This window comes from Diabrotica undecimpunctata, chromosome 10 (assembly GCF_040954645.1).
Source record: "Diabrotica undecimpunctata isolate CICGRU chromosome 10, icDiaUnde3, whole genome shotgun sequence".
Lineage (NCBI taxonomy): Eukaryota > Metazoa > Arthropoda > Insecta > Coleoptera > Chrysomelidae > Diabrotica > Diabrotica undecimpunctata.
In genome coordinates this window covers 38,493,056-38,637,234 of record NC_092812.1, presented here as the reverse complement: position 1 = coordinate 38,637,234, position 144,179 = coordinate 38,493,056, and the positions used below count along the sequence as shown (strand labels likewise).

Genomic DNA, 144,179 nt, shown 5'->3' with positions numbered 1-144,179 from the left:
TTGTAAGTATCAATAAATTATCTCTGCACCGGGAGAAGATTAGGCTAGAAGAATTTAGGATCCAAGAGGAGATCGGAATTTTGGTTAGGATGTGAGATCCAAGGGAGGAGTTAGTTAGCTAGCAAGTTGACAAGAGAGTATCAGGATCAATTTTAGAATTGAAAGAAATTAAAAATTAAGCGGTCCATTAAAATTTGAGAACAATAGTGCAGAGATATAAAGTTTTCAGTAAACAGTAACTAATTACAGATATAAAGTTGTTTTTGTTTATTAGTTCTTTAAAGTAGTATAGGTTATTTAGTAAACTGAATCAATATTGGCTACGCTGACTTTAATTGTCAGGATAAGGACGGAGCGATATTTATATTTGGTTTGTTTTTATAGGTGTAATAAAATTTTTCAAGTTATTTTTTCAAATTTTTTTGAACAATTTATATTTCTTTTATTTCCTTCTGCTCCTGTTGTATGTTTTTTCACTATTATAAGACAAAGGTATTTTAGAACCTAAAGAGGAACCCTGAGATTAAATTTAAACATTTTATTTAAAGATCTATGAGACATATTTTAAATGAAATACTGATTAAATTAATTATTTGTTTGTTGTGTCAAATTATTAAAAGTTTGTAAAGTATATAAAATCAGTAACTGTATTTAAATTTAAATTAAATTTCAATATTATAATAATTGTCACAAAAACGTTGAGGGCTGTAAAGAAATACCGGGCATAATAGTGAAAAATTGAACAGAAGTAGAAGCATATTATGTTATATAATTTGATATTTCTCTCTTTCTCTGAATTTTAAAACAATTGATATATGTGAATTTATAAACATTCTACTTCCGTAAATATATTTTTATAAATCGTTGTTAGTTAATGTTAACAGCATTTGTAAGTACCAATAAATTGAAACGTCAATAAACGTATTTTAACCTTTAATTGTTTTGTACCAATAAATTATCATTGCATCGGGAGAAGCTCAGGATAGGAAATTGAGTATCCAAGAGGAGATAGGAATTTTTGGTTAGGACGTGAGACCGAGATTCGTTTTTGGGAACAGATCCAAGTAAGGAATCAGCTAGCAAAGCGACAAGAGAGTATCTGGATGAATTTTGGAATTGAAAGAAGGTAAAATTTAAACAGTGTATTAAAATTTGAGAACAAGTGTACAGAGATATAAGGTTTACAAACGGAATAGTAACTAATAAAATTCATAAATTTGTATTCGTTTATAAGTGATGTAAAGTACTATAGGTTATTTAGTAAAGCGAATTAATATTGGCTGCGCAGCTTTCAATTGTCAGGATAGGGATGGAGCGGTATTTATATTTGGTTTGTTTTTTATGTACAACAACCTTTTTTAAGGTGTTTTATCAATATATTTAATTTCTTTTAACAATTTACATTTCATTTTCAATATCATAATATATATATATATATATATATATATATATATATATATATATATATATATATATATATATATATTCTGGTATAACTATCCCATCTGAACCAGAGCGGTTGGTTAACGCCATCCGCTCTAATTCAATTAATGAGGTATTACTGACATGTGAGACTTTATTTCTCATCGTATTACTGATCCATCGGCCAAATTGATTCTATCGTGACTACTAATTTTAGTTGCAAAATTTCTGACTGTTGATCCCGGACTTAAATGATGAACCCCGTAATATACATTATCTCGTAGGATTCCTTCTAGCCAATCAAGCCGCGAAATAAATATATAGTAAAAATTGGGTAATTTTAAACTGAAGATTATAATGACAAATATAATACAAAAAAATTAGACAAAATCATTTACAATGTTATGAGCAAGTAGGGTATATGGAAAGGGATATAATAGCAAAAATAATATGGGAAACGAAAATGAACAAAAGGTGAAGGAGTAGACTCATTTGGAGACAAAATAAAATAATCAGAGAGAAAAAATACCACCCTTCAATTACATCGTATCTGGTACCTTTAATTGAAAATAAATTTAATATATATTTTCGTTTTGATTTTTTTGTTGATGAGATAATACATATAGTTTGTTAATGTCTCGTCATGCATAGTAAGTTTAGGGATATCAGTTGGTATTCTAATTATTTCTGTGAGGTAAGAAATTTTTTAAATAATATTTATTTTTTAAGTGTTGTGAATTTTTTTGTTGATGTTAACATTTTTATCAAGAATTACACATAAATATAGTAACTTGTGGAAATTTGGTGTTTTGTATAACCAATGTGGTTAAAATGATTATAACCGCCAATGAATAGCTGGTTCACAGTACTCATCTCAGGTAATCGCCTACGCGAGGAATGCGCTTGGCCGACGGTTAGGACTCCCTACTAACTCGATGGCCTTGGTCAACCACCGGACAACTACAGTGGCGTTCAATTATATACTGAGAGTTTTGGTCATCGATGTCTAAAAAAGTACTTGTACTTTATATTGAAGCAGCTATAACTTGACAAAGATGAATAAAATATTCATAATAATATATATATATATATATATATATATATATATATATATATATATATATATATATATATATATATATATATACTGCCGTGACGAAAAAGAGGCCACCTAGAATTTTGTAAGAATTTTTCAATAACATTGATATCAGTTTTACGACTTACGATAATGCACGTATTGTTTGTACCTTATTTTTCTTGAAATATGGCTATTTTGTTTTTCAAAATTAAAAACTATGGCTAAGAAATTTGCTAGATCTGTTCAAATTGTTACTTTAATTGGTAATGGAATGAGTCAAAGAGAAGTGGCCAGACAGCTTGGAGTCAGTCGTTGGACGGTCCAAAAATTTACCAACGATTCGTAGGGACTGGATCTCACGAACGACGACCAGGATCAGGCCCGAGAAGAATCACGACGGCCAGAGAAGACCGTTCTTTACAACGCACTTCTTTGCAAACTGTCGGTGTGCCAAAAATGAACTGACCGGCTCAAAGTCCAGATTTGAACCCGATTGAACATGTTTAGGACCAACTGAAACAAAGGTTAAGAAACAGAATACCTGCTCCAATAAATCGTGAGCAGCTTCGGTTGGCGCTCATAGAAGAATGGGAAGCTTTTCCTCAAAACGACATCCAGAATTTGATCAATTCAATGCCAAATCGAATGAGGAGTGTAATTCACAATGGAGGTGGTAATACACAGTATTAATAATCACGACTTAATTGTAATTTTGTAAAGAAAACAAAAAAAATGTTACATGAAACAATGTTATTTTTTTTTATTTTCCAATAAAATCATTATTTTGGAAGAAGTTATTTTTTGACATTTGTTATTTAAAAAATGATTGCATACTGCTTTAGAACAAATTCTTAAACATTACACAAACATCTAATGACAATTACTTTGTGGTATGATTCGTAAAAATAAAAAAATGGCCTCTTTTTCGTGAAGCGCAATGTGTAGGTATATATATATATATATATATATATATATATATATATATATATATATATATATATATATACAGATTGAACGAATTTAAAACGGAACATACAATTTAATATATGTCTGTTTGAACTGCATTTGAAATAGTGGACCAATATAAAACTTGGACAAAAATAAATCCATACCCAGTGATAGACATTGTATAAAATATTGTTCGACTATCTGTCTCCTTTAAAGGAAAGAGGAGCTTGCCTAATAGTCGGAGAGATAGAGCCGAAATTTTGGAATGATCAGTAATATGACATTTCTCTATTGGAATATATTCATTGTAACTGGGTTAAGACTTTGCCTTACAGGCGGACGCCTCTTGTGGTACAGGGGGTGGCTATACAGGAATGAAGTTGTAATTTTTTTCGGAAAAATTAACGATCGATAATATGGCTGAAAATTTGCCCAGAGTAAGATCTTGGTATAACTAGACGAAATCCCAAAGGGCGGACGCGAGAGTCCACATAAGGGGTGGCGGACAGGGGTGAAATTGCAATTTTTTGGGGAAAAATTAACGATAAGTAATATGTCCGCCATTTTCATGGCTCATTATTTAGCCCCTAAAAACTCTAAATCCAAAAGAGCGGACAGCTGGGTTGGTACAGAGAGCCATAAAACGGGATCAAATGTACCACTTGCCTGCACATTTTAGGTCTCGGTAACAATTTTCAAACTGATTTTATTATGATATTTTAAAATATATTATGTTTTCATATTATTATGAAAAACTTTAAAAATTTCGTCATTTTTCTCACTCTCATTGATGTCATCACATTCATCATCTTCGTCACTTTTACTTTCAATAATATCACATTTATTATCTGCTTCATTTTCAATCACTACTTCTCGAACTGATTCTGGCATCTGAGGTCCACTAAACCATTTGAATTTATATGTTTCATCTTCAAACTCCCAACCATGCTCTTCAACAATCAATTCTGTTGGTACTTTTTTATGAGCATTTGTCCAAATATTTGAAATATAATGGGCTCGCAGTAGATGTTGGTGTAATTCATCTTGACATGGCGGTAAGCTTGAAGCATCGAAATTTTTTAGTTTTTTTTTTAAAGGCTTGTTTACATCATGCAACTTATACTGCCGGTTAAATAGTGAAAATCTGACATCGTTTACTTTTCTTTTTGGAATTGTTCTCGTCAGTCCTGTTCCATATAAGTGACATATGAAAGTTTCTAAGGTTTCAAAAACTTCATTACAATCGAAGTCAGTTTCACCAAGTTGGATAAAAGCATCTTGATACTTATTACATTTAGCGCATGCGTCTAGAATTACTGATCTAAATGGAACGCGCATCATTATTATTTTAATATTTTAAAATAATAATGATGCAAAATTAATGTCCAAACAGAATTTGTAAAATTATAATTAACTAATGAAAAAAAATTCAATCAATTTAAAAGTTAAAAAAAATATTGAAAATATCTACAAAGTAAATTTCAAAACTTAAAAAATTGATAATTCCACTATTAAATTGATTTTTATTAATAATTATTTGTAAAATGTTTAAGGAATTCTACAAATTGAATTTTACCTATTGATAAATAGAAATAATATATTTTGTGTTTGATTGTTAATGTAATAATAAATCAAATTTTTCTTATATCTGAACAACCATTATTTATGCAATATAAATTTAAAAACCTTTTTATTGTAATAAAAAATAAGTAAAATTAATATTTGTTATACTAAAAATATTTAATAGTTAACATTATAAAATTACTTTAATTTAATAAAATATGAAATATCAAACATTTATTCAATTAAAAATTAATTCGTCAAATATTTATATTTAAGCAAAAAATGTGATTTGTAAAGTAAATATGACTTTAGTTTGTAAAAAAAACATACAGAAAATCGAAAGGATTTTACAAATTAGATTTTACCTTTAAAAATTACGAAAATTTTCATTTACGGAAATTTTTTTGAAAATTTTGAGGAAAACTCTACTTGACGCTTCTCAGAATAGTAACAGAAGTGAGCATACAAATTTTCAAATCAATCGGTATAAAAATATCATAATAAAATCAGTTTGAAAATTGTTACCGAGACCTAAAATGTGCAGGCAAGTGGTACATTTGATCCCGTTTTATGGCTCTCTGTACCAACCCAGCTGTCCGCCCTTTTGGATTTAGATTTTTTAGGGGCTAAATAATGAGCCATGAAAATGGCGGACATATTACTTATCGTTAATTTTTCCCCAAAAAATCGCAACTTCACCCCTGTCCGCCACCCCTTATGTATCCACTCTCGCGTCCGCCCTTTGGGATTTCGTCTAGTTATACCAAGATCTTACTTTGGGCAAATTTTCAGTCATATTATCGATCGTTAATTTTTCCGAAAAAAATTACAACTTCATCCCTGTATAGCCACCCACTGTACCACGAGGGGCGTCCGCCTGTAAGGCAAAGTCTTAACCCAGTTACAATGAATATATTCCAATAGAGAAATGTCATATTACTGATCAGTTCAAAATTTCGGCTCTATCTCTTGGACTATAAGGAAGCGATAAGTGGTTTGACAGCATAATAACTGCTTGTGTAGTCTAGTTTTTTCAGTGATTCTAGGCAACCTATTTAGGTGGAGTTTTGACTTGTTCTTGAATGAATTCAGAATCCAGCAGCCCGCTGAAGTATTGGATTTTTATAACATAATTATTTGACAACATTTTGTTGGCCAACCACCTAGAGCGTAGTTGAGCCGAAATACATTGATTTCGTATGTTCCGTTTTAAATTCGTTCAATCTGTATATATATATATATATATATATATATATATATATATATATATATATATATATATACACTTGAGTGCAAAATAATCGACTCAAAAGCGATAGGTATTTGAGATTACACCTTCTGTTTTAATGTAAGAAGTATAAAAATAAAAAAATGTAACGTGCAAACAATAACTTTATTATTGTACTTACAAAAACTGCTATTGCATTATTTGGAAGACGCATTATAAAAAAAATATGCAATACAAACAGAGTTTCCTAAATATTCATCATTGGAACTAACGCAACAAAGACGTTATGAACAGAGAAATCATCAATTACAACATAAATTTCTTAATTATTCAGTGTTTAATATTACCACCCCTACTCCTAATTACACTTTTCAATCGATTTCGCATGGATCGGATGACTTTTCTAATAAATTCTTGAGGTGTTGCTTCCCATTCATCATTAAGTGCAGCTCTCAATTCTATTATGCTCCTTGGTGCATGATTTCTGTCCCGGAGCCTTCGTTTAAGCTCATCCCAAACATGCTCTATTGGATTTATGTCCGGGCTTAACGCAGGCCAATTTATTGTAGGTATACCGATCTTAGATAGATAGGTGGTGATGACTCGTGCGATATGGCATCGTGCATTAAAATAAAGGAATCACCAATAAATCCTGCGTATAAAACCACATGCTCCGCCGAAATATCTCTGATGTTACGATCTGCCGTTAAACCTTCTCCACGTCCTCCACCAGGCATGAAAATCAACTCGGTTTTTCCATCCATAGAACTACCTGTCCAACACATAAAAGAATCGCCTTCATGGCACAACTCCTCGTATACAAAATTGAGCAAATCGCTCTCCTGGCCTTCCATAGACTCGACGACTCTTAGCGTTGCCATGTAGGCAGATCCTACTTCCATCGGAGAAAAATACCTGACTCCATTGATAGTCGTTCCAATCCAGATATTCCCGAGCAAATTCTAATCGCCTTTGCTTCTGGGCTGCAGTTAGGTTGGGACCCATAGCTGCCCTTTTTGGTGTCAGGTTGGATGCCTTTAGTCTCCTTCTGACTGCCCAAACGCTGGTCACCACACCTCGGACCTCTCTAAGCTCTTTTTTGAGTTTAGCACCACTCAAATGTCGATTTCTCAGGGACTTCTATACAAGAAATCGATCATCTCTCTCCGTTGTTATTTGTTTACGGCCCTCTCCTTGTCTACGGATATAATCAGCAGTATCTTGATACCGACGATACACTCGGGACACAGCAGATTGGCTTAAATTTAGTCGATTTGCCATGGCCCTCTGGCTCAGGCCTTCTCTCAATACTGCTACTGCTTCGGTTGCGTTGACGGTTGTGGTATCCATTTGTAATGCAGTTGCGAAGTGACTGATGTATTAGTGAGTTGCTATGAAAAAAAAACGGTGCGTGTCGATTTCAATGAGATAAATTCTGACCCCTTCTCTACGTGTTGCATTATATATTTGTAATGCGTCATCCAATTCACCAAAAAACAAAAATTTTCTAAAACTCAATAATGAGGTTAATGATTGTACACTAAATATTTTTAAATTTACACTTTTTAGATTGAAACAGGAGACGTACTTTTGCAAAATAATTTTGAGTCGATTATTTTGCACTCAAATGTATTGTTAGTTTGGTCATATTTTATCAATGGTATACGTTCCTATTCGTTTATTTTCCAGCCATAGCCGCTGCTGTACGTTTTATCCATTTCAATGACATATGAATTGTTTCGAGATATAGAGAGAGAGGCTTTTTTTCAATGAGTTCTGCACGTTAAGTGGAGATCCGTGTATAGTAGTACTTAATCAGAGAAGATTATACAGATGATGTTTGTTGGTTTGTTCATACTGTAAGAATGGTATACGTTCGTCGATTAATCATGTGACAGCGTCACCTCGCCTTTCATACATTGTTTCGAGAGAGAAGCGATAGGCTAAAGATGACAGGTGCTAGATGGTTTGGGCATAGTTAAAGGATGTAGCCGACAGGTGGCGTGACGAGATAATGAACTGTAATAGACGTGGAATCTCCTTCAAAATAGATAAAATATATGATATAGCGTCGTTTTTGCTATGTTGTCATGTTTGTTTCTCTGTTAGCTTCAGTGACTACTCTCCTTTCGTTCAACGTCCATTATGCTACAGTCCGATTAGTAGCCACGAAGATCTGACATAGTGCCATTTTAACAATGTCTTTGTCTTTGTTTTTTGTGATAACGTATTTGATATATCCTCCTGTTTCCAACAAGCCTTCGTACGTCATGATCGGACCAATAGAAACGGAGTATGACGTAATGCGGTTTTGGCAATGTCTTTGTTTTTGTTTTTGTGTCAACGTATTCGATATCCCCTCCTCCTCTTTCATATAACGTGTTACACATATTAATCTGACTAATAACAACAGATATACGATATAGTGCCGTTTTGGCACAGTCTTTGCATTTGTTTTTATCTTATCATATTCGTTACCACCTCCCCTGTCCCTCGATACCTTGCGCGTTGTTGTACGTTGAGCCATTTAGACGTTACAAGTTTAGTGTCCTTTTGGCAAATCTCCACCATGTTTTTTTCTATATCTACATATTTGATGGCACCTCCCCTTTCCATGGTGATCTTGCACGTTGTCGTACGTTGAGCCGTTTAGACGTTACGAGCTTAGTGTCCTTTTGGCAAATCTCCGCCATGTTTTTTCTATGCCTACGTATTCGTTACCCCTCACCTTTCCGACGATTCCTCGCACGCCACGATCTAACCAATAACAAAGGAGTTTGCTTTGAGTTTGCTTTTTATCTTAACATATTCGTTCCTACCTCCCCTTTACATCGATACCTTGCACGTTGTTGTACATTGAGCCATTTGGACGTTACAAGCTTAGTGCCGTTTTGGCAATGCCGCCATCTTTGTTTTTGTGTTAACACATTCTCTACTCCCTCCTCTTTCCAACGACCCCTTGTACGTCATGATCGGACTAATAGCAACGAAGATACGTTATAGTGCCGTTTTGGCAATGTGTTTGTGTTTGTTTTTTATCTCAACATATTCGATATATCCTTTCCTTTCCATCGATACCTTGCACGTTGCTGTACGTTGAGCCGTTTAGACGTTACAAGCTTAGTGTCCTTCTGGCACATCTCTGCCATGTTTTTTCTGTGCCGACGTATTCGTTACTCATTACCTTTTCGACGATACCTCACACGTCACGATCTGACCAATACCAATGGAGATATACTGTAGTTCCGTTTTGGCATTGTCTTTGCATTTGCTTTTGGTCTTAATGTTACCTCCTGCGTCGAATGTCACATCACTCACCTCATTTCACGTAACATTTCACGTCAAATGTCGCGTTCTGCGTCGACTGTCATGAAACTGTCACGTCCTGCGTCGAATGTCACATCATTCATGTGACATTTTACACCGAATGTCACGTTCTGCATCAAATGTCGCGTTTTGCGTTGATTGTCACATAACTGTCACGTCCTGTGTCGAATGTCACGTTCTGTTAGGCACTTTACGGAAAAGAAGAAGAATTGAAAGTTAATATTGAACGTTGACAGAAGCCAAACAGTTGTCTTTTTCACAACCACTTTCATTTGACAACCCATACGTCAGGCCAATAGCAACGAAGGTACGTTATAGCGCCCATTTGGCAATTTCTTTGTCTTTGTTTTTTATCTGTGTTTTGTTACTCGGAGCATGTTCTTTTGGCATGCTCTGAGGCGCACAGCACATACTCCGTTCAACCCCATTTTTTACCACCATTCCAACAAGCCCTCGTACGTCATGATCGGACCAATAGCAACGATGATACGTGCTAGCGCCCATTTGGCAATGCCGCCATATTTGTTTTTGTATTTCTTGTCCCCACCCCGTTCCAATGAGCCCTCGTACGTCACGATCGGACCAATAGAAACAAAGATATGACGTAATGCCCTTTCGGCATGCTCCGATGCGCACGGCACATACTGCATTCAACCCCATTTTTCATCCCATTCCAACAATACGTCACACGTCATCCTACGTTAAGCCGTTTGGCAGTTACGACCGGGGGTTGCGATTTTAAGGGTTGCGAATTAGGGGTTGTACTCAAAGACCCCTACATTATCTACTAAAAGTATCTGTATTTTCTGATAACATTACCTTGGAGTACCAAACAGTCCGAAAATGGAACCTGAAAAAGGCTAATTGGAATAAATACTTTGGGGCCATAGAAATAAACATAGAATCACCAGACACCAGTTTTGACAACACTGATAGAAACGAAACTCCAAACATTTTTACTATTATTATTATATACGCGGCAGAAACACGTATAGAAGAAACTAAAGTATTAAGGATACACAGACCTCTACCATGGTGGAACACAGAATGTCAATCAAGCAATATAAAGTATCTTTCAACAAAATGAAAAAACATAATAACGCAACTAACATTATTGAATACAAAAAACATAGAGCATATGGATGTATGGAAGAAAATCACCTCCTGGTAAACGAGCAGAGCGGATTTCGACAAAACCGAACTACTACTAATAACCTTATTGATTTAGAGTCAGAAATTCTGCAATCTTTTGCGAACAAACAGGAAACTATTGCAGTATTCATAGATATTACCAAACCATTTGACACGAAATGGCGTTTTTTAAAACAACAGGTTTTGTTTTTTTAAAATTCATTTGAATCATCTCGAATAAAGATCCTAAACAAACAGTTGGTTCTCTTATGACCGGAGAATTAAGAAAGGCTTACAAGCCAACTTCTTAAAATATCACAAGGCGAGTTATATACTACAAAGCTAAACAACTTATTAGACAAATAAGAAATCAATAATAAAAGCAAAATTCTTAATCTAAATCCATTTATCGATCAGGAAGGCTTACTAATAGTTGGTGATCATTTTGATTGAACAAATTTAGATTATTCAAATGACAAAAAACATCCCATTACAGTGTCAGCACAACACCCGTTAACTAAATTAATTTTTAAATCAAAACATCTCAAATTGATGCATGCCGACCCACAACTTTTGCTGAGTTTTTTACGTCAGTCAATTTGGCAGGTATCAGGAAGCAATTTTGCTAAATTAATAATACGATAATGTGTGAACTTGCTTCACTGTTTGTATGTTATACTGTCAAAGCAGTTCATATTGAGTTGATTTCTGATCTTTCTATAGATACCTTTTTTAACACTAAAACGATTAACTAGCAGTCGCGGAAAACCTCAACAATTATATTCTGACAATGGTACTAATTTCATTGGTGCCAATTACGAATTACAAGCCATAAGCAATTTTTTTATTTAAAATCAAGATAAAATTTCGGAGTTGTGTTCATCTGAAAATATAAATTGGCACTTTATTCCGGCACATTCTCCGCACATCGGTGGCCTCTGGGAGGCAGAAATAAAATCAAGCATGAATTATTTAAAGCGAATGGTAGGTAATAATATTTTGACCTTCGAAGAATTGTCAACAGTATTTGCACAGATCGAAGTGATTTAAAATTCCCGACCTCTTTCACCACTCTCTTCCGATCATAATGATGATAATCCATTAACTAGTGCACACTCTCTCATCAGCCAACCGTTAATAGTAATTCAAGAACTCGACATCACAGAGTTACCTACTGGAAGACTTTCTCGTTTTCAATTCCTAGAACAAATGAATGCTACAAAACTTCTGGCGACGATGGTCGAAAGAATACGTATCTGGATTGCAGTAGAGGGTTAAATGAAAAAAGGAGCAGAGAACTTGGGCAGCTACAAAAAAATGAAATAAAAGGGTTACTTACGTAAATCTCCTGCAACAAAAACGAAACAAAGACAAGAAGAAATACCTCTAGCTATTTAAATGGGACGCCGCTTCGAGAAAACTTCCTGCTGGAGGAAAGAAAGTTTCTTCCTTCCTAAAATAAAGAAACACAAACAGGTTAGGAGATTTTTCTAAACTAAAATAAACAAAATGGTTGGAGCAATAAATTAAACATTTATTTGTGTCTCTAACAAACAGTTATCAAAAATACAGATTGCACAAAAATTATTAAAAGTTGCAAAATTCAAAATTACAAAAAAAACTTACATGTGTTGCTTGTTTACAAAGGAGATTGCTACAAAATTCTTCGAAATGGTTCCTAGGTTATCTTATTAATATGGCTAAATTAAAAATTAAGGATATCCTTGTTCATGAAAATATATAAGATTTAACTTTTTCTATAAAACATCTTTGTATACAAGCAAATTAAAAATTGTCACAACAAAAAAAACAAATTAAAGCTAGCTGTCAGATGTCACATTTAATTTTGATGACAAAGAACAAATATATTGACAGCATAACCATACATATTACAATTTTTAAATTGTTATGAAAGCAATTGTCACTTTAGCAAAAAAATGTCTGTCTTTACTTTAAAATTAATATACTAAATGTTACCTTATAATTCACGTTTTTTTACACTTAACTTTGAAACTTGCTAGACATCTATGGGAAAGCTACTTGGACAAATTCTCAACGGGAAAGAAGGAAGACGATTTCTATAGCCTGGAACGAGGTTGGGGCAAACAGACGACAAACGAAGCTGGTGGCACACCCTATGTACTGATTTAAAATTTTTCCATGTTCTGGTATACTACACAAATCCTCTAACTATTCAAGTGGTTACTCTTTTATAAATCTGTCATATTACAGAGAGTAGATTTCCATTTTTTACCGGTCTTGAAACTTAACCCATTACACAAAATTACCGGCTATGTTCAACTCTAGCTTCCCTATACAACAAATCTCTGAAATGTATTCAGAGATTTGGGGGATTTAAATGTAAATAAAGACAAAAAAAACTTGAAAACTGGATACAAAACTTGTGATATTATCGATCGTTTTTACATTCCCTTTTAAAAGACCGCAGATTTCCTGGTAATTTTTAATGCGTACTAACGAGATAAACAAAATAGGGGCGGGCTACAAAACTTTATACAGAATTTATATTATTATATAGATATTAAATATTATATATAGACACAAATTTAAAAACGCTACAAGTTCCATAGTACTCATGAAGGAGGATAATATCAAGCCGTCAAAATAGAGACTGTGTCGTGTTCTAAAATTACATCCTTGGAAGGATGGAATTTGTCGAGTGGCATCGATCCGAACTGTGCAAATGGTGTGATTTGTTGAGCTTTCCTAAGGATTTATCCATTACCCATTAAAGATTGAAAGAAAGTTCTTTAAAGGCCCGGGGCATGTTATAAATTGCAAACACCGGCAACGCAGCTTTCAACCGTAGCGAGGGGTGAACCTGAATTTCAAGACAGATCATCATCGACCGCCATGTGATGAAGTTACATTATAATATTCATATTTTTAAACGTTAGTTAAATAAAGTTCAATTCGAAAGCGTGTGCGTTTAATTCGATCAAATAAGTAATATATAGTTTATTAGCTATTGAAACAAGAGTTAATAATGCAAGCGAAGCAATGGGAGTGACAATAAATCTTAAAAAAACTAAAATAATGATGATTAGCAAAATCGATGAAAATTGTCGCGTTGCCCTAAATAACACTCAATTAGAAAAATTTCATAAATTCACGTATTTAGTAGTACTACTAAATAATAAGTGGGATCTAGTTATTAAATGTTACGTTTGGTCAGTCCTTCTGCATGGATTTGAAGCATGGATATTAAAATTAAATACGATGAGGCGGCTAAAAGCCTTTAAAATGTGGCTTTATCGTGGAATGCTCAGAATATCATAAACATAACAGATTACAAACCGAACAGTATTACATACCATAAATAAAGAGTTAGAACTTATAACAACGATTAAGAAAAGAAAGACTTAGTACCTAGGCCACATATTCAGAAATGGCAAATAAACCTGCTACGATTAATAATCAGAGTGCCGAAAGGAAGAGGGCAGAAGAGCTATGTCATGGCTTCACAATATCAAAACTTTGACGGGCATGAACCTTCAACAATTACTGAGTAGCGCCGAATAGAGAACATTTTGTGATCGCAAACCTCCAGTAATGGAGTATACCAGAAGAAGAAGAAGAAGAAGAATAGTTTAGTTCAGTTAGGTAAAGAGTTTTAACTGAAATGTTTAAAATTGAATCCTTAGATATAACACACAGCAGTTTAGCAAAATGTGGTCAACACAGTAATTTAATCTAAAATAACATCAATATTGGCATAGAAGTATAAGAAAAATAATAATATCTAAATTATTGAATATTTATCAATGTATAGCAAAATCCAACTTGTTAACTATACACGAAAATATTAAAATAGGTGAGGGTTTTAATATTAATAGCATTAATATGAAAAAGGGAACAAAAAATAATAATAAAAAAGGTTTTTACCACAACTTGTAAACTGACAAAATAGAAAGAAGTGAATTAAAGAAAACTGTCTTAAACTGAAAACAGGCACCACGTTGGGCACGCCCTTAGACCATAAAAACTGATAGACACGCCGTAATGCTATTCTCTCGTCTCGAAGAGTGAAGCCAACATAAAACTATTCACACAGCTGTGGGTGACGTCAGTGTGCGGCAGAAACGGTAGAGATTAGAAGTGTTTATACGCGTTGTAAACTTTTTAAAGTGAAAGTGTTCCAATTTAAAATTTTTCCAATACATTATTATTTTAATTATGGTGGGGTCTTGCAGTGCATTTAATTGTACGCAGCGACAAAAAAGAGGGACAGATACATCATTTCATGGGTAAGTAAATTCACAAATTAAACTTGAAAAACATACCAGAAATTTAGCACCTATTATTTTACTTTTTCCTCCCAAAGTGTTTAAAATAGATACATATGAGAGAGAGAGAGTCTTATATATAATTTTCATTTTATAATTAGATTGAAAACTAAAGGATTAAGTAAATAAATTGTTTTAGATTTCCTAAAGATTCATCATTGCAAAAAAAATGGATAATAGCGATGCTCCGTGAAAATTTTAAACCAACAAAGAGTTCTAAAATTTGCTCCAAACATTTCACAGCGGATTCGTATATTACTAGCGGTTGGAGTTCAAAAAAACAACTAAAAAAAGATGCTGTACCCAGCATTTTCGATTTTCCAAACCATTTAATTAAGCAAGTTACAACTAGAAAATTTCCAAAAAAAAGAGAAACTGTCTTAGTCAAACCAACAGGATCTAAAAGGGAAAATATAAATGTAACGAGTGAATCTACGACCATAAAGACTCCAGTAGAAATTTCAGACGAAACTACCTTAGAACCTCCCTTGAAAAAGCGAAGACATTACCTTGGTGATTTTGAACAAGAATCATCTAACAGAGACCAGGGATATAAAGTAGTAGTAAACAAATTAATTCAAAAGAAAAACAAACAAATCAAAATGTTTCAACAACGAAATAGAAGGCTTATTAAAAAAGTAAATACCTTAAAATCTTTATTAGAACATCTTCAAGAAAAGTAGATGATCGATGAAGATTCTTCTCTGAAACTTTCGGTAAGAAAAATTATTAATACTTCTTATTAGTGATCTATTTAGCTTTGGCATGTATAACAGTTTATTATTTTATATTGTTTGTAGTTAGTCGATTAAGTTTTGATTATTGCTTTTTATTTTATTAGGATACGATGCATGCTTCTGCAAAAACTATCTTTAAGCACCTACTTAAATCTAAGAGCACTAAAACATATCCACCGGAGTTAAAAAGCTTTGCTCTCACTCTTAATTTCTATTCACCAAAAGCTTACTTGTATGTCAGAAAAACTTTTCCTAACATGTTGCATCATCTACGAACTCTTCAAAAGTGGTATCAAGTAGTAGCTTGTGAGCCTAGATTTCAAAAAGAAGCAGTGAATGTATTAAAACACAAAGTAGTTGAACTTAGAAATAAAGGAAAATCATGTATCTGTGCTTTGATGGTCGATGAAATGTCTATACACCAGAAAATAGAATGGGATGGTGAAAAGTTTTTAGGGTAAGTATAGTTTAATGTTTATTAGCAATTATAAAAAGTATCAACATTATATTTTCTATTTAAATAATTGAAAACATTAATTTTAGGTATGTTGATATAGGAAGTAAACCTCAAAGCGATTCTTCCGACATTAAAGCAAAAGAAGCAATTGTATTCTTAATTAATAGTTTAAATCATTCATAGAAGATGCCGATAGCCCAGCGATTTTTAATCGCTGGGTTATCAGGTGTTCAAAAAAGTAATCTAATGTGCTTAAAAATAATGCACGAAGCTGATGTCACAATTACCAGTTTAACGTTTGATGGCGCAGCATCAAATATTAGCATGATTAAACAACTTGGAGTTGATTTATCGATTAATTCCAATAAAGTATATTTTCTACATCCAGCAACAAATCAACCAATATATGTAATATTTGACCCTCCACATATGTTGAAACTTATTCGCAATACTTTAGGTTATTAAAAATTTTTTTTTGACGGGAATAATAAAGCGATTAAATGGGAATATTTGCAAAAATTAGTAGACATTCAAGAAAAGGAAGGCTTTTATCTTGCAACTAGGATAACGCGAAGGCATTTAAATTGCTATAAGGAAAAAATGAAAGTGAAATTAGCTGCCCAAACGTTCAGCCAAAAAGTTGCTAAGGCAATACATTATTTGAGAAATAAAAGCTCAAAAGAATTTGTACATAGCGAAGCTACTCAAAATTCTATTGAACATATCAATGCTATTTTTGATATTTTAAATAGCCGAAATTTATTGGCAAAACACCTAAAATCTAGTTTACAGCAACATAATAAACAAGCGATTTTTCAAAAAACTGAAGAATCTATAAAGTATCTTAGTTCACTTAAGGACTCCAAAAATTTTGAACCCCTATATCTAAGCCAAAGAAAGACGGGTTTTATTGGTATGATCATTAGTTTAAAGTCACTAATGGGAATTTGGAAAAATTACGTGGATGATATGGATGGAGGTCTGAAGTATCTTTCGGCCTATAAACTTTCTCAAGATCACTTAAAAGTTTTCTTTAGCTCTATTAGGAGTCATGGAGGTTACAACAACAACCCAACGGCAAAACAATTTAAAGCTGCATATAAAAGACTCTTAATGCACACAAGTGTTACAGGATCTACCCAGGCTAATTGTATAGAACAGGCACCTTCCATAATATTAGCAATGAGCACAACAAATACGGTGAAAATGAAAACTGTTGATCATCAACTCATTGACAACTTTATAACTGATGAAAATAATAGGGACACAATAACTAGTAACCAGGATCAGGATTACACTGTAAATAATTTAAGTTTTTCAAGAACATTGTCATCTTATGTTTGTGATGTTGTTGACTATATCGCTGGGTTTGTCGTTAAGAAAGTTAAGAAAACATTAGATTGTGACATATGTTTGTGTGCAATTGAATGTGATAATTTACAATCTCCATTCATAAAAGACAAAAATTATAGCATATCAAAAAAAATTTTAATTCAACCTTCTAAAGACGTCATTCATATTTGCAAAATTGCTGAAAGCAAAATTAAATTTATGTACAATTCAAAAAAATTAAACGATTCCAAAATAATGACAACATTGATCTTAAATGTCACGAGTAACGTGCATGGTTCTGTGTTTAACGCATACAAAGAACATATGTTTGATCATGATTTTGAAACAAACCATTTGTTTAATCTAATAAAGATAATTTGTTTCCAATATTGCAACATTAGATTGTACCACGAAGGTGAAAAACTAAATAATGTAATACGAGTTAGGAGTAAATTAACAAAAGCTATTTTGTTTTGTGGTCAATAAATTTATAGATTTCCTACATATATTTTTTACCTAACCTGAAACTTCCACCCAAAAGAAAATTATTCTCCTTTAAATTTATTTTTGAATATCAAACAAGAAGAGATATACCAACGATATATATAATAATATAATAGTATAATACATAATATATGTAGGTATGTACTTTCAAATAAAACATTTATTTTTACAATTTAAGGCAAAAATATTTATTAATTACTTTACTAAATAATTTATCTTTCATATTTTTTACAAAATATTGAGTTTATATTAAAATTAATCTAAAATTGGGTAATTTTACTAGTGCTTTGCTAAGAATCCAAGCGGGCTCTTGCCGCATTGTGACGTCACTTTCGCGGAAGGTGTTTGCTTCATCGGTTCGGTACAAGGCGTGTCTATCAGTTTTTATGGTCTAAGGGCACGCCAATGTAACAAAAAGTGTGGGAGTGTGGCACTCTGAACCAGCATCAATGTATCAAGAAATGGAAACTTTGAAGGTACTGTATTGGAGCAATGTAATAAAAATGTGTAAATATAACAAAATAGTCATACAGAAATGTAACAAAGTTGAAGGATGGCTAGCAGGCTATGTTGGAGAATGACCACTTGAAACTCAAGGAAGGATTAGGGCAACTTCCATGCCCTTCAGAAACAGTTAAATAAGAATAAATGTGAAAAATAGGTTGCAATGGATAAATGCATGAGAATATGAAAAATGTATTCAGAAAAAAGTATCAACCAATACTTCCCAAAGTGTATTAAACTGCTGTTGGGGTTGTTCAATTTCTGAAAGCAAAAAATGTACTAACAAAACAGATAGTATGTACAACCCAATTTAATCCCTATTTAATTGTATTATTTACAGATACAAAGTAAAATTAGCCTATGTTACCCTTCACTTATATGTACAGTTAAATTCCTTTGATAATAATAATGAAACCGGAGTTCGGCCCTGAATGAGCCACCGAAAGGCGTGTTTATTTTGGTCTCAACAAATTTGCAAATTTTATGCAGTAATTATAACAGTTTATTTATAAATAGTTAAGTGACAATTACATGAAACACCAGTAAGTGAACACATCATATTAGTTTTCATTAATATAACGTGATCAACCAGTTTTTGGTTGATTTTTAATTTAACAATTATCAATAAGATACGACTCAAGAAATATTATTCCAGTTTTACTACCTGTTTGATTACTAGGCAGGTCCGTATTATTTTTAAACACATGTTCCGTGTTAAAATCAAAAATGGAACCTAATATTCAGAGTCTCTCTAACATACCACAAGTATCGCAATTACAGACAAATACCAATAAAACCTATTCATCAGCAGCTTCTACACAATTTTCCTCAAAACACCAAGCAATTGTCTTCAGCGCTTTAGAAAATACTCGACTGCAGGATTACTTAATTCCTTTGGGTAACCTAATTCATCCCAAAAATATAATATTTTCCTCCCGACTATCCAATAATCGGATTTGCATGTACCTTGCAAATAAAAAAATCGTGGACGAATTCATGCAAAACCATGGATACATACAAATCCAGAACAATATTGTACAAGCTAGAAGATTAATCTCACCAGCGGAACGTATTGTTTTTTCAAATGTATGTCCAACAATACCACATAGTCTGTTAGTTGATTATCTACAAAGTATTGGACTTAATATGGTCTCTCCTGTCACTTTTCTGAAAATCAGTTCCACCCTTCCGGAATATAATCATATTTTAAGTTTCAGAAGACAAATATATGTCAGTCCCCATAATATCTCCTTACCCGACTCATTCACCTTAGACTTCGATAATACAACATATCGAATATTCTTATCTCAAGAAACTATGGCCTGTTATAACTGCAAAAAGTCTGGACATATCGCCACCAACTGTCCCGATAAACTAGAATCAACAACAAATTTAATTGATTCTAATAACAGTCAATCTACTACTCCTTTCACCCCTGACATCATGCCTCAACCTGCATCAACATCCATATCAAACGAACAAATTTCCGTCCAAGAAAAATTAGCAAATAATCTGAGCAATCCTAATGGTCAAGAAGAAGTCAACACCTTGGAAAGCTGCAAAGTAATCAATATCGATCTTCAGCCAAAACGTAGTATCAATGATGTTCTTACGTCTCCAGAAACAACCCATACAGAAAAATCATTTGCTGTACCTACATCCAAACCTAGAGCCAAGAAAGTTAAAAGCAACAAGGAGCCTACATGCATAAAATCAACAAAATCATATGACCTTGAACCTGCCAAAGATTTTATCCAAAATCATTCACCCACATTTGTTCTCAATTTTGACCAATTAAATCTACTTCTAAGCAATGTTAGCGGCTTGCAAGATCCTTCTAACATAATTCAAGAGTTTACTTCTGACCTTTTGGGATTAGTTCATATGTTAACTAAAGTTTATCCGCAATTAAAAGATAGATCAACCAAACGTTATATCACCTTCTTAAGAAAGAAAATCCTCCGGCACTTGGGTAACGACATTTCTGAATCCGAGGGCGAGTCATCTCAGGTTAACCCGTAAATTCATATTTTTCGTATATAATACAATTCACTAAACTACTGCAATGGAATATAGATGGATTTTTCCATCGACTCCCAACCTTACAAAAACTTATTTCTGAATTCTCTACCGAAATAATATGTCTCCAAGAAACAAATTTAAACCCCCAAAAAAACTACAATTCCAAATATGTTAACATTTTTAGAAAAGATAGAGTACATGACAATAATTTCTCTTCAGGTGGTGTTATGACACTTGTCAAAAAATCTTTGGTTGCAAATGTTTTTCCTGTCAATAGTAACATTGAAACTATAATTATAGAGATCACCGCTCCCGTTCCAATTTTTATTTGTAACATTTACCTTCCATCTAGTTCTTCAGCTACGTATGAAGATTTAAAAAGTCTTATCGAACAGATACCCTCTCCTCAAATCATCGTAGGTGATTTTAACTGTCATAACTTTATTTGGGGATCTAAGTGTACTGATCACAGAGGAAAACTTTTAGAAAAGGTAATGCAGGATCTTCAATTAAATTTTCTAAATGATGGTTCACCTACAAGATTTAACATCTGCACTGGAGAATCCTCCGTGATAGATTTAAGCCTCTGTGATCCAGGTCTTGCTCCGCGTCTCTCTTGGAATGTTCTTGAGTATACTTATGGTAGCGACCATCACCCTATTACCATTGAGAATCTCTCAGGTCAGCCTTCCCCAATATCCTTCTTGCCCAAATGGAATATAAATTCGGCTAAGTGGATCGATTTTGAAAATTATATAGATAAGGCTTTGGAGAGTCTTATACTGAATGATAATATTAACGATTCTTTAGGTACTTTTAATAGTGTCATTCTGCAGAGTGCGGAGCTCTTCATCGGCAAAACAAAGCCCATTAAAAATCATGTTTCTGTGCCTTGGTGGAATTCGGAGTGTAACGAAGCAGTACGTGCTAGCAAAACAGCTTTTAATAGATTTAAGAAGCATAAAACACTCGAAAATAAAATTAACTACAAAAAAATGAAGGCCAGAGCTCAACGTTTAATAAATCAAACAAAAAAATCCAGTTGGGTCCAATATGTCTCTAGCATTAACAGCTCCACTCCTGTAAGAGAAGTATGGAAGAAAATACGTAAAATTTCTGGTATAAAGGAGTCATCCCCAATATCTAGTCTCAAAATAGGTAATCAAATTGTCACCTCTCCTCTTGAAATTGTTAATACATTAGCTAAAAACTACAGAGAAATGTCTTCCAATGAAAATTTTGACCCTGTATTTCTGGAAAATAAACTAGAGGCCGAAAGGTCTAACCTCTATTTAGAAAACTATAACATTCCATTAAACGCTCCTCTCACGTTACAAGAACTAAACAACTCTCTGAACGATCTAAAAGAAACAAGTCCTGGTCCTGACGATATCCCAAGTATTTTCTTAAAGCACCTACCCACTTCCGCTAAAAATTACATGCTTCAATTATTTAACTTCATTTGGCAGCGACACCAGTACCCATCTGTTTGGCCAAAATCTATCATTCTCCCATTTCTCAAAAGCCAAAAATCTCGTCTAGACCCCAATTCCTATAGACCGATAAGCCTAACTTGTGCAATGGGCAAGCTACTAGAAAAAATTATTAACTCAAGGCTGATTTGGCATCTAGAAAATTCGAACTTACTTATAAACGAACAAAATGGTTTCCGACAAAACCGATCCGGTATAGACAACATATTGGACCTGGAAAGTGATATTCACGAATCTCTGGCAACAAAACAACATTGTATCGCAGTATTTTTTGACTTAAGAAAAGCATTTAATACATGTTGGAGATTCAACATTTTAAAAAAGTTACAGTCATGGAACATTCGTGGAAATTGCCTTCATTTTATTAAGAACTTTCTAGAAAACAGATGTTTTCGTGTAAGAGTTAACAACTTCTATTCCGAAATGCAGGAAGAAGAAAACGGTATACCTCAAGGCTCAATTATTAGTCCTACACTTTTCTTAATTGCTATTAATAACATAATCAAGAACCTCAAAAAACCTTTAAAAGCACGTTTATATGCAGATGACTTGGTGGTTTACGTAAAAGGCAAAGATATTAATTTAACTTCAACAATTTTGCAAACTTTCTTACAAAAACTCGAAAAGTGGTGTCGCGATACTGGTTTTCAATTCTCGGTTACAAAAACCGTTGGTATGGTATTCTCAAAAAAGAACTTCTCAAATAATCCCAATCTTAAGTTTTTCAATACATCGCTATCCTTCAAATCATGTATAAAATTCTTAGGTATGTGGTTTGATAATCAACTTACTTGGAAAGAACATATTAGACAATTAGTTTTGACTTGTCATAAGAAACTTAACCTAATGAGAACACTGTCAAATAGATTTTGGGGCTCTGACCTCTCTACCTTACTTACAATCTACAGAACTCTAATTAGATCAAAAATTGATTATGGATCAATCGCTTACGCCTCTGCTTCCTCCACATTGTTAAAACAACTAGACTCTATTCACAACACAGCACTTAGACTCTCTCTTGGCGCATTTCGAACGTCACCGGTGGAAAGTTTATATTCTGAAAGTGGGGAGCCTTCATTATATCACCGCCGAATTTCCTTAACACTTTCACACGCAACGTCAATAGCCTCAAATGTAAACAAACCTTTACTTAATAATACGTTCACTAATAAATATATAAATCTCTTTACCAATAGTACCAAACATAAGCCTTACTATGAGCGAGTACGGTGTTACCTGAGATGTCTTAATATAGAATTCCCAATTACCTTTCCAATCAATATTAAAATCCCCTCTCCTTGGAAAATTAATACCCCAAATTTAAATACTTGTCTAACCCAATACAACAAACATATTAATTGTTACGCAGAGATTAAGAATAATCTAGATCTAATTCTCCGTCAGCATTACGAACATTGCTATAAAATCTTTACAGATGCATCTAAGTGTGATAAAGGAGTAGGTGCTGCATTCGTTACTCCAAGCGATACATATCAATTTCGTCTTCCAACCTTCTTTTCGATTTTCTCCGCTGAGCTCTATGCAATGTTTAAAGCTATCATGCATATAAATTCTAATAACATTCCTAACTCTGTTATCTTAAGTGACTCACTAAGCGCCCTTCAAACCCTTAAACAGATCTATCCTAAAGGTCCCCTTGAGAAACTGATAAAACTAGAACTCATGAAGGCTCAAGAAAATTCTAGGAGTATCAGATTTATATGGATTCCATCCCACATTGGTATTGCTGGCAACGAAAGTGCGGACCAGTGCGCGAGTGAAATTGCTAAATGTGTCGATATAGAAAAAGCCGAGAATCGAAATACCGCGAGTGATATAAAAGCTTTTATAAAAAATCGAGTTTTGTGCAAGTGGAAAAACGAATGGCAATCTCAAACATCACTGAAGCAAATTAAAAATGACGTTACAGCTTGGTAACCTTCAACCAGGAACAGAAGAGAACAATTGGTGATAACTAGATTACGAATTGGACACACGAGACTTACTCACTCATATTTACTGTCCAAAAGTGATCCACCTATTTGTGAAACATGTAATGTACAAATAACCGTTAATCATTTATTAATTGAATGTCATAGATTTGCCCACTTTCGTCTTATATTTAACATACCTAACAGTTTAAGTAATTTATTAGGCACTAATTTTTCTGTTATTAATATCGTAAATTTCTTAAAATCTATAGGAATATTTTATAAACTCTAATTTTGTAATTCTGTAGCCGCCGCTAATAACCATTATGGTGGATGCGGCTGTAATTTCTAAATAAAAAAAAAAATAATAATAATGAAACCCCTAAATTAATGTACATATCATCCTAACTTTAAATTATAATGTTTATAAGAATTAAATGTTTTAAAACACTATTAATGAACATATAGTCTACTAACCTACTAGTAAGAGTATTTCTGTAACTTCGGCAATCGAATATCAGCAATTAAAACGGACCTTTACCCTGACGGGGTAAATTACAAGTGTATCAATAGTTTAAAACCAAACCAATGTAATACTCTCTACGGTGAATTATGTACACAGTTACCTGATAGGTGAGAGATTAAAGGGGGTGTTATGACCTTATCCCCTAGTCGACTGTTAGAATTTAATATACATTTAAGCGCTAGTGCTATTTAGAAAAAAATTAGAATGACTGATTATTAGATCTTAATTTGATTAAAAGAAACATATAAATACAAATAACAATTTGTAACCTTGAAAAGGAAGTAATAGACGTTAAAATTTTAGAAGTACAAAATATCAAAAACTCATAAATGTTCCACTACTTAATAAAAAGAAACAGTGGAGTTTTCCTGCTGGTTAGAGTTAAACTTGGAGGTGTTGACCATAGAAGAACTTCGTCTCCGATGGAATATAAAATAGAAAACCTAACTTAAATTCGAAATTTTTACCAGGTGACTTCTGGTGAATGTAATGTTTTTTATTTATTTAGGGGAAACTAAAAAGGGCTAGGGCTAAAAAATATAACTCCTATTAATTTCTGTTCTGGTAATGTAAGAAAAAAAGGGAGAGAAATAAACCAAGGTTTTTAAACTCGTAGAAAGTGATAAACGTTCGCACAAGAATTGGTTTGGTGGTGACAAAAACTGATTGATCTGAAATTTGCTACGATCTTGGGTCAATTGGAACAATTATTTGAATTTCTGAATCAAAATCGAAATACCATTACAAGACAATAGTTTATTCTCAATACCTTTATAACATATAAAATATTTCTTATTGAAAAAGGAAGAAATTGTGACAATAAATCAGTATAAAGCTGTAACCATGGAAATTCTAAAATCGTTGGATATATTTATTTTAAAATCCACTTACCGATCCCAATTAGTGATGGAGTACAAATTCATAACCAAAACCAATAAAAATTTCAAAAAACAAAAACTCATAAATAAACTCCAAGCTGAACTAAAATTTTTAAAAAAACTATACCTATCCTTTTTAACATCATTTAAAACTAGCCGGTGTGTTCTCATGTAGATTGCTCGGACAAAAGTAAAGCAGATTATATATCCCCTAGTAAGGTAAGTGCCGTAGAAAGGGTGGGGAGAGAGTTTCTAGTCCCAAATATATCTGGAATCATTAACTAAAATATTTGGCGGCAAATTCAAAACGTAGGTTCTGAATTTAAGGCGGGAAATTCAAAAAGTATATTTATGAATTTTAGGCGGCAAATTCAAAATGTTCAAAATTTTATAATGAAAACATGGTCATAAAATAATAAATAAAAACTTATTCTATGCCAAAATATTGTACCGTTTTTAAATAAAGCGAGCGGTTCTTAATTTATATAAATATATTTATTTATAAGTTTACAGCACGAAAATATCTTCAACTAAACTCAATATCTAATATCAACTAAACTCAACTTATAACAGGTGTCATTGAAAATGCCATCGATTGTATATTCGAGATTCATCCTTCTAAGAATTGTGACACGTACCCCGCATCGTAGATGGGCTATTTCGTTACACTGCTTCCCTCTTAGATCTGAACGTCCCAATCATCAACTTTACATGAATGCCCAATATGACGGAATCTACAGGATTCTCCAGCTCTGCATGAACCGCTCAGAAATAAGTAACAGTCTACTGTCTTTGAAGGACACGATCTCTTCGGATTAATGGAACACACAGTAATTTGTACGCCGTTTTTTCGGAAGATCACTTCAAGCATGCTTCTGACAATCTTCCAATCTAGATTTTCTAGTGCATGGCCTATCTTGGGTAAGGCCAAACTCTTGATGTCATAATTGCACACGATTTTCTTCAAATTAGTTAGAGTACGCCATATATCCTCGTAGCTTGCCCTGTCTGTATACGACTTCCTGTTCACGTGCTTCTTCTGTTTCATTTGAGCCAGCATAAAGTGCAAGACAATTTATGTGAACCACTTTTGGTTTATCTTTCGGCAACTTCTTAATTCGGTATATTACGTCATTTATTCTCTTTTTAATTTCATACGGACCCTCCCATTGTCTTTGCAGTTTAGGAGACAAGCCTCGACGACGTTGTGGATTTTTAAGCCCAAAAAGATCACCTACTTCATAACTTTCATTCTTGCATCGAGAATCATATTGATCCTTCATTCTGTCACTGGCTAACTGGATATGTTGTCGGGCAAGTTCATGAATGTTGTTCATTCTTAACTTCAGGCGGTCGGCATAATCTTCAGGCCATTAAGAATAAATGAATGTGTTGGTCCCAATCTCTTTGATGTTCTGATACAACTTTGAACAGGTTTTTACCCATCGTTCGGTTCATCCTCTCTACCATTATATCTGATTGAGGATGCAGGGGTGTCTTTCTGGTCTAATTGACACCAATCAATTTACAAACGTTTTGGAGAAGGGTTGACTCGAAGTTTCGCCCTTGGACAGAGTGGATCTCCAAGTGAACATAAAATCGGCTAAAGAATTTTCTAACAAGTACCCCTGCAACGGTAGCAGCTTCTTGATTTGGTATCGCATAGGACTCAGTCCATTTCGTAAAATAATCCATGGTTACCAGAATATATTTATTTCCATCACTCTTCTCTCGAAGTGGACCTGCAATGTCGATTGCTACTCTTTCCATAGGACTACCAACATTGTACTGTTTCATGGGTTCCCTTTTGTTTACCAACTTGCACCATTACTGGTTGCACACAGTTCACATTTCCGGCACCATCTTTTTAGTTCATCTTTACAGTTCACCCAATAGAACCGTTCTCGAACCTTTTGCAGAGTCTTCGTAATACCAAAGTATCTACCTGATTAACCGTCATGCAACTGACGCAATACTTCTGATACTTTACTTTTAGGTACTATCATCATCGTTCTCAAAGGTTCTATACAGAAGATATCTTTTAGCACTAGGCAATTCCATTGGCTCCAGTAACACTTGACTTCTGGACTACATGCACTAATGTCTTGCCAAGAAGGTCTTTCACTTCGACACATCCAATCCAATACTCTTTTTATACATGGATCATCTGCTTGGGCGTCTTGTAGCGGTTGAGGCTGCCATTGATCATTAATGACAGTGGTTCGTCTCACGGGGCAAAGTCGTCCTTCTAATTTAAGACAGTGTACAATTTGCACTGCACGGTCGTCTCGAAAGAACATCAGCATTTAAGTGAACTCTTCCAGCCCTGTGTTCGATCTCGTAATCATATTCTTGTAATCGTTCTAACCATCTTGCCATCTGGCCCTCTGGATTATGGAATTGTACAAGCCATTTTAGAGCGGCGTGATCCGTACGAAGAAGAAACTTTCTGCCATACAAGTATTTATGGAAATGCTCGCCAGCCTTCACTACGCCTAGCAATTCTCTCCTGGTAACGCAATAGTTTCTGGTTTCGACAAGACTTTGCTAAAGTAAGCGATGACTTTCTCCAGCCCATCTTGGATTTGGGAGAGAACAGCTCCTATTGCAACGTTGCTGGAATCGGTGTCCAACATAAATTTTCCTACCTGTCTAGGGTAGCTTAAAATTGGTGCACTGATCAGAGCCATTTGTAAGTGTTCGAAAGCTCTTTGACACTCTTCGCTCCATGTATATTCTTTTCCTTCTTCTGTCAACTGTGTTAATGGCTTGGAGATGTTGGCAAATCCTTTGACAAAACGTCAGTAATAAGTACATAGGCCAATTTCTAATTTCGTATTTATCCATTGGTACTGGCCAATCCTTAATCGCTGCAAGTTTTTCAGGATCAGCTGTTACACCATTGCTTGCTACAATATGTCCCAAATACTTCACTTTTCGTCGAAACAAGTGATATTTCTTTTGACTTAACTTCAAATTTGCTGCCCGCAATCGTTGAAAGACTTCTATCAGATTATTGGCATGTTCATCGAAGGATCTTCCAACCACAATTACATCATCCAAATAAACCAGGCATGTTTTCCATGTTAGACCTCTTAAAACTGCCTCCATTAATAATTAAGATAAGAACAATTATCTATAAGACACGCGCCCGGAGCAGCATATCGTTCCAATGAAACAATTACATTAACACCGTTGTCTTCTCCAATATCTTTCACGGACACCGATTCCTCCAGAGCGTCTTTCTATTGTAATGACTTAATATCAACACCACATCATTTTTCATCTTTGAAAAATACAGAATCTTGCGGGGACTCACAATAATCAAGTGAAAGAAAAGAAGATATTTCCTAACAACAGCCGTTGTCCATTGAGAACTATAGTTCTCACTTCAGCGCATAAAACAATGTATTTCTTTTCTTTGTATTTTTAAATAATAAAATTGAAAATGTTGCAACTACTCTATAACTTACCTGAGAGTCACACTCAATGGTTCTTCTGGTGATATGGTCTGACGGAAATTTGACATTTTTTTATTGGTTCTCTTATGGCATCTAAATATAGTTAAATGTATCCTGATTCATGCGATAGTAATCAAAAAACTTTTTCTCGCCCTTCTTCAAATCATATAAATGATGAAATTCTCCGAATTCTTTTCGTTTTGCTGATATTGTCGCCAATAGCTAAATTCCGGCTTTACGATTGGTCAAATTGCAACCTTAATTGCAGCCAATGGTATTGCCCGAAATTAAGCATTTGCTATCGTGCAAGCTCCAATGGCAGAGCGCCATGGAGCACTTGACCTACTTAATTTCATATAAGTATAGGTGCACGACGGCCAAAAGTTGTTCTGGTCTGAACAGGGCTTCACAGAACCAGCCTTCTTGGCATTAGAGACCTTCTGGTTGATTTAGTTTCCAGAAACTCTGCTTTTTTTCCACCTAATCGCTATCCTTTTATTTCAGTAGTTCTCTAGCGAGACTTAGTCTAATTTGTATTTAAATTGTATTTATTTCAGCTTTTTCGGCTTGGGATATTTCTCGTGAAATATTTTATTTCGAATTAAATCGTATTTTTGACTTGAAGAAATTTTGATGTTTATTTCTGATTTAATAACTTAGGGTGATTTGAATTATTTGGTTATTTCTTTCAGGATTTTTTTAAGTTCTTAAACGAACTTAGAATAGTTTCTGATTTGATTTGATATTTTCAGGGAATTTTAACTTAGCATAATTTCGTAAATTATTGTTATTTTGATTTCTCTTTCAGATTTTTTCGAAGTTCATAAACGAACTTAGAATAATTTTTCATATTTATTTATTTGGTATTTTTCGACGAATTTGGACTTTTGGACAATTTTGTAAAATTATTTCTCTTTCAGATTCTCTGAGTTTCTGAACGGAACTTAGAAGAATTTTATATTTTTCTTTCAGCGACTTAGGATAATTTCTGATTAATGTTTTATTTCTCTTTAGGGACTTTGAAATATTTTCGGATGTAAAATAACATATATTTATATATTTTTTTTTTAATTTTTTTTTTATATATTTTTCTAATATTTCTCTTTCAGGGACTTTGAAATATTACTAATATTTTATTTCTTTTTATTGACTTTGAAATATTTTCAGACCGAAAATAACTTACTAATGGAATAATTTTACTAATATTTTATTTCTCTTTTAGGGACTGAAATATTTCTAGTATTTTATTTTTCTTTATTGACTTTCTATTGAAATATTTTTGGTATAAAAATAACTTTCGACTTTCGAATCGAAAATTTCCAATAACTTGCTTTGTGTTGATATTTTGTTACATGTGTTTGTTGATTCGTCCCGAACTCACCATGACAAACACTTTTTGGGAAATTTTCACTTTTTTCATTTTTACTTTTTTTGCATTAATTAGTCTTAGGTGTGATAACTAATAACTTTCTCTTACAGATTCTTAGTTCTAAGACTAATTAACACTTTATTTGCAGATTCTTAGTTTTAGTAAACATTTATTTGCATTTCTTTAAAAAGCCCTTACCTGCTCCGGTCCATTTCAGCTATGGATAGTGCGACAACACTTTTTTCTTTTTAATTTTAATCGCCGTCTAACAAGATAACTATATTCCAAAGAAAAACGATCCATATTATTAATAATTATTATAGATGCTTATTTGATAAATCACTATATACGGCTGACTTCTTACAATGCGAAAACGTCTAGTGGACCATACCACTTATGCGAAATCAGACAATTATTCCTCCGATTTCTGACGAAAATAATTCGGACGAAAACTCATCCAAAGGACGACTGTCCTTAATTTTCTCTTCTGCTTAGGCATGTAGTGAAACAAAGACGAAGAGTGGGAGAGGGTTCATTCTTCAGTCTCAGTCTCGCTTCTCACAGTCTTCAATCAGTCATGATTCTGAGTGTTGTTTATGTTCACGTTTTTATTTTTTTTTTATTGCGTTCCTAGTTATTAATTTCAAGTTTTGTCTTCTATTTACTTTTAGTATTATTTATATTTCACATTCATATTAATCTGGATAAGAAGAAAAGAAAAGATAAATCAGAAAACAAACAGTTTCAACCTGAATGGACAGATTTGTATTGTTTTACTTTACCAAATCGAGTTGGACTAGTACCTGTTTGTTTAATTTGCCATCAGACTGTGGCAAAAGTTCGAATGTTAAACGGCATTATTAAACAAAACATAAACCATTTGAAAAAAAAATACAAAATAGGAAATCTAGTTCGTAAAACCAAACTTCGGAGTTTACTTTAAAATTACATCAAATTAACGGAAATCATTAACAGATCAACGACTGAACAAAAACGTTTAAAGGCTGCTTTACGCATTTCCTAGATACTTGCTAAATATATGAAGCCATTTAGTGACGCGGCTAAGAGTGTTTTCTGGAAGCAGGAATTTCGTTATTTGAAAATTAAAAAGATAAATTGTAATATTGATTATAATATTGGATATAAATACTATTCGGCGTATTCTAATATCTACTACTTCAAATACAAGGAATGCACAGGTATTGGCAGATGAAATATACAATACGTTGGAACAAATCTTGTCTGTCACTAAATATGTTACAGACAGAATCAGTGATGAGTTCGGTGAAGAACTTTTGACTATTTTGACAATGTCAAGAACTACCACAGGAGAAGATTTACACAAGACTGTGGTGGACTATTTTGGCAAAGATAATTTGGATTTGAAAAAAGCTATATCGATCACTATGGACGGCACTGCACCAGCGATGGTTGGATATAGATAAGGCTTACTTCAGCGACTAAGTAGCAATCCCATGTGCAATGGAAATCTAATATCATTGCATTATTCATGAAAGTGTACTAATGTACGGTGTAAGCATTAGTGTAAAGACACTACTGCTCAGTTTGACGATTTGCTTCTTCATAACAACGTGAGATGGGTAAACAAAGGTTTAGTGCTTGAAAGATTTTTTGCAATACTTGAGAACATTTTTTTTTTTTTAACATCCAATGTTTATTGCAATCTGTCTCATTATAAACAATAAGCAATATGTATGATTTATGTACAATAAAATAGTGGGAAGCTGCCCAGTGGCGAGCACCCAGGTAAAATATAATATAAATATAATCTATAATAATCAATTAGTTTAAACTTTCACTTAACAAACAGAGTTTAATACAGGTAAACATCACTGACACACATATGAGAATTACAAGGCTAGAAACACAAATTAAGGAAATATTTAGAAAACACTTTTCACCGCATCATGACACTATGCTCTATTTTTCCTGATTTACTAGAGGTCCAAAGGGTCTGGTCGTTTTAATCTTCTTACGTGTGAAATGTTGAGCAGATCCGTGGCCAGCGGATTTGGATGGCAGGATAGTCTGTTCTTGTATACAGAGTTTACAGCAGATATTGCTTCGCAAACTGTTGGTAGCTGTAAATCGTGGTGTAATCTGTGGTTCGTGATATACCAAGGGGCATTACAGATCTGGCGCAGTACTTTCGATTGAAAACGTTGAAGTTTTTGTATGTTGGTATTACTTGCTGTACCCCAGATTTGTGCTGCATATTGCCATACCGGTTTTAAAATACATTTATATATCAGAAGTTTATTCTCCAGGCTAAGATTTGATTTACGACTCAAGTACCAATACATTTTCCTGTAGATTAAGCTGAGTTGAAGGCGTTTCTTCCAGATGTGGATGCCCCAATTTAGTTTACTATCCAAATGGATTCCTAAGTATTTAACGACGGTATTAACTGGTAGTGGAGTGTTATTTATAGAAACTGGTGGCGCGACACCTTTTTTTAAAGTAAACGTTATTTGTGTTGATTTTAAACTGTTAACTTGGACTCGCCACAGCTTAAGCCAGCTCTCTAGTTTAAGTAGGTGATTTTGTAATACCTGGGCTGCTTCAGCTGCTGTAGAATTTGAAGCCATGATAACTGTGTCATCGGCATATGTAGCGATTGTTGTATTGGTCGTCGTTTGGAGATCTGATGTGTATATTAAGTAGAGGGTGGGTCCTAGTATGCTTCCTTGTGGAACTCCGGAACAAATTGGAAACAGGTTAGTGATTTCCCCACCTCTTTTGACTTGAAAGAATCGATCTGTCAGGTAGGATCTTAAAAGCGAACTTATGGGATGAGGAAATATGGATTTAATTTTGAAGATAAGACCTACATGCCAAACTTTGTCGAATGCTTGAGAGACATCTAGAAATGCAGCAGTACAGTAATTTTTTTGTTCAAGCGAATTTCTGATAGTCTTTACCACCCTATGAATTTGCTCGATAGTACCATGTTGTTTCCTAAACCCAAACTGATAATTCGGTAAAACATTACTGTCATATAAAATAAGCTCCAATCTTCTCAGAAAAAGCCGTTCAAATACTTTGGATATGATAGGCAACAAGCTAATAGGGCGGTATGAAGATACTTCCGTGTGATCCTTATTAGGTTTTGGAATCAGAACAATTTGAGCAACTTTCCATTGGAGTGGAAAATAACCTGTTTTTAATATTGAATTAAATATATAAGTAATTAAACTTACGCCTTCGTTGGGTAGATTTTTTAGTACTAAACTAGATATTAAGTCATATCCAGGTGACTTTTTAATTTCCAGATTATCAATTATTTCTTTGATTTCAGATTTCTTAACAGGTTTAATAGGTGGAGCCATTTGATATGGTGCATTTACGACTTCATGGATAGCTTGTTCTTCCTCAACTGAAACTTCCCTCTGATGCGGTTGAAATACCTCGCATAGATGATTTGCAAAAGTATATGCTTTATCTGTGTCAGTTTTAGCCCAAGTGCCATTTTGTTTCCTGATTGGCATATTTATTTGTTCGTTGTGTTTAAGTTTTTTTGTTAGTTTCCACAGCGAATAGTTTGTATCATCTGCAGGTGAGAGGTTCTTTAAATATTTGTTAATTCCACTGTCTTTATGTTGGATCAGTTTTCTTTTGAGTAGTCTGCAAGCTCTATTCAGATTTGTTTTATCTTCTGGATGCCTAGTGAGCTGCCATATCTTTCGCAGTTTTCTTTTTTCCAATATGAGTTTATTTATGTGTGCGGGATAGGACTCGGAGTTGTCTTTGTAATAAATTTCTGGGGTGGACGTCCAAGCAGCTTGCTGAATAACTGTAGTTAAGTGAGCAACTGCATTTTCTATGTCACTATCTCTTTTAAGAGGCAAGTTTAGATTGATGGATGTTTTTATTTCTTCTCTATATCTGTTCCAGTTTGTTCTTTTATTAGAGAGTGTTAAATGTTTAGAACAGTTATGAATTTGGCTTTGTAGATCTATGAAGAAAGGGGAATGATCTGATGAGAGGTCAAATGAAGGAGAAATTTGGAGGTAAGTATGTGATATTCCTTTTACTATAGCAAAATCAATAAGATCAGGAATTTTTTGTCTATCAGTAGGCCAATACGTAGGCTCTCCAGTAGAGAAAGGAATTAAATGATTCTCATTAATACTTTTTAATAATTCTCGTCCACGTGAGGTTACGATTCTGGAACTCCATTTATGATGTTTGGCATTATAATCTCCAGCAGAAATGAAACGGTGTCCTAGCATCTTAAAGTATTCAGTAAAATGATCAGCTTTAATTATTTTATTCGGTGGACAGTAAACAGCAGATAGAATAATCGAGCCTTGTGCATCTTCGACCGACACTGATGTGGCTTGGATGTTAACTTTACTAATTTTATTTGTTTCATGATGCTTAATGTTATTTCTTATAATAATTGCCGTACCTCCGTGGGCTTTACCTAATGGATGTTGAGTTACATAGGTTGAATATTTGGGAATATGGAAATGGCTCTTATTAGTCATGTGTGCTTCGGAAATAAACATAACATCTAGATTATGATTGTAGATAAATGCTTTAACTTCGTGGAAATGAGTGGTTAATCCATTGGCATTCCAACAGCACATCTTTAGTTTAGTGTTGAAGGTTAAGCTTAGATATCAGAGAAATTATGAGATCAAACATCTTATCCATTCTTTCCATTAACTTATGAACTAGTAGTTCTAGATTATTTTGTATATGTTGAGGAGTTGTTGTTTCTATTATATGAGAAGTCTCATCTATGGTAGATGTATTTCTATTATCTCTTCCTGCAACAATTTTCGCATAGCTTGTAGTTGGTTGAGTGCTTGAAGGAAATTCTGCACGAGGTGGTTGACTTGCGTTTTTTTCTCTAAGTGTTGGAAATTTTTTTTTCTGTAGCTCTTTGTATATTCAGCATCCCTTATAGCTGGCAGGATGATTTTCTAGACAATTTACACATTGAACATCTTTTATATTTTTTGGTTTTGTGCATTGAGATGATAGGTGATCGCCCACACATTTTACACAGCGCGGACTCCTGTGGCAATAATTGTGGGTGTGGCCAAAATTTTGACATTTTTGGCATTGGGGTAGTTCCCTTTTTGGATGCGGTGGCTCAACTGTGACAATAGAGTTTAGTAATTTTGTAATATTATATATATATCTTTATTGTTACTTTGGAGAGCCAGTTCTATATTAAATAGTGGCAGATCTTTCTTTGTGCCTCTTTGCTTAATGTTGGAGATGTTCAGTGCTGTATGTCCGTGCGCTAGCAACGCTTTTTTAATGTCATCTGGATCTGTTGAAGGATGTAAATTACGTATAACAACTCGGAATCCACGGTTTTGTTTCAGTTGGTATGTATGGTACTGAGTATTTTTTTCTACTAAAGATTTTACAATTAATGAATAGTTTTTGGGTGAGTCAGCTTGAACTTTAATTTGGTTGTTAGCAAGACATTTTAAAGTATATTTACCTGGAGTTATCTGCTGTAGTAATTCCTGTAATGGTTTGATACACTCAACATTTTGGATAAATATAGGTGGTGGCTGTTCATCTTTTTTTTCTTCCAGCATTTCATCCTCTTCATTAGGTTTATCATTTTCAAGTGCCTCGTATCTGTTAGATGTAGGAACAGTTTTACTTAGCCAATAATCTTTGAGTGTAGCTTGTTTGGTGTTTTTCAATTCAGGACTATCATCGTTGCGTTGACGTTTCTTGTGGTGGACTGATACCCATTCACTACCATTTTTTACCTCTTCTGCATCTGTGAGATTTTTTTGTGGTTTCTCTATTTGAAAGTTTAATAATTTTGTTTGTAGATCGTTGTTGCGTATTTTAAATTTTTTCTGCTGTTCATCTAGAGAGTTGTAACTGTCTTTTCGATTTCTTCCAGGTGGAGGAGTGCGGGCTAGGCAGGATTTTCTAATGGCTGGATTTATGTCCTCAATGCATTGATAACTAGTTGGTTCTTGGTTATCTAGTTGGTGATCCATAGTTTTCCACTAATTACAACTAGGAATTGTTAAGACATTCCGGCATATTTTGTTAATATACCGGACTATTTTATTTATATTTATGTTAATAAATGTAGTAATTAAATTTGTATTAGTTCCTTGTTGGATAATTATAATAACATTGAACACAATCACTTTTTTTGGTTGTTTTTAACTTTCTTGATAACAAATGGCTTATACTAATTATAGGTACTAATTACAAAGATAAGATAATTATACACAAGTACTTCTTCGATGCTTGTTTCCAACACGAAGGTTCGAACGAGACTTGAGAACATAAAAGAATTTCTTCTACTTGTGATAGTGAAGCTGCAAATAACCATTTTGGCTTCATCTTGGATAGAGAAAACGTTGCAACGTCTGTCAGATATTAGAAGTTTTTTTAAAAAGATTAAATTTTATCTAAGGATATAAAGGCAGAACTTTTGCATTTTCCTCTTCTTAAATCCGTTTGTGATAACAATAAAGATATTGATGTCACTCAGTTCCCATGTTTTATTAATGAACTTGATTTTGAATTTAAACAAGGATTTGCTGATTTCAAAACAATTGAAAATATTGTGGAACTGTTAAGCGACAGTTTTTCACCCAAGTCTAATATTGTATAGATCAGCGAAGCGGCAGACGTTTTTAAGAGTAACAAAGTTGCCCTTCAGATGGAAATGATCCAGTACCAGGAAGATTCCAGTTTAAAGGAGGTTTATTCTACTTAAGTTCTAGAAATGCTTGAATGGGACAATTTTTGGATTAAATATGTGTGTGACAACAAATATCCAGAACTAAAATCTTTGTCAATGAAATGAAATTATGTACTATGTTTGGCTCTGACTGTATATGCGCGCTCTTTCAAGAATGAACTTTATTAAAAATCGGTACAAATCTCGGTTAAAAGATGAGAATCTCAACTCCATAATGAGAATCAGTTGCACTAATCTCACTCCAAACTTCAGACAGGTTGTACAAAAAAAAATTTAATTTTTCTCACTAATAATTAAATTTTGTAATAAGTTTTCTTTCTTCTTATTGTTTTATTAGTTATAATCATTAATTTTTCATTTAATTAAGTAAGAGAACTTTTCAGCTGTGCATTCGATTAAAATAGTTTTCAGATTTATAAAGTTTCCATTAAACATCATTCATTGAAACTAATGTAGAAACGATAACATGCTACATCTTGTAATATGATTATTTAAATTTGTCAGTTTCAATAACTGGATTTAAATAAAGTTGATGACTATGTACAAAACTGAAGATGTCTAAAAACTTGAGAAAGACATCATTAACATTTAAAATATAAATTCCTAACTTTTAAAATATTTTCAGTGATAATTTACATACTTCTGTGTTTAAAATGTACTAATTAGAATATCAAAACAATAATACACAATTTATATTTCATTTACTGTAGCAGGGAAGTGTTCAACTATGCAGAAGCCAAAAAACAATCAGATATTATTAGTTTGCTTTTCCATATATACTATACTTTCGTATAGTTTTTTTTATTCGCCGTAAAATGTACAGAATTGCAGTTGTAAAGTAAAAAAACGTTATTTTTCAAATATGTTGCTTAAAATTCTTGAACACTAGGTATAGTTGCCAAAAACAAACAACCAAAAATAGGTAGGTAGCATTAAATTAAGTTTTAATATACACCATTTTAATATACAAATATTCCCAGCAAAGATTTACTAAACAAAGACGAGAAAAAATCACTGCAATGGACTACCTAAGCACAGAATAAATATCAATCACAATGCCCACTCTCAGATCCGCCTTTGAAATGTGTCAGCACGCGATCGCCATATTTTAAACGGAAACATAGACTCGGATTGAGAAATTTGTGACAAGTTACGACAGAAATGTAATTTAAATTTTTAGAGATTAATAATTTAGTAAAATTGAAATAATTTAATCCATTCTTCAACTAAAAGTACGAATAAAACAGTACATATTATGTGTATGGTTCCCGTAAATAAATTAAGACAGGTTAATTTTTCTATGCACACCAGATAAAATGTCACTTAACAGCACTGGTTCCGTTTAAAACATGGCTGATTCCGTCTGCGCGGACGACATACGCGTAATTATCTGGACTAGCAGAGTGGGCTTCTGATTGTTTATTATTCTGTAACTTAAGTCTGACTTCACCATGGACGGGACTTTTTTATTTTTAATCCTCGACCTCTAAACACTCGACCAATAGGGATGCGATGTAAAGTAAATAACACCAAGCCGAAAACCATTATATCTTATTTTATCTCTTATCACACTGCTCATCCAGAGTTATATCCGATACAATAGTGTTTTCTAGGTTAAGTAGTAGACTATTTAGACTTCATACTGTTAAGTAACCCTTTTTGATTTCTGGCCAGGATTTGAACCATCGATTCGCTAGATCATTCACAGTGAAGTCTGTTCCGCTTGGCTATCTGACCCACGCTTTTATTCTAGTCCAAAATAAGCCTGTTATGAATTTTTAAAAGATTAATAAATAGTTGAATAGATAACCCTACAATAAAAATTAATTTGTATTCTGTGATTTAAAATTATTATTATCATACCTATAGTATATTTGAAAAATAAGCTGGAGTAAATTTTCAGAAAACTAATCTTCGAACCTCGAAATACATAGGCGTGCACATCTAAAACGTAATCTTAAAAGAAAAGTTTGAGTTAAATTTATTTGGATATTTAGAACAAAGAAATTAATCCAATCCAATACTGGTTTAAAATAAAAAGACACACATAAAAAGAATAAAAATTCTATTAATTGTGAAACATATAGTTAATATAAAATAATAAAATATAATAAAGTATACTGAAACGTAAAATACATACACAAAAACTGTAAGTTTTTATACATTCCTATTAATAATTAATAATATTCTTAATACTAATAATAATGGAAATAAGAATGAAACGTATATAAGCAATAAAAAAATAAATAAATAAAAAATAAACAATGAAGTTGACGGTAATTAGTTCAAATGTAAAATAAACTTCTGAGCTACAGTTTAAAGTTAGGCTTCCTCATCTTCTGTTTCAGACGAAGTATTATCCGATCCGGGATTAATTAATATAGGTTCCATACTGCTATCTATTATATGATCAAGTTCCCACATATTTTTCTCAATATCCATAACGTGATTAATACATTTTTGCCAATGTTTAGTCGTTATTGGTATGCCAATGTTCGTTCGAATATTGATTTATAAAAAAGTTTAGTAACATCTGACAATTTAAAAGTTGTATTATTTCAAGCAACGTTACCTTTAACTTCGGCCCATACTAATTCAATCGGATTTAGCTCCCAATTATTTCAATTCCTCGTTTTTTGACTATCTCTCAATGACATATTTTTTATAACTTTGTTTATTAATTTTAGCAAGCTCTAATAATTCTGCTTTTGTCATTGTATCGTCAAAGATTAAATTTTTAGAAGTTAACCACATTGCAATTTTATCTTTCCTCCATTGAGTAGTTGGTAAACGTTCAACTAATCTAGCGTGGTAACTTGCATTGTCCATCACAATAACCGAATTTTTAGGTATGAATTCAATCATCTGTTCGAAATATTCTTCAAACACGTATCCGTTCATCTCTTCCTAATAATGACATGTCTTTTTTGATTCAAACAAAAGTAAACCCTCCTTAAGAAATCCATTCATACTACCTATATGGGTAACAATTAATCGTCGACCTTTATCTGTTGGTTCCTTGAAACCAGTTGAATATCCTTCCAGAAATGCTTGTCGACATGTTTTTATAGTTTTGTTTTTCCAAACTCTCCCTACAGTATGCCCTTCATTAACCCACGTTTCGTCTAAATAATAAATGTTCTTATTTTCTGTCCTTATTTTTTTTATTTTTCTGAGATAGTCTCGTCTCCAACACACAATTTCTTCGGAGTAGATAAGCATTGACTATCTGCCAACTTTTTGATACTTAAAGTTTAGTCTCTACTTATTGTGGGTAAATCGGAATCATCGATAATGGCTTGTAAAACTTTATCTAAAGTTGGTATTTGTTTGTTCAAAAAAAAAATGAGTGGACCATTCTACGAATTGCATTTTTGAAAAATTTTGGTCTTCCTGTTACCAGTTTGAGCGGGGTTATACCAGCTGATTTTTCCTCTTTTAAAATGTTATATACAGTTGATTCTGAATATCCCATTACTTTAGACGAAATTTAAACTATACTATCAACAGTATTGGAAGGATTGTGTTGCTTAAAATAATTGTAGACGTTGAGGATAACACTTTTTTCGTTAAATGATAAATGATTCAACTTTAATTTGTTAACTGGTGTATAATTACACGTTAATTCTATATTCTATAAATTCACTATTCACTCTTGCAAAAAAACTGTGTCAGTTCTCTTCACTCGCTCATAATCGACTAAACAAAAATAGTCTGATATTAATGAATGACTATTTAAAGTAGTGTTGACCAAATGCAAGAACAAGACGAGACTTAGACAGTCTTGGTCTTGGTCTTGCGCCAATACACCTGGTCTTGGTCTTGGCCTTGGTATTGCACTCCCGGTCTTGGTCTTGGTCTTGGTCTTGCAGCAAGAGTCTTGCAGTTACCCATTAGCCTATTGCTATTTATTAAACGTTACTAGGGAAGTTTGAAGCCACGATCTAAGCGATCCGTGCCTATGCTCTAACTAACCCAGCTATCTACCATGCCCCATGAAAGTCAATCAAACATGGTTAAAACACAAAAAAACCAAATTAATGACATAAACTTGACTGTATTTTAAAGAACATTTTCTGTCTAGAAAGGTATTGATGGACCTCCACCATATATGAAATGGAAATCTTAAAAAAGATTGGTACGTGGCAAAAATACAAATACAGGTATCAAGGGCACATATTCTTTAGGTGATAAGATAGCAAACTATAATCCACTTATTAAAGCAACATAAATGTTATTAACAATCTTAGCTCTACTTTTATATAAAAAACTAACTTGAAAAAATAAAGAATAGGTAAGAAAGCAATGATAATCAAAAGAAGTTATTTTAAATTAAGGAGATATCTACTTAATAAATACATTAATTTACCAAAATAAAGTGGTAGGAATATTTTTTTAGGAACCAGAATTTTGGTTTTTCAGGAAGAAATATTTTTAATTCTTTTTTGTGAAAAGATATTAGATGCTTCCTTATACCTGAAGTGTTTCTGTTTTTCATTTTCATTTTAACCTTTCTATGTAGGCACAATTCAAACAATGCAATTTGGGATGCATAAATTATTTCGAAAAACTCATCAAATTTGCTTTTAGGTCCTTTGTATCTATAATTCCAACGCTCACTACTCCGACTATTTTAAAACTATTTGAATCTTTGTCCCTCATGTCAAATTGTAAACTTGTCAAATGAAGTTTAGTGATGTCGAAAAAGTACCTACTACTATAAATGTCCGTTACTATTCAATACCCTAAGTATCTAATAACAGACCGAGAATTATATATCGTTACTTCGTTATTCTAAATATTTCGGTATTTTGTTTACACGGTAAGCTACATTATTTGTTATTAATAAACTTTTGAATATTATCGCGCTCTTTCAGCAAATTTGGTTTAACCGAATGATCTCATCGCACACTCAGCAGAAACAATGTTTAGTCTTAGGCCGATAAGATTTGTTTATTGATTCCTCCTAACTAAATTATAATGGGAAAAAAATTGAATTATTAAGTGGGCGTCTGTAATAATAAGTGTTATATTTTTTATAGCTAAGGTAACATATTTTTAAAAAATTTCGATACGATATTACTGTCGACGTATCAATGCAAGATTATTATATGATTAGAGGGCGGCTATAAATCTGGACAATTAATTTCAGAGCGAAAAAGTCGTCTGCTGGAAAAGAATGTACAAAATATTTTATTTTTACATTGTAACTATGATCTCTGAGCACGTGTCAAATGTGTTGTTTATAATGAATATTTTGATTGATGATTTTGATGTATGTTTATGGTATTGTTCGTAATGCGTATAAGTCCAGTTTTTTAAATTTTTATTACATATTTTTTTGCGTCTCATAGAGTATTTAAGCATATACCCAAACTACAATACTCGCTAAAACGACACTCCATCCTAACTGCAAGACGCAAGAGTCTCGCAGGCTTAGTCTTGTTCTTGCGTAAATCTTGCACGGTCAGTCTTGGTCTTGGTCTTGCTAAAATTAGGCGGTCTTGGTCTTGGTCTTGCGAAAACGCAAGAACAAGACCAAGACTGCAAGACCAAGACCGATTTTGGGCAACACTAATTTAAAGACAACTAACCATTTTATTAATCATTGGTTTTCCAAACAAAATCGAAATTTATACTATTGTAGCGAGAATAAATAAAACGAGCGGTTCAAATTTATATACATATATTTATTTATAACTTTACAGTTCGGTAGTATCTTAACGACTAAACTAACTCATAACATCGTGAGATATATATACTACAGTTACAAGGTTCGAGAATATTCTGGCGTTGTCCCACCTCTAATTCGCCTACGTGACCGGTTATTCTCTCTCGCACTCGATACACCTCGAAGCTTCTGGAAGGGTATTAGAGATGCAATGCAACCGTTACCTGGGCCATGCCGAGAGTATGTTCGTAACACTGCTCCCCTCTTAAATCTGATCGTCCCGATCAGCAACTCTATATGTAGGCACAGGATGGCGGAATCTACAGGACTCTCCAGCTCTGCATGAACCCTTTAGAAAGAAATAACAGTTTACTGACTTTGTAGGATACGATCTCATCGGGTTAATGCAACACACAGTAATTCGTACGCCGGTTTCTCGGAAGATTACTTCAAGCATGCTTCTGACAATCTTCCAGTCCAGATTATCTAGTGCATGGCCTATCTTGGGTAAGGCCAAATTCTTGATGTCGTAATTGCACACAATTTTCTTCAAATTAGTTAGAGCACGCCATATATCCTCGTAGCTTGCCCTGTCTGTATAAGACTTCCTGGTCACCATATACAGCAAAGATCGAGAACCATCTTCTAATCTCAGTACTCCTCCAACTTTAGGCTGCTGGTTTTTTAACTCGGCCAAACGACCGAATTTCTTATAAAATACGGATGAGATTCCTTTAGTCATCTCAAGATCTTGGGCAACACAGTGGGCTAGAGAGACGCTATGCGGAACACTAAAAAGATCCTGCTGAACTTCTGTGGTCACGCCGAATCTAGCACTCTTTCTCTCTGCGTAATTTGACATAAATTCATTAAAGCTTGGTCGCCGGTCATCTTTGATCTTATGTTGAAGGGTTCGTGCTTCTTCTGTTTCATTTGAGCCAGCATATGGTGCAAGACGATTTATGTGAACTACTTTTGGTTTACCTTTCGGCAACTTCTTAATTCGGTATATTACGTCATTTATTTTCTTTTTAATTTCATATGGACCTTCCCATTGTCTTTGCAGTTTGGGAGACAAGCCTCGACGACGTCGTTGATTATAAAGCCAAACAAGATCACCTACTTCATAGCTTTCACTCTTGCATCGAGAATCATATTGATCTTTCATTCTGTCACTGGCTATCTGGATATATTTATTTCCATCATTCGTCTCTGGAAGTGGACCTGCAATGTCGATTGCTACTCTTTCCATAGGACTACCAACATTGTACTGTTTCATGGGTGCCCCCTTTTTACCAACTGGACCATTACTGGTTGCACACAGTTCACATTTCCGGCACCATCTTCTTACATCATCTTTACAGTTCACCCAATAGAACCGTTCTCGAACCTTTTGCAGAGTCTTCGTAATACCAAAGTGTCCACCTAATGAACCGTCATGTAACTGACGTAAAACTTCTGACACTTTACTTTTAGGTACAATCAACTGAAGCTTAGTTTCTGTACCATCATCGTTCTCAAAGGTTCTATACAGAAGATCATCTTTCAGCACTAGGCAATTCCATTGGCTCCAGTAACACTTGACTTCTGGACTACATGCACTAATGTCTTGCCAAGAAGGTCTTTTACTTCGACGCATCCAATCCAATACTCTTTTTATACATGGATCATCTGCTTGAGCGTCTTGTAGCTGTTGAGGCTGCCATTGATCATTAATGACGGCGGTTCGTCTCACGGGGCAAAGTCGTTCTTCTAATTCAAGACAATGATTACGATTTGCACTATATGCCCGTCTTGACCGAGCATCAGCAGTTGAATGACTCTTTACAGCCCTGTGTTCTATTTGTTCTAGCTTTCTGACTGTTGTATTATTTTCTTGCAATTTACGGCGAATGTGACCTACGTCGCCATCATTCGAACATCTGGTTTCGTGCCTCTTCGGCATCATGTTACGAACTACTTTCCGTCCGATTTCCTCCAGACGTTTCTCGTTTTGTTCGTCGCTCTCTTCAGAGGTTCGTACTCGATAGCTCCGTGAAACTTGACTAGCTGTTTCATGTTCCAAGGCAATAGCGAGCGCCTCATCTAAAACTTTCGGTCTTGCTAGTCGTAAAGCTTTCTGTAGTTCACTGTCTCTTAACCCATTGACGAAGGCATCTACAGCAATTTCTTCCAAAATGTTGTCTGGTGCCTCTGGATATGCCAACAACGCTATACGAGCAATATCTGCTTCAAATTCTTGCAAACTCACACTTGCTCGTTGGATTCTACTTCTTATTTGTACTTTGTAGACTGGTTGTAGATAGGCATCTCCGTAACGTTTATCTAGTCGAGTGAACAAGGTCTGGTAACATTTTTCTTGACCCTTAGGAATTGATCTTAGGATATCCGCAGCATCACCTCGTAAAGCAGCAGTCAAGGAAACAGCTTTTTCTTGTTCTGCCCAATGATTGGCTGTCGCAATAGCTTCAAATTGTCTAAGGTATATGGACCAAGAGGACTTTCCATCAAATGGTGGCAATTTGAATCTCATATGATGTGTCATTTCATCTCTCGGTGATTCTTCTTTCACTACCGGATCTAAGGTTACTGTATTAACTGGTGATAGCACTTTCGTGTTAGTTATCATGGTCTTTAATTGTTTGATCTTCTCTTCTCCTTCTCCTATCTTGTCGTTTACATTTTTCTGTATCTTATCGAATTTTCTCGAGACTTCTTCAAGTTTCTTATTGTTTTGAATACATATTTCTTTAATTATTTGTGAAGTCTCGTCGAATCTTCTAAATACATTTTCGAATGTTTCATCGAATCTTTTGGGAACATTCTCTAATTTATTATCATCTCTTTTAGAAGATTCTTCAATTTTTTTCGAGACATTCTCAAATTTTCCATCAATTATTTTCGTTAAAACTGCTTCTTCTGTTGATTGAAACTGGAATGTCTCTGAGTCTTCTCCATTCTTGTTAAGCACAGTCTTCAGCCGTTCTTGGAGTATCTTCTTGGACCCACTGCAGTCTTCATCGCGTTCTTCTAGCTGCTCACGCAACTGTTTTACTGACAGTTCTACTAGCAGCATCTTTGGTCCGGCACGCGTACTTTTTAAAATGTTAAAAAGTCTTTTTCAAAAGTCACTACTGAATTTATATTTAAATAAATCAATTATCCTCACACCGTGACACCACTGTAACGAGATTAAATAAAACGAGCGGTTCGAATTTATATACATATATTTATTTATAACTTTACAGTTCGGTAGTATCTTAACGACTAAACTAACTCATAACATCGTGAGATATATATACTACAGTTACAAGGTTCGAGAATATTCTGGCGTTGTCCCACCTCTAATTCGCCTACGTGACCGGTTATTCTCTCTCGCACTCTATACACCTCGAAGCTTCTGGAAGGGTATTAGAGATGCAATGCAACCGTTACCTGGGCCATGCCGAGAGTATGTTCGTAACACTATTTAAAAATAGCGTTCACATTTATCGGAAACCATCTTTCGCTAATCAACTTTTTCTATCTAAAGTACCAAAAGACCATTAACTAAATACCTATTTATTTTAAGAGTTTCTTTATTTCTTGTTATTTATCGTATAATATCGTTCATCCAATTTTTAGGATGTATGCAATCTATACTAGTTTTTAATAGGCGCTAAACATCGACAATTTTAAATGTTACATTCTCTCGAGCTACAAATTAATTCAATCAGATTCAACTTGCAATGGTAAGGTTGCACTCTCAAAACAGTAATACTACGAAGTCTAGCCATTAAACCAATAGCATATTGACGATATTTACCACGATGCTCCTTGATTATTGTCATTCGTTCTGCTTTGACCACATCTTCTGTAAATGAAATACATTTTTCTTGTAGCCAGGTCTGCATGATGGATTTTTTATCACTCATCGTTGGAATACGTTTAACAAGGCAGCTGTGTTAACATCAGAACAGAGTTACCATCTAGATGCTGGAGAATGTTCTCGAAACATTGGAATCTTTATGATAGTCCCTGGCTTTCTTCGATATAAAAAGAAGGGCACCATTTTGCAGAAAACCAATATCGCTACCAATATGGGCGACAATTAGACGCTGGTCTTTACCAGACGGTGCCGGCAATCCTGTCAATAGGCATTTGTTACTGTTATATCTTGCCAAACTTCGACAACTGTATGTCCGTTATTAACCCAAGTCTCGTCGAGGTAATAAATTTTTCGTTTTGCCGCACGATATTCCCAAATTCTTCTTCTTCTCGTGCCACTCCTAGCGGAGATTGGAAATCATCATGGCCACTGCGACTTTGTTAGCAGCGCGCCTAAAAAGTTCAATCGAACTACACCCGAACCATTCACGTAGATTACGAAGCCACGATATTTTTCTTCTTCCCACACTTCTTTTGCCCTTAATTTTGCCCTGCATGATATTTCTTAAAAGTTCGTACTTTTCACCTCTCACAATGTGCCCCAAGTATTCCATCTTTCTAGTTTTTATCTCTTTTAGAATTTCGCATCTTTTGTCTAAAGTTTGGAGTACTTGCGTGTTAGTGACGCGGTCCATCCATGATATTCTGAGAATGCGCCTATAGCACCACATCTCGAAAGCTTCGATGTTTTTTGTGGTCAACTGTTTTAGTGTCCAAGCCTCTACTCCATACAACAGGGTAGAAAAGACATAACACCGCAGCATTCGTATTCGTAACTTTATATTGATATCACGATTGCAAAAGAGTTTGCGCATTCTATTAAAGACTGATCTAGCGATTTCTATTCTACATCTAATCTCTTTTGTTTGATCAGTATCGTCTGTGATCCAAGCACCTAGATATTTATAACAGGACACACGCTCAATAGTTGTATTGTCTATTACAAGATTAGCTCTGATGTTCTTTGATTTCGTGATTACCATAAATTTAGTTTTTTTCAAATTAATTTTCAAGCCGTAACTGTTACAGTATATATTGAGACTTTGAACGAGATGTTGTAGTTCTACTAGCGTTCCCGTTAGGAGAACCGTATCGTCAGCATACCTTATATTGTTGATCGTCTCACCATTTATTATCAGACCAAGATCTTCTTCCTCGAGTGCTTGTTCACAAATAGCTTCACTATTAAATAAAAGTGGCGACAAGATCCCAAATTGGGCGTAGATAATTACGTCACCATGATATTATTTTCTCTTTATTTTTAAAAATGGAATTCCGGTATAGTTTTATCAATTGAAAATTAAGATCTTTTTTTTTATTTAAAGGCAGCCGCATTAACCATATTGGTTATTAGCGGATGAATTTACTGTAAACAATAATGATTACAAACAACAAATAAATAACATACTTATATGTGGTTCAATATGTTACAGTCTCTTGTTCTTCATGAGATATTCATGTGTGAGTTTGCTGTGTCCTAATCGGAGTCTGGTTAATACAACCTGAAGGAAATGGCTAGGGGCGTTGTTAGTCCATCGTCCAAAATTTGGTTTAATTTCTTTTAACTTTGAGGATTTTTTTCCCAACATTTAGTCCAATTACATATCAGCTTTTGTTTAAAGTGCGGATTGAGATCTTCTGCTAATGGTTTTATTATCGGTCTGATATTTGGGGAATTTGCTATTTCTCGAGCATTTTTATCAGCTAGTTCGTTTCCTTTAATGCCTATATGTGATGGTACCCACACGAAGACTAATGTTTTGTTTTCCAGCTGCTGTATCTTGTTTTTAATTAATTTAGCAATCGGATTGTAAGTGTACATTTTTAACAGTATATGGAGGGAATTGATTGAGTCAGTAATAATAAGGAGTTTATCTGGTTTGACTGTTTGTATGTGGTTTAGAGCTCTGTATATTGCATACAATTCTCCAGTTATCACAGTGGATTCTGTGGATAATTTGAAACTTTTTATTATTTCTCTTATAACAAATGATGATCCTACACCAGAAGTTGTTTTAGATGCATCTGTGTAAACTTGGATATATTCCGGGAAAAAAGAAAGTATTCTATTATAGTTGCTTATTAATATTTGTGGATTAGTTTCAGATTTATGATATGATGATAGTTCTAAATTTAAAGTAGGCAAAGGTATTAACCAGGGAGGTGGCGTGTTTACGTTTGCTGAATGTGTTGAGGGAAAGTTAAAAATTTCAATAGAGTTTAAAATGTTTTTGATCCTTAATTGAAATGGTAAATATGTTCTTATATTGATATTTGATAACGATGACTGAGTAAGAAAATGGTTGTCAGGTTGTAGTGCTGATTGTTTTGAAGCGTTAGATAGACTCAGTAATTTCCGTCGTTCATGTAATGATGGTTCTCCAAGTTCCCACTCGAGGCTTGCAACAGGAGTTGTTCTATAAGCTCCAGAGATTATGCGTAATGCATTGTTGTGTATAATGTCTAAGATTTTTAAATTTGACTTCGACGCTAAAGAATATGCAATGCATTCATAGTCCAATTTTGATCGGATTAGGCTTCTATACAACAGTAATAATGTATTTCCGTCAGCACCCCATTGTTTGTTGGCTAAACATTTAAGAAGATTTATAGTATTTTGACATGATATTGCCAATTTTTTAATATGTGGTTTCCAACTTAAACTTTCGTGGAATGTTATGCCTAAATATTTTATCTCTTTACTTCGTTTTAAAAACTTTGTGCCGAATTTTAAGGCAGGTATGTTGGTGTGAATAGGCTTTTTGGAAAAAATAATATATTGTGTCTTGTCAGCTGAAAAATAGAATCCACCCCTATTAGACCAACTTTCGATTTTATTTAGTTCTTCTTGTAAAAGTTTGACCATCGAATTAATATTTTTTCTTTTGATAAACATTATCATATCATCAGCATATAATCTAGCCTGTGCAAGTCTCTTGAGATTTTTTATAACATCATTCATTGCTATTAAAAAAAGTGTAGGGCTAATTACAGATCCTTGAGGTGTTCCATTGTCTTGAGACTTAATACTAGAAAGTTATTCAAAAATGCCAACATGTTTCCTTGAATTCTCCAAGTCTGTAGCTTTGTTAATATTCTGTGTCGCCATGCTAAGTCGAATGCTTCGTGGATGTCAAAGTAAACAGCTATGCATTTCTGTTTGTTACAGAAGGATTCATTAATTTGACTTTCTAAATGTAAAACATTGTCTATAGTAGATCTCAAAGGACGAACTCCAGCTTGTTCCGGTATAAGTAAATTGTGGTGTTCCAAATGCCATAAGTCTCTTATTTATTATTTTCTCTAGCAATTTGCAAGTAGAACATGTAAGTGATATTGGCCTATATGATTCTGCTGCTGTAGCCGGTTTGTTAGGTTTTAGTATAGGGATGACAATAGCTTGTCTCCATAAGTCAGGAAATTTTTGTTTACACCAGATTGTATTAAAAAGATTTAATAGGAGACTAAAGCTTCGTTAGGTAACTGTTTTAAGAATATTGCGGGTATGTCATCAGGACATGGTGATGTGTCTTTTAACATTTGGATTGTTTCTAATAGTTTTGTTTTATTAATTGGAGTATTTATATCATCGTTATTGGCTTTAATTTCTATTGGATTTGCTACTTCTTCTTCCCGATATCGTAAAAAAGTATTGCTGTAATTTTCATTTATAGATTCTTGTCTGTATGTTTCAGCTAATTCTGCTACAATTTTTTTGTTTTCATTAATTAGGTTTCCATTTCGTTCTAGATATTTTATTCCATTTTGTGTATTGACGCCAGATATCTTCTAAACTTTTTTCCATGCTGATGACATGTTTGTATTCCTGTTAATACTTTGAACGTATTTTTTCCAAGACTCTTTTTTAGATCTGGTAGTAATTAATTTTGCATATTCTTCTTTTTTCTTTAGCTCTATTAAGTTCTCATTGGTTTTATGACTTTTGAAAGTATTTAAAGCTTTTTTTACTTTGTTTTATTGCCAATTTACACTCTTCATTCCACCAGGGAACAACTTTGTTTTTTGTTATATATTTTGTTTTTCCCATTGCAAATGTGGCGGCTTCAGTGATTAAGTTATTAAACAATTTTAAAGTTAACTTTATGTCTTCTTCAATTATAGGAATATTCGATATTTCTTCAGTAATTTTTGTTTTAAAAATGTTCCAGTTTGCTTGCTTAATTTTCCACTTTTGCAAAGGATTGGTTTTTGTTGTGGGGTTGGAAATTTTTGTTACTATTATTGGATAATGATCACTTCTATATAAATCGTCTACGGTTTGCCATGTGTGATTTAGTAACGTGGATGGGTCAGAAATAGACAAGTCAATAGCTGAAAAATTTCCAGTAGCTATTGATTACGTTTGCTAATAACTTTCCATTTTTAGTTGTTTTTTCTGAACCCCATAGAAGATTATGGCTGATAAAGTCCCCAAGAATTAATTTTGGTGATAGAATTTGCATAATTAAGTCGGAAAGTTCATTTCCTTGGATATTTTGGCTCGGGGGAATATAAATGTTACATATGTTTATTTTTTGATTAGTACCTATTGTTACTGTTACTGCTATTGCTTCTAAGTTTGTATTAATTGTGATTCTGTTTACTTGTAAATCGGTTTTAGCATATATCGCAACACCGCCACTAGCATGATTTGTCTGTCTATTTTGATAGTAAACATTATATGTCTTCAAGTTATACGCATTGTTGTCTTTAAAATTAGTTTCTTGAAGACATAATATCAGGTGAATATTTACTAATCTTCTTCTTTAAGTGCCCTCTCCGCTACGGAGTTTGGCAATCATCATTGCTATTCGTATCTTTGAAGCTGATGCTCTAAATAATTGTTTAGATGTGCACTGGAACCAGTCTCTTAAATTGCGCAGCCAAGATATACCTCGTCTCCCCACGCTTTGTTTGCCCTGAATCTTTCCTTGGATAATTAACTGGAACAATCGGTACTTTTTTCCTCTCATCACATGACCAAGATATTCCAACTTATTTCTCTTGATGGTGATCAACAGCTGCCGTTCTTTGTTCATTCTTCGAAGAACTACACTATTTGTTATTTTGTCTGACCAAGGTATTTTCAAAATTCTTCTGTATATCCACATTTCGAAGGCCTCTAGTTTATCGGTATTGCTCTTGTTTAAAGTCCAAGTCTCTAATCCGTACAGCAGTATCGTAGCATCTAACCAATCTCATTTTTAGGTTTAAGTTAATGTCATGACTTCCCAGAATATCCTTCATATTAACAAAAGCAGCTAGAGCCTTTCCAATTCTAGTTTTTATTTCTTCTGTGATGTCATTGTTGTTATTAACGCTTGTTTCCAAATATTTATATTTGTGCACCCTTTCGATTTCGTTATTGTGAATGTACAGGTTTGCATTCAATCTTTGTTTTTTTGAAATAATCATGAATTTAGTCTTCTTGACGTTCATTGTTAACCCTTTCTCTTCACTAGCTGTGACTACCTTGTTTAAAATGGCTTGCAGGTCTTCTACTGTCTCCGCCATTAAAATCGTATCATCTGCGTGTCTAATATTATTAATTGGTTGGCCGTTAACTTTTATCCCAAAATCTTCTTCCTCCAATGCTTTCTTCATAATTTCTTCCGAATAAGTACCTGAAATAAGGGTAGGCGGTTGTGAAAACTGTTTAAATTCCACTGTAAAATATACATGAATTATATTTTTATTTAAATAATTAGTTTTGAGATATATCACTGTCTAAGTCAGATGAACCAACATGTTCGAGTAGTTGTTTAGTTAATTTTTTACTTAGTCTAGTACATTTAATTTTCATATTTCGATTTTCAGCCTGGGTATGTATTTCATTTATCATTTCAATAAGAGATGGAATATGTAGGGTATAGTCTTTAGCAATGCTTAATGCATCACTACTACCGTGAGTGTTCTCTAACAGATCAGTGAATTGTTGACTATCGAGTGGGAACTTGGGATTGTGATTGTCAATAAAATTGGTTATTTTTTGGGGCAATTCTCGAAATTCTAATGAAATGAATTCTTTCGACTTCAACTTTTTCTTTGGAACTTTTGGTGTTGGAAAGTAAGATTTTGGTTCTGAGGAATTAGTAATATCTGGTGTATCTTCTGTGCTAGGTGTTGCAATTTCAGATAAATTTCGTTTGGACGTCGTAGGTTTAGTTATGGGAGTTGTTTGAACTTCAAAAGAAGCAGGTATGTCGGAATTGGGGTCATTAAATGTAGGAGTAATTGGTGTTTGTTCACATATCATTTCAGGGTTAGTAGTATTTGATATAGACTCACTTAAATTATTGCTGTCTTAAAATAACAGCCTCTAAAAGCTTTCGTTGAAGGTAGCGTTTTTTTAGTCCATGATATACCGTCCAGATAATTTTTTTCTCGTGTAAGGAGTCGCTGTCGTGAACTTATACCACTCATTATATTCATTTTTATTCTACTAAAAACTCATGAAATATACGGCAAATCTTCTTACTTTAATCTAATATTTTGTCTTACTTCACGATAAAAAACTAATTATCAATATAAGTACGAAAACTATTAAGACGAAGCAATCGAACCCAAACTGAATAGTCGATACTATAACAATAACGATAAGCACTGGTTTCAAAAACTATTTGTATGTTTTAAATAAAATTTTTGCCTATTGATAATTTACTAATGTAATCATCACTAAGATAATATCCAGACCATTTAATTTTCAATAATCTTCGCCGTCGCAGTACGTATTTCCTTGTCGATAACAGTTTTTAGATAACATAAATCATTATTCAATGATATGTGTGGATTTAAGAAACTGATTCCTGTAAAATATTTAGTCATAGGAAGCACGTACGCATATTCCCATAATATAATAATAAGGAATATTATATAATTATAATAAGATATATTATATTAATAATATAATATATGGTACGGCAAGATCGGATAATTACGAAATTCACAGAATAACAAAGACACGAGCAGAGACATACCGATAGAACCAATTTCTAATAAAATAATTCAAAACTAAAAAAATGATGAAATAACCACGATGCTGGAATTCGATAATATCTCAATAGTTTTAAAATCGGTTCTTAACAATGAATCGCCCTTCTTATTTTCTTGTAAGAGTAACTATTATTAAAAAAATAAGTAAATTTCTTTCTCATAATTGCAGTAACGATAGACCCTTTTTGGAATTTACAGGCTGTGGTTAATTGTTTCTTTCTCATGTTCTTTCTGCTACTGTGACAAATATCATCAACGGTGATGAGCCAGGTGTTATAACTTTCAACTGTTTACTGATGTTCTTCCTCGACTATCCGCACTATCTATACACTTTGTGTACATCTCGAGATCTATCGGTTGTTTAGAATCGGTATTGAAATTTTTGATGCCTCTGAACTAAAAAAGCATAGATGATGGAGAGAATTAAGGAAATAAAGGAAATTTACAAAAAGCATGATCTATTTAATATCCACAAAAAAGTTACTGAAGTCACTAAGTAGTATGAAGTAGATAAGATGAAAAGAGATTAGAACACTCCTTAAATCACAACGGATATAAAAAGTGTGAAAAATCTATATTATAGATATTTCGTCAAAATCGGACAGATACTGTGTCAAGTATAATGATTTAAAAAATAGAAAAGGCTCTGAAATCATTAACAAACGGCAAAGTAGTTAGATCAGTACATTTTACACATCTATAATAGTAGATATATTACGCAAGATCGGATAAAATTTATTCCTATTGCCAAAAATACATAGCGTAAGAGAGTTTTGAATGGTCAGTTTGATGAATCAGGTGTTAAAATTGTTTCAGAAAGATTTTACATAAGCGAATCCGTAAAAAATGCGAGCAAGATCTGACTGAACTACAGTTGGGTTTTCAGGAAGGATTGGGAACCCAAGAGGCTTTGTTTGTGCTATCAGTTTTATTACAGAAGTGAAGAGCCTAACGAATAGAAGTTTATCTATGATTTATAGCATTGTACTATTTAAAATATAAAACCATATTAAATATTCTGGAAACAAAAGGTTTGGACTCCAAAGAATTATTTAGTACCTCTGAACATCTAATATTGATAGTACAGCTCGAAAATAGCCAAACAATAAACACAAATAGTTCAGAAGGCTTGTAACGTTTACTTAACAACATATTAGCTAAAGGAGATCTGTTGGGCTTAAAAAATAACACGGAAAAAATCTAAATCCACCAGTACACATAAATCAACAAAAATCTTAATCTTGGGTTGAAATAGTTTTTTTATCAAACTTTTTAAAAATGTGTAATCTTCTAAGCAATATATCACTCGATATAAAAATAAGAAACAATTTTGTAAAATGCTACATATATTCCAGATTTTGTATGAGATTTAACCATAAACACTAGAAGTTAGCAGCTGAATGGATTTGACGAACTTGAAATGTGGGTATATCGAAGAATGTTGCGAATACCTTGTACTGTCCTTACCCTTAACTTGGAAATTTTGCGTCGAAGGGGCAGGGTACATGAGCTGATCGAAATCAATAAAAAGAGGAAAACTGCACAACTTGGTCATGACATACGAGACGATAGATATCACTTTCTTCAACTCATCATAGAGGGTAAATCGAAGGTAGGCCTGGAGAAGAATGTAGATAGTGCTCCAAGATTAAAAATATAAGTGATTGGGCAGGCTTGGCAGACTAAAACGATTTGCTGAGGAAAACCTAAGACAGAGACAGTTTTGCCAAAATTGTTGCCGATCTTTAATAGAAGGCACCCGAAAAAGCAAAGCGGTAAAACAGGTTTACCTTTTGATTCTCGTTGCTGGTCAATATTATACATCCTTTTTTTTTGTTTACGATGGTCATTACAGTTGTTCAAATAACGATCCTTACTCTTATGAAACTGAAGTTTAAAAAAAAACACTAGGTGCATTTATTTTCAATGATACATGGTTGTTTTAACTGAAAATCATATACGAAAAATCACTTAAATATATAATTATTATTTACTATACACTTATACATATTTATATCATTATCACATATCACATTATACAATTATATATTATATAATTATTATTCTTTGATACCCACTGATAAATGTTTTTCACGAAGGTTACAAAGTATATTTCTCAGAATTTTCATGACCAAACCACTGAGCTACTGAGCGACTAACATTTGTCAGGGATGAAAAGAAGCTGGGGGTGGCAGTCTCTCTGCCTCCGGTTCGTTCAAAATTCGGTTTAGTTTCTGCCGGGCAATACTAGGCGTCGGAGCTTTAGTCGCTCTCCTTTCGATTATTACGCTTCATGTGTTGCTAAAATTGTATATTCATTCTCCATTATTTAAAACTATTTCAGAAAAGTATTAAATTGCAAAATGGATAGTTTGGTAACGATTTATGGGTGCTTATTTTTGATAGGTGTAATCGGAAACGGGACTTTGGCCGTTAATCTCTACTGGGGGCGGGGGTCAAAAAGTCCTTTGCTTTTGGGACTTATCATTGCAGATTTTTGTGTGTGTTGTCTAAGTGGTCCCATAACTGCTGCTATATATAATCTTCCGCCAGATTCACCGATTTTGATAGTTGCTGCTCAATATTTACAGGTATAAAAAATTATAAGAGTAAAAGTATTAAGAGTCAAAATAAATTTTAAGAAATATTCTTTATGCTATAGACTTACAGTATAGTAATTAAAATTGCATTACACTAATTAAAAACTGAATGTTTTGAAACATATCTTTTTTTTAATTAATTCATTTCATTTAAATCAAAATACAATTTTCATTAATTTTTTGAATAACAAACGCAGAGCAGTGCTTTTTATTTAAAAATTATTGTAACAAAAACCTAATAATATGAAATCAAAATTTATTTATTGTGAATAGTGTAGATATTCAGCATTCTGACAATTCTAATGTAGTAATATAGGAGATGTCGGTATCAATAATTTAGTGTGGGTATACATTATATTAACAATATTGTGAATATAAAAGAATGCAATGTAATAAAACAAAAACACCTAGATAAGCATAATATCTATAATCCAGGGTTTTCTATGAACTAGGTAATGTTTTATGAAACATTCTTGTAATTATAGGGCATAAAAATAATTATTGCTATTCTAGACATACACTTAGTGAAACCCAGTTATAAGGTATGTTTGTATAAAGGGTTGTTTTAATGGATGCTGTTTACTCATAGTTTTCGATAGATTAACTGTAAGGGGGTTAGTGTTCGAAATCATTCCATCTCTGTATTCCTTCTATAGCATACCACTCCACTTTTGATAGTAGTGATTTGTAATTTAATTTTAATATTTAGATGGGAGGTTAACTTTAATACTCATTACGTTATTATGAATCTTTGAGAGAAAAACAAATGGCTTCTTTGTATATATCTCTTTTGTTATGTATTGCTGTTTGTATTTACTTCTATTGTTCTAGTATAGTTTTTATAATTGTTCTCAAATTAGTGATACCCAACATAATTTTTATTTATTACAAATATGATAAATATTTTATTATTAATTTTACGAAAAAACTTATTCTTCATAAAATGCCTTGTATGGTCTAAAACTTAAGATGAAACCATCAGATATCAAATTTTTTAATATTATAGGAGGTATGTAAAAAAATGTGAATTTTTATCAAGAGTGAAGTACCTTTCACAATATTGAAAATTTGATATTATTTTTATCCTTCTAATTAAATTTTTTTCATATTTAATATTCATGATTTTTAAAGTACCTCGTATAATATTGAAAAAATGTATTATTTGATAATTCTATCGTAAGTCTTAGACCAAGCATAGCTTTTTATGAAGAATAACTGTTTTCCGTAACATTAACAATAAAAGAGTTAAAATATTTGTAATAAATAAAAATGGTATCACTAATTTGAGAAAAATTTGCAAACTTTTTTTTTCAATTAGTAGGTTGCAATTGCGTATTTAAACATATTTTTTAATTATAAACAACTTTTTTCACTTATAATTTTCGATATTGTTAATATAAAGGTACTTTATTCTTGAAAGAAATTCATATTATTTTGACATACAGTGTGGAAACCACTTATGGAATAAAATTGTTTGTGTCCTTATTTTAGAAAATAATAAAAAATGTTGAGATACCTTAACTTTTAAATTTAAATGTGCGCTTTTTAAACATAAATTTGAATGTACAGGGTGATTCACTCAAGTCTGGCATAGTCCATAATCTGTATTTTAAATGAAACACCCTGTATATTTTTGTTTTTAAAAGCTCCTTAATAACCTGATCTCAACGAACTATATCATGTAGAGTCTATTATGAATAATACAAGGTGAAATTTTTAAATTAAGTATAATTTTCTTCAAGACAATTCATAGAATACCCGAGGTAATTGATTGGATTACATTAAAATAAATGCTCAAAATGTTCTCCACCTTGTTGTTGGCAATAACACAGTCTCCTATAAAACTCATCCCGAACTTTGTTTAAAGTTTGAGGTGAAATATTCTGTATTCCTGTAGTTATCCTTTCTTTGAGGCCTTCAATGCTAGTTGGTTGTGTTGCACATACTTTGTTCTTGAGATAACCCCATAGAAAACATCCAAAAGCGTAAGATCTGGCGACCTAGCTGGCCACTCAACAGTGCCTATTTCGTCCAATCCATTTATTGAAGAAGGTTTCATTCAAGTAATTTCTCACCATTAAAGCATAATGAGGTGTTGCACCGTCCTGCTGAAACCAGACAGTTTCATGCGGTAGAATCGGATCTATTAGATTGGGATATAAGTTAGCCAACTAAGAAAGAACATCGTCTCTTAGCATGCTTAAATATTTTTACGCTGTCAAATTACCATCTACAAATATAGGACCAATATATGATCTCCTATAATACCTGCCCAAACATCCAACTTTTAAGGATACTGAGTGTGTGTCTCACGCATCCAATGAGGATTCTCCGCTGTCCAATATCTACAGTTTTGTCGGTTTACCTCTCCGTTACCTTTTGATTTATCAGAAAAAATAATTGTGCCAAGATCTATTTCATTTGTGTTAATTTTATCCATCATTCTTTCGCAGAAATCCATTCTACGATCTGGATCGTCTTCTATTAGCTCCTGCACAAAATTTATATGGATGAAGTTTTTCATGGAGATATCTTAGGATAGTTGTGTGACTCACATTATTTTGACGTGCAATTTGACATGAACTTGACGTTGGATTCTGTGCGACACAAAAAATTCACTTTCACTTCATCTTCAATGAAGTTCGGTTTTCCTTTTAATGGTTTGGACATGTCCAAGTTCTCTGAATTGTGCATAAATTTTAGACACAGTGCCTTGTGCAATATTAGACAACTGAGAATACCTCTGATTAAATAAGTTTGCTACTTCAACTTGACTTCTACAATTCTTCCCGTAACCGATCATCATTAAAATCTCATTTCGGTGGGTCTTAGTTAAATATTTTATTTTTATTTTTGCAAGAAATTAGCTTTTAATTAGAAATTTATTATTTTAATGTAAAATTTCAACACACCAACAACTGATTGACAACAATCCGCAATATTTACCAATTTAGTTTAATTAGCAGACTATCTAGACAGTTTTTACCTATTCATGACAAAAAATTTTAACACGGTTACTAAACAGAAATAACCATACACTACAGGAAAGTAAACAAGAACAAAATTGAACAGGAGAAGATAGCAGCTTCCACAAAGACAAGATATAATATTGATAGCCTCAAACAAGAATCAGTACAATTCCTCTACAAACTTAGACTAGCCTCAAAACTAACTCACTTAACTCGAAGAGAAACAGCCGAAAAAGAATATCAAGATATAAAAAATTGCATTCATCAGGCGGCCAAAGAGGCATTGGGGTACGAAGAAGCTGACAAAAGAAAAAATCCTGAGTGGTGGAACGAAGAAGTAGGAAAATTAATTAACAAAAAAAAAGCTTATCAAACATGGCTATCCACGAAAGACTCAGAAGACCGCAGAATTTACAGCAGACTCAACAGGGAAGCAAAGAAGGAAGTCACTAAAAGAAAAAACGAAATGTGGGAAGAGAAATGCGAAGAGATGGACCGATGCTTAGGAGGAACCAAAGTGACACAAGCTTGGAAATTCATAAAAAGTATTAGAAAAGAAAGAAAAGATGAGGGAAATATAAACCTGATTCAAAATAAAAAGTGGGAAAAATATTACGAAACGCTATTAACAGAAAGTAGGCACGAATTTATGGAAAGACCTGACTATATCTCAATGACAGAAAATTCAGAGGTGCATAAGATAAACAAAGAAGAACTGAAAAAAGAATTGAAACAAATGAAAAATGGAAAAACACCCGGGCCTGGAGACATTTCCATCGAGTTGGTGAAACATGGACCGAACGCTCTTTTGGAAAGCTTAGTGAATATTTTTAATAAATGCTTAATTGAAGGCCAAACGATTCCAGACGATTGGAATTTGGCCCACATTAGCCCCATTTATAAAAAGGGAGACAGAAAAGAATGCGGAAATTATAGAGGCATTAGCGTAACTAGCTCGCTGGGAAGGTTATATGGTCGTATATTGAAAAGAAGAATAGAAGAGGAGTATAAAGAAATTGAAGAACAAAGCGGCTTCAGAGCAGGAAGATCGTGCGTGGACAACACATTTACCCTCCAACAAGTAATTGAAAAACGAACAGCTCGAAACCTCCCTACGCATCTGGTATTTATAGATCTGGAGAAGGCTTATGATACAGTTCCTTTAAAACTCTTATTTAGTGTCTTGACGAAAACGGACCTTAGTAAAACATATCTAAAAGCAATACTGAACATCTATAAATGTCCTCAAAGCACTGTAAAAACAGGAAATACTTTCTCAAGGGTATTTACAGTAACGAAAGGCTTGAGACAAGGATGTTGTCTTTCCCCCACCCTATTCAAAATATATATCCAAGAAGCACTGCACCAGTGGAGACAAAAATGTGCGGGAATGGGGTTGAAGCTTAACAACCATTATCTGACAACGCTGTTCTTTGCAGATGATCAAGTACTAATTGCAAGCTGTGAAGAAGATGCAGATTATATGCTTAGAAAGCTCAAAGATGAATACGAAAAATGGGGGATGAGTATGAATATATCTAAAACAGAATATATGCGAATAGGCAGTGAAGACGAAGACCCGGATTTGGAAATTAGACAAATGAAAAGGTGCTACGAATACAAATATTTGGGAAGTATTATCTGCAGTAAAGGAACAACGGAACGAGATATAGACTATAGAGTGCAACAAGGCAGGAAGAGTGTTCAAATTCTGAATTCGATACTTTGGTCCAACAAAGCTACTATGAGAACTAAAATAACTATCTACAAAGTAATTGTAGAGCCCATTCTTACATATGGAGCAGAATGTTGGCAAATGACAGTAAAAGGAAAGAAAAAAGTTGACACGGTTAAAATGGACTACCTAAGAAGAGCTTGCCGTATATCAAGAGTAGAACGTATACCTAATTCTGAAATTAGAAGAAAAACAGATAGAGTACATACAACTTCTGAAAGAATAGAAACTAGACAGTTAATATGGTATGGACACGTACAGAGGATGGACGACAACAGATGGCCAAAAAGAGCTATAGAATACAATCCAAGTAATAGAAGGAAACGAGGAAGACCAGCCAAGTCTTGGATACAAGGTGTTATGGAAACCATGAAAGACAGAGCCATTGATGAAGACACCTGGAGAGATAGAAAAAGATGGCGATCGAAATGCGGGAAGCGGCAGAAGCTGTAGGATCCCCGCTTATATATATATATATATATATATATATATATATATATATATATATATATATATATATATATATATATATATATATATATATATATATATATATATATATATATATATATACTAAACAGAAATTTTCCCCTATATACTAACACATAGAGTAGAAGTGTATCGTCTGTATTTAGCTAATTTAAAATAATACCATAACACGTGATACATTATTAATTTCAAACTTTCACCTTGTATTATTCATTATAGACCCTACATGATATAGTTCGTTGAAATCAGGTTGTTAAGAATCTTTTAAAAACATAAAAATGTACAGGGTGTTTCATTAAAAATAAGGATTATGTCAGATTTGCGTGGATCACCCTGTACATTTAAATTTATGTTTAAAAAGCGCACATTTAAATTTAAAAGTTAACATGTCCCTGAGTTTTTTTATTATTTTCTATAATAAGGACACAAACAATTTTATTCCATAAGTGGTTTCCACACTATATATGTCATATCATATTATTTACAAAATTTGATATCTGATGATTACATCTTAGGTTTTGGACCATGGAGAGTTCATGCAGAGGCCCATGTTCCGAAAGGTTTCCGCGGTTAGTACAATTAAACCTAGAGCTAAGATTATTACTATTACAGATATTGTTATTAAATTCAAGTCTTTCAGGTTGAACCGCGTCGATTATCATTGCGCCTAGCTTTCAACATCCTCTGCGATGTCTTCTTCAGGGCTTCCGAGGTCTCAGTTTTCCGAGCCCCCAGACACTACTACACTGGTCATTCATCAATGCATTACTTGTGCTGGGAATAGAGGACGGATCATTTATATCGTCGATGGTGACTGGGCTTGGGTGGGGGTTGACGTGGAGGCCAGCGTGGTGATTGGCGGGGGGGAGGGGGGTTGGCGCGAACATTTCTGACAGTAGGATTTTGATTGACGTGCGGAGCAGACGGTATTTTCTTTATGAGAAGTCTCCAAGTCGAAGGTAACCGTATGCCGTCATCACTTTTATTGAGACAGTTTTGGCCATTTTTTAATTTCTATGGCTTCTCGGATAATTCTTGGTTTATGGAAGCGAATGGGGGCTATGGTTCTGGAGTTTATACTCCAGACTAAGTACCAAACAGACAAAAGTGATGTACCTATACGAAATTAGGTGTTTATGCTGTGAAGCTTCTTATAGGTCACACCTTCCAAAAAGTTTCCACCCGTTTGACTCCTTATACTAGTGACATTAGGTTACACTCTGCTAGATGTTCTCTAGCCACACATGCTAGAACAACAGGACACTATTTCGATTTTCCGAATGTAAAAATCTAATCCACAGAGAGTAATTATTTAAAAAGATTGTTTCTCGAGCGTTCATTTTTCAAGAGAAAGAAACCATTAATAACAATTTGAGCAACTTATCCTTATTATTGTTAACTATAGATAACTAAAAATCTATTAATGAATGCAATTTATCGTCAATAATATAAGTTTCAATATATATGTGATATATAATATCTATTCTACTTCATAAAATAAGTCTTTTTGCCTGTTCTTTTTCAGAAAACCCAGCGCCTATCAGGTATACTATTACCTTTACATATGTTACTATTTTAAGACCAACATCCAAAGTTCTGACGTTTTAAGTTAGTAAATATGAATTCACAACCAATTGTTTTATTTCTGATTAAGTATATGTATAACCTAGAATTTTTATAATATGACTACATTTCCTGTGATAATTTTATAACATAATTTTACTTAATTATTTTTCTGTTTTTGTGTAAAAACGTTTTTTAAAAGCAAACAATTTTTGAATAGTTTTCGCTATTATTTTTGTAGGAGTCAAAAAGTTGTTTATTCCATTTTCTTAACACCATGATTTGCGAACTTGAGTACTTTGAGAACTACTTGAGTACCCAAATAGTTGTGTTTGTTCTTTTATATATATATATATATATATATATATATATATATATATATATATATGTATATCCATATATATATATATATACAGGGTGAGTCACCACTAACGAGACGGAAGATTACAGCGAAACGGTAAAAGATTTTGAAAAAATTTTAAATGTATAGTATGTAGGTTGATTATAATGATAATAAAATTATTCTGAAATATGCAGGGTGTCAGAATATGCAGGGTGTCAGAATAAAGCGCGGCGTTTCAAAGTTATATTTTTTCTTATGGAATACCCTGTATTTTATTGGATTTTCTAATTATCTGCAAAAAATAAGGTATAGTTTCATAAGACTTCCCTATACGTATGTACAGACTGTTCTGAGTTATGTCGAATTTTCTTAAAATGTAAAACTTTAAACGAGGACTCATTCTTAATTTAATTCGTATTTAAGCAATTCTAATAAAATTACTCATAAATCTAAATAGCTGGATATTGGTCGAATATATTTCATGATTAATTATTAAACATTTATTTACAGGGTGTTTAAAATTTGTTGTTTCATTATTGGATTATTCAATGTGTAATATAAGGTTTATTTTAAATGGAACACCCTGTATATTAATGAATTATTAAATTAAAAAAAAATTTCTCTTTCGAATGATATACGGGTGTCCTATAACTAGGACTGATAGTTTTGCCGTAATTTAAAATTTTGTTAAACGGAAATCGATTTTAAATATTTATAATTGTTACTTTCGATTTTTAGGCCCGTCATATTGACATATTGTTATAAACTTAAACCAGTGTAGTTGTAAATACATTTTTTGTAAGCAAATTAAAATTTTTATGTCTTTGGATTTGTATTCGTTGGGAATAGAATAATTAGTATTAAAATATGATGAAGAGAAAATAAAAAAAAATTGTTGAAAATCTGATGTTTTTTAGATTTTCTACGATTCATCAAGTGAAAGGCAACTGCGCAGAGGTTACAGTTTTCAAAAATGACGTAGATATTAACGTTATGTTTAATTTTTTGTATTATTTTAAGTGTTAAAATAAGTTTAATATTTAAATAAAAATAAAACTGTAAAATATATTTATTTGTTTGTGTTCAAAATTTGCAGTTTTATTATTGGATTATTCACTGTATAATATAAGGCTTATTTTAAATGGAATACCCTGAATATATGTATTATTATATTAAAAAAAATTTCCACTTTCGAATGGTATATGGATGTCCTATAACTAGGAGTAATAGATTTTGCGTAATTTACAATTTTCTGTTCGATTTCAAAATATTTATAGTTGTTACTCTCGATTTTTGAACCCATCATTTTGACATATTTGTTATAAATAAAACCAATGTAGTTGTAAACAAATGTGTATACTTTATACTTTTACTTGCTGATACATAACGAATCAGAAGAATTTTACTAAAACAAATAATACAAAATGAACATAAATAATACAAAATAAACCACAACTTACTACATTATAAGCAAAAAATTTTTTTTTAGAAGACACATTCTCGACTTATTTATGCAATTATAACAAATTTTCTCTTACAGCAAAATAGTTGGGTAATGGTTAAATTTATTCCATTATTGATTTTTAAACATTTATATACAGGGTGTTAACAACTTAGTTTAAATTTTGGATTATTCAATATCTAATATGAGGCTTATTTTAAATGGAACACCATGGATATTAATTAATCGTAATACTAAAAAAAATTTCTTCTTTTGAATGGTATGAAGATGTCCTATACTTAAGTCTCATAGTTTTTGCGTAATTTACAATTATTTAAACTCTTCATCATTATACATATTCATTTTAAAACAATAGATATAGTTAGTTAATGTCATTGTATGACATTGTCATTTTCTGACATTACGGTCTGGTAATTGTCAAAATATAAACATTCGTGTGTAATATTTAACTTTCATTGTTCCTAAAAATGAAATCCATGCTATCCATGAAAGAGACGACATGGTACTTTGCATTGGAGGATGTTTGGAAAATTGTCTCTTAGCTTCTAAAGTTTATGCTCAAAAGTATCCTGATAGAAGACACCCGCAAAAGAAAGTTTTTGAGAGATTACTTAATAGATTCCGTGCTACTGGTAATGTTGCATACCAAAAGGTAAATAAAAATAAACCATTTATTGGTGACAACGTTAACAAACTTAATGTTCTGCTTTCTGTTACGGAAAACCCAAATATTACTACAAGAAAAATTTCGGGTGAATTAGAAATTAGTCAAACTAGTGTATGTAGAATACTTAAGACCAACCACTTTATTTATTTACATACGAATCGATTTTTCATAATAATGGTCTAGTAAATAGACATAATTTTCATTATTATGACACAAAAAATAAACATTTATTTATCGGCCCAGTATATTACCATATATACTGGGTAATACTTAAAATAATACAAAAAATTAAACATAACGTTAATATCTACGTCATTTTTGAAAACTGTAACCTCTGCAATATCTAAAAAACATCAGATTTTCAACAAATTTTTTTTAATTTCTGTTCATCATATTTTAATACTAATTCCCAACGAATACAAATCCAAAGACATAAAAATTTTAATTTATTTACAAAAAATGTATTTACGACTACACAGGTTTCGTTTATAACAATATGTCAATATGATGGGTTTAAAAATCGAAAGTAAAAATTATAAATATTTGAAATCGATTTCCGTTTAACAAAATTTTAAATTACGGCAAAACTATCAGTCCTAGTTATAGGACATCCGTATATCATTCGAAAGGGAAAAATTTTTTAAATTTAATAATTCATTAATATACAGAATGTTCCATTTAAAGTAAGCTTTATATTACACATTGAATAATCCAATAATGAAACTACAAATTTTGAATACCCTAAATAAATGTTTAATAATTAATCATGAAATACATTCGATCAATATCCAGCTATTTAGATGTATGAGTGATTTTATTAGAATTGCCTAAATAAATTAAGAATGAGTCCTCGTTTAAAGTTTTATATTTTAAGAAAATTCACATAACTCAGAACACTCTGTACATAGGTATAGAGAAGTCTTATAAAACTGTACCTTATTTTTTGCACACAATTAGAAAATCCAATAAAATACAGGGTGTTCCATAAGAAAAAATATAACTTTTAAACGCCGCGCGTTATTGTGACACCCTGTATATTTCAGAATAATTTTAAAATGTACTCTTTATCAACCTACTTACTATACATATAAAAAAATTTCAAAATCTTTTACCGTTTTGCTGTAATCTTCCGTCTCGTTAGTGGTGACTCACCCTCTATATATATATATATATATATATATATATATATATATATATATATATATATATATTTGTATCTATATATACATGTATATATATATATATATATATATATTTGTATCTATATATACATGTATATATACATATATATATATATATATATATATATATATATATATGTTTCAAAAAATATTTAAAAAATGAAATAAGCAGGCATCTGTATAAAATTAGGGTAAAAATAAGAATTTGATGTACTCCAGTGAAACTTACCAGCAAACTGTTTAAAGAAAAGGAAAATAATAATCAACATAATAACGTACCTGACTTACACGAAATAGAAATCAGTTTTGAGGAAGTAGAGATAGTCATAAATTCACTTAAAAATAGAAAGTCACCAGGAAACCTAACCAACAAAATCAATAAACTAACAACTTTATCAAATGGACAACAAGGATTTGGTGGATCCTGCGTAGTCGCCGTATTTGTACTGACAAATCACAGAAAAGACCATCGAGTACAATAAACCAGCATGTCTATGTTTTATAGACCTGAAAAAGGCTTTCGATTGCATTCTAGTCGAAGACATTTTACACCTACTGTATAATAGAAACATACCAATCAATATTATATAAACCATCAAAAAAATCTATTTCCATAATCGAATACAGGAAAAGATAAATGGAAAACTAACACAATGTATACCAGTACAAACGGAGTCAGACAGGGTGACTCGTTAAGCCCACTTTTCTTTAATATAATAATGGACGAAATAATATAAGCAGTACGTAAAGGTCGTGGTAACAGAATGGGGAACAAAGAAATTAAAATATTATGTTATGCATATACGACCCGCATTAATCGCCGAGACAGACGACGAGCTCCAAAGATTAACACACATCTTCAATACAATAGCCAAAAAATACAATATGATAATATCAGTAGAAAAAACCAAAAGCATGACAACATCTAAATACCCAATACGATGTAAAATCGAAATTGATGGGAAAATAATAAACCAGGAAGCAAGGTTTAAATATCTGGGAATAGATATAACTAGTTACGGATATGTTGAAGAAGAAGTACGACAACAATGCTTAAAAGCAAGTAAATAACACAATCTGGAAGAACAAACACCTAAGACAAGACACAAAAACAAGAATCTATAAAGCAGCATTTAGACGTATAAAAACATACACGGCGGAGACGAGATCTGACACATCCAACACGAGACAACTACTAGAAACAATAGAGATAAAAATACTCCGACGAATATCAGAGAAAAGTCTGTTGGATAGGAAGAGAAGCTAAAACATAAGAAAAACATGCAATATAGAAGACATAAACGAAAACAGGAGTGGAACGAACACATTAGAAGAATGGTAGAGGAAAGGATAGTACGAATAACACAAGATAAGTCACCAAATTTACGAACAAGTATTGGCAGACCAAAAAAAAAAGATAGTGCGATAATTTAAACAATTTGGGAGGCTAATATTAAAGGAGCAACAGGCTTTAAAGCCTACATACAAAAAGGAAGAAGTAGAAAATCATTAACTTTCCTTTTAACTTCTACCGTTTCTTTCTTCATAATATCCAAAAATCCTTTTATTTTATTTTAATACTTTTCTATACGCTTCTCAGTTTTCCTGTTGTTCTCTTCTATCGCTTGTTTTTTTCAGGTTGATTTTTTTCATTGCTAGTTTTGTTTCTTGTTGTTTTTCTTTTATGTCATGGTTTGTTTGGTTTCTTGTTGATTTTGTTCCGTTGCTTGTGATTGCAATTGCATAAGTAGTAAAAAATTTTCTATTCCTGATTTCTCCTGACTTTCTATACTGATTTTCTGTCTCCATAATTGTTGTTTCCAAAATTTCTTCTTGTTTTAAAATATCTTTTTGTTTTTGGTTTTTTTTTTGCTTTTATTGCTTGTCCAATACATTTCGTTTATACTTTCTAATTCTTCTTCCCATAATGGAATAAAATGTATACTATTCGTCTCCCCACCTAATAATAAGCTCCTTAAAATTATTTAAATGGTAGATTTGTTGCTGATACGAGAAAAATGGTTCCTTCACGTAAATGTACTACAGATTATTTTAGTAAGATTTATAGATGTTAAAAATTTTCAGAATTATTTTCGGATAAATACAAATTACAAGCATCTGTGTTTATTTCCAAATAGTGTCTACTTTCAAATATAAATTTCATATTCTTGTCACTCAGTATATCTGTTATTTTATGTGCAAGTAAGAGGACCAAAAGGAATAACAAACTGCTATATAAAATAAAATATATAAAATTTTCTAACAGATCAATCGATCTTTGCCCAAAGAAATTACCTCTTATCGAAATAAAATATTGGCCATATTGGTGGCTTCTCAAAAAAACAACATATATATATATATATATATATATATATATATATATATATATATATACTTAGTGACATTAGAAGTGTTACACCCAGAAGGAATAATTTCTTGAACTTAATTTTTTGACAACATGATAGATGTACATCAAGAAGAAAAGATAACGTTGTCAAGAATTTTTTTTGAAAAAGTAATTAAGTAATCAAAAAAAAATTAATAATGTGTTTGGCGACCCCTTAGCTAAATACACTCCTGTATACGTCTAGGCATTGACAAAATGAGATGATCGATGTCTGCTTGTGGCACCTTGTTCCAAGCAACTTTAACTTCATGTATGAACTGTGCCCAGCGTTGCCAGGCCAAAAAAAAAAAATTATTTCCCCAAATTGTATTTTAAAAGTTGCCAGATTTTGAATGGAATTCCCCAGATTTATATATTTCAGTTTTTAACAAATCTTCTCCTACATGTATGTAACCCGTGTTGCGCTGTGTGTTGCCTGCCATGTAGGTTACCGATATTATATCCAGCCATATGAGTTTTCAACGCTTCTTGTTTGTTTCGAGCTTCTGTCATATGGCGTATATTAATATTATACACGGAATATATGACATATGACACAAGCTCGAAACAACTAAGAAGCGTTGTAAAGTAATAATGTCAGGTGACACTGACAGGCATAGTAATTGTTTTAGACATTATTGACAATATGACAGTTATTATATAGAATTACAGACAAATGACAATGCCTCATGACTCCTAAGAAGTCTTGATAATTTTATTTGTTTCTTGTAAGTCGGAGAACCCCGGACCTACACAGGTGGTTCATAATAGATGACAGTGTCAAGGAATCCCAGGCAATACCATTGATCTTATCTTGTTCAAGTTTATTTAATTTTATTATTAAATTAATATTAGTCATTGTTGAAGTTTATTAATAATAGTCATTTTAAAAAAGTTTTTCCCCAGTCCATAAAGATTCTCAACCCTGGTTGTGCCAGAGTCTGTGGAGAATGGTGCAAAGTGAACAGTCTCCTTCCCATCATATCCCATTTATGTTTAATAGGATTTAAATCCGGAGCACAGGGCGGCCAGGGCAAAACATTAACGCCAGCTTCTTGGAGAAAGTCCATAGTTTGGAGAGCAATATGGGGACGCGCGTTGTCTTGCTGAAAAATGTTAATACAAAACAATTAAAAGCGAAAAGTGTTAATCATGATTAATTAATTATAGTTGATAGTTAATAAGATAGTGATAATTAATTAGTTTCCTAGTTTAGTATATCCAATACATGTTTTTGTTTTTAGGTAAAGTGTAAATATCTTTTATTTCTAGCTAATTCGTTACAATTGTTTTATTATTCTAGTTACCATGATGATATAAGTTTGCTAAAAGTAAAAATATAATTTTTATCAACAAGATGAATCTTGAATGGCATCTTTTCTAAGATAAACAAGTGTGGCAAAATGTTGATATCAATTGCCATTGTCATGTCATACCTATTTAAACAAATGGCAAAGTTTAATTATAATAATATTATTAATGCTTAAAAGAACTAAACGAATTCTATTTAAGCAATATACTGTGCAAATGATGTGAATTAGCAATGGTATTTTGTGTAGTTTTAAGAAACAAATTTCTAGAAACAAATAAACAAAAGAGAAGACATTGAAAATCTTAGTGCTATATACAGTAATCTTCTTTTAAAGAAAACAACAACTATATAAAACTTCTTATAACAGTTACACAGATAAAAGGGATTATTCCAAGTTCAAATAAGATAAAATTTGTTTTTTTTATTTGTCATTAGTTTTTCCCTTCTTAATTACTTAGTAAAATAAACTCTGTTGCAAGTGCAAATGAAACATTTTTACATATTATGTTAAAATGTGCGATGAAGGTTTGCATAAACATAGATACTTACTCTGTCAAACTAACCTAAAATGAATATAAAAAATAGAAGAGACATGAAAACCATAGTAATAAGTTTTGAATGAAAGAAAAAAAAGCAAATTAATAAAATGTCAAATATTAAGTAATTCTGCTAATTTTATAGTACAATCCTCACAAGGGTAAGTCTGTTGAAGATACAACAACTTCATTGTCTAATGTAGTTTTTTGTTTTTATTTTTAGAATGTTTTGAGAAAAAGTTAAATAAACTCGAAAGCTTAACAAACCATAAAGTATTTTACTTAAAGTCCAGTATTTGACTACAAAACTCATATATATATTAATATTCACCTAGTCACGAAAGCCCTTTCCAAAAGAATATATATATATATATATATATATATATATATATATATATATATATATATATATATATATATATATATATATATATATATATATATATATATATATATATATATATATATATATATATATATATATATTGTTGTGGTATTCAAAATTGAAGGGTAAAAATATTAAATGTACGATGAAATCAATATTTCAGAGATTATAGAAAATAAATATTCCAAGCTGCCTGGAATTAACCAAAGTTAATCTTAGTCATAAATAATCTTTTGTATAAATATAACAATGAATAGAAGTTAACGATGGTTTTTCCCCATAAGCCATAAAGTGTTCCATAAGCCGGATTTGCGCCATGAAAAGGACAATAAAATAGTTAATAAATAAATGATTGTTCGGAATATGTAAATACCCAGTAGAAATTAAGTGTCCTTGTAGAAATAATATGAATTAGGAAAGTTTGTAGGTATTTCTGATTTTATGTGGGAGTGGTATGCAAATTTCTGATTGGCCGAGAATTTGGAAAGTGGTGATGGGTGTGTATAATGAGAAGTTGAATGGATGGATAGAGGAGATGAGAGAGTCGGTTAGTTCCAGTTTCTTAAAGTGAATGGTTGGTTTTCGAGGTGGTATCCAAGGGTAGTAAGTGATAAAGAATAAGTTGTGAGTTGGTGAAGTAATTGTGTCCGACGGTAGCTGATCTGGTACAAATTTGTAAGTAAACTTTTCCTACTTGTATTCTACGTATCGCTGTTTATTTCGGAACGAGAGATTAAGTTTGGCGAAAGGAAAAGAGGCTGGCATCATTGGAAAGGTACGTGCATTCGAAGGAGAGCATTGAAGATACTAAATTGCAATATCTTGTTTAATATTGCCAATTACATAGGAGGCTGCTGAGAACTGATAGTTCATTTTGCATAGAACAAGGAATTGGACAACTCAAGGCAGAGGAAGCGTTTCAACGGGAGAAACATTCATAATATATTAAGTTTGAGAATTTTGGGTTAAAAAATATTATATCATATTAGTAACGTGTGAATAAGTTGTCGATAGTTGAAGGAGATCAAATTTGTTCTGAGAGGGGACACGGAGCTGTAGAGAGAATTGGACAATTCATACAAATTTTTCTTGGTACAATCGTTATATCAAAATTGCATTAGGAAAGACACTGAATATTATTTGATTTGTTTATGTAGAATAATAAGCTGTATCTTAGATTGAAGTTGTATTATATTATCCATGCATTATTGAAGGTTCACGTACGTAGAACAAATTTTGTTTGATAAACATTGTATGCTAATCATTTTTTGGAGGTATTTTAATCAGTTTATTTTATTACATTATTTTCATATCATATTATGTTGTTTTATTCCGTTATTCTTTGGACCTAACCCATCAGCTGTAAAGTTATGACAATAATATATATATATATATATATATATATATATATATATATATATATATTGTGATGATGTATTATTTGTGAATGATGAGCAATGAGTGTTTTTAATAATATATATATATAGGGTTTTTATCGCGGTTCTCAAAGAATTAGTTTGTAAGCACTTTTTGAAATTATCTTTATTATATCTATTATGAAACACACATATATATCTAACATAACCAATGCAAAATTTAAAATAAACTATCTTTAAATTGAAATTCTTATGAAACTAATTAAATTATATAGATAATGTAAAATTTAAATAAACTATCTTTAAAATTGAAATAATTATGACATTAACTAAATTATATTAACAAAATTTTGTACCTTTCTTTCACTGAATGCTTAAATAAAATGTTCTCCAAAATAAAGATTTTAATCACCATTCAATGTCTTCGTTCTCAGCCTCGGTTATCCTTGTTTTTGTGAAATTACTTTTTTCAATTATCAGCTTCCACCAATTTAAAATATTTTTCTGCTTAACTGTATTTATATTTATTCTTCTTTTTAATACACCAATCTCCAATCACCAAATATTATATAATTTTAATTTTCAATTGATACTTTCTTCCATTATCCAATTACCATTTTTACATAACATAATTTTTAATCTTCAATAATATTGTCTTTATACTGTTTATTAATCTTCATGAAACTTATTATATTGAACATCTGGACCTTCTGACTGACTATCTTGAACTTACTGAACAATTGACTTCACTAACTAAATGTGTCTGTCTTCTAACTAACTTTCTTACTAACTTACTGGCCATCTGACTGCCTCATAGTAACTGTAACTGAACTCTGAATCCAAATCACCGGGTATTTAAATCTTTGTCCATGTTCCAGAATCATCTGGCAAGAAATCATATTCGAATTTTTCTATATGATTCTTCTCGAAAAAGTATATAGAAGAACGTTATACCGTAAACAAAGGTTAAATTCTGTATTCTAGAGAATTCTTCACTATTCTATCGAGAATTTTATCGACATTTAGGCTTTTCAGATCAGAATATAAACTTAAATCAGTAACTTAAACACTCTAATTTAATAAACTACACATTTTTAATAACATATTATTATAACCCCACTTATATTCGTAATTATTAATTTCTCTAACTTATGACACTTATTCAAAGTAGGTATATCTGGTTGCCTATACACATGGCTCACTTAAATATATTATAATTATATAAAAAAAACTTTTTACACTTATTATAGGCTAATTTCTTAAAAATACCCTCATATAAATAATGTTTATAACATTCTCTAGTATATAACTTATTAAAATAACCAAATACTTTTAATATCTAATATTATCTAGTATATAACTTATAAATTAATTTTTTAAACACTATATTTCCTCCTCCTACGTCCAATATCATTTCAATACCCCAAAATTAATTTTAAAATAAATAATTTACTTATTATTTTTTTAAATATTAATTTTCTTATCCACATACCTTAGTAAATATAATAAATTAACTAATTCATTATTTTTTTATTTAAAAATTGTTCTATTAAGTACGCCTATGTTTCCATGTCTACGTCAAACTGTCATGTCAAATGGAAGTTTGTATGTTTATTTATAGACAAAATCTAGGAATTATTTCCATTGAAAATAACTTTCATCAATATAAATTGGTAAGTTTTTCACTTTTTGTATTATTTTTAGCAAAACATTTATAGAATCTATTTAGTATCTAACCCCAAATTATGATTTTTAGGGCACAAATAATTTCCATATGTACAAAATCATCAAGTATGATGTCAAATTGATTCATAACAAAGAAATCTACCATCTATCTATGAAATGGATCTATCAGTAAGCTGTTAGTGTTGTTATTAGTAGTGTTAAAAGTATAGAAAACATTATTCATTCTCTTCATAATATTTAAAAATGTCATTAATATGAAAAATGCCTCTTAGTCTATTCTCTGCATCTATCAACACATAACTATTTAGTCCATTCTGATTTTCAATTCTGTATGGACCTTCAAACATTGGTTGTAATTTCTTACAACGGTTTTCTCCAGCATTACTCTTTCTAAGTGAACGAATTAACACTTGGTCTCCTTTTTGAAATGTGATTGGTTTTTTTATTTTTTGATTTTGTCTTCTGATATATTTTTCAGCTTTCCTCCTAATTCGGTTATTCACTTTCTGCATTACTTGTTCTAACATATCCTGATTATATTCACTAATCCATTTTCTGTTTTCTATATGGCCAAACATTAAATATTCTGGTACTTCCTCTGTATTTAAATTATGTGTATTATTTAAAAAATATTCTACTTGTGGTATATGTTGCTGCCACGTTTCATGTTGATTTTGACATATTATCCTTAAATATTTTATAACTTCTTTAATATATCTTTCTGCAGGATTTGCCTGAGGATGTCTGATACTTGTAAAATGAATGTTGATTCCCTTTTTCTCACAAAATGCCCGAAATTTTTGGTTGTTAAAATATGTAGCATTATCTATTATGCAATTTCTAAATGGTCCTATTTCTTCGAAAAATTGATTAATATATAATTTCAATGTTTTAACATTTGTTCTGGAGCAGGGATATAGTTTAATAAATTTTGTATATAAATCAACTATCACTAGTATATGCTTTTTTCCTGTTGGACTTGGAACTAAATTTGAGATGAAATCCATGGAAACTGTATTTAGTTTTTCATATACAACATTAGATCTATATGTGTTCTGGTTTTTGAAATTCTTTTCTTTGTTTATTTGACATATTTGGCATTGGATAGTAATTTCTTTTGCTATACTTATGTCATTCTTTGCAAAATAATTGTCCCTAAATAGTATCCATAGTTTTCTTGAATCAATATGCATGTAATTGTTATGTAAATTTTTCAATATTTTCCTTGCCAAAGTTCTACTTATTACATATACTTCTATGCCATTTATTATTTTATAATAAACTCCATCTTTCTTAACAACTTTTTGTTTTTCACTCAAATTGATCTGATCTCTTATAATTTCTTCTTTAGAATATAATCCAGTGCTTTCTACTAACTGATTTAATCCAATTTTTATTGTTCGCTGCCCTTTTTGTGATGTATTTTCTAACCTTGATAAAGCATCTGCCACTATATTGGATTTTCCAGAAATGTATTTGATTTCAAAAGAGTATTCACTCAATATTAGACTCCACCGATGTATTCTGCTGTTTCCATATTTGTTATTTAATATAGATGTTAAAGCTTGGTGATCTGTTTCTATAGTAAATTCATTACCCAACAAATAAAATCTTAATTTTGTGACACAGTGTATGATACTTGCTAGTTCTAATTCTGAAACTGAGTAACCCTTTTCATGTGGCTTTGTAATTCTTGAAATGAATTGTATTGGGTATTCGACCCCATCATGTATTTGTAATAATACCCCTGAAAATCTCTCTATTGATGCATCTGTTCTTAATATGAATGGTTTTGTGTAATCAGGATTGTATATTTTTAAATTTGACAGAAAAATGTTTTTGATTTCTTGGAATGCTAGTTCTCTTCTCTGATCCCATATCCATTTTACACCTTTCCTCAGCAGTTCAAGTAATGGAATTTCTTTTATACTTAGATCTGGTATCATCCTTTTATAATAATTAATTATTCCAATAAATCCTCTTAAAGTTCTTAAATTGTGTGGTGTTTTATATTCCTGAATGACTTGTGTTCGTTCTGGATCCATTTCGATTCCCTTAATGTTAAGTTTATAATGTAGATATATTACTTCTTTTTGAAAAAATGTACATTTGTCTTGATTTATTTTTAGTCCAACTTGGTCTAATCTGTTGATTATAATTTTTAGGTGTTTCTCATGATCTTCAGCCGTTTTAGAAAAAATTAATATATCATCAATGTAGTGAATTACAAAATGTTCATACTTACTTACTTAGTCCTAAGCCTTTCTACCGTTAGGTGTAAGGCTGGTGGGGTTAAGATTTGCTCTGTTGTCTCCATGCTATCCGGTCTTGTGTTAGATTTCGTGCACTTTCCCATGTCAATCCTTTCTTCTCAACTTCTTTTCTGATTTCGTCTACCCACCTAACTCTTGGTCTTCCTCGTTTGTTTTTCCGTTGCATTCTCGTTTCAAACACTCATTTTGTTAATCTTTTATTCGACATTCTACACACGTGCCCGAACCATCTTAGTTGCCCCTCTACTATTTTTTCGTTTATTGGTTCTAGTTTTAGGTTTTGTCTGATTGTTTCGTTTCGTATTTTGTCTGTCCTCTTTCTGTTTGCTATTTTCCTCAGGAACCTCATTTCCATAGCATCGACTCGAGATTTTTGTCTCCCAGTCAATGTCCATGACTCGCTATTATAGATGATTGTAGGTCTAACTACTGATTTAACGACTGCCGGTTTTACCTTCTCCGGTATTTCTTTTTCCCCAAAAATGTTGTTTTCATAGTGTTAAATAAGCTTTCTGTTCGTCCCATTCTCTCATTTATTTCCATGTCTTATTTACCGTTTGATTCAATTATTGCTCCTAGGTATTTAAAATGTTCCACTTGTTCTAGTTGTTTTCCGTTTAATTGTATTGTGTGTGTCTTTCTCTTATTTGAAATTATCATTGTTTTTGTTTTCTCTGTATTTATTTTCATATTTATGCAAATAATTTTTATAACATTCTCTAGTATATAACTTATTAAAATAACCAAATACTTTTAATATCTAATATTATCTAGTATATAACTTATAAATTAATTTTTTAAACACTATTTTTCCTCCTCCTACGTCCAATATCATTTCAATATATATATATATATATATATATATATATATATATATATATATATATATATATATATATATATATATATATAGAATGGAAAAAGAATAATGCGAGTGAGTTTTTCCATTTGTTTTAAACGTTTCAACGTTTGGCATTCCTTTCCTCAGGTAGCTGTAGCTTCCTCCGTGGTTGGTGTTAGTTGTTGCCCTGGAAACCATCAGGGTCTTCTAACTCTAATGCCACAAGTTGGTTGCATTGCTCCTGTAGCGATTCTTTCCCAAGTTAATATGCTCCTTTTCTAACTTGGCTGCACCGTAATGAAGACGACCAATAGTCAGAAATACGTATGTACGGTTGCCTTCCATCGATATACCATTTTTGGTTTTCTGTTTTGCGAGACATGCCATTACTTTTTACTTATATATATATATATATATATATATATATATATATATATATATATATATATATATATATATATAATATATATATAATATATATATAATATATATATAATATATATATATATATAATATATTTTATATAAATTTTGGTCATCGATGTTTTCTTTTTCAGGCAAAGAAGTTACAAAAAAGTAGAGCAACGCAAGAGATAACTGGATGAGATGTGCGAAGAAACTGAAACTGAAACTCGAAATATAAATTGTTTGAGCACATACAATTCCTCCATAAAATTGTCAGTCATAGACCAACTGAAACGAATATGCCACCTACTGAACCCTCCGAAAAACCATCTGTCAGAGATAATTCTGCTGTACAAAAAAAGAGGAAGAAGACAGAAACTACAGATAAAATTTTGGCAACAAAGATACACGAGATGCTGGATTCTTCCAATCGTGAAGACAGCAGTCCAGTCGTGTGTTTCTTCAGGGGAATTGCATCTACTGTTGATAAGTTTAGTGATGTGGAATTCATACATTTTCAATTCAAGGTAATTTCATCCCTAAGAAACATATAACAGAGAAATAGGCTTATGGCGCAGCATATTCCGCAGCCCTAAAGCTACCAGCCGTAGCCCAAGAATTATCAGCTCCAGAATTTTGAAAGGATACGTCATATCAAACACAAGCATATCTCTTTCAGCAGAATAGAAACCTCACAACATTTGAGTCATATCGGAGTACACCCTCAACTTTAACTGCAAATTTCAGTTAAGTGTGTAAATCACAAACACCAGCATCATCTCGATTTGTAAAACAGTCTTGAATATCAGACCAGTCGTCTGTTAGCCAAAGCGACGTAGATTTCGATTTTACAAAATCACCCTCCATTTACCAATAATTTTTGTTATTTATGTAGACTGTATATTTTTAATGATAAAAAATCTATTGAGTTTGTAAGAAGTTTTTATATTCTGTTATATTAATAGCACAATTCATACATTAAGGTAATAGCTAGTCGCTCAGCAGGTGGAATGGTGCCTCATATTAGTGCCAGCACGTTTTAATTTATCATGTACTATTAATAACAATTTACGAAAAGTTTCCTTACCCATTCGGAAGTAATTGAAGAATTTTGTTTCATCTTTTTTCAATTCTTCCTAAAGTGTATGGAAAGCACCATACATATCTTTCTTATACAATAGGATGTATCCCTATTTTTCTTTTACGCTTCTCCCGTTTCTTCTGCATTTTTATATAAATAATACGCTAGTATAATTTTTTGCTTTTACGAGAACATGATATAACATGTATTGCGTGCACTTGTTACTTTAAAACTGACGATATTTCGGGGATTTCTTACTGACAACGGACGTATATCCTTTGAAATTTATTAACCGTCAACACGGGTACCCGTTTAGCATCGGCCCGTTATCGGTTAAAAAAACTTTTCGTTAACAAGATCCCTAAGGTGAGAGAATGTATTGGGTATCCCCAGTCAGCACAAACTGCTAGTCTGTCAACGAGAACTAACTCTTCATCTTCATCAAGAGAGGCCTGACCCCCTTTTTGCTTTGTATTAAAATTTTTTATATATCTGTGTAAGACCGTAGTATGTATATTATACTTAAGGGAACACTGTCTGTAACTAATACCTTCTTTTATTTCATTTAGGGCTTCTTGTAGGTTTTGTCGTGTATAGCATCTTTTCTTCACACTTGTCACAGCTTGATATTTTCGCGACATATCAGCGAAAACTTGTAATAAAAACTCATTACAATAAAAAAGTAAATTGGGCAGCCATTGACAAAAACAGATCTTACTTTATGGAGGTATTAGATAAACAAAAGTAATTTCTAATGTGTGGGGTGAATAGGAACACGGTAAATATTATGTTCCTATTCACCCCACATCTCTTAAATTCATGACGTGAACAATTAAACTTGTTTTTAACAAAAAATGTTAACATATAAATCAAAATACGATCATGTTAGATTGTTGTAAAGGTTAGAATACATAAAAAAAGAGTACTCGTAAATCTATTTTGACAGAGATTTTGTATTTACCGAGAAAGTTTTATGATGAGAAATAACCCCAAAATTAATGACTTTGTTTGCACGCCGAAAACATAGGAACCAGTGACTCCAACAACACAAACCTAAATTTCTCAAAGCCATATCACATTAGCAAAACCTGCACAACTTAAATAGCCCAACGAATATAATATATATATATATATATATGTTTGGGAAGACTATTGTTATTATTTAGTGAAGTTTTGTTCCTATTCACCCCATTGTCCATATTCACCCCATTTTACGGTACCTAACCAAACGTTTGACTTAACTGATTAGGTACAGTTATCAGTGAAATAACTGGCTAGCGAAAAGACTGACGGAGTTATGAAAAAAGGATATTATGTAAATGATTGACTTAATTTGTAATTTGGGTATTGATTACATTGCGTTTCTCACGTTTCTTATGAATTTCAATATTTTCGTTAATATTATACCGTGTGAAATGTATAAGTATTCACATCTCACCAAAATCTGCATTCAAAGCAAAATACGTGCATATAAAATCAATAGCTATTCTGAGTTTGAATTATAACTGACTTAAAAATGAAGCTGTGCAGAGGTAAACTATGTGTAGAACTCTCAGCAAAAATACTTTTAGAGGAAAGTAAGTGATATTTTTTATTTTAATATTATGTAGATAATGCTTTTTATTGTAAATTAAATGCTATTTGAATCAATCTTTAGAGTAAGCAAAATTATTTTGCAATATGAATAATGTTATAATATTATATAAGTAATGGATGGATTCGACCGTTACTTGATGGAAATTCATTTTATGTAACAATAAAACACTAAAAATTTTTTTTTCAAAACTTCTACAAAATTTATTAATAAATCTTATCACTACAACTGTTTCGGCAGAGTGCCTTTCTCAAGTGATCTATTTTTCGTACCATTGTTGTGTTTGTCTTGTGTGCTTTTGGGTGTTTTGATTGGTTGGCTGTGTTGTCCTGTTTTAGGCTTTTGCTTCTTCAGGACGTGTTTTTCTTTGTGTTGGGTGTAGCTGGCACTGGATTTGATGTTGTATCTACTGGTGTGCAGTGTGTTTGTTTGTTGGAGGTTGCTGCTCTCACTAGTCCTGGACAATCGGGGGCGAAAGGTATGTAAGTGAACGGTTCTTTTCAGAATTTTTTTTTTTGAATCTAAAACAGAGATTAGTAAATATATGAAATTGAATTATAAATTTATTAATTTATTAAATTAGTGTATGTATATCGCGACGCGTGAGGGCAGCTGTGGACTGGTACCTCAAAAAACAGACAGGTATCGTTGTGCAATGGGATCGGAAAACCACAGAAAACCGACCCCCTCCCCCCTGTCATTGCCAGTTCAAAGTGAACATTTAGTATTATAAGCGACGGTAAAAGAGGGAAGTTGCCTCCTCTATGTCAATGTATTCATCAGGGAGCTCGTTGCTGGCGAGTTCCAGCAGAATGGCGGGTAGGAATGGGAGTTTGGGTTTGGGTTTTCTTCTGAATATATTGCCCATGGATGAGCAGGTAGTTTTGAGGATGCTTTGGGCTCTGAGATTTTGGCCCCGGATGGTGCGAATTGTGTAACTCCTGCTCAGAGAGGAAAGCCTCTCATTGATGGGCTGGATGTTCGACAGGCGATGAATATGTGCGGAAGGATAGTCGTAACGTTTACTGTTTAGTCTCCGTAAGATTCTTCTTTCCAGTGACAGTAGTCTATTATTGAGGTGTTTGGACATCACAGCACAAATACAAGATTTGTACTCAATGACCGGTCTGATGAATGTTTTGTATGTATGAATAAGTGTACGTGTGTGTGTGTGACCGAATTTGCCACTAAGAGCATTGAGAAGTCCGAGTCGGCTCCTAACCTTGTTACAGGTTCTGTCCATGTCGTCCCTCCAGCGTAATGTTTGTGTAAACAACACGCCGAGATATTCAATCTGGTTTCGGAGTCGGAGTCGTTCGCCCCATAAACTCAAATTATGCCTTTCGGTGATGATGGGTGTGATATATTGACTGCGGTATGGATGTCTGAAAAGGATCATCTGTGTTTTGTTTGGGTTAGGTGTCACTCTTCATCTCTGACATCATCGCTTGACTAGGAGCAGATGATTTTGAGCTAACCTAAGTGTAGTGTCGATGTTTTGTGTTGTTGTAAGAAGTGCTGTATCGTCTGCGTATAGTAGGGTGGTTGTGTTAGTGTGTCGAGGATTAGGGAAGTCGCTATTGTAGATAGAGTAAAGTATTGGTGCCAACACGGAACCCTGAGGTACTCCCGCTGTGGGAGTGAAGGATGTAGAGAATTTATCACGCTCCTTGACTGTGATCCGCCTCTGAGAAACATATGAATGGATAAGTCTGACGAGTGAAAGTGGTAGCCCGATGCTCTCTAGTTTCTTCTTGACCAGTCCCACATGCCAGACATGGTCAAAGGCTTTTTGAACATCGAGGAAGATACCTAGTAAAACTTTGCCGTCGTTCAGACTTTGTGTTAAGTGTGTGACGATTTCTGTCAATGCCGTTTTGGTTGAGTACCCTTCTCTAAAGCCGAATTGATAGGGTGGGATGATATTGTGTTCTGTGGTGAAGTCTACGAGTCTTTCTTTAAGGATTCTCTCGAAGACTTTCGCCAGGACGTTAAGAAGAGATATCGGCCTATAAGAGTTTGGATCGGTACGTGGCTTGCCTTTTTTCAAAAGCATAGTTGTATTGGCTACTTTCCACGGGGATGGGAAGTAGCAGAGTTTAAGAGTGGCATTGACTATGTTCGTCAGGTATAGAGTGACGCTCAACGGGAGATGTTGCACGCAGTTCCTGGCAATTTCGTCAGGTCCTGGCGCATTTGATTTGCCGATTTGGCAAAATTCTTTGAAAGTTTGGTGATTCACAGGCGCCATGATTGGATGATCATGGGGTGCCTGAGGGTCGAAAGGAGTGTTGAGCAGTCGTGTTATGCTTCTCACCGCGTCGGCACAGAAGGCATGATCAAATCTCGGATCATCTGAGGAGATTAAGGTATTTTGTAAGTGTGTTTTGAAGGCTTCTGCCTTCTGTTGGTTTGTATTGATAATTTGATTGTTCACCACAAGTTGAGAAGGATTGCTGGTTTTCTGTTTGGTTAGGCATTTGAATTTGTGTCAGAATTTACCGCTGTCACGATAATCAAGACTGGAGGTCACCGCAATCCATTGCCTGGATTGTAGATTGTTGACCTGCAGTTTTATCGCCGCAGACAGCTGGTTATATTCTGTTTTGACAAGGGGATTGCGAGTGCGTTGGAACTGACGGAGGAGACGTCTCTTTTGTTTAATTTTGTCGATGATAAACTAAGGTAGAGGTGGTTTATTAGGGTTAATAACCCTATTTGGGACTGACAAATCAACTGCTTGATTTATCAGATCAGAAATAACCGTGATACCTCGGTCGATATCATCTGGATATGTTAGGTTGCCTAACTCTGGAGTATTATTTGATAGGAATGTTTGGAAGAGTTCCCAGTTGGCGTGTTTATGGTCTCTTATTACTTTAGGAGGGTTGGGAGGTGGAGGGTTAAGTATCTGTTCCTTAACCAGCAGGGGTAGGTGATCCGATGTAATCGAATCGCCCAGGAGGCATTCGTCACCCAATCGATCAATTAGGTCGTACGTACATACGATATGATCGATGATTGACACGCCCTGGTGACCCAAAAACGTCGGTTCACGGTTAGGTATGCGGTGTAGCGGGAGGTTAATGAGCATATCCGAGAGATCATTGCCTGCACGGTTCGACACCGTGTCGCCATATCTGATGTGCCTGGCGTTAAAGTCTCCTAGAATGATAGCCTTGTTCAGGCTGGAGACGTAATCAAACAATGTCTCGGATAAAGGTTGAAAGGGATGTTTGTAATAAGAGACTAGGGTAATGGTCTCGTTCTTGTCGAGGTGGATGTCAACTGCCAGGAAGTCTTCATCATTAAGGATGATATGCGGAGGAATAGTATGTAGGGAGAAAGGGATGCCATACTTGATCAGGAATACCGTGAGATATTTGGCTTTTAGGTCGGTGCAGGGTGCAGTAGCCTGGAAAAATGGGATCTTGTTTGGTGAGGGTGTCGGAGAGGGCAAGGATTTGGATGTTGTGATGTTGTAGGATATGTTTGATGAAGGGGCGTTTTCTCGCAACACCCTGGCAGTTCACAACACCTATTGTACTGTCCATTAGAGGGGCAGGAAGGTGATGGATGCTCTGTTGTTGTGAGCGACAAGAGTACTCTTGTGCCCAAACATCAAAGTTGTGAAATGATTAGTGACGTCAAGAATTAGTTGTCGTCTATCAGGAAGAAGGTTAATGAGGATCAGCGAGGTGAACTCCATAACTGTCTTCATGTCTGAGGTCAGCTCGTATGGAGGGTGTCGCTTTTCGGTAGAGATAGGTTGAGTTTCTTGGGGTGTTTTGGGTGCTTCCCGTCTGTGGGGACATTTGGCCGAGTAGGCCGCATGGTCTCCTCCACAGTTGGGGCATTTAGGAGTTTGTGGGGTGAGACAGGCCGTGGATTTGTGGTCCTGGCCACAGGTTGGGGAGCGGTACTGCTTTTGCGGGCACTCCATGATGGTATGCCCGTTCTGGCTGCACCTGCCGCAGTATTTCGGGATGGTGGCACGGGATTTGAGTTGAGTGGGAGTTCCACATGGAGTCCGAGACCGTCCCTCTGGTCAGCATCTCAGTGTATTTTAATTCACTAGATGTGACCAGCTTCACGAACGTGGTGGGTAGGTTGGATTTGGATATGATCCGCCATAGTCGGACTACGGGGGGATATCCATTTCCGTGAATGCTTTGGTAAGGTCATCGTCGGAGTAGTCCCTTTCGACCCCCTTGACGACGACCATGTAGGTGGGTTTGGATGTACGAGTAGGATTACATGGTGTTGGGATGTGCATAGGTGTGACTAGGACCTTTGGATCGCCCAGCGCGTCACGGAGCTTTCGTTGAAGCTCGGCGTGATTAACCGGGTGGATGGTTGTAAAGTGGGCTATTTGGGTATGGAGCACTTTTACCGTCGAGATTTGATTAAGTAAAATCTCTCTGGTATTAATGATTCGAAAGAAATCTCTCTGGTTAGATTTCTCCCGAGGGATGTTGGAAATGGTATAGTTAAAGGATTTAGGTTGTGTAGAAGTGGTGGCCTGGGATGCAGGGATGGTAGTTTTGGTAGAGGTAGTGGCATTTGCATATGATAAGTGTGTGTTTTGTGTGAGTGGTGGATTGTTAGGTGTGTGTACTAATTGTGGATTGTGTGTATTTGTTGGTTGCGGGTTGACTGTGTTTATTAATTGTGGAGTTTGGGTGTTTGTTGTTTGAGCGGTATGGGTGGATATTGGTTGAGTGATATTAGTAAGTGTGGTGAAATTGTGTTGTGGTTGAGTGGCTTGAGTGGTGATAGGAGATGTGGATGGGTTTAGGATTGCGGAAGACCGGGACATCTGCAATTGAGCGATCAACCGGTCGATTTGTTCTATGGGTAGCGTGGATATTAGGTCAGACATGAAGGAGTCGGACATATTGTTGGTGAGCGAGGTTTGAGTATTTTCCGGGATATGTATTGTGGGGGGAAAGGGTGTTGGAATGGGTAGGGTGGTAGGGTTGGTTGGTGGTATTAAAGGAGATGATACGGATGTTCTATGCATAGGTAGAGGCGAAAAGTCGTAATTATCAGGAACATTATTGGTATGTTGTCCAGGGTCGGGTGGTTCTGCAGGGATAACCTTGTTTGACCTGTTTGAGCGGGTCGCCCTCGGCATTATCAAAGTGGACGGCTAGAATGTTATACCTAGAAGACTCCTTATTTTCCTGTACCTGGTGCAATGTACAAGATGGCAGGAACGCCGGACTATACTTATCTGTAATTTTTTGGCTAGCGGTCCCTCGTTGATTCGTTTTTAGCAATTGATAAGTAGGTGAAAATGCAGATTTCTATCGGCACGGCACGTCCGCAAGCTCAGACGGAAGCTGATAGCCCCAGCAACAGCCTACGTGGGTGGCTTTCTTACTGGACCACCCACTATGCCTACACTGTGACCAGCAGAATCTCCGTGAGAGAATGCAGAATGTCAAACCAACAGAAAACACAGCACTTACCTTTTCCCTCCAAATTGCGGCCACGTGGTGACCGCCACGTGATTATTTTCACCTGTATTAATCCTTTCGGTACCGTTATCTAACGGCTTTTTTGCTCTTGGCGGTTTCCAAGCGGTCAGAACTATGGCTTTGTCTAAGACAGCCGTCTGACCCTTTGCTGTAGGAACCTAAAAAGCACTAAAACACTGACACATGGTAACCGATCTATTTTTGGTATGCGTTTACACTTTACAGTCTTTAATGCAATAGGTTGAGGAGGGGAGAACTGTTTGTCTCAAGTTGGTCATTCAGAATTATATCTGTCTTTTTTAATTTGTTAATTTCCATAGATTCTAACAAAGATAGCTTAAGGCCTTTATTTCGAATATGAAGAATTTGAAATTCGTCATTAAAAGAAAGATTATGATCTAGAAGGTGAAGTGCGTATGTAGAATCTGTTTTTCTATTATTGAAAGCCCTTTTATGTTCTGCTATTCGTTTATTAATCAAATTTTGACATCGGTCAAACTGGTTTACACATTTAAGGACATACACTTTCGACCTACAACAGTGCTTACCAACACCAGATTTAAAATCATCTGTTGCATTTTATAAGAGACAGCCGTGGACGTTTAACTTGACAGTTGATTATAACAGTACAGGGAAAGCTGTTTGTTATTACATGCGGTATAAATCTTTTGCAGGTAAAGGGGCAAATCAGATAGCATCTTGTCTGTACACACACCTGCAAACAATCGTACCACCTGAGATTGGACATGTAATTTATTATTCAGACACATATGCGGGACAAAACCGTAATTCTAATGTATCTGCCATGTTTACGTGGGACTTGCATAGATCCTCATATAACATTAAGCTAATATATCATAAGTTTATGGTACCAGGTGACACTCTCTTGGAAATAGATACTGATCACACTATAATTGAGAAAAAAAAAAGAAAACTGACATTCAAATATTTCACCCTCATGACTGAATGCAACTTGTACGTTCAAGCAGCTCTAAACTCACTGTTATGGAAATGTCACAAACAAAATTCTTTGATTTCTCATCTTTACTTAAAAGTTGTATGGTACTAAGAAATAAAGACAATGATGGTGGTTCAATTCCAAGACAGTCTTAATAGAAAAGACCCATTTAAGACTATTGATTTTAACAGAAGAGATTCTTTCAGAAGAGATCCAACAGAAAAGAACAATACAACTTAAAATACTCACCCCGATCTTGTAAGTGATGATGAAGAAATAAATTAATTTAAGCTTCATGCTTTTTAATGGTATTTTTAATGTTTATTTCGTAATTATAATAATATAATCTTTATGTTTTTTTCTTTATTTTAAAATTTGCACTTCATTTGTACTTTATAAGTCAATAAAGAAAGACGTACGTAACTGGCAAGTCGATCAAAATCCAAATTTTTTAACATGTATGTTGTTTTTAATTTGTATTATAATACATGGATGATATATACATCATTTTAATTAATAAAAGCCACATTTACTGATGCGTTTAATTTTAAAATAGTTTATATCACTGCCTGAAAAACTCAAATTTGGACTTATCTGCTTTTGTCCACCGACCACACAAATTATAATTCTCACCACCAACCTGAATTTATCAACGAAAATTCCTTTGCAAATTTTCAGGACAGCCCAATCTAAACCACCAGACTTAATAAAGCTAAATTTTTTAACCAATAGACGAGAACTTTCATATATTCAAATCAATGACCCTCCTCTAAAATTACTGGTTGATACCGAAATTGCCGATCATTTTTACAAAAATATTATTTACTATGAACCTTTTATTGTCCCTGCAGTATTTTAAACTACAAGAAAAGAGTTTTAGAGTTTTGTGTAGAAATCTCCATCTTTTCAGAGTTTAATCAAAATGGCAATATAAAATTTCATCTTTTGATTTTCACAGAAGTTTTGACGTTCTCCTTGGTCTATTATCGGCTATTATCTAGGTTGTCATGTTACAGGTCGTATTCAGAATTGTACGAGTAATCAAGAGGATCAGGAGACTGCCAGGAAGGCATTGTTGTCTCAAGTCTTAGGTTTAGAAGGAGATTTGGAACTTAAGGTATATCCTAATTCTCCTGCACAGTCAACACCTGTATCTTTTACTACTAATCAGTTCACATATTCAAAATCTTATCCGATACATAAATTAGGTCTGACGTTTGATGATAAGTCTGGGGAAAGTTATGTCGTAAATTTTTTAGATAAATTAGAATGTTTGAGATTAGCTCGAGGTATTTCCGAAGATAAGTTATTAGAATCTGCAGGGATTTGTTTACTGGAGTTGCTTTTACCCGGTATCGGAATAATAGATCTTTTTCTTCTTCTTCTAATAGATCAAGAAGACTTGTTGGATGAAATTCGTGCAAGAAAACAGGAGAGTAGACTACCTGTGTCTTATTTGAATAATTCGATGCAGTGTTTATTTAACCGGTTGGAGACAAAGTTAGATGAGGCAATGATGGTTAAATATCTTCGACGTAATCTTTTTTCAAAGTTCATACCACCGTTAGCTTTGGTAGATATTTCCACAGTGGCAGAGTTAAAGTTAAGTGTCGAAGGTTAGAAGAATCTTTTTAAGAAGAAGAAGAAGTTCGTATCGTCCTAGGAATGATATGGAAACCAAATATCAGTACAGCCCTTCAGATAAAAGCACTTTGCATCCTATCAGGCAAAATATTACTGTAACGTCCAGTAATAGAAACACAGTATGCTGGAATTGTGGAGGAGGTCATGTTTTTGCTCAGTGAACCTTCCAATAAAAATGTTTTGTTATGTTTGTGGACTCTCGGGAATTATCAAGCCCAGATGTAATATATGTTCAAAAAACGAGTACGTCAGGGGCGGAGTAAATGTTCACTACGTCCCGCTGTCTACAAACAACCCACCATCAGGTGGTCTTTCTCAAAGCACCGACAAATCTTAGAAAAACGATCCGGTACAAATCTTTCCCCGTCAAAAGACCAGTACAAGAGTTATCGACTTGTCATCCATTATCTGTTATATTTGGTAAGAATTTCAAGGATGAATGGTGTTCTTGGCTTCAAATGGTAAAAAATTTTTGTCGTTCAGATATCTCGTTACCGTTGTCTATTAGTACTTTGTTGTTTAAGAAGAAGCATGACAATCGTGCTTACATAATTGTAAGTATACTAACTAAAGAATTTTCTGCGTTAGTTGATAGTGGTTCGAACATCGCAGTTTTAGGTTTTGGGTATCAGAAGTTGATGAAAATAGATTCCTTACAGTTTTCTAGAATGGAAGGTGTTGGAGTTTTCACCGCTAATAGTCAGGCTTAGAACGTTACTGGCTGTATTGATATTCCGGTATTAGCTTAAGGAATTAGCACTGTTATTAGTCACTTGTCTTATTATTTTGGGTATGGATTTTTTTGCGATTATTTAAAGTTCAGTTAGATTTCTACCTAATTACTTTGATGCGTAGTCTGTGTCGCTTATGATTGTGAATACAAATACGGATTTCTTGCAGTTGTCCAAATTACAGAAAAGTCAATTAGAGTCAGTCTTGGATCAATTCAAAGAGATTGGACCTGAATATCGTCTTGGTCGAACACATTTATTGAAGCACACTATAGATACTGGTAATTCACCGCCTTTTAAGCAGCGTCAATATTCATTATCAGTAGCTATGCAGGATCATTTGTATAACGAAGTTAATAACATGCTCAAGTTGGGTATAATTGATGAAAGTCACTCCAGTTATTCTTTACCGATATGGTTACTGAAGAAATCTGATGATACTTACAGAGTTTGCTTTGATGGTCGTAATTTAAACTCTTTAACATTTAATAAGGATGCTTTTCCCTTACCATTAATTGGTACCATTTTAAGTAAACTACGAGACACAAAATACATTTCTTTAATTGATTTTAGGCAAGCATTTTACCAAATTGCGTTGGACGAAAATTCCGAATGCAAAACTGCGTTTGCTGTTCATCAGAACGGATTATTTCACTTTATTGTTATGACATGTGGTTTAGTGTCTGCCCCACAGACAATTTGTAGATAAATGGATTTAGGTTTGGGTCCTGCATTTGATCAGTATGTGTTTTGGTATCTAGAAGATATTATTGTTGTAACCCCTACTTTTGAGAAACATTTAGAAATATTGTGTCAGGTTAGATAACGGTTGAGGTCTTCCAATCTCATCGTTAATGTTAAGAAGTTTACTTTTTGTCGACCTTTGTTGAAGTATTTAGGTTATGTCGTAGACGATAAGGGACTCCGTACTGATCCGGAAAAAGTTTCGGTTATTTGTGATTTTCCTACCCCTAGAACTATTACTCAGGTTCGTAGACTAATTGGTATGATTGGGTATTATCGTCGATTTATTGCAGATTATTCTTCATTGGCTATCTCCATTACAAATTTGTTGAAAGATCGGAAAAAGGGACAGAATATTATATGGACACCAGACGCTGAGGAAGCTTTTACCCGTATCAAATCGTCGCTTACCATCGCGCCTGTCTTAAGTAGCCCTAATTTTCAGAAAGCGTTCTTTTTGATGTGTGATGATAGTGCTTTTGGTGTTGGTTGTGTTATTTTTTAATTTGAAGATGGGTTGGAACATCCAATTGATTATACTAGCAAGAAATTCAATAAGTATCAAAGGAATTATATTACTACGGAGAAAGAGTTGATGGCTGTGTTACACGGGCTGGAACATTTTCGTTATTTTCTGGAAGGTAAACATTTCACTGTCTTTGCTGATCACTCATCGTTAGTGTGGCTGCATAGTATGAAAAATCCGTCACCAAGATTAAACTAAAAGCCATGTATGAAGACCGATAACTAATTAAGCGACGATCAGTGGGCCTCAAACAGTGGCTTTAAAATTTAATAATTCCAATCACTTGAAAAGTAAATGATTTAATTTTCTATATTTTATGTTCAGTAAGAATGTTGAATTTTGTTCTATTAAAGGCAAATTGACTAAATATAATATTTATATATAATTTATTATATATATACATCGGTTTAGAACGTCTTTCGACGTTGTCCGATACCTAAACACCATTTTTTCCTATCTTCGCAGTCGTTTGTTTATATATATATATATATATATATATATATATATATATATATATATATATATATATATATATATATTTGTATATATATAATTTATTATACACATTAAAATTTACTTTAATAATGACATTTTAAATATAGTAATCATTCTGTGTACTATACTATGCTATGCTAATAGTCCATTGAAAAGTTACATTTTTGAGAGGACGCAATTTAATTTTTAAAGTTCAAGTTTGTGGGGTCATTTTCCCTGGGGGTAAAGGGTTTCCGCGCTGTATCTTGTCAATTAGCAACCCTATATAAAATTTTATAAAACATAATTTGTAGGAAATTAAATTTACTACAACTTTATTTGTATTACTTTATTCTTAAAATTGAAAATAAAAATGTTATAAACAAAAATAACTAAACATTTCTGGACAAATGTTCTTTTGTGCCTTATAACTTTGTTTTTGGTCATTTTGAAATAAAATGGCATTAGAGAAATATTATAGAGGGCTTTTTATAGAGTAATTTTTACTACAAATTTGTTAAATTTCATAATTTTTTTTTTGGATTTTACAGCGCTCCGAATTTGGCTGGATCATTGAATACACGCCATCTTGGAATATGGGGTTCAAAGGGTTTTCGCGCTGTATCTTGTAAACTAGCAACCCTACAGAAAATTGTATAAAACATTATTTGTAATATCTCGGAATAAAGCAAGTGCGGAAGATTGACCATAAGCAAATGAAAACTGAGATAACTACTGAGTTTATACGAAGGGTAAAACAGCTGCTTCGTTCTCACCTTAACAGTTAAAATTTTTAAAGGCACTAAATACCTATGCATGTTCCATGCTTAGCTACTCATTTGCTATTGTTAAGTGGACAAGAACGGATATAAAATATCTTCTGCGAAAAGTAGGAACACACCTCACAAACGCACACAGACACCATTCTCGAAGTGCAGTAGAAAGAACGACATTACAGCGGTATTTAGGAGGACTAGGACTTACGGACATAAGTGGGTAACTAGAAAAACACATTACTAATTTAAGAACTTTTTTTGCAGGTACAGGCTAAGACATCTACTCTACATCGCGCAATTTGTGCAGTAGATGATACAACAACGATCAAACTGAGGGACGGATGAAAAAATACGTACCTGAATGGGTAAACCTCTGCATGGGCGACATCCCAATGAGGTCAGTCAAGACCATGTCGACAATATAGCGTCGAACTATTGGCTGACATCAAGAAAGATGTTCCTTGAAATAGAAGGTTCATTGCTCGCCATTCAGGATCAGGTTATACCAACCAAAAATTACCTGAAATGTATCGTCAAAGACCCTCAGATCCAAAATGACAAATGCCGATATGAATGTCAAGCTCAAGAAACCATCCAACACCTTACCGGGGGCTGCCAGGCATTTGCTGCAACTGAATAAAAGGAACGGCACGACTCAGTAGGAAAGATCCTTCATTAAGAGATAGCCGTCAAACTTAGACTTCTCCAAACAAACCATCTCCCATATTATCAATACGTTGTTGAAAGTATACTTGAGAATGAGAACTACAAGCTATACAGGGACCGCACTGTGCTCACAGACCAAACAGTGGCACATAATAGACCAGATTTCATACTAGTTAATAAAATAAATAGACAAACAACACTAATTGATGTGGCGATACCCAGCAACAATAATCTTAGTGGTAAACAAAACGAAAAAATCGATAAGTACAGGGATCTGGAAATTTAAATACGAAGACAGCGGAGAATGGAAAATACCCAGATTATTCTTTCTACTGCTGGAGTCATTTCGAAGAACCTCCGGGACAACATAAAAAGCTGGATCCGAATGAACATCTCTACAAGACGATGCAGAAAGCTGTACTACTCTCAACGTCTAGATGTGTCCGAAAATTTTTGGGAGATACTCCAGCATACCAAGTCACCTAAGTCTCGATACCACGGAAAGAGTCGCACCAGAGCTCAATCTTTTTGATAGCGTAGGTATCTGGGATGAGTGAATTTTCCCCTTAGAGGGAGTGTGAGCCGTATGGTGTAATTTGGGATAATAATAATAATAATCAGCCTTGGTATTATAAAGTGGTCAAAAACGGATATAGACGGTCTTCAGCGGAAAGTAAGAACACTTCTCACAAAGGCGTAAAAACACCATTAACGCAGTGCAGTAGAGAGAATAACGTTACCGCGGTATCAAAGGGGACGAAGACTTATGGACATAGGTGAGCAACTGGATAAACAAGTTGCTAATTTAAGAACTTATTTTCAGGTACAGGCTGAGACATCTACTTTACATTGAGCAATTTGCGCAGTAGATGATACAACGCCGCTTAAACTGAGGGAACAAGAAATGCGCATAAACCACCTGATTTATCAAGAAAAGTGCAATGGCACATAATATACCGGATCTCATACTAGTTAATAATCTTACTAGCCAAACAACACTTATTGATGTGGCGATATCCAACACCAATAATTTACGTGTGAAATACAACGAAAAGATAGGCAAGTACAGAGATCTAGAAATACAAATCAGGGGACAATGGAGAATGGAAAGTACCCAGACAGTACCTATTATTCTATCTACTACTGGTATTATTCTCAAAAACATCCTAAAGAACATAAAACAGCTGGGTCTAAATGAACATCTCTATAAGGCCATGCAGAAAGCTGTACTCCTCGCTACGTCGAGATGTGTACGAAAATTTTGGGAGATACTGCAGTGAGATACATCTAGGGCTTGATAACACGGAAAGAGCCCCACCTGAGCTTAAGTCATAAGTCATAAGTGTGAGCCATATGGCTAAATCTGGATAATAATAGAGTTTATTTATAATAAAAAAAATGTGTTACAATATAAATTTACATATTTTATACAATATACAATATATAACAAGTAATTTTGGCTCTATCGTATAATTTTGTTCTAACGAAAATTCGTTCTTGGAGGAAAAACATTTGTTAACATCTGTTTTATTAAAAAATGATTATCCTTTATCGTTTATAAATAAGGAATTTTCAACAATCGATCGAATAGAACAAAACAACTTAGAACGAGATCCTACAGCATATACAGGGAATAATACGAGGAAAATAATAATACCATACATAAAAGGATTATCAAAAAAGCTTAAAAGGATAGGAAATAAATTCAACATTTCAACAACATTCAAAAGAACAAACACGTTGAGATCTATTTTGTCCAAAACCAAACCTAACAATGAACAAGAAAGGACAAAGAATTGCATTTATAAAATACCTTGTGAATGCGATCAGTTTTATTAGATGAAACATCAAGGCCATTAAATGTTAGAATAAGTGAACATCAATCCTATAATAAAAATAGAGAATTTGATAGATCTCAAATATGTAAACACGCATGGGATAATGAACATAGGGTTCAATGGAATGATTCAAATATAGTCCTAAAAGAAACGGATAGTAAAAAGGGAAAAATAAAAGAAGCGGCTCTAATTATGCTAAATGAGACCAATTGTGTCGCGAATTCCTCTGCAGAATGTAGTAGGATCTGGTTACCCATATTGAAAGAGGAAGTTATTAAAAGGAAAATACCAGTATTGGTAAATCAGTAACATTTAGAGGATACATCATGTATGTTTTTTAAATAACAAACATATAAAATCAGAATTTGGTGTTTATTGAAGGTAAATTAAATGCACGACCAAATACTTACCATATCGGGATAGTATTATGAGGTTTTTTCCTGGTTTTTTCCCTCATAATTTACTATGGAATCACTAACAGGAGAATTTTACTGTCATCGTGGCATGTGTTTGTCTTTTTAAAGACGAATTACATGCTATGATCTTTTCTGACGGACATTCTCAATTTAAAGTTGATTTCATGTAATCGAATGAACTATCTTATAAGTAAGGTCGTCCCAGGAACGCAACTCAACAATATTGGCAATATTATTTTAAAGTCGTCTACTTTAAAATGTATAATGTATGTCTGAATTGTTAATATAGGTGAGTCAGATAAAATTAAATTATTAAAAAAATTTTTCACTAATTAACAAAAAAAAAACAAAATTGTTTAATTTACTGTTTGTATTTTGAGAACGATTTCCGAAGTGGAAATTGAAATGTCAATAAACGTACTTTAACCTTTAATTGTGGCTTATTCCCATTTAAATAGTAATTACTTTAAAATGCCACAAGAAAATACCTTCAGAACAATATTAAAACCCTAATTAAAATCTCCTTAATGACTATTTTAATAATTCTAGTAATGAAGTTGGATAAAAATTCCATATTAATATAAAATGATCCAGTAGATGGTTTGATCCATAAAAATTTTTAACCTTACGTGAATTATGAATGTTCTTTTTGAAAAACACTTTTTTGAGAAGCACAATCACTCAAAATAAGTGATTATTTTACATTACTTAGCAAAGATTTTAGTTACAATTCGAAATAAATTATTCAGACTTCAAATACAAATATATCAGATTAATATCACACTAATACGAGACTGTCAGACTAAAAAAATGAGATTTTACAATACTTTATTTATAATAATTCCACTTGCTGAATTTGCTGTTCTAATTCGTCGCAATTGATGTTGCAAAGTTCCAGATGGTTCGGTGCTGATAGGCGGTAACTTCTTATTAAATTCGCGTGATCAAATACTGGATTCTAGCGGTCATTGTACTACATTCATCCTCTGAAGAAGTTTTGTGAGGGATGAACAAAACTTTGCATTGGCTTCTTCTGGAGTTTAGTTGCTAGAATTTTGAACCTGTAACATATAGAAGCCAGATAATTTTAATAAAGATATATACAGTAGTTGTTCAAAAATGGTTATGTCTATGGTTCCACGATTTTGTGTTAATTGTCTCAAGATGTTCTACTTCCCTAGAGGGTTGACGGAGTTTGTCTAAGTTGATGTGATCTATCCTGAATGGTTTAATTTATGTGATCCTAATTTTGGGAAGCACTAGCAGTTTATTTGGGATGGATATTCTTGAATATATATAACTCTGGATAATCTGAGAAGTTAAATTAAATTGGTCCACAATATTCGTTGTTTGCAGTGTCAAAAATGAATTTATTGAGATTCCTGTTAATATTATTTTTCTTACATTATTATTTTTTGATTTTGTGTTAGTAATGCAAATCTTTGCTTGTACCAGGTTGATGAGAATTATTTTTGGGTTGTCTTTCAGGTCTTTGGTCTTTAATTCCTTTTCAATTGTGAGGGTAATCTCGTGGGGAAGGTTCAGAATTAGTTTTTGACTTAAGTTGATGTTTTATATTTTTCTTATGAACTGTGAACTTTTGATGTATTAACGGTCACTCTTTTATAAGTTTTCCAGATTATCGCGAAAGTAATTTGTTTCTGGTGACTGTTTTTCGGGTATAAATGTTTGTGCTTGGTTTATACGTAATCGGAACTTGTCTCGATTTGTTTCTGTTTTCGATTACTTTCTCTTTGTTTTCTTGTATATGCCAGTTAACTTCCTTGTATAGTTCTTTAGTTATCTCTCTATTATTTTGTACATAATTATTTAGTATTATTTTCTCAACATCAAATCTATCTTTTGCGTCGATATGTCCGTTTAGGATATCAATACGTCTTAACTTAGTTACTGAATGTATAGGATTATTATACCCCATTATAGCGTATATCATTTGTTCTTTTATCTATAACTTTGCTTTGGTGTTTCTTAGGATCTGAAGATGTTCAATTAGTGTAGAATGAAATCTCTCAATCATCCCGTTGGATTGCAGATTCTCTGGCGTTCTATAGTGGATTGAGATTTTATGTGAGTCGATAAATTCTTATATAACCCCGTTTTTGAAATCTGTACCATTATCTGCTACTATCATTATTGGGAATCCATGGTGTGTTCCAAAAAATTAATAGGGCATTGAGTACATTGATGGCATTTCCTCAATCTATTGGGTAGGTTTGTCCATACTTCGAAAATGCGTCTATTATGGCTAGAAACTTCTGTCCATTGGGCTGAAATAAATCGATGTGAACTATTTCTAGTGGTTTAGTAGGAGTTGGAGTAACCATAAATTTTGGTTTGGGAGGAAGTCTGTCATATTTATTTTCTTGGCATATATCGCAGAAGTTTATAACATCTTCTATGTCTTTGTTTATATTAAGCCAGTAATATCAATTTCTTATTTGGTTTTCTGTTTCAGCTATTCCTAGGTATATGGTTAGTTTTTCCTTCATGATAGTTCTTTATAAGTCCCTTTTGTTTTTTTTTCGGAGTTAACATCTTCCAATACAAGATTACATTTTACCAGGTCGTATGCGTTGTTTTTAAAAGGTTTTCTGATAATCTCGCAAATTTCTGCAAAATCTTCTTCTTTCTCTTCAAAAAAAATTGCATATTTCTTTTTCGTGTTGAGGTGCTCCTTAAAAATTTTTATAGTATCAGCTTGTAACTGGTCTTTCGATAGCTGAATATGATAACGCTTTTTATAAGAAAAAATTTTGGCAATTGCTGGAGGTGTGGGCTATAGTGAACGGTTTTGATAATAATTTGGTTAATGAAAAATTTAAGTGGCTTTTCTGAAATAGGTATCCCAAGAACTGGATTTTCTGTTGCTGTACGTCTTGTTTCATTTTCGTCTTCGTCTATGTTTTGATCTTCTTTTTCAATCACATCGTCTGAAATATTTTCTGGGATTAATGTGTTTGCTTTTTTGATTACAATGTCGTTGACTATTCGATTTTTATCTGGATTATTATATGTTGACCATCCATCATCTTCCATGTTGCTTAAATCATCAAAAACTTCCTTAATTTGTGAATCAATGTCCTTAATTTCTTTTGTGTGTATTTCAATTCGAGACAATGCATCTGCGTTGGTGTTGACTTCGCCTTTTTTGCAAATTACCTCGTAGTAAAATTCTTCTAATTTTAGTCTCCAACGTACTAATTTGGATTTCGGTTCCTTTAAGGAAAATAGGTGTTGCAAGAGGCGGTAATCTGAAAGTATTTTAAATTTCCTTTCAAATAAGTATGGCCGGAAATACTTAGTTGCTCACACTATTGCTAACATTTCCTTTTCTATTTGTTGTGATAGTTGGTTTTTGTTTCATTCGATGTTCTGGAAGCGAAAGCAATCGGTTTGCCACTGCCAACTGGTTCTTGGGAAAGTACTGCTCCAATAACGTTATTACTGGCATCAGTTGTGAGATTAAATGGTTTGGAAAAATCTGGCTATTCCAATAACGGCTCGTTTATTAATAATTTTTTGCATGTGTTAAAGCATTCTACAAATTCGGGTGTATGCTTGATTTTAGCAACCTTTTTCAAGCATTTTGTTAGAGGTTTTGTGATTTTTGCAAAATCTCGAATAAACTTCCTGTAATATCCCAGGAGTTCAAGAAATCCTCTTATTTTTTTGCTGTTTTCGGAATTGGGTATTTTTTGATCGCTTATATTTTGGCTGGATTTGGTTTTATTCCTTCTTCTGTGACTACATGTCCTAGCAAATTAACTTCCTTTTTTAAGAACTCACATTTTATCGACTTTTATCGATTTTTAATCAGGCTTCTCTTAGTCATTAAAATACCTTTGTTAGATTTACAATGTGTTCTTGCAGTGATGTTAAACACGATTACGTCGTCCATGTAGACGAGACAGATCTCTCCTTGGAGTCTTTTTATTACGTTGTCCATCATGCGTTGGAACGTAGACGAAGCGTTCTTAAGTCCAAATGGCATTCGTAGTGTCCATTTTTTACATTAAATTCTGTTTCGACATCGTCCCAATTTGTCGAGGATATCGGTAATATGAGGAATCTTATATTACCGGTACTTTATTGTTTTCTCGTTGACCTTCCTATAATCTATCACTATTCTCCACTTTATTTTACCGGACGAATCTGGTTTTTTTGACACGATCCATATGCGTGACGACCATGATGATTGACCATGATGCCTTGATCTAACATTGAAGATATTTGTTTCTTTACTTTTTCCTTATATACATATGAGTACCGGTATGATTTCGTATATACTGTCTCTTCATCTTTGGGTTTGATATGATGTTTAACTTCCTTGGTAAAGCTTAGAGGAGTGCGTAGTTGGTAAAATATATCAGAGAATTTTCGGCACAGGCGGCGAACTTGTTCCTCTTGTTCTTGGTTAAGATGTTCGGTTTTAATCAAATGGTCCATATCTTACCTATATCCTGGTTCGGATGTTTTTTCCATTACATATATACTGGGGTGCAAAATTAATCACACTCAGATTTTTTTATTTTTTGTTGGTGTTTAGATCAAAACTTCTTTAATTTGTTTGAATTCTATTTTATGCTTTATTACCGATAACATTTTTTTCTTGTTTGAACCTGTTTAGATGTTTTGTGCAAACAACACTTTTACACATACGTTTTGTTATTAATGTGAAATAGTGGCTTAGTATTAATTTAAGTTTATTGTGGTACTGTACCTGATTATAAGTTCGGCTGTAGATTCTTGTATTGTCTCCTGTTTAAAATTTGCATTAAAAAAATTATGACACCAGAAGAAGTAGCACAAGCTGTTGCTTTACAGGATGATGGTCGGAGCGTTAGTTACATCGCAACTGCTTCAGGAATTTCTCGAAGTACAGTGTTTGATGCAAGACAAATATTTCGGGAAACAGGACAATACACCAGGAGGAGAGGTCAATGTAGACGACGAACCAAAAGTCAAGATGAAGATTGCTTTCTTAGGTTACAAACGTTACGCGATCGTACATTATCAGCACCAGTACTTGTTCAACGATTAAATGATGTCCAAACATGATGTCCGGTATAAACAGAAACACAGTTTCCGTTTTTACTATTCGAAGACGCTTAAATGAATATGGACTAAGTTCCAGAATACCTGTCACAGAACCTCTATTAACAGCAGATCATTGGAGGTAACGTTTACACTTAGCTCGCGAACATCTTAATTGGGGTGTTGACGATTGGAGTGCTGTGCTTTTTACGGATGAATCAAGATTTAACAGATACTCATTAGATGGACGGCCTAGGATATGTAGAAGAGCTGGTGAACGTTATCAGCAATGTTGTTTTACTCCGAGAGTTCAATTGGGTGTAGGTGGTATAATGGTGTGGACAGGCATTTCCCTAGAGGCTCATACAGAACTTGTTACAATTCGAGGGGGCAATTTAAATGCTCAACGATATATTCAGCAATGTTTTTAATATCATGTAGTGCCATTTGCCCATTTGTTGCAGAAAACTTTCGTTTGATGCAAGATAATGCTCGTCCGCACATTGCAAGAATAAGACGGGATTATTTGGATGAAGTTGGGATTCGTTTATTACCATGGCCCTCAAGAAGTGCAGACTTAAATCCAATAGACCAATAGAGCATGCATGACATATTCTTGGATGACGTATTCGACATTACCATGGTGAGTTTGAAATCATCAATGATTTGGAGCTAGCAGTTCGTCACGGATGGAAACAAATCCCTCAAGCAGACATTGCTGCCTTAATCCGAAGTATGCCTGATCGAATGAGAACCATAATTATAGTTCTGGAGGTGATACACCCTACTAAATATCGTTTTCCATAAAAAACGTTTATATTTAAAAAAAAATTTGGTTTCTTTGCAGATTTTCAAATCTTTTGAATTGTTTATTATTTTTCCTGTGTAACATTCTTGATTTGTAATAAATTTGACTTTTAAATTGTGTTTATTATTAAATATTCAACTGGGAACATCTTAAACTTTTTTAAACGCCTGTTTTTAGAAAAAATCTTAGTTTTTTTTTATTAGAAAAAGATGTCGCATCCACCAATAGGTTATTAGCGACGGAACAAAATATAAATAACAAAGTTAAACACCTACAGATTGTACAAAATGTTTACGGATCTGAGATAATTCACTATATTGTCACAGGAACAGTTTTGACCTAGGGCCTGTGGTAGAGCGTTTGGGATCTTGTAGCGCTGTCTTTCTTGGCCATATTTACTACAAATTGTTAAAAAGTGTTCGACTGTTAATCGGACGTTACACTGATCACATATAGGTGGATTTTTCTTTGTGAAAAGGTAGAAGTGCGTTAATCTAGTATGTCCTAGACGTAAACGCGCCACCGCAATTTGTTCTCGTCTATTGCGCGACGATGGAAACCACTGAGATACATTATTTTTGGGTTTATTTAGATTGGAATTAGTTTGAGACCACTCATTTCGCCACAAACACAACACTTTATTTTTAAAATAAGCTTTTAAGTCACTGGAAACACACTTGTCTATCGGCTCCGATAAATCACTTAAAATTGCCTCTCGTGCAGTCCTGTCAGCTTCTTCATTTCCTAGCGATGGTTTTCCTAAAAGAGCATAAATGCTGGATACAGGTGTAGTTGGGAAAGCCCCTAAGATTAATCTAAGACTTTTATTATGAATAATATCTAATGATTTCAGTAGAGATTTATTAGCAGTGGAATAGGCAATTGCTCCATAATCTAGCTTAGAACGTATTAAAGATTTATACAGGAGGAGTAGAGTGGATTGGTCTGAGCCCCAGTTTTTATTACAGAGAGATCTTAATACATTTAATCTTTTATTACAGGAAAGGATGAGTTGTGAGATGTGATTTTTTCATGTTAACTTTGAATCGAAGATTAAACCCAAGAATTTGTGGTGATCTCTAAACTCCAGCTGTTTCTTATACATTCTTAGGTTAGGAGGTTGTGGCAAGAAGTTTGAAGAGAATACGACTCCTATTGATTTTTCTATTGAAAATTGAAAACCTGTAAAGTTGGACCAATTTTCGAGAGTATCTAAAAAGTTTTGAAGAATTGACGACATTGAGGAAATATTTTTACCTTTAATAGATACCACTAAGTCATAGCGTATAAACGAGCCTGTAAGGGTGCTTGAATCTTTTTGATGATGTCATTTATTGCTACCAGAAATAGTGTTGGACTGAGTATGGATCCTTGGGGTGTACCATTTTCCAAACTATAAATATTTGAAAAGATATAATATTTATTTTTACTTGAAAATATCTGTTATTTAAAAAGTTTTGAATGAAAGCACGGCAGTGACCTTGAATATTGCATTTATGAAGTTGTCTCAAAATGTACTTCCAAGCTTTATTAAATGCACGTTCAAGTCAAAAAATATAGCAACACATTTTTGGTTTGTAGCAAGAGCTTCATGTATTTCACTTTCCAAATCTAAAATGTTGTCTGTGGTTGGCCGATCTCTTCTAAAGCCATTTTGCTCGGAGATTAAGAAACTAGAATTTTCTAAAACCCATGAGAGTCTGGAGTTAACAATATTTTCTAGTAATTTGCAGGTTGTCGATATCAGAGATATGGGTCGATATGATTCTGGGTCATATTTAGGTTTATTAGTTTTTAGGAGAGGAATGACTATTGCATTTCACCAAATAGCTGGCCATTGGTGGTGAAACCAAATTCTGTTGAATATGTTTAAGAGATACGTTATGGCTGAAACAGGGAGATGTTATAGAAATGCTGAAGGAATATCATCAGGCCCAGGACTAGAGTCCTTCAAGTTAAGAATAGATGAGTTGATCTCTTGAAAACTGATGGGATGGTTTAATGAATTATTTTGTGCTTCAAATGGATAAATGGAATTTTGTTCGGCGAATTCTTTGGCTTTGAGAAAATTGGCGGTATACTGTTGATTCGATGAGTGGCCTGAGATAGATTTTTCCAAAAATGTTTGCAATATCGCTGCTCGATGTTATGAAATTATTATTTTCTTTTAGCCCCGTGAAATTATATGAAATGTGTAAACCAGATATTTTCCTAACTTTGTTCCAGACATCAGATAAGTGGTATTGCTGTTAATTTCAGATACGTATTTGTTCCATGAAAATTGTTTAGCAGTTTTGACAGTTAGCTGTGCCCTTGCTTTTAGCATTTTGAATTTTAATTTATTTTCGTATGTTTTATGTTTTTTGTATCGGTTTAGGGCTGATTTAGTTTCATGGATTGCTGTAGCACAACGGTCATTCCACCATGGTACAGGACATCGGCTTTTAACAGATTTAGATTTACCAATAAATTTGTGGGCGGCGCTTAAGATAAGTTGATTAAACTGCTCTACATTCGAGTTAACATCGTCTATTATATCCAAACTGGAAATATTATTATCTACTATATATGTATAGGTTTGAGAATCCCAACTGAGACAATGAGCTAAATTTGGGTCGCAGAGAGTTAAATCGATGCATGAGGAATACCGTGTTGAAATATTGAAATTTGTAGGGCTACCATCATTAAGAAAATTTATATTAAGTTGATCTAAGATATCGGCAATAACCTCTGACAGACGTGTGATCTGAACTCCATACTATGTTGTGAGCATTAAAGTCGCCTAGAACTATAGGAGGACGTGGCAGTTGCTCTGATAACCTGCAAAGGCTATCAGAACTTACTTGTTTGTCACAAGAAAGGTAAACATTACAAATAGATACTAAACTGGTAGATATGATTCTAATAGCAACCGCCTCCAAATCACTGACTATTGGAATTTGTATCGCCTAGATGGATTTGTTTATTAGTATTGCTACACCACCGCTTGCACAACTTGCATCTGTACGGTCTTTGCGGAAACAAGTGAAATTTTTTGAATTGTACAACTGATTGGTCTTTAGGTTTGTCTCCTGTAGACAAATAATATCTGGAGAATATTCAGATAAAAGAAGCTGTAGCATAGGGAGACGATGGAAAAATCCATCAATGTTCCATTGAAGTATCGAGTTGAATGTTGTTAATAGATTCGGAGTTAGATGATACTGAACAATTGTCTACAGAAGAGTCACTATCTAAGTCAGAAATCTCTTTTCCTAAATGGTTGTGTAGTTTCTTTTGTAGATCTATCATTTGCATATTAATAGCTGCTTTTAAAAAGATGGAGTAAACCAGCCATATCAGTTGTAAATTTTTTAACGACGCTAATAGTGTCGGGGGAGCCTTGGACATTATTAATCAGTAAGGACAATTGGTGGTAATTTAAAACGAATGGTGAGATATGATTATCAATGAAATTTTCAAGAGTTTCCCGTGTAGATGGGACTTTAGCTAAGCGCGGTTTTTTTGGTTTACAGGGTTTGGGTTTTGCAAACAGATTTTCTGATGAAATTGCTGAGTCTGAAGGAGGCGTGTCGATCTCACCAATACTGCGTTTTATGGAAGAACTTGAGTTTTCGTAATTGCTATTAGAGTTTTCACTTAGATGCTGTGGCTTTATTACATTGGGAAGTGCTGGAGCAGACTCATTGGTAGTGACAGAAGTCGAGCTTGAAGTTTTATTTGTAAGATTGGTTGAAATGGTTGTTTCAGAAGATTGCGGTGATGCATCAGTTTTATTAGAATTTTCTGCAGTTGTATCTAATGCAAAATTAGCTGATAGACTGGAGGATATTACTTCCGAAGTTTGTGAAGACGGTATTGCCGCTGAATGAGGTTGATTGAAAGTGTTGCTATTAGGAATATTAGTAATTTCTTTGTCATGGAGATTTGTAGGTGTAGGTGATATGCTCGGATTTGATAATGGATAACTTGATGACTGCTGGTTGTTTGGTACCTTGTGTAGTATACTTGTTGAAACTGTTTGATTTGGTACTTCATTATTTGACTCAATATGAGTTGATTCCGTTACTGAACTGTTATTGCATTGGAATGATATGTGTCCTGTATTTTTGCAAATAAAGCAGGTGAGTGTACCTTGTGACAATAATATGCGGTAAGGTGTTTGGTCGAAATTTATTAGAATAGAATCTGGAATTGGTGATGTTATAGGGCTTATATAAACTTGCCTCCGAAAGCTCAATATGTAACTATATTCGGGAAGAGTCGAGCTAATTTTCAGAAATGTTATTGGGGAAATAAGCTTTAAACCGATATTCTGTAATTCTTCAACTAATACTTGATGAGGAATTGACGGGCAGACTCCAGATAATACTAGTCTTTCTGCTGAAGAGACAAGTCTTTGTGCTGTTACAACTTCGTCGAGTACTTCTATAGAGCCATGTTGTGTCATGAAGTTATCTACTACGGTTTTGTTTGCCAAATACGTGCAGATTCTATTATGAGATAATCTAGATGAAAAAATAATATTTTTGGGTTGATGATTGTGCCCAAAGGAATGAGATAATCCTGCAGTTAAGCATTATCGATACAACTAAATACAATTGTTTGGGTCTTACTCGGAAAAGAATGTGAAGCGGCTGATGCATAACTGTTTGTGATATTCGAACGTTGATTTACTGGACTGGTTAGATCGGAAGGTGTGTTTACATTGTGTGATGTCATTTTAAGCTGCGGCGGCGAAGGCCTTACTCCGACTCTGGTAAGTGACAAACCAATCGCATGCTACTATAAGCTACTTATAGCAGCTAACCTCACAAAATGATTTTACGGTAGTATATATTTATTATTTGACGTTTTCTTTTCACAATAATAAAATAATAATTACGTATAGATGACTTATGTAGGAGTATTTAGAAGATAAACACTTTAATTTTAAAAAACTATTTAATAAAACCACTTGTTTTTATTAAAAACTAGGAGTACCGAAAAATCTTAGTGTCCGGTTAATTTTGCACCGCAGTGTATATGAAAATCTTCGATGTATATTTCCTTAGTATCAAGTGGTTCCGTAAGGGAAAGATGAATAGGTTTTGACGTGAAGTTGGCAATTTTGGTCCAGGCGAAATGATTTTAGGCGTTGGTAAGAGATTCTCGTACTACGACGCCTTGCAAAATTTGTCTGGAAATAATAATAATTCCCTTTCTTCTTTTACTGGAACTTTGACTTGGCTAATTAAATTTGGTTCCAAGTGAATGGAATAAAATTGTGTTTTATTTGTTTCATATTTGATAGGAATTGTAGAATTTTTGTAACTAGAAGTGATTTAGGAAAGTTTAATTGGGCTTCAAAGAGTTTTAAATTGTCGAGGCCAATAAGGCCATCAAAAGTTTTGTGGAATTTAAGCAGATAAAATTTCATCTGGTTATCAGAATTAAATTCTGGAAATGAAGAAATTTTAGCACAATATTTTTGTGAATAATTTTGAAAAATCGATGTAACTACGAAAGGTTCATGTTTTATGTAATTTGGAAAATATGAAGAAGCTATTTTTGGATTAAGAAAAGAATTTGTGGATTCTGTATTGATAAAAAGTCTTAAAGTAGGCTTAGAAAATTCGATGTAGGGTAGCTCCTTCTTACCTGAAAATGAATGGAATTCTATTACGTTTCGGCTGCTTTGCCTTGGTCCTCTGGAAAATTTAAATCTTTGTACTCTGGTTGTTGATTGTCGTGAGCATCTTGGAAATTTGCGTAATCAGGTTCATAGTACTGGTAGTTGGCATTATCTTCTTCCCTATCTGCTTGACATTCTATATTGTATAATTCTTCGACGGTAAACTTTGGTTATGCTCGGTAATTTGGTGTGAAGTTTTGGCGGTCCTTGTTTGTGGTACCTAATATTCTCTCCTAGTCTCCTTTCGAAGGTTGGCGATCCAAATGGCAATTGTAGTTTTGGAAACTGCTGCGCAGCCCTAAGTATCGGTTTAGGCTGCTGTAATTGTCCCGGTTTGGGTGCCCATACATTTGACTGGTTCTGGGATCTGAATGCTGGAGGGTTTGAATTTTGTCTGAATTGGTTGAAGTTTGGCGGCCGGATTGGCTGTTGGAACTGAGATTGGAACTGGCTCTGTGGGTAGAATTGTCTAACTGGTTGCTGCCATTGCGGAGATGCAAAATGCTGTTGGTAGAATGGTTTTTGGATGGGTACTTGATGAGTTGGTCTTTGCGTTCTACGTTGTTGGTAATTTTCGTTTCTTCCTGATATTGTGGATTGTGTTATCTGGTTTTTATGTTTGTATAAAGACCACTTCCTTACTGACTCTGCGCCAACTATGAATGTTTTTTTAAAAAATACTTTTTAAAAAGCACAAACACTCAAAATAAACTTTTATTTTACACTACTTAGCAAAGATTTTAGTTACAATTCAAAATATATTATTCAGACTTTAAATACAAATATATCAGATTGATATCACACTAATATTAGACTGTCACACTAAAAAAGGAGGTTTTACAATGCTTTATTTATAATAATTCCACTGGCTGAAGTTGCTGCTCTAATTCGTTGCAATTGATGTTGCAAGGTTCCAGAAGGTTTGGTGCTGATAGGCGGTAACTTCTTATTGAATTCGCGTGAGCGAATATACTGGATTCTAGCGGTCATTGTACTATAAATCGTATTATAAATTACATCTTTTTGAATTTTCTAAAGATTTACTCTTATATAAGTAAAATTTATGTTTTGTTTTTACTTAACAATAACTTATTGATTCTCTTGTTCCAGTCTTTCCCAGTAACAGCTAGTACTCTATCAATGATGGTAATATCAGTGGATCGGTATTTCACCGTAAAGAACTACAGACCAATCGGACAAGTGGCAACGAGGCGTCAAGTATTGAGCTTTACTGTAGCTGCTACGTGGCTCTCAGCTGCAATTCTAGCATCCTTTCAAATCATTTCAAGATATAAACATCCATGGAGGAAGGGACTTACGATTAGTCGCATTGCTATGGTCCATATCATACCCGCCTTCACTGTGATGATGAGTCATTTGGGAGTTCATGCCAAGCTCACTGCTCTATCATTGACTGCTAGAGCAAAACATGGGGAGTTGCCTCTACCTATTCCTTTAATGAGACGGCCTACGCATGTTATTATTGTAGCTGGAATGCCTAAGGTACGTATAAATATTATTTAAAATTTGGTAATATAATAAGATGACGTACTAAAAGGAGACTGGGGTAAATATTGGTACATTGAAGATAGGTGGGGTGAATTAAACAAGCAATGGCCTATTACGAGGCAATCAATAATAATTAAATTAATATCGACTATATTTCCTTCAAAAACCTTGGTGAGATAAATGAACTTTAACTCATAGGTGCAAACAATAATCAAATCATAAATGGTTGCAATAAACAATCAAAACATTGTATACGTTAAAGATAAAACTGGGATTGCACTTACAGGTACATTCAATGCTGTTTTTACACTATTTTACAACAACCAACGAGCAAATTTGTAGATGTGTGTATGAGTCGAATCTCTAGTTGCATCTATTCGAGTCTGGTGCATTTAAATGACTCCCTCGCTTTCGATCTCGAAAATCCAGTTTTTTTACTGATGCTATAGGAAGGGTCAAACAGGAAGGAGAAATGTATCGCTTAATCTACACAACCATATTTAAATTTAAACGTTCTGTTCCCTTTAAAGTCTATAAGGTCTTTAAAAGCAAAACTAATAATAAATGCAATCATTACTTGAACAAAAAAAAATGAAACAAACAAATCCTATATAATTCTATAAACAAATATTCAAAACTTAAACTTAAATCAAAACTCTAAAGTAAAGCAAAGTGTGGCCATCTAATCTTCATCAATCGGCAAGGGACACATTCGAACAAGAGGCCGTTTTAAGGTTCCGGTGGTCGTATGCACGGTAGCTACTCGATGCTACCGATGCTGAAAATTATGCTTCTTTAAAACTACTAAGGCACCGAGTTTAGGTACAACGCCAGAATCTTACTATTCGGACTTTTGTGGCAATGTATTCCTTTCGCCATTTAGCCCAAAAATCTCTATGGATGCGTTTCAACAACTGCCATCTGGATAAACGATTGCCGAATGGCTCCGAAAAATCAGGCACAGACAAAGAGGTCAAGGATTAAAGAGTCAGGAAATGCCCTGGTGTCAAAGCGTTAAGATCTTCAACATTATTAATTAATGTGGTGAGAGGGCACGAGTTTAAGACGAACTTAATTAAATTCAAAACTGTATAAAATTCTTCGTAGGTTAAAATTTAAGCATCGACTATACGAGCAATATGATCCTTTAAAGAACGAATTCCGCGTTTATAAAAATACTGCCGAAATGTGGAAATACTTGAGTTATTGGACCTCTCCGAGTGATAAAATGTTGTAAAGCGGCCAAAAAGCTTCCACGGCTAAATTACTAGCCAATTCGAGATGTAAAGTCTTTGTGACGCAACATAAAAATAGACACAAATATGCCTTTTGAGTTTTAACTCCCCTATAGCGAAATATAGTTATCGAAAATAGTCCACCATAATCTAACCCACAAATCGAAAAAGTTTAATGGCACCGAGGCGAAATTTAGACAAATTATCCATAGGGAATTAAAAGGTTTTGATAGATTGTTTCCAACATCCAATACTATCCGTTGCAAGATAATTCGCATGGAATTCCCCAGATTAAGAAACTGGGCCGATATCAAGCCCAAAATGACTGTACTTCCTTAATGATAATTACTATTTAAATGGGAATAAGCCACAATTAAAGGTTAATGTAAGTTTATTGACGTTTCAATTTCCTCTTCGGAAATCGTTCTCAAAATACAAACATTAGTAAATTAAACAAATTTTGTTTTTTGACTCTGACTCATTTATATTGACAATTCAGACATACATTATACATTTTAAAGTAGAAGACTTTAAAATGATATTGCCAATATTGTTGAGTTGCGTTCCTGGGACGACTTTACTTGTAAGATAGTTCATTCGATTACATGAAATCAACTTTAACTTGAGAATATCCATCAGTAAAATCATAGCATGTAATTCGTCTTTAAAAAGACAACCACATGCCATGATGACAGTAAAATTCTCCTGTTAGTGATTCCATCGTAAATTATGAGGAAAAAAACAGAAAAAAAGAATCTCATAATACTATCCCGACATGGTAAGTATTTGGTCGTACATTTAGTTTACTTTTAATAAACACCAAATTCTCTTTTTATATGTTGGTTATTTAAAAAATATAAATGATGTATCCTCGATATGTTACTGACTTACTAATACTGGTATTTTTCTTTTAATAACTTCCTTTTTTAATATGGGTATCCAGATCCTACTACATTCTGCCGAGGAATTTGCGACACAATTGGTCTCATTTAGCATAATTAGAGCCGCTTCTTTGATTTTTCTCTTTTTACCATCCGTTTCTTTTAGGTCTATACTTGAATCATTTCACTGAACCCTATGTTCATTATTCCATGCGTGTTTACATATTTGAGATCTATCAAATTCTCTGATTTTAATATAAGATTGATGTTCACTTATTCTAACATTTAATGGCCTTGATGTTTCACCTAAATAAAACTGATCGCATTCACAAGGTATTTTATAAATACAATTCTTTGTCATCATTTGCTCATTGTTAGGTTTGGTTTTAGACAAAATAGATCTCAATGTGTTTGTGGTTTTGAATGTTGTTGAAATTTTGAATTAATTTCCTATCCTTTTAAGTTTTTCTGATAATCCTTTTATGTATGATATTGTTAACCTCCTCGTATTATTCCGTGTGTATGCTGTAGTGTCATCGAATGCGATAGTCTGTGGACTAGTACGCATTTCGATGCGCATCGCCCCGCCTCGAATTTTCCCATTGGCTCTTGACCTGGAAATCCCTATTTATCGCTCGAACAGCGCATATAAATATTGGCGATTTTCAGGTCAGTCCCTCACGGGCTCTCCGAGAGCTTAGAGCTCTCTCGGGGCTCTGCTTCCTGCATTTATTTTCTATACTCTGTGGCTGAGAATTGTTTCAACTTAACTTGGTGTTTTTATTTCGACGAAGAAATTGTCATGTAAGAAATATCTTGCCTTTTTTAAGGCAAGACACCGAAGATAAATATTTTCCAAGTCCATAACCCGAAAATGGACTTAAGTAGATAGAGGAGCTCTCGACAGCGATATTCGAAGCCCTCTACAGAGCACCCGGAGATAACAGAAGGTGGTTAGACCCTTATTTGTTACCCCGAGGTGACATGGCGCCCGACAACGTGGTTAAAATCCGAACCCACGACCCAGCTCGAATTCACAGAAGGCAATACACCATTGACTTCAATATAGGTTGAAGTCAAGAGAAGAATGGGGAGAACCACGTAGTGTTATGAAGCAATACTCTAACACTCCGACATCGAGGCCTTCTGCAGACCTGACGTCTTCGACGTGCAGACACCTTTGACGAGCCAGGCTTATTCGAAGTTAGAAGCCCCAGATGCCGATGGAAGTCCCGGAGTAGACCCAGTCATCGCCCCCCTACTGAAAGTGGTTGGACGACCACGTAGGCTTCGGCACACTGGTACTCTACGAAACCCCGTTGGATATGGCAGATGGGATCCGGACAACCGAGAAGAAGACGAGCCCGTTGGAGGAGTTGGCGCACCGACCGAGGAGGGACCTGTAGGAGCTTGAGATGCCGTCATCACCACCGACCTCCCCCTGTAAGTAGTGCAGTGTTGTGTGACTTATTTTGAACATTTTTACTTGTATTTTTATGCATATTTTCTTGTGTATTTTCACATGTATTTTTATTGTAATATTTATTCAATAAATATTTTTCCCAGCCGCAGAGTCTCCAGAGGAGGGGGGATGTCATCGAATGCGATAGTCTGTGGACTAGTACGCATTTCGATGCGCATCGCCCCGCCTCGAATTTTCCCATTGGCTCTTGACCTGGAAATCCCTATTTATCGCTCGAACAGCGCATATAAATATTGGCGATTTTCAGGTCAGTCCCTCACGGGCTCTCCGAGAGCTTAGTGCTCTCGGGGCTCTGCTTCCTGCATTTATTTTCTATACTCTGTGGCTGAGAATTGTTTCAACTTAACTTGGTGTTTTTTTTTCGACGAAGAAATTGTCATGTAAGAAATATCTTGCGTTTTTCAAGGCAAGACACCGAAGATAAATATTTTCCAAGTCCATAACCCGAAAATGGACGTAAGTAGATAGAGGAGCTCTCGACAGCGATATTCGAAGCCCTCTACAGAGCACCCGGAGATAACAGAAGGTGGTTAGACCCTTATTTGTTCCCCCGAGGTGACAGTAGGATCTCGTTCTAAGTTGTTCTATTCAGTCGATTGATGAAAATTCCTTATCTATAAACGATAAAGGATAATCATTTTTTAATAAAACAGATGTTCACAAATGTTTTTCCTCCATGAACGAATGTTCGTTAGGACAAGCAATTTTGGCCCTATTGTATAAGTATCATTCTTAGAGATTAAAACATCCAGGAAAGGTAGTGTGTTATTATATTCCTTTTCCATAGTAAATGTTATTGTCTCTTCTTTATCGTTTATATCATTCAGGAATATATCCAACAACTCTAATCAATGAGGCCATATTGAGAATATATCATCTACATATCTCCACCATACTGTGGGTTTTAAATTTTGTTTAGAAATAATATTTGTTTTAAAATCTTAAATAAACTAGAGCCCATTGCTAGACCAAAATTGTGTTTATATAATTCATTATTTAGTTAAAAATATGTATTATCAGTACATAATGTTAATAACTCCATTCTAGCTGATATGTATGGTCTTGTTCTAGTTGCCAATGTATCATCACACTCTAATTTTGTCTTGACTATATTTAAAGTCTTATCTAATGGCACATTCGTAAATAAACTATTTATGTCAAAACTTACCAAAATATTATTTGAATTAAATTTAATATTTGATAATTTATTTAAAAAATGTTGTGTATTTTTTATAAATGTGTCATTTTTATTTTCAAATGGTTGTATAATATGTATAATAAAAATTTTAATAGTTTACTACAAGGAGAATTCATGGTAAATTAAGTTAAATTAGGTACGTAAAGCCAGTGTTTATAAGAGATTAGAAAATGTCTTGGAATTTTATTCAGGTAAAAGGATAATGTTTCCTTATTATCAAATTATGACTAAATGGGCTTCTGTGAGAGGAAAGTTTATTACATGAAATCAGATTTATAGAACGTAAAAACACTCGATACCACGTGGGGCGAATTCTCGCCCCACATACATTTCCGCGAAATCCGACGAAAATATTTAATTTTCTGTTCGCGGTATTTTGAGTTTTACTACTTATTTATGCTCTTAATACATCAACTACCAATGTCCTAATCCGTCAAAGCGATTGATTAAACTTAATTATAGATATTAATAAAAACGTTAGACCTGGAGCGAGAATTCGCCCTATCCGGTATTAAGAAGGTTACTCATATTTACCGATTAATTAATTCATTAAAAACACAGAATTCCGAGCAGAATTCCTTAAAAAGTAAAATCACATATTTATTCTTAGGTTTTCATTCGATGGTTAAATCAAAAGCAATCAAAAAGGCAGTTTTTTTGACACAAGTGCCATGAGCCACAGTGTACAAACTTATAAAAGACAGTGCAGTGTTGCGAAAAAAAAGAAAGGATTCTGGTGTATCGAGTATTACCGAATTTTCATTTATCAGCTATACGGGAAACAATATATCATATGTATTCAGTGAATAACTTACCAAGTTCAAATAAACTTTTGAGTGAATCAAGAAACAAAGAAGTAATCCTCGAGTGTCATAAAACTACTTTTTGGAGGTTTTTAAAATCTAATGGTTTTATGTTTAAAACAGTGAATAAACGGCAGGCAATTATGAAATCCAGCCGTTTAATAAAGTGGAGGTTCGATTATTTGGAGAGTCTAAGGTCTTTTAGGAGTGAAGAGAAGAACTTGTATTATTTGGATGAATCTTGGTTCGACACCCACGATATAGTTGAAAAAAGGTTGGACCGATGGTAGTAAAAATTGCGTCAATAATGTTCCTTCCTCTAGAGGGAAGAGCATTTGTATTTCACATTCTGTGGGAGAATCAGGATGGGTAGAAGATGCTCTCTCTGTATTACTCTCTGCTAAGAGTGTAAGTGATTGTCGCTTAGATTATCATCAAGATATGGAAAGTACTTTGTTTGAAAAGTGGTTTGAGCAGCAATTACTACCTAAATTAAAAAGAAATAGCGTTATTATTTTGGATAATGCTCCGTATCATTGTAGACTATAGAGTAAAATTCCAAACACAAATTAAACAAAGCTGAAATTCAAGAATTTTTATCAAAACATGAAATATATTTTTTTTTGGTTTCTTACACAAAAAAACCACTTGTAGAACTATTAAAATTATAGCGTATTTTTATGTATGAGAGAGTAATAAAACAATAAATTATGTATGCAAATCCCTAAACTGTTGATACGGGTGACTCAATGAAAAACAGATATTTGTCAACAAGTTTACAGAAGTATATAGGAAAACAATTTTAAAATGACTATGACCACCAGGTATAAAGGTTGGAGCAGAATAGAATACAATAGTTGTGAGGGTTACTAATCCCTAAATAAGGTTGCCAGTGTCGGAGTGATAGAGGTTAACAGGTACTAATGAATTTGCAAGAAATGTAAGATGTTTATTTTATTGGTTATATATAACCAATAAAAGTTTAATAAGTACCTACCTATTTGCAAAATAAAGTTTAATTCTTTAGATAAAATAAAACGTTTTATTTTATCTATTTGCAAAATAAAGTTTAATTCTTTGCCTATTTGCAAAATAAAGTTTAATTCTTTAGATAAAATAAAACGTTTTATTTTATCTGAAATGAGTGCATTCCACGAAGTAAAGGTTTCAACAATCAAACATTTAATTCTTTAATTCCAGGAATCTACGACAGTAATTGACTAGATAATTACCTTCTAAACTTATTGCACAGAAAATGTGATAGTGGGTTTTTCCATTTTGTATATAGGAAGGTCCAAGTGGCGTATTCAAAATTCTTAACAGTTCACTAAAAGTAGGTACTTCAGTTGCAAGGTGCAGTTTATTGTGTATACTAGTGTTATGGAAAATTTGGAAGTGCCGTGTAAACGCCGAAAAATTGGTCCTCTAACAGTTAATGAAAAAACATTAATATTTAATTGTTTTAAATCATTTACAGACAAACGTTTATGTGAAAGTGTTGATGAGACCGTTGAGTTAGTTAGCAGTATACATGGTGTTGGGAAATCTACGATTTACAGAGTTATTAAAGAAGAGAAATGTGGTAGTTTTCAAATGCCACGTAATGCTCCAGGGAAACCAAAATTTCAAATAGAATATCATTTTAAAGAAGGACTTCGACGGAAAGTGCATGAATTCTTCTTTAGACAAGAATTTCCAACATTGGATAAAGTTCTTGTTTCAGTTCGAGATGATAAGGATTACCCAGAAATGAGTCGAAGTACGTTATGGAAACTTTTAAAAGAAATAGTCTTCCGCTGGAAAAAGAATCCCAGAAAGTCTATTTTATTAGAAAGAAGCGATATTGTCATATGGAGAAGACATTTTCTAAGAACCATAAAGGAAATGAGAAACCAAAAAAGAAAAATATATTATCTTGATGAAACATGGATCAACGAGGGTCATACACCAAATAAATTTTGGCAGGATGAAACTGTTACAAGTCAAAGGCACGCTTTTGTAAATAACTTATCTACTGGTTTAAACCCACCATCAGGAAAGGGACGCAGGCTGATAATAGTACACATTGGCAGTTCAGACGGTTTTGTTGAAGGTGGTTTATTAACTTTTGAATCAACTCGTACCGGTGACTACCATGAAGACATGAACGCTGATGTCTTTCAAGAATGGTTCGAACAAATGATAGATCTTCTTCCTAAGAACTGTGTAATAGTAATGGATAATGCAAGTTATCACTCCAGACTTATAGAAGGACTGACCACAACCAAGTGGTTAAAAAAAGACTTGCAGAATTGGCTGAGTTCAAAAAATATTACGTACCATCCTGGATCTATAAGAAAGGAACTTTATTCGTTGTGTGCCCTTCATAAAGAAAAATTTAAAAAATACGAAATTGATGAAATTGCCAAAAATCGTGGAATGACAGTACTTAGATCCCCACCATATCATTGTGAATTAAACCCGATTGAACTGGTATGGGCACAGATAAAGAGTGAAGGTTCAAGAAAAAATACCACTTTTAAAATTCATGATGTTAAACAGTTGTTTTTGGAGGCCGTAAATAATGTAAAACCTGAAAACTGGGAAAAGGCAGTAAATCACACTATTAAAGAAGAGGAAAAAATGTGGAAGCTGGACAATATTACTGATAAAATGATCGAGCCAGTTATTATAAATCTTGGTTCTGAAAGTTCATCTTCTGAATCTGATTTGGATTTGTAACAAGTAGCTGTAAGTTTTATATTAATATTTTTATTCATCTATTTAACATACCTTAGACGGTTTTAAAAACTCTTTTTCTCTTTTGTAATTTTTAAAAATTAAAAAAAATGTGAATTTTTTAAAACCCTTTTTAATGTAGGCCAGTCAGTTCTAATATAGTGTGTGATAAAAGAGGTCACTTTTGTTTACATACACATAACACTTTATAACACTGAAATAATTCATTTATTTTTTACAATTATTCAAAGTAATTTTTCAATTAATCTTGAGCACGCCCATGGAGTGGTCGGAGGTACCAGTTAAAATTATGCTAATTACTCTCTCGTTCATAAAAATAAACTATAGTTAAATGTGAAAAAAATTATGTTATCGACAGGCTAGCTGAGAGTTATGGCCATAAAGTAATAAGATTACCCCCTTATTACTGTGTACTAAATCCAATAAAATTGTTGTGGTGTCAATTAAAAAGTAATATGAGGAAAAATAATAATTCTCCCAAATCATTTTCGATTCGACTTCCACTCGATTTAAATGTAGACGATTGTTAAGTTTAAAATTATTTTTTCTTAGTATTTTTTTACTACGTTAAATATATATTTTAATTTAAAAGTATTACTTTTATGTATTTTTTTTTACTTTGTGGGATTGCTGTAATTTTGATAAAATGTATCAGTATATAAGTCCGACCCTGTATACAATTATACCTAGAAGATTTAATCCGAAATATCTTGCAACTAATAGTACATTTGGTCAATACTGAATTAACGGCTTGTATAAAAGACAGTATCCAAAACCTTTGACTAACTAAAAACTGACCACTCATATCCAGCATGTAAATACTTCTCATGATAATGACCAACTAGGAGAGTAGTAATGCGAGATTTTTTTGGTAACAAAAAATATTGTTTTGCTTTATGCGACAGGGAAAACGTTAGACACTGAGTATTATTATCTAAAAATACTCCCAACTTACGAAATGGTTTCGGAAACGAGTTTGACTGAAAATGTTTTTTAAAATATTTTTTCTTTGTGAATCTGACAAGAATAATTAACGAGCCTTCCAATTCTACCGAAGACAAGGGTTCTCCATTTCGACTTATAACAAGAGTTGTGCTCGAGTCGCAATATAAAAGCTAAAATTCTTTATATCGAGGTAAAAGACGATTTATTTTTTAGAAAAAAAGACAAGAAATGTTCCTCACGAGTGGAAACAAACAATAAAGTTTTATTTACCTCTTCCAAAGAGGATTTTTCCTGCAACGAAGGAGGAACATCTGGAAACATTAATGGAATATTATGAAGGTTAACAAGTTCTTCGCAAAAACGAAGAACTTTTAATCCAGTGCAATACGACTTAAGAGTCTAACCAAGCATACACATTTTTAAAGATTATATGCTTCTACGACTGTAACAGAATCGACATAAGTTTTACCAAATAAACAGCACCTAACAATTAAAATCGAGGAATGATAATTTGTTTTATAGGCGCTACTTTTGATTTGGAACAAAGTAAATTAACTTCACCTATGCTATGAGTATCAACACTAGGAATATAAATGACACAAGCATATCAGTTTTCACTGGCATCTGCAAACCCATAAAGCTCTAAGATGGGCATGAAGAAGTATTCAAAAAACAGAAATTTTAAACTGTAAAATCAGAGATAAATTGCTTTTATATTGGTCTCATATACGAATTATTTTCGATCGAGAGCGATCATCCCATTTAAGACCTGTTTCCCAAAATTGTTGGACTAAATGTTTAATGAAAAAGGTAATAGGTGTTAAGTAACCACAAGGGTCATAAATTCGAGCTAATTCGGATAAAATCGATCTTTTGGTACAAGGGACTTCTTGCAATTTGACTGAAAATTAAAAGGCATTGGACTAAACTAAATTCTGAAAATATAAAAACCCCCATTAGGGTACTATCTGGTACAGAATACACAGCAATTATGCGAATAATATGTTTGTGAATATTAAATATGACTTTAAAATTGAATAAATAAACAAAGTAAAACTCTAGTGAAAAAACAATCTAGTATAATTGAAATTAAATAACTAAATAACTAAACAAACTTATAAGTATTTGGTAAGTAATATGTATTGAATTATACAACTTTATTGATAAAATGGACTTTTATTAATACCAAAGAAAGCACACTCTTACTTGACCTAAAAACTATACACACCCGACCATCTTCAACATCTGTCCTATTTCATGTCTCGCAAGGTGAGTTCCGCTATTTACTACATTTCTCCCCTTGTATAAAGAAAGCTTCTTGGGTGGTTTCACAGATCTCGCATATCTGGTAACCACTGATAAATGTGTCTGCCCAAATTGTAGAAGAGATAAAATAGGGCTCCTAGATGTTTATCAATTTGACTGTGCCTAGGTGAATTGCTAATAACGGTTGCATTATTACTGAAATTTGGAATTGTAGTACTATTTTTCTCCACCTGAAGGTCCATGCCATTACTTACACCAATCTTAGGCAGGCGGGTGGGTGCAATATATGTGTTCTGATTAACATTTAAAGGCGCTTTCTGAATCACTGCACTATGACTCACTTTACTTCTAGGTATTTCCTTAGCTAGCCGTATATTGTATAACATCATTAATATGCATTCAACAAGGTAAGTACAATAACTTAAGACTTTAACTACATTTTCCAAGTACCATCCATATGTACGAGTATTTTTGACATATTGACATATACTTGGTCATTAGTATTATACAATTTACTATTTCGAATTGATTGTTTAGAGTTTACAAAATTACCATTTGCAGATGGTCTCAATAAATCATACCTGGTTCGAATCTAATTTTAAACATACGCTGGGCTGGATAAATGCACCTGTTGTAGTAGAAGGAGTATTAAGGTAGGTGAAGAGTAAATTAGTTAACTTAATTTTCACAACGGGTAATGTTCAAATGGACTCTGCTAGTCCATTTGATTGTGGATGATATAATGGGATTTAATTGTTTTTATTCCACTACTCTGACAGAAGGAAACAAACTCTGCTGAATTGAAAGGAGGCCCACTATCAGAAACTAGTTCTATAGGTAATCCAAAAATTGCAAAAACATCTTTTAGTACTGTTATGACCTCCCTAGCTACTGTACCATTTTCCATTACCCTAATTTCTATCCATTTAGACTAATTATTCACTAAAATAAAGAAGGTTAAATTTTGCTTTTGGAAAAAATCAACATTTACCCTATAGAAATTATGGGGTGCTAATGCCCATGTAGAATGTAGAATGTAGAATGTAGAAAATGGGGCGGCCAATAGAGCCTGATACACTGCGACCTTTGCAGATCTATTGTGTTTCTCCCTTATTTTAAAGCACTTCATCTAGCTTGGTCCTCTTAATGAGACTCAACAGCCTTGATAGTGGCCTTTTCATGTAGCCTGGTGCTTCTGGTTTTTCCTCTCCGAGTTCTAGAAACCGCATTCGTGCGAGACCTTCGCAATGGCACAGAACGTGTAGAGCGGTTTCCTCTTCTTCCAGACAGAAACGACAGGTGTCCTCTTCTGTCAGGCCTATGAGACTCAAGTGTCTATTGAGTCTACAGTGCCCAGTGAGCAGACCCACTATCATTCTGACAGTCCTGCGTCTGTGCGAAAGTAAGTCTGCTGTAAATTTAGCCGAATGTCCTTTGATGAACTGTTTGGCCTGCCTCTGTCCTGGTGAGTTGTTCCACCACTCAAGAGACTTCTGTTGCACCCATTTGTGTATGGCTGCCCTTTTTATCGTATTTGCGATTCCAAAGAAGGGTTCCGGACCAACCAGTGGCGTAGATGCGCCTTCTCGAGCCAATTCATCGGCCTTCTCGTTGCCACGATGACCCTTATGTCCCGGCACCCAGGCAAGTGTCAACCTGTTTTGACTTCCCACCTGAGAGAGGACATCCAAACAGTTCCATACTAGCCATGAATCGACCTGTACCGAACTGAGAGCCTTTAGAGCCGCTTGACTATCCGAATAGATAACGATGGAGTCGTTATCTACATTTCGGCCGATTAGTTCCATAGCGCACCTGTGTATAGCAGCTAATTCGGCTTGAAATACGGTCGCGTATGTTCCTAGACATACCCGGACTTCCGTCCTTGGTTTTATGCCATATATTCCAGCCCCCGTACCTGTATCCGTTTTGGAGCCGTCCGTATACCATATTGAGTTTGCTGTTAGCGGCGGACCAGTTTCCCAGTCCTCTCTTTTTGGTATTGTAATTTGAAAATTTTTGTTAAAACTATACCTCGTAACCATTCGGTCTACAGGCATTCCTAGAATGGGGTCTGCCTTTATGTCCTGGTATAGCCTTAAGTTATCAGCTCCCTGCATCATACTTATTGGAGCTTGGCCTTGGATCAACCGATGTACTGTTGATCTGGCTTCACTCTGAATGTATATATGCAGAGGTGGTAGGTTTAGCAGAACTTCTAGCGCGTCCGTTGGGGCTGTTCTCATGACTCCTGTGACACTCAAGCATTCAAGCCTTTGTGTGCTACTGAGCAATCGAATCGCCCCGGTCTGTTGTGTTTTGTTCCACCACGCCACTGAACCATAAGTTATCATGGACCTTATAACCCTTGTGTATAACCAGAGGTTCATTTTAGGATTTAACCCCCAATTCTTACCACACATTCGTCTACATGTGTTCAGGGCCATAGTGGCCTTCTGTGTGACTTTCTGAATGTGTGCATTCCATGTCAGCCTCTGGTCGAATATTACACCTAAGTACTTGGCCTGACTTGTGAATGGGATTTCTACTCCCTTGAGCACTAGTGGCTGTAAGCCTTGCAGTGCTCTTTTTCTGGCGAAGGGAACAACAGATGTTTTTTTAGGGTTAACCTTCAGGCCTTCTTCCTCACACCAGCTGTCCACCATCCTCAGAGCGACTTGAAGTCTCTCCGAAATTATTTTGGTAAAGCGTCCTCGGACTACAATTACCAAATCGTCCGCATAACCCAGACAGTAAAAACCCTCCCTGGACAGTGTATTAAGTAGGTCGTCCATAAGCGTAGCCCACAGTAATGGGGATAAAACTCCTCCTTGTGGGCAGCCGCTTCCTGCCTTCTCTTCAATAGTGGCTTCACCTAACGAGGACACAATGATCCTGTTTGTTAAGGTCGCCTTTGTCCACTCGCATATGAAGGCAGGAACTCCTCTTCTTTTAAGCGCGTCCATTACAGACTCGAAGGAGACGTTATTAAACGCTCCCTCCACGTCCAGAAACGTCGCCACCGCTATCTCCTTGTCATCTAGCGACTTTGAGAGCAGTCTGTTAAGATGATTCAGCGCCAAGTCAGTTTACTTTCCTGGCTGGTATGCATATTGGCGATCGCTAAGTGGATTCTCCATCAGCACGTCGTCCCTAATATACCTGTCTATCAATCTTTCCAGCGTTTTTGCTAGGAAAGAGGATAGACTTATTGGTCTGTATGACTTGGGGGTCTGGTCCATTACCCTACCAACCTTGGGGATATATGTGACTTTCACCCTTCGCCATGCGGTTGGAATATATCTCCATGCCAAACTAGTTTTGAAGATCTTTGTTAGATGCGGGATGAACACATCCTGTCCCTTCTGTAGCAAGGCTGGATAAATCCCGTCCATTCCATGTGATTTGTATGGCTGGAATTTATTGATGGCCCACCTGACTTTTTCCGGTCTCGTGATGTCGGTAGCTAATTTCCAGTCCGCCTTAGTAGGCCTTCTGGGGTGAGCTACCTCTACCGAAGGATTATTGTCAATGGATGAGCTGGGAAAATGTACCTTGGTGAGCATTATTAAGCTTTCCTCCAGGGTTTCTACATACGTTTCGTCCTCTTTCTTCAAGAGGCCGACCTGATTCGCAATACCATCCTTAGCCAGGACCTTGTGGATTCTGGAACATGCGGGAGCCTGTTCGACTTCCTCGCAGAACTTTCGCCACGAGTCTCTTTTGGCTTTTTGGATCTCCTTATTATATTGCGTCAGTTTTTTTCTATAAATGGCCCAGTCCTGGTTGAATTTGGCTTTATTGAATAGCCTTCTTACATCTGCCCTAAGCTTTTGTAAGTGTTCATTCCACCAGGGTGTGTTTTTCTTTCCTTTCTTTTCTTTCTCTGGACAATTCTCCTGGTAAGCGGCCAGAACAGCTCCCCTCACCGTTTCGACTGTCAGTTCGAGATCTTCCGTATCTTTTATGGTGCCGATTCCTCCCTCAAGAGACTTCTCGAGTGAGCCTCTATAGCCTTCCCAATCCGTCTCTCTCGGGTTCCTGAACCTTGCCACCATTCGAGTCGAAGTAATTAAATCAAATCGAATGTGCCTATGGTCGGAACATGAAGGTTCCTCTGACACATGCCAATTCTTTATAGTATCGTACGTTTTTTCACTGCAAAGTGTTACATCTAGACTGCTTTGCGCGTGGCCGTAACGAAGGTAGGTTTATTTCCTATATTGGCTATTTCTAAACCCATGCTTAAGATGAACTGTAGTAAAGACTCACCTCGACTGTTGATGTTCGTACTCCCCCATGTCAGATGGTGGGCATTGGCATCACATCCCAGTATTAGATGAAGGTTCTCCCTTCGGCTGTAGGTTATAACGTCCTCTACTATGCCTGGGCGGAAGACCTTCTCTCCAGCGAAGTAGGCAGAACAGACCAACCATCTTTTACTACCTTCCTCGGTGGAAGCGGTTAAAATACCTGTAACAAAGTCTCTGGAGCAAAGATCCGGAATCAGTGTACAGTTTACTTCGTTACCATATACAATGCATGCTCGAGGTGTCTCTCCTTTCGCATCGTATAGTAACTTACCTTGTTGCGGCTTCAATCCTGCAATCTTCCCTCCGCGGAGCCATGGTTCCTGCAGTAGGGCCAAGTCCAGGCCTTCCATGTCAAACCTTCTGCACCAAACCACCGACGCAGCTTTAGCATGATGAAGGTTGACCTGCAGGACCTTTACTCTGCCTTCCTCTAAACTGAAGGCTAACTTTCGGGTTTTCCCGTGTCCTCTACCCCTTCCATGGGAGCGGCCACCCGCTCAGTAGCTTCTAGCCTTCTGGGCGGGTTTGTAGCACTCCCCTGCAAGTCGGTACGGACTTCTTTCGGGATTATTCCTTGGCGCTGCTTTAGAGCTTTGCCCCTCTGAAGGTTTTACTTCTTTTCTTTTTTGCTTAGCCTTGACTGCCGAGGTTGTGGCAGTTACGCCTTGCAACCCCGATGGTCCGGCCTCTGCAACCTTCTTAATGTACCCATCATCCTTGACACGGAATTTAATTCTTCCGATGCCAAAGTAAGGACACATTTGAAGTTTGTTGAGTTCCTCAAAGGACTCTTTGTCTATTGAGAGGACCCATACCTGCCCTTTTTCTGCAGGTGTTTTGCCCAAAACGGTCCTTATAAGGGTGTTGAGCTTTCGGTTGGACCTTAATCGAGTCAGCACACTTTCCGCCTCCAACCTCTTTCCGTCCTCATCTGGGATGTAGACAGTGCAAGAACACGGCCTCTCGACTTCACTCTCGTCCTTAGCCTAGAGGCTTGCACCTTCCCAAGGCTTCAGAGTGGGAGTAGTGTTCCTGAGCCATTGTGCGCTTGCACTATCCGCGCACGTCATTACCAGGTAACCGGGCTTGAACGTGCTCTTTAGCAGCCTGATTTGCGGCCCTTCTTCTGGCGTTCTCTTCAGAGCCTCCAAGATGGATGTTTGCACTGCCTTAAGCTTTGTGGGTTCCATCCTGACTCCAGGGAAGCCATCACATACTACAGCCACCTTTGCCGAGTAAAGGGCTTGTGTAAAAGTCATTTCTGACTTCCTCGGCTTTTTTTTGGCTTCCGCTGGCGGCGTACTGTGGTCCGACCTTTGTCGCTTCTTTGTAGACTTTTGCGTAGCCATTTCCAGCTTTTGCTCCGCCTTCTCTTTAGACTTAGGGGGATTGTCCTTTTGTCGTCCAAGCACCTTGGTGAGGTTGGCCTTGATCACCGAGCGCTTGGCTTCAATGTAATCCTGGCCTTTTCCCACCAGATCCCTTACTTTCTTCTTGGAGGCCCCGGCCAGCCTGGCCTTAATAACCTCCTCGTCTGTCATTAGATCCACCTCCTCTAGGGAGGTGACTCTGACCGCCTTCCTTTTGGTCGGCTTCGCTATCTGTATAGTAGTGCCTTCAGGGCTTTCTACTACGGGTTGTTCGGGAATATTGGTTTCCATATTATTTTCCATATTGTTCCCACGAGTAGCTAGGGAATTGCAGTCCACTCGAGCAGAGCCCCGCATGCCCGAGTAAGGCTAATTACTGTGAGGTGTCGCCTGGTTCCTTACAGGAATCGCTCTCGACCAACTACGCATGGCCATTCATCCTTCGCCGCGATGTCTTCCAGCTTGAATTGCGGATTTTTTAAAAACTGGTTTTCTCCATCTGGACTCCTCTGTCTGGGTTACCATTCCATAATGCCCATGGTATGCCATTTGGCCTATTAGGAAAATTCTGAGTAGACTAATAAATAGTACACGATTGAACAAATTTCTCTATAATTTCATTCATTCCAGGCCACCAGTAATAGGATCGCATTAACATTTTTAGTCTTAATATGCCTGTATGTTATTCGTGGATCAAAGTAAGTACTTTTACCCTGAGTGAGAATGGAATTACTACTTTGGTGCCTAAAACCAAACAATCCCGCTCAACCGAAAAGTTATTTCTAAGTTTAAAATATGGTTTTAAATCATCTCCCTGTACGTGGTTTGGCCATGCCGATAGGATTAAGTAAACTACTTTGGACAATAAATTATCCTGCTTGGTTGCTTTTGCTACATCTTCAAAGTCTAAAGGAAATTCACTTAATATGTTAAATGAAAGTATTTCACCAGATACCTTAGTACTATCCTTACAAGGTAAAAGAGAAAGGGAATCTACATTGGAAATTAAACTTCCTTTCTTATATTCTATGGTATAATCATATGCTGACAATGTTAGGTTAACTACTAGTTACTAGTTACTAGTACTACCATAAATTAATATGTATTAATTTTCACCAACTTCTAGTTGCTGATAAGCTACCTTTAAGTCTAAGACTGTAAAAAACTTAGTTCCCGACAATTCTGAAAATATGTCCTCTGATAGAGGTAATACAAAGTGATCTATTTTCTTGAAATCTACACATATTCTAAAATATGTTTTTTCCCTCTTTGGAATAATCACTATGGGGCTGGCCCACAAACTAATTCTAGTTTTAGTTAAAATGCCTGACTTTACCATCCAATTCAACTCCTTCTCTACCTAAGACTTAAGGGCATATGGCATATCATATGTTCTATGAAAAATAGGACGTACATTATCTTTTAGCTTAAATTCAACTTTAATATTTGTTATACATGAGTTGGGGTCATCTTTAAATATATCAGAATACTGTGACTTTAACTCTGATATAAGGTGACTTTTATGCTGATTATGACTACATTCATCTACAACATAATTTAGTTTTGATTGCATTTCTGACTTCAACAAATTCTGATCTATACCCATTAAACTTAAATTATTCTTACTTATATGATTTTCACTACTGGATATACTATAATCAAGTGTTAACTGATTAAACAAGGCTGTCTTCCAAGAAGGATTAAAAACATTTAGCCAAGTCCTTCCTATTAAAGGCTAAAACCTGTTTGAGCTTTCAATAACTAATAATGGCAAAAAGGTTAACTGGCTTTTAAACAAGTCATTCACATAAATTTGACCTATAATTGAAATGTTATTGCCAGTAACTGCTCTTAACTTATCATTAGTACTGTTTATCTTGCACTTGCTAAAATATTTAAAAAAATCAGATATATGTATGACTGATTTACATGCACCACTTTCAATTTCCATAACTATAAGCACACCTTTAACTTGCACATTCACTTTCCAGGGTTTTTCCATACCCGTTGTGAGGGCTGCAATATGACCTAATTGCCAGAATTTACTGCTGTCTTCCTGTTCTGTCATTTCTACCTAGGTAACTTTTTTTCTTTTGCAGACTCTACTGGTATGTCCCACTTTTTGACAGAAAAAACATTTCCAATTAACTGCTAGGCATGTTTCGGGTTGATACCGATGCACATCGAAAGCATGGTTTCAGGTTTCAACATTGACTGGTTTCTGAACTCTGACTGACTATGGCTTATTAGACATTTGCACTATACTTACAAAACATTTGTAGTCCTTTAGATGTTCTAGAAACTGTTAAAACATTCGTGCATGAACAGTTGTCGTACTTACACGTGCTTCCTAGAAGTTTAGTACAATCAATCGTTTTAAAAGACAATATTAATTATTTGAAAATTAGTTATAATTGTGGTTATAAGGGTGTTGTGAAATCTTAGTGCATTCATATGGAAGTGGATGATGGGGGGAAACCCCCACCTCTACCGGATCCTCCAGAAAACTTAGATCTAGGAAATAATCAGATAAGTGGTTCAAATCATTTAAATTTAATTATAGATTCTCCTGCATTGAATCGGAATACTAAAGATAAAAAACTTAAAAAACAAATTTTATTAAAGGATAAGATAGTTGAGGCTAGTTCAAATCCATAATCAAGTTTTTCCGTTCACAATAATAATGAAACGATCAAAAAAGTAAAAACAACATTCCTTTATCAGTCTACTGATATAGGCCCGTTTCAGATTTACATTGAAAATAATATGGATAATTATACAGGCCAATTAAACGCAATAAAAATTGGAGAAATAATTTTAACTTCACATCCGGAATTAGATAAAAAAATAAAACAAATTCAATCGATAGGGAGAAATCGAATTCGGGTTTTTTGTAAGGATTATTTGAGTGCTAATGTATTGTTTTTTTTTGTGGCTTTAGCACTTAGCTATTTAGCCAATTACATATTGAGATATAATAAAAGAAAAATTACTAATATCAATATTCTGATATAATTAATACTAAAGAAAAAAAAGTGTATGCATATACACATAAGTGCATACATAAGTGTACATTATACAGTGTATACATACATAAGTGTATAATCTATACTATTAATTGCTAGTGCAAAAAGTGTATCTATTCGAGTCAAAAAACCTCATAAAATCCCTATAACTGAATCAAACAAAAAGAGAAAATTATATCAAGAAAAAACAAATATAAGGAACAACAGGGATACTCACTTCTCGTCCAGGGACCCATCAGGACATTTGTTTAAGACATTACTAGCAATAGGTCGCGGAAAGAAAGGTAAATAAACAATTGGGTTAGAACAAAGGTTAACGAGCTTAGCTGAGATTGACTACAGACACACCTTTGCACTATGTATAAATTTAATCAAACAATCATAAACTTTTTTATTATTAGTAGCCAACAGATTATTTATTTGATATGGAGGAAATATTTTTAGAGTTTGCAAGTTGTTTAAAAGAGATCCTGAATGCTGAAGATATTTGGAACACTTAAAGATGTGGTTAAGATCTCCTTGTTCTTGACAAGTTTCGCATAAGTCTGAATTATATATTTTGATTTGAGCAAGATGAACAGGATAACAAGCTTGCCCAAATCTCAATCTTATTAAAGTTGTTGTATATTTACGAGCGGTATTGAAATTCTTAAACCATCTGGAATTAGGGATGTGTGGTTGTATATGCACGTATTGTGTTGTTGAGTGGTCGCAAAAAGTTTGCCAGGCGGTATTCCAACGATCTGTTTGATTTCTTTTAGAGATGAGAAAAGCATCAGGAACACAAATTCTCTCATCTGGTAAAATTTCAGCTGTCGAGGTTATTGCAGCTTTTGCAATGTAATCAACATGTTCATTATGTTTTATACCAACATGAGCCTTTACCCAAATAAAATTCTTTAAGGTTAACAAGTATGTTCTTAATTTGGTAAATAAAAGGATTAGAATTTTAATTGGGTAACTTTGTATTTTTGAGAGATAATAAGACTGATAATGAATCGGATATTATTAAAACTGCATTATTGTTTAAACTGTCGAAATATTTCAAGGCTTCAAGAATTGCAAGAGCTTCAGCACTAAAAATTGAGCAATTGAGAGGTAGTTTGAACATTTTTTCTATTGACTTGGATGGAATGTAGAAAGCACATCCGGTCCCTTCCGATGTTTTGGATGCATCTGTATAGATTACAGTTGCCATGGGCCATTTTTTTATGTAAGAATTTAAGATGCATGAATCTAATGATGGAATACTATAATATGTTAGTATGTGTATATCAGCTTCATTAAAAAATGCGAAATAGTCGTTAATCTCAAGGTTGCTAATACTGTTGGTATACTTATTGTTACACATGGCTCTAAAGGCCGTGCAAAGGGTTGGTGAATTTTTATGAATCCAGTAACTGTTTGTTAGATCCTCGGTATTTAGCGAGCTTATGCCAGAATATAAAGAATTGTTGATATATGAAATTTTCACTACAAATTTTTCACTTAGATAATCCCGTCTAAAATTTAAAGGAGGTTCTTAAGCTTCAACATGCAATGGAGCTATTGGAGTAGACTTCATTGCTCCCATACAAGTACGTAGAATAGTCCGTTGAAATACATCAATTTTATTTAAAATTTGTTTACTTGCTGATCCATAAAGTATACATCCCTAGTCCAGAATGGATCTGATATAAGATTTGTAAAAAAGCAAAGCTGTTTCTACGTCAGCACCCCACCAAGTTTTAGAAATTGATTTAAAAAAATTGAGACCTTTATTGCTTTTGCCAAGCATATACTCGATGTGTACTTTCCATGTTAACTTTTGATCTAGAAACATACCTAGATATTTTATTGACTTACAGAAATTTAAACTTTGGCCATTTAATAAAATAGTATTTATGTTTGGAATATTATGTCGTGAAAAAATGCACACGTTTGATTTATTAGTGGTACAAAACCAGTTTGAGAAATGTTCATGTAATTTTCTTAAAATTGTAAGGGAAGTTTCATATTTACTCCTTTCTGTATAGACTAGGAAGTCATCAGCATATTGGATTGTTTTGTAAGTGATACTTGGTATATTAAGACTATGAAAATCGGCAGTATACAGATTAAAAAGAAAAGGGCTTAAGACTGATCCCTGAGGTAATCCCCAACTATTATAACGTGGTCCAAGAAATTCATTTTTATAGTATCTAACGTGTAAGCGTCTATTAGTGTAGAAATTAATTATGGTTTGTGCCAGATTTGTGGGTATTTGAAATTGATTGATCATTTTGTCTTTTAATCGAGGTAAACACACACTGTCATAAGCACCTTCTATATCTAGAGATAAAGTAGGCAAATAGTTATTTCTAGAAAAGTTCCTCTGTATGTCCGTTACAAGTGTAGCTAGTGCATCTAAAGTTCCACATCCTCGTTTGTATCCAAACTGATTATTTGGTAGTAATTTTTTGGTATAGACCCACCATTCTAGTCTATGTTTTAACATTCGTTCCAAAGTTTTAAATACACAAGAAAAGAGAGAAATGGGTCGATAAGATTCTGCTGAATTTGGATCTTTTGCAGGCTTTAGAATCGGAATAACAATGATGTCTTTAAAAAAATCTACCTCAGAATTGTCTTGAATTATTCGATTTAAAAAGTCTAATAGAAAATGTTTTGCTACTTCTGGGAGGTTAATAAGCATGGAGTATTTGATATGATCGTATCCTGGACAATTATCTTTACGATCATTTATAGCGAAAATTAGTTCATTGTAAGTGAATGGTTTTAGTAGAAAATGATTTTTTTCAGATGGGGTTGAATCTATGTAGCTGGATTTTTGAGGGTTCGCAGTTGGTGGTGCAACTTTAATAAGAAACTCATCCATCCATTTTTGATCAAAAGATTTTATTTTTGATATTGGTTTTCTGTAAATTTTTCTAGCTTGATTCCAAAGAGTTGTAGCTGGTGTATTTTTATTCAGGGAAGAGACCCATTCAATCCAATGTTTCTTTGCTATATTTTTTAATGTTTTTTTGGTTCTAGCCTAGATCTCCTGGTATTGAACGTAATTTTCAAAATTAGTGTTTTTTTTTGTAATTTATTAAAGCCAATTTTCGTTGTTTGATAATATTGTCACAATCAATATTCCACCAAGGGGGTGGGTGCCGTTTACATTTATAAGGTTTATATTGGGGTATAACTGCTTCTGCGGCCGTATTTATATTATTAATGAAGGAGGAGTACTGTTCAGTTAGATTATCCGAGTCACTGTTGTTCGTATCGTGCAAAATCTGAATCGTCGAGGTATATAACGCCCAATTGGCTTTTTTAATATTCCATTTATTTTTATGAGATATTTCATTTTCATTAATTGCAAAAATTAATTCTATAGAAATGATATAGTGATTTGATCCTAGGGTATCAGAGATGACATTCCAAGATGTTTTGTTAACTAGTTCAGGTGAACAAAAGGTTACATCAATAGCTGAATCCCGTTGATCAGGACGTCTTAAAATCGTAGGTTCTCCATTGTTTAAAACAGTTAAATTTAAATCATCTGCGACATTTATTAGTTGTGATCCTGTGGTATCATTATTATGACAGCCCCATATAGAGTGGTGTGCAATAAAATCACCACCTATAATTAAAGGCCCATCAAACTGTTCAAAAATGTTTACCCAATCTTCATATATTGTTTGTATTTTTGGAGGTTTATAAATAGATACAAAATTTAAAGATAAAGTTCCATATTTAACTTGTACAGCACACACTAAAATATTTTCATTGTCATTTATATTGATCTTATGTTCCACAAATTGAAGAGATTTGTGTACTAAAATTGCCACACCAGCATAGCCATCGTTTCTGTCATTGCGTATTAAATTGTAACCACTAAAACTATATTGTTGATTTTTTTTAAACCAAGTTTCGCTTATAAGCGCAATGTCGATATTTTTATCAAAAAGAAATTGTACCAGACTATTTTTGTTAGCTATAGCAGAACGTGCATTCCATTGCATTATATTTAAATTGCGTGTTTTAGGATTAAATTTTATTGGTTTTTCAAAGTATCCTCCAATACTTGTTCTATACTACTTGTAATTACGTTAATATCAACAGGTTGTCTGTTGTTACTTGAAATTATTTTATTAATAAAGTCCATGATAAAAATTGATAAATTGCTAGCTATACTGCTTTTTTTGATTTCCAAACTAGAGTAGTTTGGTTTATTTGAATTTATTGTCAAAGGTTGTGAAGGTCCAAAGGTGAATGGAAATAATGGTTTTTGAACAGGTGATTGGATAGTGGGAGAGTTTGATTTTCTCTTTTTTTTTGGTTGGAGGTCTATCCCTCGCATGAGTTTGTTGGGAAAAGGAATTATTTTGATTGCCATTGAAATTTGTAGAGATTTGATTACGATTTGGATGAGATAACGATATACGATCGTTGTTAGGAAGTTCTGGAAAATGTTTGTCATAATTTGTTAGCGGTGAAAAGGAATTCTGACTTACTAAACTGGATAAGGAATTCTCAGATATTTCTTTGGCTTCCTTAAATGAGGTTTTTTGCTCTATCATTATATTTTTAATTTTTTTTTTGATTGTCATAAGAGGGACACTTTTTTGAGATAGATACGTGATCTCTGCTTTTACAGTGTATACAAAAAATCAAATTTTTATCACAATTGTGTTTATCATCTTTAATCTCACCGCAATTTATACACCTTTCCTGGGTACTGTTACATTGTTTAGATACATGCCCATATCTCAAACATTTGTAACACTGGGTTATTCTACCTATAAATTGTTCAACCGAAAAAAAAACTCGATTAAAAGCTACGCGATTTGGTAAAATATTCCCCTCAAAAGTAACGACAATAGATTTTTTAGGTACAAATTCGACTGTTTTGTCTTCTTTTTGGACTTTTCTATTTAACCTATATATGTTAGTAACGCGTGAGTCTGATTCGATATTTTCCATGAGATAGTTGATATCATAACGAGTATCCACGTCTCTTATTAACCCTTTAATTTCCAGTAAATGGTTCGGTATAAATGCTCTTAAATTTTCTGATTTTAGTAGTGGATGTTTTACTAAATTATTTGCCTCTAGAAGTGATTTTAATAACACGTTAATCCGGTTTCGGCCTATACTTTTAATTTCAAGAATGCTTTTAAGATTAAATTTTTTAAAAAGAATATGACCAACAGTCATTGGATGCAATCTACCTAAATTGTTATTGTCGGTACTTTCTATATATACCCAAATATTTTGCACGTTGTACTTATCTGAGAGGAGATTGAATGTTTTCGGTTCCAACTGCTTCGCTGTTTTCTGGACATCACTATCCTCACTAGATTTATTATTAATATTATTAACACTTAAATCACTGTTATTCATGTCAGTATCTGTCGTCATAAAAGACGTCCCTTGTTTATTTTTGTCCCCCATCGGGGACCGATATTATTTCGTATTAATTATCAGTTTACACTTTTTAATTATTGTCTTATATGTAAAAAGTTAAATCCAAACACCAAGTAATTAGGAACCGGCTCGGCCTTTAACGAAATTAACGACTGACTCGGTCAAAGGAACGATCGATACTGATAATTAGGTTGAACAATAAAGGACTCAGGGAACCTCCCTGTCTTATTCTATTGCCAGCTTCAATAGGGTCAGCTACTTTTTCTTCTACTTTTACTTTTATTGTGTTGTTTTGGTAGATATTTAAATCGTTTTGATTATTCCTAGAGCTATCTTTCTTGCATACATTAAAAATCATAAATTTTTATAACTTAAAATGATCCATGTGGATGATAAAAAACTAGGGAAGCAATAAATTTCTTAGTTGTAACCTTATTTTAAATTATTAACTCGCCTGCAGTAGGTTCCTTCTACTATTGTCACTGTGGCTTAAATGCAAACAGTAATCATATTTTAAAGTCATGGTGGCATATCACCATTCTTGAGTTAGTCAATAACTTGGTTATTTATTACGAATACTTTAACAAGCAATACTTTTCATAATTTTTTATTTGATTTGATTTATTGATTTCACAGCAACGACTTACATCAAGTCAAAATAATATTTAAAGAGAGTAATATTTGTAACGTCTGTAACAAAATTGAAGACCTAAACCACGTTTTCTTCAACTGGCCAAAATATATGGCAGTTGCAGTCAATCCAATAAACTGTCCTTCTTCTTTTTAAGGTACCGTCCTTATTCAGACGTTGGCCATCATCATGTCTACAATTTCCTAAAACCGTTCTCTATGGCCGCTGCTCAAAATAATTCTTCTACTGTGTTACCACACAATTGTCTAATATTACGAAACTATGAAAGTTTCTTTCGACCAATCGATCTGTTTTTTTCCTTGTATTACGAGGGAAAGTATATTGTATTTGGGTGCTCTAATTATATGGCCGAAGTATTCTGTTTTTCTTTCCATTATGACGTTTTTGAGCAAGCGTTTTGAATTTATCATTTTAAGAACATCTTCATTGGAAGTGTGCGAAACCCATGATATTTTTAAGATCCGTCGATAGCACCATAATTTGAATGATTCTAATTTGATTTGCATTCTGGTTTGTAAAACGCGAACAGTGTTTTGGGACTAATTAAAAATAACGTTAAATTAGTTAAAATATTGTTGTTATGTAAATTAAGTTATTCCCGCAATTTGTATTAGATCGAACTGCAACAAAACGAGTATATAGCTATGCGAACCTGGTAAATCTAACCTAATTGGTGCTTCCAGACTACAAGCAGATACATTTACATTGACACATAATTATTGTGTCTTCTTTATTCCGTTGATTCCATGTTAAAATTGTTCCATTTGTTTTGTCTTTTTTTACTACTATGTATTTGTAGATTTTAACGCTGAAAATTGAAGATCATATATTTTTTTAATAATTTAACATTACTTTAATATTAACTTTTATTATGTTGCAGGGAAGAAAACAGATGAGTATATCAAGTGATCAAGATGAAATCGAAGAAACTCCACCACCTACGTCAAGTCTACGAAGCCGACGACGCTTAGCTAATTCTCTGCTCTGCTTATCTCTGTTTTTTATTCTGTGTTGGCTTCCTTACGTTATCTGCCAATTTTGTGAAGAATTCATGACAGGAACTACACCTCAATATGTTCAACAACTAACCCTCTTTCTTGGGCACATGCATTCAGCAATAGGACCTATTCTATACTGGAGTATGAACCACAAATGGCCCAAGGGTCCTTGCAGTAGAATTCGTCACCTTACAATTTACAGAAGTGCTTCGTCTACCAATGAAGCAGCTCTTGGTCCATTTAACCCACGCTTGGTGAGACCCCCACCTTATAGACGAAGATCGTCTCAATATCTATATTAACTCTGTGATCCCAAGTCTATCTGAGTAAGTCTTCAGAAAATGCAATATCTGTTATCTGTGTACTATCCGAAGTCTAAAAACGCTCTTTAAAAGAAATAAATATAGAAATAATAATAAACACTTTCTGTTGATTTATATCAGAGTACACCTTTTTGGCAAGATCTTTTTCGTTGTTAAAATATTTGTTGACAAATTATAAATGTGTGATAGAACAAGGCTGAATAAGACATTTTAAATGTTAGTGTTGATCCTTTTTCAAACAATTTCCTCTCTTCCTTCTTCCGGATATCCATATAATCGTTTAATAAAGTATTACGAAAAGCAAATAATAATGTTGTATGTGTTTGATGTTAACTTTCTTAGATTTGAACCTATTCTGAAATTTCTTAATATAGCGGAATGTCTTAAACGCTTAGACCTAGTTACTCACTAAGATTTAGAAGACTTTTCTATCGGTAAGTTGAATGTTATTTTTATGTATAAAAGTTTTTTAATCCCTACCTAATTTTTAATTGTTTCTTTTTCTGGAACATTTTTCACTACTAAACTGTAATATCTCAAAAAAAATTAGTACCGAAGTTCAGAGTTATAAAATACTATTCATGCAAATAAAAACTTCGTCATAACTGTCCAAGGTTTTCTAAAAGGCAGGTCCAAGTCAGGACTTGGACCAAGGCAGGACTTCAAAAATATTTTGGACTAGGTAAATAGTTACCAAATATATGAAATTATGAAAAAAAGAGGATACCGAATACAGCTAATTAGAACAATATTTTTATAACGTATATTCAGCAATCTATTAGTTATAAACATTCTAATAATAAGCGCCTTTGGGTTCGAAATATATATTGTTTTTAAAGAGGTCATTTCAATGACTAGATCTCTAGTATGGAACAAACATGACATTCCAATAATATGCTATATACAAACACTTCACATTTACAAACAACACGTATTATATATCTTAAATATATACACAATTACGGTGAGTTATAACACTTATTTATAAATCGGGTCTAATGGATTCTTACGTTTTAGTCTTTGAGTTTGTTGGCTGTTATCAAATAAGTATATTTCCAGAGCGTTTGGATGTTTTTCTAGACGTTTTACGTACCGAGGACTACACTGAACTATCACTTCACTGACCATAGGTATTTCTAGATCACACTGAATATCTTTGTTTGACACGAACCATGGGCATCTGTTATAGAGCTTAACACTTTGGATTGAAATATTTCCATTATGAATAAGTTGGATTTTGCTGCTGTGCCCCATAGCTGGATCCCATAGGTTCAGACCGGTTTGAGCACTGTATTGTATACCAACAGTTTGTTATGAATGGACAACTTCATTGTCGCTTTGGCGCTTTTTTCTTATATGGGTTCTCCATGTCAAAGTTTTTTTCACGTGCATTTCAAGGTATCTAAGGCTTTCAGTTTGTGAAATTGCTTTGTTATTTATTTCCATACTGGGCGATATTTTGCGACATTTTTTAAAGATGATTATGTTATGGTTTAGATTCATTGATCTTTATGCACTATCTCTTTGTTCACTTTCAATGTCCATATTAGGCCTTTGAAGAGATTCGGTAGCTGTTGCGGGATTATTATCTGTGACTAATATAGCAGTGTCGTCTGTGAATGTTGCAGTCGTGACATTTTCGTTTGTTGGTATGTCGTTCGTAAATATCAAATATAATATAGGACCCAGTAGTATCTTCCTTCTAAGTATGATTTTAGTAAATTAAACATTGACTCTGGACTGTTCATTTTTATTTTGAAGAGCAACCCTTCATGCCAGACTTTATGAAAACCCTGACTGACGTCAAGGAAAAGTGCAGAGTAGTACTTTTTTTCGTTAAAAGTTTTATTCACTATATCAACAACTCCATGTACCTACTTGTTCTATTGTTGAATGCTTCTCTCTAAAAGCAAACTGATGATCAAGGAAAAGATTTTTATCAGGTATTATCTTCATAAGTCTTATTCCTATTAAATTCTCAAATAGTTTAGCAATTACCAGTAAGAGACTAATAAGACGGTAAGAGGTAAGTTCGTGAGGAGGTTTACTAGGTTTACTACTAGGTACTAGGGACCAGATGAGCAGGTATAAGGTTTATAGTGTAATTTATTTAACCCAGATATTACTGAAACTTTTATTGTTAACATTTTGAATTAATTTCGAATTTTCATGGAAATTATAGCATATGGAACCAAAAAACACAATCATATATTTTTTTATTACGACACCTGTCAAGTTTTGACATGTTCTTTTAAAAGGACGGTAGTAATATACGGTACCAGATATCATATATATTTCATTAGTATCAATTTACAAAGAATGAAAGGTTTTAAAACAAAATTTTGGATGTAAAGGTATTTTGCACTTTTCACACAAAAACTGGACTTTTTTGTGACAATATCCACATCGCGATTGCTTTTCTTGATAAAGAACCAAGTGGTTAATACCGTCATATCTTGAATTGGCTACCGAATTCGAATTCCGCTTAGAAGGTCCGCGTTTTGTTTCTTTTTTAAAAGTTTTCAAAATATTAGTTGCAATAGATCTTCTAAATTCAAGTTGATCCAGTTTACCGTCTTGAGTTTTGTGAATCTGCCACGCATTTTGAATAGCCATATCAACGCAATGAGCAAAAAGGGGAAAATACCATTTCTTTCCTCTTATGGACACTCGATATAAACTGATGTTCTGGTCACTGCGATCAACGCCACCCATGAAGTTATTGTATATTCTAACAATATTTGGTTGAGGAACTTGAATATGTTTTTTCTCTGCTTGTGAAAATCTCTTTACAGAGAAGCAAGGCATTACTGGTACAAAATTGGAAGCAATAGAAACGATATTATTATCATGCCAGCGGCAAACCACTCTTCCTGTATTTTTGTCAAGACGATACTCGTATTTACCACGTTCAGTTTTTTTCATAATAGATGAACAAGGTAAAGGGCATTTCATGGTGCGATTTTCCCTTACAGTGCCTGTACCAAATATGCCTCTTTGTTTTAGCTCATGCAGTAAATGAATAGAAGTAAAATAATTATCACAAAATAAGATGAAATCGCCTTTAAGGCCATACTTCATTCAATCTGTCTGCATAGGATAGAACTACTGATGCACCCAATCCAAGGACTTTATATTGTTCAGGTATTGTAGTGGAATTACCTTGGTAAGGCGAAAACCAAACTATGTATCCCAGACGAAGGGCTCCTACCCACATTTTGTACCCCCAACGGATTGGTTTTCCCCTGATGAATTGTTTTGTGGGATGGCGACCAAAATACGGAACCATTGCCTCATCTATGCTGTGATGTTGTTCTAAAGGGGAAAATTGTATAAAATTTTGTTTATTACGTCGAACAGGGGTAGCATCTTGGCAAATCTATCAAATTTATCTAATGACAAGTTATTGCAGACATGCAAAACTTTCATTATGTGGGAAAATCTATCCCTAGATATAGCAGCTACCACCATTGCGTTGTGCGAATCGTCACGATTTTCCCAGTACATGTACCTTTTCGGCACAACCACATAACCACTCAATACAAGAACGCCTATAAAACATCGAATCTCATTTTGAGTAATGTCGTTCAAAAGATTTCTTTGTCCTGCGTAGATGTTAGTGTATTCGGTAACCAAATTGATGACTTTATCATCAAAAAACAAATTGAAAATTTCCATTGGCGACTGAGTCATTTTCAGTCCAAATTGAGTTTTCCAGTAAGTACAATCAGGGTGTTGATACAAGTCTCCTTGAATCCAGTGTGCAGATATTCTCTTCTCTAATTGATGGGGCAGCTTTTCCTTGGAAAGAAACAAAGCCAATGGTATATTGTCATCATCCGAATCTTCTTCTGGTAGGCTGGAATTCACAGAATCTTGTGGTAATTCAGTCGCGTTGTCAAAAACAAGTTCTACATCGTTTCTCAACTGACTACCCGGTAAATTATTTATTGTAGTTGGTTCTTCATCGCCGGAGTCGCAATCGGTAACATCATCATTGGCATTTTCTGGGGGAAATATGATCAAACCATCTGGAGGGACTGGGATTTCATCAGAATCAAGCTCTTCTAATAGCTCATGCAATTTGAGAGGTCTCCTGAAACAATACGCACGTTGGTAGTACTAATTACTACCGTCCTTTTAAAAGAACAAAATGAAATCCCAAGCGGCGAGCCTTTGAAACAACGTGACAACTATTCGAGCCAAAAATATACGTACATAAGTCCCTATTATACAATAATCCACATGCCAATGCCGTGAAATAACAGTTTTTTAATTCTTAGACTTACCTCCAATTATAAGCATCCATTTTGTAGTCCAAAACCTGGCAATTTACACAGATAACCTCACAATTACAGCATGTGCGCGCACTAAAATCGTTAAAACTTGTCGAATGCTGGCTCTTAAAAACACTCCATCTAGAGCCATCTATCAGTTGGTAGCTGTACTAACCTAAATTACGCATAATTTACACTGCCTTTTAAAAGGACGGTAGTAATATCTGGGTTAACATTATATTATATTTATACTTTATTAAACTAACAAATATATTTTAAATTACATTTCTTGATAGCTATAAATATACAGGGTGGAACCTCCGGGAACTCGATTTCCGTGCACCCAGCCCAATAAAAGAAAAGCCCATACTCTGATTGGACTGGTAAATGCATTTTATTGGTTATACAGTGTAAAATAATCGAGGTTACTCACAGATATTCAATTAATTATACTAAAGTCTACATCTGAGATGTCGGATTCGCTTTCGCTACTCTCCCCTATGTTCGCGTGTATTATCAATTGGTCTACGTCATCTTGCAGTTTGTCCGCAGTCCACATCTCAGTTTCCGTTTTCTCAACAACATGAGTGACATAATTGCGCCAATTTTGCTCTGTGACGCGTGCGAAACCGTCGTCGATCAACTGGCGTACCTCGTCGTTTTTAAAAGTGGTATTATGGGTACCTACATATCGCTTAACTTAGTTCCACACCATTTCTATAGGATTCAATTCGCAGTGATATGGAGGAAGCCTTAAAATATAAACATTATGTTGTGAAGCATACTCATCAAGGTGATACTTATCGTATTGATCTTTAAAAGCACGCGCTGCTTCTAATAGCTCGGATTTCAAATAACACTCCTCGAAAAAAATGTCTTTTTCCACTAGTCATTCCTTGATTGCAGCTTTATTCCAGGAATTGTTAGGGAATCTCTCTTTACGGGAGTGGTACGATGCATTGTCCATTACAATGACATTCCTGCGACCATTATTTGGTAAATTTGATATTAATGTCTCCTTAAACCACGACTCAAAATATGCGGCATCCATTTCATCGTGATAGTCGCCATTATTTTTCTTTGCCAGAAAAACACGCTGTGTGTCAGGAAGGAAACCTCCTGAAAAACCTGCATGCAATAAAACATATCGTGGACCTCGTTTAGTAGGTGCTTTTAAGCCAATACTTAAACCTTTGAGAAAAGCATCACGACTGTTTTGTATCGTAGTATCGCACCATTCGTAATTTATAGATTGGCCAACATTAACCCACGATTCGTCCAAATATATGATATTGCAATGGTCTTTTCGCAAACGTCGTATAGTTCTCAAATAATTATAGGGCCAATGAATAATATCCTCTCGCTCCACCATGATGCTTGTTCGGCCACGTTTCTTATAAACAAATCCAATATCTTTCAGAAGTCTGTATGAAGTAGAAAGAGACAACGGCTGTATATTCTCATTACCTTGTATGAAGTTATGTATATGCTTTAAGAATGGCGGCAAATTTTTCATGAAAAATTCACAATGAACAATTCTCCGTAGAATACTTCTTACACTCTCGTCATATGTGAATATTCTAGAATTTGATTGACACGCTCGTTTTTTACGTTTTTTGGCGATTTCAACGTTCCACTGTGTTCTTTTTCTTTTTTGAAATTATAAATGCTTCTTTCGCTAACACCAGTCATCAACGAAGTACGTCTTACAGCAGCACTAACATTAAGTTGTTCCGTATTTTGTAAAAAACACAACACATTTAACACTACGAGTTTAGCGCAACCGTTAAATAATTCACCGGATTTAAACTTATGGGACTCCATGCTCTCTGTTGAAACTCGGACTAAATTTTGAAGTGTAGTTTCGTTTTCCAAAAGCACTTTCACCCTAAGGATGGGTAGGGGGTGAAATAGGGAAAGCTTGGAGTTTATCAAATACTAATTATGACAAACAAGTTTATGGCAATATTTAGGTGATTATGTTAATGATGGTAATTTGTAGTAGAAGTTTTACAAAAGAAATGAAGACATATTTATAGAAACAACATAACTGTATTTTTAATATTTTAAATACAATAGAAAAAATCAAATTTCTATGAAAGAATCGGAAATTTGAATATTATATATAATATCTATAAATAATATCATTTCCAAGTTTCCAAATTCTTTCCTAGAAATTATGTAGGTTTTTTCTATTTTATGTAAAACATTAAAACTACAGTTATTGTATGTTGTTCTTGTAAAGAGGTGTTCAAATGTTACTCTTTTGAATATGATTCAATTGTATATCTCATGTTGACGTTTTATATGCAAAATTCATAGTTTTCGTTGTCAATAACTCATCAATCCCTTTTTATTCTACTGTATACGTATACATGATATAAAATATTTTACTCGTACTGCCGGCAGATGCATTTTATCCAAGCCGGTCCTGTGAGACAATGAGCAATCAACAGCTGGAGAAAACCGACAACCCTGCGCGTTTATTCTCCATAAGAAAAGCATTGCCGTATCTTACCCGTACTGCACTCTCAGTGTGACATTTTCTATAGTGCCTAGACAGACAGAGGGAAATTTTTTTCTTTTATACAACTGATTAAAAGAATATCCTGACAAGCTTTTTGAATATTACAGGATGTCAATGTCTTCTTTTAATTTTTTATTATGTGAAATAGAAGATGTCATACGAAAACAGGATAGATAAATGCGCGATAGCCTAAGCCCAGAAGAAAAATTAGCAATTACCTACCTTAAAGTAAGATTTCAAATTACATATTTTATAATCCTATACATGTATCTACCTAAAAATAAAAAAAACAAAATATTTAACTCTTTAACTCATATTAGAATAAAAAGGGGCCGCCACCACTTCTTACCTCTGCGTATTCTGTAATTAAATAGATATAAGATTGAGTTCTCGGATAAATGAACTTTGATCAAATAAAAGGCATATATCGAGCACAGTTTAATTTAATCTTGCCCAAGTGCTTTCGATCCCTAGATCATCTTCAGGGGCATTTCGTCAATTGAGGCCTATCCGACAAGAATAAAATGTCATAAACATATAATTGTACAACACACTATACTACACAAGGACAAACAAACACTTTAAAATGATTGAAAAATAGCTACATTGCGTACAGAAGCCGGAGACAGAATTAACTACTGAATTATCAAGTAGATCGACGGCTCCCATATGTCGATTATATTCATTTATCATATTGAGTTGATGTAATGAATCTTCCTTTTCCAATATCTAACTTGCTTCTTTATGTTAAAATAATTAAAAAAATTCTGATGCGACATAAAATCTGCTTTGCTGCATTCTTTTATTTATGAATTTTACGCCAAGCTATCGAGAACGAAACATTAGTACTGAAGGATAATAAAATTTAACTATAAACAATAATTATTAAAATTTTATTTATATGACCTGATTAGACAACCACTTATATAGAAATGAATCACCAGTTCGAAGAAGGAAATCCAAAAAATAGATTTTCGGGAAATCAATAAAAACTGTTTATTCTCTCTATTCAACTTTTTCTTGTTTAATAATGGCATCTATTATAAAGTACAGTTTGATACGGTTAATTGGGATTGAAAAAAAAAACCATCCATTGATTTTTGTTATCTAGAATACCGATAAAGAAAATATTGGATTTATTTTTTTCTTAGAACTTATAATTTTTTGTTGTGATTTGAGACACAACTTTAAAGTAATTAATAAAAACAAAGAAACAACTTAACAAACACAGAGAAATAAACAAACAAGAACAAAAATATCCGATTAAATGGCAATTACCGCTACAAGCGACAAATTACTGCTAGTGGAGCCACAAACGTGCTGCAAATTACTGCCTAAAAAATAGGTCCGGATCTATTCGAACGCGACACGACCTTGACGACGCGTCTCGGTCTCGAAACAAAGCGACAATCTACAGCGCATGGAGCCACTCAGTATCACTGCTGTTGTTTTCATTTTTCAGGCTACATTTTACTGCTACTGCTAGCGACAATCTGTCGCTCGTGGAGCCATAGCCTAAGATACAAGTGTTTGATATCATCGCATAGCGAAGCATCGCATCGCTGATCGCGCCATAGCAGTCTGTGTGAACGTACACTAAAGAAATTGTAGCGAACATGGTCGAAAATTATAAAAAACTGGGATGCAATATGAGCGTCAAACTTCATTTTTTGAATTCCCACGTTGACTATTTTTCCGAAAATCTTGGAGCTTTCAGTGAGGAGCTGAAAGACAGGTTCCATCAAGATATAAAGGAGATGAAGAGATGTTACCAAGGAAGATGGGATATAAGAATGATGGCTGATTACTGCTGGACCTTGAAGAGGGACTCGATCACAAAAATCCATAAAAAGAAGACCACAAAATGCAGTTTTCATAGAAAACGAGATTGGTTTTATTAAAAAAACCAAATTGTCTAACGTAGATTATACGGAATTCTTTTTTTTAAGAACAACTCAATTTTACAGTGTAATTTTATATTAAATAAGATTTCAATAAATATTTTCTCAGTATTTTGGGCAGTTTCTATGAAAAATTTCAAACACACTGTGTTTGATGTAGGCCTGTGTTTTTAGTCGTACTTTACAACGGAACTAGTTGAAAATAAAATATTCAAATTTGAAAATTTAGTTATAAAAAACTTCTTTAATCTATTTGTAATGTAATGTATTTTTAACGTGCTTTACGACGGAACTATTTGCAAATTAAAATATTCAAATTTAAAAATTTACTTCTAAAAAAAACTTGTTTATAAATATTGGTATCAGTTCTTGAGATGGTGGACCTACATATTCGTATTCAGCAAAAAATTTTACATAAGATAGAATAGTCTTCAACTATCCATCCTTCAATGCATACAGAAAGGTAACCAGCTGTCGGATTAGATTGTAGAATATATTTCTTTTTTTCTAATTATTTTTGAATGATATCAGTAGTTCTGTGTTCTGTGTACTTGATTAATAGTTAAATGTTTGTTTCTGAAATTAACCTGATGATTTGGAATCAGTTTTTTCTCTTAAATACTTTGTGTGATTCATCAGTGTGAGTTTGACAAACAGCTTCGTAATTATTGGTAGTAGCGATTAAGGCCTATATAAGGATACTTCATTCGGTAGCTTCTCTGATTTTAATATCATTATCAATTTGGTTATTTGCTATAATTATATTATTCGGCATTATTATTACGTTTTTATTAGGCATATTTATTAGTTTACAATTGATTAGTCATATCCTGGTGTTTGTTTCGAAATTATGTTTTCATTTATCTCATCGGCTACTTTCTTCTAAAAATTTGAGCAGATTCTCTTCTTTTGTTTGATTAGGACCTATCCATTGTTAATCATTATCTTGGTGTATGATATGTATCCTTTGAATTGAATGTATTTTCTAATTGTGTGCCGATTGTGTGTTTCTAATTGGGTGTACTTCTAGCCTAGTTATTGTCTTCCAGTTTAAGGGACGGAGAATAAATTGTTGACCATTTCAACTTTATTGTTGCCGTTAATAGAGAGTAATCAGTGCTGGTATT

General features: G+C 33.9%; 2 protein-coding genes across 3 annotated transcripts; both read left to right on the top strand.

The window, feature by feature from the left end:
- The first annotated feature begins 15,548 nt into the window (after nucleotides 1–15,548).
- LOC140452374 (uncharacterized) lies at nucleotides 15,549–16,381 on the top strand. Its single transcript, XM_072546582.1, has 3 exons — nucleotides 15,549–15,720; nucleotides 15,846–16,198; nucleotides 16,285–16,381. Exons 1-3 carry the CDS (start codon nucleotides 15,688–15,690, stop codon nucleotides 16,379–16,381), a joined length of 483 nt encoding a protein of 160 aa, XP_072402683.1. The 5' UTR covers nucleotides 15,549–15,687.
- A 39,397-nt stretch (nucleotides 16,382–55,778) lies between these two features.
- On the top strand, nucleotides 55,779–134,612 carry LOC140452414 (octopamine receptor beta-1R). Of its 2 annotated transcripts, none has more exons than XM_072546653.1 (3): nucleotides 55,779–56,124; nucleotides 107,320–107,712; nucleotides 133,907–134,612. In XM_072546653.1, the coding sequence occupies exons 1-3, from the start codon at nucleotides 55,897–55,899 to the stop codon at nucleotides 134,324–134,326; spliced, it is 1,041 nt and encodes a 346-aa protein (XP_072402754.1). In that variant the 5' UTR covers nucleotides 55,779–55,896; the 3' UTR covers nucleotides 134,327–134,612. The 2 variants fall into 2 exon arrangements, with proteins under 2 accessions (XP_072402754.1, XP_072402755.1); XM_072546654.1 differs by lacking the exon at nucleotides 55,779–56,124 and adding an exon at nucleotides 61,846–61,895.
- Nucleotides 134,613–144,179: the final 9,567 nt, after the last annotated feature.

What these genes read in the sequence shown, in the direction of transcription:
- LOC140452374 (XM_072546582.1), top strand. Translation starts at nt 15,688, where the DNA reads ATGATCGATGAAGATTCTTCTCTGAAACTTTCG. An exon ending in ATTCTTCTCTGAAACTTTCG is followed by an intron (nt 15,721 to 15,845) that starts GTAAGAAAAATT and finishes TTATTTTATTAG; the next exon opens with GATACGATGCATGCTTCTGC. An exon ending in GATGGTGAAAAGTTTTTAGG is followed by an intron (nt 16,199 to 16,284) that starts GTAAGTATAGTT and finishes CATTAATTTTAG; the next exon opens with GTATGTTGATATAGGAAGTA.
- LOC140452414 (XM_072546653.1), top strand. Translation starts at nt 55,897, where the DNA reads ATGGATAGTTTGGTAACGATTTATGGGTGCTTATTTTTGATAGGTGTA. An exon ending in TTGCTGCTCAATATTTACAG is followed by an intron (nt 56,125 to 107,319) that starts GTATAAAAAATT and finishes CTCTTGTTCCAG; the next exon opens with TCTTTCCCAGTAACAGCTAG. An exon ending in TTGTAGCTGGAATGCCTAAG is followed by an intron (nt 107,713 to 133,906) that starts GTACGTATAAAT and finishes ATTATGTTGCAG; the next exon opens with GGAAGAAAACAGATGAGTAT.